The 144,179-nt window shown below is 38.5% G+C and overlaps 4 protein-coding genes across 4 annotated transcripts; 2 read left to right on the forward strand and 2 right to left on the reverse strand.

Annotated features, from left to right (window-relative positions):
- Nucleotides 1–397: 397 nt before the first annotated feature.
- Nucleotides 398–66,145, forward strand: DCBLD1 (discoidin, CUB and LCCL domain containing 1). Its single transcript, XM_037520298.2, has 15 exons — nucleotides 398–509; nucleotides 21,699–21,914; nucleotides 38,231–38,365; nucleotides 39,766–39,817; nucleotides 42,820–42,892; nucleotides 48,482–48,615; nucleotides 53,649–53,689; nucleotides 54,725–54,937; nucleotides 55,257–55,378; nucleotides 55,892–56,039; nucleotides 56,138–56,242; nucleotides 57,957–58,041; nucleotides 58,263–58,312; nucleotides 59,694–59,813; nucleotides 63,688–66,145. The coding sequence occupies exons 1-15, from the start codon at nucleotides 398–400 to the stop codon at nucleotides 64,212–64,214; spliced, it is 2,133 nt and encodes a 710-aa protein (XP_037376195.1). The 3' UTR covers nucleotides 64,215–66,145.
- LOC119252824 (poly(rC)-binding protein 2-like) lies at nucleotides 60,330–61,728 on the reverse strand. The gene is given in 2 exon segments (XM_037520299.2): nucleotides 60,330–61,200; nucleotides 61,203–61,728. Coding segments are annotated over 2 exon segments (1,086 nt in total). The 5' UTR covers nucleotides 61,585–61,728; the 3' UTR covers nucleotides 60,330–60,496.
- Nucleotides 66,146–80,862: 14,717 nt separating the features above from the next.
- On the reverse strand, nucleotides 80,863–119,873 carry GOPC (golgi associated PDZ and coiled-coil motif containing). Its single transcript, XM_037520301.1, has 8 exons — nucleotides 119,356–119,873; nucleotides 99,722–99,886; nucleotides 94,577–94,752; nucleotides 93,407–93,572; nucleotides 88,319–88,414; nucleotides 86,925–87,089; nucleotides 83,613–83,793; nucleotides 80,863–81,021 (listed from the first exon to the last, which is right to left on the reverse strand). Exons 1-8 carry the CDS (start codon nucleotides 119,641–119,643, stop codon nucleotides 80,891–80,893), a joined length of 1,368 nt encoding a protein of 455 aa, XP_037376198.1. The 5' UTR covers nucleotides 119,644–119,873; the 3' UTR covers nucleotides 80,863–80,890.
- A 9,286-nt stretch (nucleotides 119,874–129,159) lies between these two features.
- On the forward strand, nucleotides 129,160–142,132 carry LOC119253436 (nephrocan-like). Its single transcript, XM_037520974.1, has 3 exons — nucleotides 129,160–129,348; nucleotides 135,320–136,221; nucleotides 141,685–142,132. The coding sequence occupies exons 1-3, from the start codon at nucleotides 129,160–129,162 to the stop codon at nucleotides 142,130–142,132; spliced, it is 1,539 nt and encodes a 512-aa protein (XP_037376871.1).
- Nucleotides 142,133–144,179: the final 2,047 nt, after the last annotated feature.

Below are 144,179 nucleotides of genomic sequence, written 5' to 3' on the forward strand. Positions count from 1 at the left end.
GCAGCTCAGGGAGAGTCTCAAGGCCACGTGTCCTACAGGCTCTCAGGTTCAAGTGCCCTAGGGAGGAGTGGAGGAAAAGTAAAGCGCCAAACAGGGGGCTCAGGGTATTTAGAGGGGGCTGCCCCGCCGGCGCCTCGGCCCTCCGACCCCGCGCGCAGCAGCCGGGGAGCTACTTCCTCCTCCAGGGCCCGGCGCGCGGGGCTGGGTGGGGCGGGGCGGGAGACGCCCCCGCCGGGTTGGGCTCCCCGCCGCCCCAATGGGATTCGGTGCCCGGTCGCGGCTGCGCCCAGTCCCGGCGCCGCGCTCGGCCGCGGAGGAGGCGGCCCGCCGGGCGCAGCGGGGGCGCGGGGCCCGCCGAGGGGAGGCCGAGCCTGCCAAACTGGCGCCCGGAGGGGCCATGGTGGCGGGCGCCCGCGGTGGATGCGCTCCGGCTGGGGCTGCCCGGCGCGTCCTCCTGGCCCTGCTGCTGGCGGTGTCCGCCCCGCTCTCGCTGCGGGCGGAGGAGCCGGGTGAGTGGAGCGCGCCCGGCGGGCGGCGGGCGGCGGGGCCGGGGGGTGTGGGGGGGCCGGGCGCGGGAGGAAGGCAGCGTCGCCGCCTGCACCCCGCCGAGTCCCGCTCCGCGCGGCCGGCGGCGCTTCGGGTGTAAAATAGGTTTCTGCATTCCGGACGCGCCCCCACCAAACTCCTTCCTTTCCCACAAACGAGAGGACCCGCCTGGCGCCTCCCCTCTGGCTGTCGGGGCGCCGGCAGCCCGGCTCACTTAGTTTGCAGACTTCCTGGCTGCGCCCGCGCGCGGCCAAGTGACAGTGCCCGGCCCGCGGGCCCCGCCGCCGCGAGGGCGCTGCGCGGGGGCGCTTCTCCCGAGCCCTCCTGGCAAAGCCGCTCGGCACCCGGCCGGCCGGGCCTCCCTGCCGCCGCTGCTCCCCGGCCCCTGAATCCCCGCGTGCGCGCCGCGGGGCGCACAGAAGCGCTAGAAAGTGCCTCCCCGGGCTTGGCCTCGGCTGCCCGCGGGCCGGCGGGGCCGCGCTCGCCTGGGAGCTGCTAGCGCCGCGCTGGGGCTCGCGTGACTTGGCTTTTTCTTGCCTTGGCTGCCTAGCACGCCGGGCTCCCACTGGACTTAGCCCTTGGCTTCAAGGGCTGCCGTGTTTACGCTCTGCGTAGCTACCAGATTAGAGAGTAAAGTGTTAGACCAGCCCTGGGCCATCTTCAGGCTTAACCTGGCCAGGTCTGTTTTGATAGCAAGCGACAGCTTTCTGGGGAAGTTTTTAAGTTCTTATTTCTTGCCTCTCCTCCCCTTCTCCCCTGCTCTTTCACCTAGCCAATACGGAGGTTATTTAAGGCAATGAAATCGAACCAGAATATTTTGACAGCTCCCGCCCCAACCCCTCTTTTTTTTGTAATGATTTTTAAAAAGATTTATTTATTTATGCATACACGAGCTGGGGTACAGGCCAGAGGGGTGTGTGTGTGGGGGGGGGAGGATTCACCAGATACAGAGTGGGGAACAGAACAGGCAGACTGACTGAAATACACTGCTGAGGGGAGCAGTGGGCGACACAGGAGAGGTCTGCTGTGCCATGTGGGTAGCTCCCCCGCTAGGGCTCAAAACGCCTGCTGCATGCAGTGGCTGTGGAGAGCTTCCTAGTGCTGACGCTTAACCCCTTGCGCCACCAGGGAGGTCCAACATCCTATGAATTTATAATGTTAAAATAACCAATAAAGGATTTAAGTATTAATCACCAAAACAAGTAAAACTTAGATTTGGGATATTTACTGAAAAAAATCCAGGAACACCAGTGGTGACACCGCTTGAGTGTGGAGGTATAATAAATGAATTTTAGATTATTTCTCAGGTCTATCATTTCCTAATTAGCACTTGGTCACTTATTTTTTCAAGTTTCCATAAATTTAAGCGTGCACACCTGCTGATATCTGCTGACCGTGTAGTTGTACAGTGCTCAGAACTGATCAGTGCTCCAGGTGTTTAGGAGAAGACAGACTTAGCATGACAGTCCGGTTTTGGTGAGAAGATGACACCATTTATTACATTTTACCTTTGTTGTTCTTGGCATCAGCTTAGTCAGGTTCCTCTTAGAGGCTCCCCAACCTGCCTGATCATCACTCACTTGAAGCTCTATAAAGTCCCTGCCCGGTATTGTCAATGAGAATTTCCAATGAATGGGGCCTGGGGATATACACTTTCAAAAAATTCTCCCAGATAATTCTGATTCAAGTCAGCTTTGAGGTGGAAACATTTTATGTTAGGGCTGTGATAAAGCGCTACTATCTGTGTTAAAGATGATTTACTGTTAGATCTCTATGACATTAATGTCAGACTTCTATAACTTTGTGTTATGTTTCAGGAAGCATGTGATAATTTAACCTGAATAGAAGCTTAGTCAATGAAATTATTCCCCAGTCCCCAGGAACTAGGTCTTGATGAGGAGAGCTTGGACTAATTTCTTCTCCTATTTATGACTGCTCCACTAAAGTTAGATTTTTTTAAAAAAGATTTATTTATGCATACAAGAGCTGGGGTATAGGCCAGAGATGTGGGGGGTGAGAGGATCCACCAGAGACAGAGTGGGGAACAGAATAGGCAGACTGACTGAAATACACTAATGAGGAGAGCAGCGGGCAAGACAGGGTAGGTCTGCCTTGCCATGTGGGTTTCTCTCTGGCCGGCCGGAGATCGAACTTGTGCTGCCGAGGCTGTGGATTGCTTCATAGTGCAGTGCTTAACCCCTTGTGCCACCAGGGGAGCCCTGAAGTTAGATTTTTAACCAGGTTGTTTCATATGATCTTTGACGTAATATCACGTTTAAATTGATCATTTGTGTTGATTAAATTTGTATAAAGCCATAGGTTTAGATTTAGTCTAGTTTTATTTACCTAGATTATGTTTTGTACAATAAAAATACCATTTATTCACGTGATGTACCGTGCTAACTAAAAATCTGTGATTCTCATGTCACTAAAATAATTGGAAACAGATATCAGAGATCCTCTGTGATTTCAATACTAGTGAAGAATAATCATGAGCAGTTGCTCTCTGAGGAAACCTCTATGTGTAGAATTGGATACTTAAAAGTTACTTTCAATGCTCTGCCCAGGGCCTCCCCGGCGGCTCAGTGGTTGAGCGCTGGGTTATGAAGCTGCCCGCAGCCTCTGCAACCCCGGTTGGATCACTGGCTGCTCCCCCACATGACCCGCAGACCTTTCCTGCCGCCCGCTGCTCCCCTCAGCAGTGTACTTCGGTCCTTCTGCCTGTTCTGTCCCCCGCTCTGGCTCTGGTGAATTCTCTCACCCTCCTGCACTTCCGACTGTACCCAGTGCTTATAAATAAATCTTTAAAAAAAAAAAAAAAAAAAATAGAAAGAAATGCTCTGCCCAATTCTAACTTGTTACTATTAGAAGGTTGGTTCTTCAATCATTGGTCCTTAATTTCAGTAAACAGAGGAATGTCAGATAGCTGATGTTTTAGGTGAGTGACTTTCTGAAAATGAAGCACAAGTTTTTTTGGTACCTTCTGTTTCATCCCAGACTTTCATGTGACTCGACCCTGTAGACTGTCAGTTCCTGAGGGTAGTACTTGTGATTGTCTTTATCTTCCTAACTCCTCACAAAAGTTCTCAATAAACATTTCTTAGTTGAACTGAACAATCTCTTTGTGTTTAGGAGACATTTTAAAATTATTTTCTGATAAGTGGGAGCTGCTCAAAAATCTACCAATTTCTTTATGAAAATACATCTGGTGCCCCCACTAATTAATTTTGTTTACCAAGGCAAACAGTCTTAGCATGCTTATTTCTATAAGTAAGAATGCCTTTTAAATGAAATACAGCAGAAGAAGGGAACAAAGCCAGTAGAATAGTATGTACCGTATCTTTTTGGCTCAAGTAGATGTAATTTGTACTACTCAGAAATGTTAAGTCACACTATAGATGTCAGAAAGGAAAGCAGTAATGTTAAAGGATTTATTACACAAATGAAAGGATGTTATTAAGGCAGGATTTGAACTCTGAATAGTGTCCCAAACTATATTAACTTTAATTTCATAAGTTGAAACCCTTCAACCTTGTGGTACTGAAACAGAGTTGAAACTCTTATTAAAAACCGCAACATGGAAATAAGTGAGTCATGACATTTGTAAGGAATTTTTGATTAATTTTAAGATGCATGGGGAAGCTTAATTAATTGCAGCTTTTAGTAAATGTTTTAGTCAAGTTAAGATGGGGGAAAGAAACAGCTTGTTATTTCCTATAGTGTTTTGGACTTACTGCTGCGTGTAACCTAAAGTCAATGCTATACATAAGAACATGACCATTTTCCATTTCTATTTTTAAAGATTAATTTATTTATGCATATAAGAACTGGGGTGCAGGCCAGAGGTATGGGGGTGAGAGGGTTCACCAGAGATGGAGTGGGGAACAGAACAGGTGGATTGACTGAAATACACTGCTGAGGGCAGGAGCAGGGCTAGTCAGGAGAGGTCTGCTACACCAGGGAGGCCTGGCAGGGGATCAAACTTGTGCTGCAGTGGCTGTGGATAGCTTCATAGTGTTGCTGCTTAACCCTTTGTGCCACCTGGAGGCCCACTTTTTTTTTCCATTTTTAAAGAGATAACACGCAGGACCTATTTGGAATTGCATTTGGCACATTTGTAAGAGCTCACTAAATGCTGGCTCTCTTACTCTTCATTACTTCATTGCTATTAATTTGACAAATATTGAAGCCTTTTCATTCTGCTCCCCTCACTGCCTCTCAGGCCTCATTCCCTACCATACTCCCAACTATACTGGGTTTATTTATAAAGCAATAGTTGGGCTAGACATGTCAGTTCGTTATTTTATTGCTCACGTTTTGATTCCCAACTAGCATCAAACTGTATTTATTAACTTTTCATTTTATAAGTTGAAACTCTTCAACCTTGTGGTACTGAAACAGAATTGAAAATCAAAAACCACAACTTGGAAATAAGTGAGTCATGACTTTTCCAAGTTATTAGGCAACTTGCTACTTCAGAGCCTTTGCATGTGCTGTTCTTGATGCCTAGAACAGTTTTACCCAGTATCCCCATGACTCCCTCCTCTTTAGTCTTCAGATGTTACCTTTTCTGAGATAACTCCTCTACCCACCTTTAGACCTCTTGCTTTGTCCAGAACTCCATATTCTCTATTTTTGCTTTTAGTTTATACCAGAGCACTTTACCATCTTCCAACAGAATGTGTCATTTATACATGTATTTAATTTGTCTGCCTCCCTCTTATTGGAATATAAGCTCCTTAAGGAGTGCCTTCCTGGTGGCACAAGGGATTGAGAGGCAGCACTATGAGGCTACCTGCAGCCACTGCAGCATGAGTTCGATCCCTGCTGGTCAGGGAGCTGACCCACATGGCACAGCAGACCTTTCCTGTCTCTCCTGCTGCTCCCCTCAGCGGTGTGTTTCAGTCAATCTGCCTGTTCTGTTCCCTGCTCTGTCTCTGGTGAATCCTCTCACCCCCTGCACATCTGGCCTGTACCCCAGTTCTTGTATGCATAAAATAAAGAAATCTTTAAAAAAAAAATCCTTAAGGAATTTCATGCCTTCAATAATACCAGCACGTGATCAGTGCTCAATGGGGGATTGGGTCCTTGGTGGGGAATAGGTGCTCAGGGAGGACAGGCTGAGGGCTCAGTGAAAACTGTTGAGAGAACTGATGCTAGTTGGGAATCAAAACCTGAGCAATAAAATAATGAAGTGGCATGTCTAGCCCAACTGTTGCTTTATAAATAAAAAGTCTGAAAATATCCATTTATAATAGAGGAACTCTCTGTGGTATATGAGGAGTCTGGCATTTAGGATGAAAGGGAAAAAACATTGCCAGAGTTTCAGATTGGTTTTCATTAGACTGTGGAGCAATTTTGCCTTTTTGCAACTGAAGAGTCATGTTGATGTCATCTTCCAGATGTTCATTTTCTGCTTTGTGTATAAAAAATTAGTTGTTTGACTTGGGGGTGGGGAGTGGTAGAGACTTAATTGATGGGGGAAAAAAAAAAAACCATGTGGCAATTTCTAACTTGATGTGGAAATACGTTCTGAGGCCTTGTATGCGGAATCCGGAACCAAATGCCAAACTTGCTGTTCAGTGGTTGTTGAAGAGGATGGTTATTTGGCGGTAGGTGGGAAGGAAAATGGGGATTTCCAGTATCCTTAGGAGCAGTAATGAAATGGAGCCTTTTGATTCACCACCAGCCCCTGGTACAGTGCCCCAGATAACCCATTTCCAGAGTCAGTGCTTGAATGCTGTGGTTGAGAGGGTAATAGTCACTAAGTTGTTTTAAATAGAAATTGCATTATTTGACTATTGTGATATCTTAGGAAACACTGTATATATTCAAGAAAACCAAATTCAACTCTAAAAAAGGGTTAGAGATCTCTGAGATCCCGTTACAGGCAACACCAGGAAAGCTGCCGTGAGCAGGGTGCTGGGTGCTTGAAAATAGAAGCACAGGTGGGATGGATACCAGTTTAGACAAGTGGGTCAGTGAGCCCCCCTAAGATCACTGAGGGCACACAGGGGTCTACTTCATCTTGATTATTTACTGCTATTTCTGCTTAATGTATTAATGTAGTTTTTATGAGCTATCTCCTTCAGAGCTGTATGTTGTGTGCAAGTACCCAATATTTGTATAAATATCTTGTCTTAAATGTTTGTATAAGGTCACTTTAGATGGAGGTTTTTTTGTTGAAAAAGCTACAAAGAATAACATTGAAACATGGTAATAGCTAAGTGATTCATTGTTACCTCCTCCCTCCCTTTTTATAAAGCTATACTGGAGTTTTCAGGTACTTTTTAAAAATGATTTTTTTCTTAGGATGAGGCTTTTTTTCCTGACTACATTCCCAAAGATTTTCTCTGATACTTACATGACAGAACAAAGCAGGGTGTTGATACACAGCCTTATATCCATGTATCATAACTGTGCAAGGAAGATGTGATACAGGGAACTACTAAAGACACTTTTTGGCATACACACGCACACACCCACGCACACACATATATATCCCTGCAACAAATACACATGTGCATTCACATACTTTTATACTGCTTACTATTTGTTCTTATTAATTGGGTAGGCAAAATTATACATACACATACTGTGTGTGTGTGTGTTTGTGTGTGTGTTAGTTATAAAGTACAAGAATAAAATTAATACCTGGATGCTCATTATATTCCCTTGTCTCTACATGCTTTTTATATTCTACTTTTTTTCAACTTAACATTTTATTAAAAGCTTTCACCATAATAATTTAAGGGGGGGATTCTGAGATTATTTTCAGAACTAGTCTTCAGGTGAACTAAGAACTCATTTTCAAGTTGAAAGCTACTGGGGACTATTCAGTGGGAAGGTGGATTTTTCTTAGCTGATATGTATTGGCTGTGAGTCTTGTCAAGAATCTCTCGCTCTTAGTGTGATTCAAATAATTCTTACATGCGAAGCCAGAAGTAATTTGCTTATCCATACTTTGAGAAATGTAAGTTTAACTTTAAAGGTACTAAGTTTCAGAAAGGCAAGCTATATATTTTTGGCCCCTCTTGGATGAAATTCTTAATGTATACATAAATTTTGACAATGAAGAGACTATTTGGAGTTTGTCTTTATTGAAAATCACTTTTGTTTTTTATAGTCAGCAGTTTTCAATTTAAATCACAGCTATACATTAAATTGCAACCTCTCTTTTGGCCTTTGTTTTCAATATTCAACATTTTTACATTTTATTAGAAGGAAAAAGAACACAATCTTTCTTTATTCTCATCACAAAATTAAAACCCCTAGAAATTAATACAATATGACTGTATTTCCTGATTGGCTATGTTTAGTGGCTTATGCCTAAGGGTTCATATGTAATGATTTTTATGGGGTATAATAAGTCCTTACTTAGTGTTGCCAATACATTCTTGAAAATTTTAACTTTAAGAAAAATGACATATAACAAAATCAAATTTACCATGCACTGATGTAAACATGAGTTAAATTCTACAACATATTTCTGCTCACAAAATATCTCTTAACTTCTAAATAAAAACCCAAAGCATTTCCAATGTTAAACAATAATTCATTCCTTCAGTCACTTACAACCATGTACTCTAGTTTAGGGTTGTGGCCCAAACCTATCCCAGCTACTCACAGAATAAGCAGGACCCAACTCTAGACAGATCTCTCTCTCTCTCTCTCTCTCTCTCTCTCTCTCTCTCTCTCTCTCTCTCTCTCCCTCTCAATTTAGACATGGCAATTAACCTACCTTGCACATCTTAGGGATCTAGGAAGAAGCCAGATTGCCCAAAGAAAATTGACATGAAGCATGCAAACTCCACACACTGATCCACATGGAATTGGGCTTTTCCTCATGATATTATCCTGAAACAATATTGAACACAAGTGTTATTTAAGAACCTGCTGTACTCTATTCTTTGGAAAAAGAGGGAAAAAACCCAAAACTAATTTCACTATTATTTTTGACAAAGTATAGCCATGTGGGTATTAAACATTATAAAGCTCAGTTAAATTTGAATTAAATTTCCTAGAGGGAAAATAGCTAAACACCTCTGAGTGTCTCAATTTTTAAATGGTTGAGTGAATTTAATTCAGCCTTTTAATTGCTTTTCACAAAAGCAAGTTCACCTCAGATTGAATGTAGTTGACTTCAGCCCAAAGGAGGAAACTTTTGAGACTTAATAGCCCATGCTACCACTGGAACATGAGATCTGTTTATTGAATTTCTTGCACTGCCAGGAGTTTAGATTGGAGGCTGCTTATTTTGAAAATTGCTTGGACCCAGATTTACTCCTCCCTGCCCTCCCCTCTCCCCTCTCCCCTCATTTCCTCCCCATCTGCTTTGCGAAGAAACTAGCCCAAAAAGGGTCTAAAATTCTTTGAGATTTCTTGCCATTCTTTTTTCTTTTCTTTTTATTCTCTTTACCATCACTGTCTTATTATAATCCTAACAGACACTGTTTTTCCCTGAGGTATTTAAAATATGTTGAAGACATGAAGTCTTTTCCTCCTAAGTATTTCATTTACATCTGCAAACATTTTTTTTTGTATCACCATAATGCAAGAGCATACTTAAAACTATTTATAGCAATTTCTTTTTTTTTTGTGCTTTGATATACTGTATATTTATTTTTTTAAATAAATTTTATTTTTATATTCCCCATACAATTGCAACCCCCTTATTTTGACCTCAGTCCCTCCCCTCCTCGCCCCCCACCCCCCATAGAGTGTCTCTGGTTCATAGTTGTTTGTTGATTTTGATTTTCACTTTCTTATAGTTATTCATTTTCCTGGTCCCTTATTTAAGTTTTCTAGATTCCTGCTATGAGTGAGACCATCCGGTATTTTTCTTTTTCTTTCTGGCTTATTTCTCTGAGCATGATCCCTTCCAGAGCCATCCATGTTGCTGCAAATTGCATGTGTTTATCTTTTTTGAATGCTGAGTAATATTCCATGGTATATATGTACCACATCTTCTTGATCCAGTCATCTATTTTTGGGCATTTGGGTTGTTTCCAAAGCTTAGCTATTATAAACAGTGCTGCTATAAACATAGGGGTGCAGGTGCTCTTTGGAATTAATGTTTCTGTGTCCTTTGGGTAAATACCTAGGAGTGGAATTGCTGGATCATATGGAAGCTCTATGTTTAGTAGGTCCAGAAATCTCCACACAGCTCTCCATAGTGGTTGGACCAGTTTATAGCAATTTCTTAATACCAACTAATACTCATTTTGTGTTTAAATTTCCCAGTTAACCAAAGCATGCCTATTTACTTTTAGTGTGTACAAACAAGTACCTAAATAAGTTTTACACATTAAAGTTAGTTATTATGTCTCTTAAGTCATTTTTAACCCACTGCTGGTACCCACCCACATATGTTTTAATATTTTCCCCACAAGAAAATCAAGTTCAGCCATACAACTCACATCCTAAAGTAGACTAACTGCTCCCGAGTTGGGTTTCTGTTACTGGAGCACTATTGCTGTATTTCTCTATAAACCTGAAGTTAGACCTACATAACTGAGTTAGATTCAGGCTATGTGTTTTTGTAAAAGCACTTTAAAGGTATTATGCACTGCTCATTGTATTACAAGATGCATATATTATTGGTTATAAATACTGCCCTACTTATAATGGTGCTAAGAACAATCAGTGACTTCAGGAAGTGCCAGCTTCAGCCCTCCAGTATAGACATTCCTTCTCCCCTTATGACCTGTGAGTATCCCCAACGACCTGTATGATAAGTCCCTATCTCAATAAAACTACTCTTCCTCATCACTATTTCTGTCAGTGGGTCTATTGACCATTGTTGCTTCCCCAATTTTTATGTAAATGAAATTTTAAAACCCTATCCTCATAAATGTTTTGATTTAGTAAGGTTTTTTTGTTTTGTTTTTATGCATACAGGAACTGGGGTATAGGCCAGAGGTGCAGGGGGTTGAGAGGATTCACCAGAGACAGAGTGGTGGATTTACTGAACAGAACAGGTGGATTTACTGAAATACACTGCCTAAGAGGACAGCAGGTGAGACAACAGAGGTCTGCTGTGCCATGTGTGGGTCAGCTCCCTGGCTGGGAAGGAACTCAGGCACCAGTGGCTGGTGATTGGCAATAGCTTGATAGCAGTGGACTTTAACCCCTATGCCACCAGGGAGCCCCAGGCAAGGCTTGTTGTTTGTTTGGTTTTTGCATTTGGGTTTTTTGTTTTGTTTACAGCCAGTTAGTCCCAACAATTCTGAGAACTATTGGGGAATTGAGAGTCAAAGAGATTGTAGCAGGCATGTGCACTTTGTCCAAAGTGGAATACAGCCACTTGTCTTAAAATTCAAAGGCTGTAGGATAGTTTCTTGCCCTTTATCTGCAAAGGAAATTTGTGTTCAGGGGAGAGCAAGTTAAAGAAAAGATGTGTGAGAGGAACACAATTTCCGGTGGCAATTTATGCAAACAATTTTAAATTAATTGTTTTTGGTTTCTCTAAAAGGTGATACATTTGCCACAGAAAATGAAGATTTTCCCAAATCCCTTTAGTAACCATATGCTTTTATTGTATTGTGTTAAATTCAGCAGTGCTGAATGCAGAAAGTGATACACAATTGTGAAGACTGCAATGTGGTATGAATTTTATAAAATTTATTTTTTCCTCTCAACTTATATTTCATACCTTGTTAAATGTATGATAAGGTGACACCTCTCTCCCAACTGAGATTTGCTATTTTCTGGTCAGTAAACACTGATTGTTTTTCCTTTGTATGTGGTGCACTCACATATGTTCCCACAAACCTTCTTATTTCTTTTTCTATTTTCCACAGTATGCTCAAATGATTCCCAAATTGACACTCTTTTCTAGGTGTCAGAAATGTCATATTGGCTTAAATAGAGGTCCTGAAATGTATTGCTTGTCCTAGACTTAAAAATGAAATCCAGAATGGAAAATTAAGTTTCAGAGAATAGGAACTATAGTTGTGTTCCAATTTTAGGGAAAGATATTGATATATAACTGAACTCAATTTTTTTTTTATTTTAAAAAATCACTACAACATCTCTTTGCTATTCAGAGTGTATCTTCCAGAGACCTGCATAACAGTCATTACCAGGAGTCAAGACCTGCAGGATTTCCAGGCCCTGCATTTTAATAAGATCCCCAGGTGACTGGTATGCACACTGAAGTTTGGAAGCATCTCTTTAGTCTACTGAAACCTTCATATGTAGAGCATCAGTGAGGAGCTAACTTTGTTAAGCAAAGTTGAATGACAGTCATCTCTTTTCCTACTCTTATAATAGACTAGTAAAGAGTGCTTCCTTAAATAGCTAAATAGTTCTTACAAATTTCACAAGAAAGTGAATTAAATATGACTATTTTCCTCAAATTAATTTTGAGACAAAAGGAATATGACTATGAATAACTATAATGTGGACTTTAATAGCAGTAGTGCAAATAATGTGATCTTGGGGAAAGTCTTCAATTGCTCTGCTTCACTTTTCTCATCTCTAAGATGGGTGACTTTGGCAATGCCAGCCTTGCACTTTAGGAGTTAAAATTGTGAATCTTTCTCTCACACATACATTTTTACTCTCACAGATATATTTTTCAAAAAATGAACAAGAATCAAAATGTATTGGAACTGGAAAAAATCATAAAATTAATTATAAACAGGTTCTTACTAATACTTAGCATTTATTATTAATCATTGTACTCTACAATGATTGGAGTCACAGGAAATTTCAGATCCCATTTCAGCCCTCTGGGCTGATTTACTCCACTTCTCAGACCCTCAAGTTCTTCACATTTGTAACAGTGATACTAGAACGAACAGGTGATGAAGGATGTTACATGCTGAAAAAAAAATTAATGGAGTGGACATCAGTTGTGCTGCATTGGAAATGTCCTGTCTAAAGCTAGGATGTATGTATTTGGGTAACTGAGATATTAGTCTATATATGTATCACTGTATGCAAGTTTGCATAATATGTATAAAAGCTTCCATAATTTTAAAAGTGAACCAACAATGTCTTCCATCAAACATGATCATAACAAAGATCAACTAAGATAATAAAAAGTCCTTAGAAGATACTATATCACTGTTTAATAATAAATGCTAACTGTTAGTAAGAACCCTTTTATAATTAATTTTATGTTCCAATAACATTTTGATTCTTGTTGATTTTTTGAAAAATATATATGTGAGAGTAAAAATGTGTGTGTGAAAAAGAAACATTTAAATCTTTAGCCTCTAAAGTACAAATGAACTTTGCCTGTACTAAGTAATATCGGATATTTATTTATTTATATGGGCTCCAGAGGGAAAAGTCAATATCTGGTTATACTTTATCTGCATATTGGCAATATGTATATTTAATGTGAAACTAAAGTAAGAAAATAGAGCATGTTGTAGAGACAGGAAAGCTTTCTTGCATTTTATGTTCATTTCAGCAGTTGCACTTGGACATTCCATCAACATCCTGATGTTATTTGCAAAGATCAGCAGCCAATATTCTTAACTTCCTTGTTCTGAATATATAGTCAATAAAGTTTTCTTAGACTTGGTGTCAGAAATGTCACCCTGGCTTAACACTTAACATTTTCTCCTTAAATTTTCATCTGTGAAATTAAGATACTTTTTTCAAGCAATGTGTCCAATTGGTTGCATACCCTCAAAACACTTGTAACTTAATGATAACAGTAGGGAAAGTCTTGTTTTCCACTATCAGAGTCACATTGTTTATTTTCAGTATCATTTTTAGAAGTGTCAAGGCCAAACTCTACTTCCCGGCATCTTGTCTTTAATCCCAGAAACCTGTTACAAAGTCTGCATGCCCCATTTCTGAGAAGCTAGCCCAGGAGATTGCCCCTGGATCCCACAGAACATGCTCCCAGGCTGCCCAGTGAGAAACGCGTTCCCCAGGAATATTGCAAACTGCGACCTGTGGTGGAGAAAAAAGTGGGACTCTGCAAGCTCATTTACCTTGCGGGTCTCTTGGAAATGAGGACTTGACCTCGTTGTAAATCACCAAAGGACTCAAGAGTCCACAATGCCCACTTTGGATGATGCTGACCTAGCGGTTAGTGGGCCCTAGATAAATATTGGGGGAAGCATTCTAATTAGACTTTCTGGCTCTCTAGAATTCTTAGCACACATACCCTTACTTATCGTACCACACCCATTGATGGTGTCATTTTAAACATGAGGAATAATACACACAAAATAGATAAATTTTTGGGCCTCCCTGGTGGCACAAGGGGATATTAAGCACAGCACTGTGAAGCTATCCACAGCCTCTGCAGCATGAGTATGATCCCCAGTCAGTCAGGGAGCTACCCACATGGTGCAGCAGACCTCTCCTGTCTCGCCCACTGCTCCCCTCAACAGTGTATTTCAGTCCGTGTGCCTGTTCTGTTCCCCACTCTGTCTCTGGTGAATCCTCTCACCCCTGCACCTCTGGCCTGTACCCCAGTTGTTGCATTCATGAATAAATAAATCTTTTAAAAAATAGATAACTTTTCAAGATTATAGAGCCATGAATGCTGGAATCTGGAAATCTGCTAATTTAAAGCAATACTCTTGATACTTTAATATCTGTAATATTTTTAAATAAAAATAACAATGAAAGTATATTGACTTTTTACTATATGCGTGTCCCTATGTTCAGTACTGGTAAGCATTATCTTACTTTTGCTAGTGATACCTTTGTGTACTGGACACTATCATAATCTCTGTAATAGAGATGGTAAAGTGAAGAGGTAAAAAGGATTGCCCCAAGGCCACACAACTAGCACTGGACAAGGTTATGTGGGAACCCAGAATTATTATAACCATTGTGCTGTGTTACCTCCCAAATATATGGGAATAATTTATAACATTAGAAAAGTGATAGGTATATAAACCCTCTTTCCCCACATCCATAATCTTTAACTTCAGCAGGAATCACAAGACTGGAGTGTGGTGAAGAACTATAGTTCTCACCAATTCTATTTATAGTATATTAAAAAATAACATTAAGCTAGATTTTGAGGGTTTTTTCTGTTGGATATAAATAATGATTTATAGTATTAATGGTTAAATTATTTGTTGTTTGCTTAATGAATTGCTTATAATCAAAAGGTTGAAATAAATAACAAAAACAGTAACACATAGGAACTTTTATCATATTACTTCTTTTGATCTTTATCCAGAATATGATTACTTTTAGATTTTCCCCTATTTTTGTTATGATTCATATATGCAGAGATTTGAGATCTGGCAATTATAACTTTTAAAATGTGTTAATGTTTCAATTATTGATGTCTTTGCACAGTGATAGAAATAGTATCACAAAATATGTGAAGTCATGGATAGGACCTCCTAAATTGATTTGTTACATTTTCATTCATTCAAATAAGTTTCAGTGATTGTTTCAGCTGATAAGAAGCATTGCATTGAGAGTTTACATGGAGAGACTTGGCAATAAGTTCATTGTGTTTCCTTTTATTTTACTTTCAAATGTCTTTCATCCGCCAAGACAAAAGTATTACCATCTTCATGAGATCACTAGTCATCGTTGACATCTATTTTTACGTGTGGTGAGAATAAAGTTTAAGGAGATTCTAAGCCATTTTGCAGAACCAGCTCGTATGCTCCTTCTTAGTCTATAGCTGTGACTTCTTTCAGCAGAGTATTTGTTTTCCTTTCAGGACAACTAAAGATTATGAATAATTATTTTCTTGTATCATCATAATTTCTGTTATATTCTTTTTACTCTCATACAACCACTTAGGTCCTCCTGCCTTTTCCTCTCCTAACAACACAGAGTAAACAGCTAGGCACAGATGGAAAAGAGCGAAGATTCTAAGTATGGCCAACATTGAAATCAGTAATACTTTGGGAAATCTGTTCACCTTACCACCAGACAAAGAACTCTAATAATTGTAAGCTTCCCTTTGTGGTTGAAAGATTACAGTCATCAAGATCTCACTTGATCTTAGACATGGGAAGAAATTTTCTCACACCCACATGGGGATGATTTTCATATGTTCAGACCTGTTGTAACTTGAGTACTAGTACAGCAAGGATACAACTGTAATGAAATCAGATTTCTAGAAATGGTTTCACTTGTGATATTTTAGAGCATTATTTCCCAAATTGCAGATTGTGGCCCATTAATAGACAATAAAGTCAGTTTGGTTGGTATAACCCACATGCTTTTCATTTAAAAGTGAACTTAGAATAGAATGGGAAATATCAGAGTACATTACAAATAATAAAATTACATTAGATTTTTGTTTATTATTTATACATGCACATGCATGTGTGCTTAAGTTGTGATGAAAAAAGTATGTTCTAACCCTAGATCATAATAAAAATTAGAATACTGTTGTCTTATTCTGGATACTAGTTAATAGTCTTAAGAGTGTTTTTGAACTCTTCATTTCACTTGAAACATTTTCCAACAAGTACATTTTGATTTTTTTTAAAGCCTAAATCATGACTTCCAGTATTGCAAAACTTAGACCATACCAGGTATACCTTAATTTCATCCTCTGTAAGTGGAACATGATTACTTATCAAAGGGAAATAGTCTTTTAAGGAAGTTATTGTTTTCCTTTCTTGGTGGGTGGAATTAGAGTAGACTAAATAAACCTTTGTCTCGTGTAGACAAGCATCTAGGGTTTGTTTTAAGCTAATTTAAAAAATACCTTGTCTATCCATATTCCAGAATAGCTGATGTTAAAGGCAGAAAGATAGAGATATATTCATTCATTTCAGGCATTTGAGAACAGATTTTGACCCCATGTCTCTGTTTTTAGAACCTGAACTTTATTTTCAGGGATTACTTGTTCACATGCCTCTCTTTCTCCTTCACTGTGAGTTCCTTGAAGTGGAAACTACGCTTGACTAAATTCCTAGCTATTTGTTGAGTAATTTTTTTTAAAGATTTATTTATTCACACATACAAGAACTGGGGTACAGGTCAGAGGTTGGGGGGAGGGGGGTGAGAGGATTCACCAGAGACAGAGTGGGGAACAGAACAGGCAGATTGACTGAAATACACTGATGAGGGGAGCAGTGGGTGAGATAGGAGAGGTCTGTTGCGCCATGTGGGTAGCTCCCTGGGCAGGAATTGAACTTATGCAGCAGTGGCTGTGGATAGCTTCACAGTGCTGTGTCTTAACCCCTTGTGCCACCGGGGAGACCCCTGTTAAATAAATTTTTTAATGATGTTTTGTGCATGTTGGTTTATAGAGACCTCTTTTAGTCTGCCAGTTAAAGTTAATGTTGAAAATAGCCGTGAATATTTCAAAGACCATTAGGTGAATTTGACATTTTAAATTATTTTATTTTCTGATTTGTATATATTAATGTAGTCATATAAATTCTTTAATTTATATAAATGTATAAATAAAGTGAAAGTCACTTGTAATTCCACACCATAGAAATACTTGAAGACATTTTCCCTCTCATTTCTATGTTTATAGTCTATATTTTGTTTTAAAATTAGTCTTCTAAAATTTGAGTTTAACTTTTACTTAGTATCACACTGCTTAGAGATATCTTGGTTCTACTGTTGTTTCCTAATTTAGATTGCTTCCAAGTGTTCAGAACTTGAACATTTAAATTTTGTGTAGCTGTCACTTAGGAAGTTATAAAACATTAATTGCAGCTTTTTCCAAAATCTAAACTTCACCCATTGTTTTGAGGAAGTTGTACGTCAATCTCACAAACCAGTTATGGCTCCTGGCAAGTCCCAGGATTCAGACACATCCTGGAGGGAGCCGCTTCAGATATTCTACAGTGGAGGGGAACTTCCAGGCCTAGGAGAGAAAGAAATGATACATAGTTTAGTCATCATGTGTCTGGGTAATTAAATTACAGTTCAAAAGAAGAAAAAGATAAACACGGTGAGGTAGCCACTTTTAAAGAGTAGACAAATTCCCTGTGGGGATGCTTCCTCCTCCCTGCTCTTTCTACCTCCCCTCTTTGATGGTGGGTTGGTAGCAGTTTAATCGAACTGTCACTATGTACTTATGCACCACTTTGTTGCACTACCCACCTCCCAATACCATGTGGAGCTTAATCATAAACCAGGGTTGATTTTCCCCCCCTAAAGATTGACCTTTTTTATTTTAACTTTTCAAAATCCTGTAAACCCTCATTACCCAGCTACAGCAACCATTAACATATTGTCATCTGTTTTTACTTACCCTGATCCCTCTTTTGAACCTAGACAGACTCAATACCCAGTGTTTGTAGACAAACATGAGAAACCTGGATAACAAATTTGATACAAAAACATCTAGAATGAAAGTCATGATAAAAATAATTTAAATAGCAGAAACATACAGGATAACAAAATCCAGATAGTTTTGAAAAGTATAAAATAGAAAATAAAGTGAAGGCATTTTCATCCCCAGCCAACCAAACTTATCCAGACTGACAACTTTTCAATTAAACTTTTTATTCTGTAATCATTGTAGATCATATTTAGTTGTTAGAAATAATGCAGAGAGATATAAACCCTTTGCTTAGTTTCCCCCGGTGATAATATCTTGTGAAACTGTATTATAATATCACAAGCAGGATATTAATGTTGATACACAAAATAGGGAGCTTGAACTGACAGTTTTTAAATAACTTGTCTTTTTTCAGTGACTGATAAAGTCTGGCTGTGAGACTGATAAAGTCATGGAGTCCAAGCTTCTGTATTGGCTCCCCTTGGCTTGCATATGCCTTATTCAGTCATGATCCTGGAGGCACTTTCTCTCCTGAGGAATTTTTCATTTTCCTCTTAGGCATATTTGAAGTCCTTTTTGTCCCCTCCAGGTTTATGGAGATATAACTGACATATGACAACGTGCAAGCTTAAGGTGTACAATGTGTTGAGTTGATGTCCTGAATATATTGTGAAATTATTACTACTTAGTGTTAGCCAACACCTCCATCACCTCAGATAATTACCATTTCTTTCTTGTGGTGAGAACGTTTAGGATCTACTCTCTCAGCAACTTTCAAGTATATAATAGAGTAGTGTGACTATATCTAGTCCTTTGAAATCATCAAAACTGTGGAAGAATAACAGAGTAAAAATTCCTGATCTAGCTAATACCTGTGGGATTATTTTTTATACTCATGCTTGCCACAGAAAACTAGACTCTCCTACCATAGGCAAGAGTGAAATTATAACTTCTGATGACAAACTGTTTCTCAATAAATTAAGACAGTAATTCCTTTCAATTCTTTGGGCAGAACAAAAAGACTTTCATTCTGATTGTTAATGGAAAAGTAAATTTTTTCCGAGACATCTCAGATCCTGCGTACAAATGAATGATAGGAGTGTTGAAGACTTAAAGTTGCTTATGTTCTTCCAGTATCACTGGGTCAAATGAGTTTTCTCTTCGGCTTTAGAGTAAGATTAGAAAGAAGTATAATTATAGAGTTGAATAAAAATGACCTCTAGAATTGTCTGACATGGCACTTAAAGACATTTTAGAATGCAATAACCATGTATAGGTTGGCTCACATAATTAATTGCACCTCATTTTATATTTAGCTGTGTTACTGGAACAGGTTTCTTTTATTAAAGCAGAATCTCACAATACTAAGTGAAGTCATTTAAGTGTTTGGTAATATCTTTGTGGCTCAGAGAAAGTTAATTGTATATTGTTTGTACACTACTTACCTTGGGCTGTCCTATCAGTGCTCAAAATGACAAAGACCTGGCAGGGAAGAAGGGCATTTTTTTCCTTTAGAGGGGCAGCTGCCATTCACTCACCCTTTGAGAATGCCTGTTCAGATAGTTGCTATGACTTCCAGTTTTCAAAATAAAATATTGTAAATTGGATTTTTTTTATTAATGCCGTTAGGGGCAGGCAGATAATTGAGATTCTAATCAAAACTGTGCACTGTGCACAATTTGATTCTATGTAGTCTATTTTCATTTAATTCTCAACAGTTTTTGTTCTTGCTGCCTGAAAGCCAAGGAGTATAGCTATCACGTCAGATTTAACAATCACTGTAAAACCTTTGCCTTCAAACCTGATTGTTTTCTGGGTTTCTATTTCTTTTTTTCCTTTTAAGATTTATTTACTTTTGTATACAAGCTCTGGAGTGTAGGCCAGAGGTGTGGAGTGGTGAGAGGATTCACCAGAGACAGAGTGGGGAGCAGAACAGGTGGATTCACTGAAACACGCTGAGGGGAGCAGCTGGTGAGACAGGCGAGGTCTGCTGCGCCATGTGAGTGGGGATCAAACTCCATGCTGCAGTGGCTGCAGATAGCTTCATAGTGCTGAGACTTAACCCCTTGCGCCACCAGGGAGGCCCCTGGGCTTCCCTTTCTATCTAGATTAGTGTCAGTTTTCCAGTCAGTAGACTCAAAAACTCAGGGTGTTTTTTTCCCCCTCCTCTTGTCTAGCTAAAACCTGAGTATTAGCTAGCCAAAACCTGAGTCTGGGTTTTTCCTTATGAATTTCCCACATTATTTTCTTTCCCTTACTTCCTATTCCAGCTATTCTATTCCTAGGCCTTACACTGTCCTGATTCAAATTCTTCGCATTCAAGTTTCAAATATCTCTTTCATTATCTCCTTTTCAAAAAACAAGCTCCTCCCCTCACCCTGCACCCCCAGCCCTGGGCCTGTATTGCCCAGCATATAAATTCCACAACTTCAGCGAAAATCTCTAGGTTTCCTAGTAGTTTTATTTTCAGCCGTCTAGCTATATTTCTCCCTAGTATTCTCTAATCCATTACATCTTACAGTCAACTCTCACCCCTACTCCAGCCTCTTCACCAAGGCCGCTGGGAATCTGGTGGGCACTTCTGGATAATAGGTGATTACTTTCTTTAGCCCTTGTTTGCTGAGATGTGTAGATTCTGTGGTTCTCTGCTTCCACTCTTTTTATTTTATTTTTTTAACCTTTTGGCCTAGACCTTCATAATCATTTAGACAGCAAGTCTCAGGGCAAGAAGGAGGCAGAATAAAGGCAGATCCCAGGTGAATCCTACTCTAGCAAGCAAAGAAGCTGAAGGAGGGGGAAAGCTGCCTTGGCTTCAGGTTCTGATGACTCCCAAGTTGGAGCTTCTCTGTGGGGGATGTAGGGGACAAAAGACTTTCTTTCTCTACCTCAGAGATTTCCTTCTCAAGCAGATTTCTACTTTCCCTCTCTCCAACTAATGCTGGAAGTTCTGCCTAGTTTATGTAAAGCCGTGCTGACCACAGGCCTTTTGTAAGCTAAATGGCCTGCATGTTCGTATACCATGCAGCTCACCCCGTGGGCTTGCCATTAGATATTTGTGTGGTTAACTTGGTCACTTTATTCTACAAGAGCCCCTTGTTGGTCATTTGGTAATTTTCCCTATTCAGAAAAGCCTAAAGGATATTTCTTGTTTTAATGAAGTACTGATAATTCACTGAAATAGATTCTTGCTTTCCTCTGCACTTGAAGCTTCTGATCCAGCACATAGTGCCTCGCATCTTGCGTGATTTGCTGCCACTTTTCCCTGAGTTCTAGGAAGCAATTGTGGCTGCTTTTATGTATCTCCAATGGTTTACTGTCTGCTATGTAGCAAGCAGTCAATACAATAGATTCTTGTTCGCTAATGGTATATTCTGAGTCTGTCAGGAAACTTTAATCTGTGACTATGATTTCTGAGAAATGGTTGTCAGTACCCAGCTAAATGACATGCTTTTAGACAAAGTTCTTTCAGCTAAAGCCTCAGATTCTATCAGGACCATTTTGCATACACTGTTTCACTTAATCAGTATAATAATCCTCTGAAGTGAGTAATTTTTTGTAATTGCTATAAGGCATTGGCTTTTAGGGGATTGTTTGCCAATTGGTAAAACCACAAAAGGCAAATCTGTAAATACCAAGAGCCTACTGTGCTATAATGTGGATTGGTAGCTGGATAGGTGATTAGAAAAAGTCATATGATTAAATGATGTGCTTACTACGGGCTTTCCATTCTAATGTATGCAAGATTTTGATGAACAATGTTTAGACGATTAACCTGGGAGTCAAGTTGAAATAACCTGAAACAATGGATGCTCTTTAATAATTTAATCATTTTTTAAAGTTTTTCCCCATCTCTCCAAAGAATGGATAAAATACATGATTTGCAGATTGTGGTAGACTCTCCAGTCCTAGTGAGAACTAATTTCACTTATTTACTTTTTACCTTCTTTAACAGGTGATGGCTGTGGGCACATAGTGGCTTATCAGGACAGTGGCACAATGACTTCCAAGAATTATCCAGGGACTTATCCCAATCACACAGTTTGTGAAAGGACTATCACAGTACCAAAGGGGAAGAGATTGATTCTGAAGTTGGGAGATTTGGATATTGAATCCCCGCAGACCTGTGCTTCTGACTATCTTCTCTTCACCAGCTCTTCTAAACAGTATGGTAAGAAAAGAGATCTGGGTTTCTATGAGCATGAGAAACTTGTAATTTGGGGAGAAGGGCAACTCGTGTGTTAATTAGTACTAGAGCCTAGGAAGATTAGAAGAGAAACTTGGTGTTTGTAAACTCTCAGGGTAGCTCACATGGATACATTTACTTCTTAATGACAAAGACATCTAAGTAGATGTTAGTGTTAGCCCTGTGTGAGTCTCAGGAGCTTTGTTTGGGTTTGTGTCTTGCTGGGAATAGAACTGGAGATATATGGCATCTGGCTAAAACATCAAGAGTTCATTCATTTGTGTGACATTTATTTATTGAATAGAGATTCAAGTACTCTGCAAAGAGCTGGATGGGATATAACCACAAAAAAGGCAAAGTTCCTTCTTTCATGGAGCTTACATTGGTGGGGAAGGGAAGTAAAGAAGGAGGGGGGAGAAAAGTAAGCAAATGCATCTATACTATGAGAAGTAATGAGAAAGAAAAATGAGGCACCCGAAAGTATATAGAGGCTGTTTTTTTTTTTTTTTTAACGCATTTGTACAGCTTCAGCTGCAATGATCAGGAAGACGTTTCCAGTAAGGGGACATTGAGCAGAGCACCTGAATGAGGTGATGGAATGAGCCATGCTCTTATATCTAGGCTCAGAGTTTTCTAGGTAAGGGAACAATTGCAAAGACAGTTTCCAGAATAACCTTGAAATTAAGTTTTTGTGCTTGGGGGATATATCGTTAGCATATCGGATCCTGAAATTGCCAGCCCTATAATTATAGTCACCCTCCAGGCCTAAATCCAAGGAAAGAACTTGGGTTTAGACAAATTGAAAACAAACACAAAATCTTATACACACATTCTTTTGAGTGTAAAACTCCAAAAAGGATAAAGTTTTTAGATACAATCTGGTCTACCTTCAAGTTCTATAGGCAATTTCTCAAATACATGTGGCATCCAGGCCATCTTTACCTTTGTACCTAAAGTTTAGTCACTGAAGCAGGTGCTTCCTGCCAGTGCTGCTTCCTCCCACCTCAGAAGTTTCCAAAGTATCCCTGAGGCTGATATGTCCTCCATATTTCTAAAGTTTTGAGTTTTTGTTCAGGACCTAGACTCTTCACTTGGAAATGATTTATGAATTACAATTCACTTTTAACAATAAAGCCTTGAAATCTAATTTTTCTCTTTAATTTTTTAAATATCGTCATGTTATTCTTTTAAAAATAGAATATAAACTTATTATAGACATAAACATATTCATTGTCCATTATATCCAGGTATATACTTGGCCCTTTTATAGATTTTCTGGAACCCTTGCTTCATCCTGCAAGGTAAATGTTATATTATCTCCTTTCTACAAATGGGAAAGCAGAGGCACAGTGAGTTTTGAGTAGCATGCCAAAGATCACACAGCTAATTAAGGACTGAAAGGAAGATTTATATCTATGTTTTTGTGACTCTAAGTCTGTCTGCTTTTCACTCCTGGTCCCACCACCTAAAGAAAACCATAGTGAATTATTACCCTTTGCAGATGAACCAACCCAATATTACATAATACAGCAATTTTCTCTAAAGTGCAGGTGTGGTTAATATTTTTGTTTGGAAATGTTCTTAAGATAAAACATTTAATGATGCTCAGAATTCTTTTGTGGCTGCTTTAGTGATTTTCTTATCAGTCACACTAAGGTAAATCCAGTAGACAAAGATAAATGAAATTATAAAAAAAAGGTACAAAGAAAGGAAATTGGAATATTTCAATTCTATAAACTTATTTAAAAACAATTAAATGGCTTAGGGTCACATAGAAAATATACACTTACATTTATGATTTATCAGTTTTGTGTCTTTTGTAGTTATAAAATTGTTCTAGGAGGAGCTGCTTGTGTACTTACAATGCTTAATTCAGTGGCTTGAATGTAGTAGAAACTCAGTAAATTTTTTTTTAAAGATTTATTTATGCATACAAGAGCTAGGGTACAGGCCAGAGATGCGGGGGCGGGGGGGGGGATGAGAGGATTTACCAGAGACAGAGTGGGGAACAGAACAGGCAGATTGACTGATGTACACTGCTGAGGGGAGCAGCGGGCAAGTCAAGAGAGGTGTGCTGCGCGATGTGGGTTGTTCCCTGGCCGGCCAGGGATTGAACTCGTGCTACAGAGGCTGAGAATTGCTTCATAGTGTTGTGCTTAACCCCTTGCACCACCAGGGAGCCCTGAAACTCAGTAAATTAATGTTGTTTTTTTGTTTTATTTTATATATTTTTTTACATCATTTTTCATTTTTGCACAATGTATGCATTTTCATCTTGGTTATATTCCCATACAATTCCCACCCCCCCTTATTTTGACCCTAATCCTTCCTCCCTTCCCCACCCCCATAGTGTGTCTCTGGTTTACAGTTGCTTGTTGATTTTGGTCTTTATTATAATTAGTCTTTCCTGGTCCCTTATTTAGGTTTTCTAAATTCCTGCTATGATTGAGACCATTCGGTATTTTTCTTTTTCTTTCTGGCTTATTTCACTAAGCATGATCCCTTCTAGCTCCATCCATGTTGCTGCAAATTGCATGAGTTTATCTTTTTTTTTTTTTAAGGATTTTTTTATTTATTCATTTACACAAGAACCAGGGTACAGGCCAGATGCACAGGCAGGTGAGAGGATTCACCAGAGACAGAGCGGGGAACAGAACAGGCAGACTGATGAAATACACTGTGAGGGGAGCAGTGGGTATGACAGGAGAGGTCTGCTGTGCCATATGGGACCCTTGTCTGCCAGCTGGGATCAAACCTGCACTGCAGAGGCAGCGGACAGCTTCACAGCGCGGTACTCAACCGCCTGCACCACCAGGGGAGACCCAAGTTTATCTTTTGTGATTGCTGAGTAATATTCCATTGTGTATATAAACCACATCTTCTTGATCCAGTCATATATTTTTGGGCATTTGGGTTGTTTCCATAGCTTACCTTTGTATTGTTGTTTTTTTTTTTTTTTTTTAAGTGATGGCAATGAGTTCATTGTCAAGGAAACTGTCAAGTAGAATATATTATAGTTGCTTACTTGGAATATTAAACAGCTATTTGTTTAAATGACTGTAAACACAGAAAGCTGTTTATGATATTGAGTTAGGTAAGGTATAAATATAATGTTATATCAATAGAAAACAAGCCTTTGAACAAAATAAAATGGAACATAAATATAGCAAAATGTTAAAATGGGACTTTAGGTTTGACTATGGGTTTGTTGTGTGTTCTCTCTATGTTCTACTTTTTAAATTTTTTTTTTAAAGATTTATTTATTTATACATGCAAGAACTGGGGTACAGGCCAGAGGTGTGGGGGTTGGTGAGAGAATCTACCAGAGACAGAGTGGGGAACAGAACAAGGGATTGACTGAAATACACTGCTGAGCGGAGCAAGCAGGAGAGTCAGGAGAGGTCTGCTGCACCATGTGGGTTAGCTCTTTGGCTGGGGTTCGAACTTGTGCTTCAGTGGCTACAGTTAGCTTCATAGGTTACATCTTAACCCCTTGCGCCACCAGGGAGGCCCTATTCTATTTTTTTAAATAAAAGTATATTTTAATAAAAAACAAATAACTATCTTTTAGACCTGTATTTTAATTTAGTTAAAGTAGTTTCCTGGTCAGTTTGACCTTTCCCCAGGAGTGCAGGCATCTGCAGGAAGGGGTTGGAGACAGAAGTGTTTTGCCTTCCTGTGGCCTATGCTGGGAATGGACAAGTCTGGGGGGCTGTTGCCTGGTCCTGCAGGGTGGGAGCCCCATATGCTGCCAGTGTGGCCATAGGAACATGACAAGGGCTGGCTCAAGCTCAGGGACCCAGGGGTCTACAGCATGATTGTGTGGGTAGGTGGTAGAGGGGAACACCTGCTGAAGTATAGCAGAGAGGAGTGTATGTTCTGGAATACTCTTGAAAGTCCATCTCTGATGGTGCTAACGATCACATATGTGACATCAACACCTGAGTTATCGTCATATATCCAGCTCAATTTTTTTTCATCAACTAATTAATGGATAAAAACCATTGCCAAGAGATTTTAAAGACCAAACACCATCCAACTTTTGAACATGGAGTTAATGTTCTGAGAAAGAATAATGTTTTCTGGCATCAGTGTTGGTCAGCTCTGCCAAGTGTGGATGTACCTAGAGTGTGACTGCATTAACCATCATGAAGATGTTAGAGTTGTATAGTTTGAATCATTATATGGCTCACTTGGATGGTTGCCCCCCATGCCAATTTTTTTTTAAATGTTTGGTTCATATTCGGTGTTTAATCATCCACATTTGTGGTAGCGAAATGCACTGTAAACAAGTAGCCAGGCAAAATATGCATTTGAGTTCATTGTTGTCAAAAAGCCTGATACAGGTAAGATGGGATCATTCTTCTGTTTGTTTTGCTCTATAATTATCGCCAATATTTTAAATTTAAGCATCAGTTAGAAGGATAAACAATAATCTGTGTCTGAAATGAGACCACTTTTCTTTGAAATACCCTGAAATAGCCAGGAAGAAACAAAGTTGATAAAGTACTTACTTTAGAAAATACAGGTTTTTTTTTAAGAATAAAATATATAAGATATTTTAAACACAAATTTTACTTTTAAACTTCTAAACATCTTTGGATATAGGATAGATAAGAGCTTTCAAGGTCATGTGTGCCAATATCCTGACCCTCAAAATGTTTAAGAAGTATCATATTTTGCTTAGTAGAGATTGTTTTCCATCTAAGGGATTGCTGTTTTTGTTTTGAGAGACCAAAGTAACTGAGGCTCCTTTCAAAAGAAACACATCTCTTTTTCAGTCTCAGATCTAGTCCAGGATCACAAAACATTTAGTTGGTTTCCCTTCACTGGGGTAGTTCATTATTAGACTCTCGTTATTTCTTACACAGTTTTGAAGAGTACTAGCTAATACTTTGGATAATGGCTGTTGATTTGGGTTGATTTGCTATTCCCTCATGATTAAATTTAGATTATGCATTTTTGGCAAACATAACATTATCCCTTTTTATAGTTAAAGACTTGTTTACAGCGATTTCCAATATTAGAAATTGCAAGTTCACATTTCCCCCCAGGAATAAGAACTAAATCTGCTTTAGGTTGTTTGCCTCCCTTTCACTGCTTTTGTCAGACAGTCTTTTTTTTTTTTCTGCAAGACTGCATACCTCTGAATTATTTCAAGGTCTTCTCCAATTAGTTGTTTGTTGTACAAAGAGGTCAGTATAATAAGAGACTTTAAAATATTAGGTGATACCTCCTTTTCAGAAGACAAGTTGAGAAAAGAAACTCATTTTTTATTTGGGTACCTTAAAACAGTGGAAACTTGACTAAGGTAGCCAAAGCTAAACCTTAAGGTTAAACAAATTTACTTTTTTTTTTTAAATTCACTTTCAAACTTGGAATTTGAAGAGTCCAACATGGAGTCTTTAAATAATGCATTTAGGACAATACCAAACACGTTCTATGAAGCCAATATTACACTAATACCAAAACCGAATAAGGACAACACAAAAAAGGAAAACTATAGGCCAATCTCCCTAATGAACACTGATGCAAAATCCTCAATAAATTTTAGCTATCAGAATCCAACAATGTATCCATAAGATAATTCACCACGACCAAGTTGGATTCATTCCAGGGGCACAAGGATGGTTTAACATCCGAAAATCAATCAACGTTATCCAACACATCAACAAAAAGAAATATAAAAACCATATGATAATATCAATAGATGCTGAGAAAGCTTTCGACAAAGTGCAACACCCATTCATGATAAAAGCCCTTGAAATTCTTGGGATACAAGGAACATACCTCAACATCATAAAGGCCATCTATGACAAGCCAACAGCCAGTATCATTCTCAATGGTGAAAAGCTGAAAGCAATTCCATTAAGATCTGGAACAAGACAAGGATGTCCACTCTCACCACTGCTTTTCAATATAATACTGGAAGTCCTAGCCAGAGCAATAAGACAAGAGAAAGACATCCAAGGAATCCAAATAGGAAAAGAAGAAGTCAAACTATCACTATTTGCAGATGATATGATAATATACATAGAGAACCCCAAAATCTCCACAGAAAAACTAATTCAACTCATCAATCAATTCAGTAAAGTGGCAGGATACAAAATCAACACGCAAAAGTCAGTAGCCTTCCTATACACAAACAATAAATCTGAAGAAGAAGAAATCAAAAAAACCACCCCTTTTATTATCGAAACAAAAAAAATCAAATATTTGGGAATAAATCTAACAAAAGAGGTAAAGGACCTATACAAAGAAAACTATAAAACACTGTTAAAAGAAATAGAAGAAGACACAAAGAAATGGAAAGACATCCCCTGCTCATGGATTGGAAGAATAAACATTATTAAAATGGCCATCCTACCAAAAGCAATATACAGATTCAATGCTATTCCAATCAAAATCTCAATGGCATTCTTCAAAGAAATAGAACAATTATTGATGAAATTCATATGGAATCACCAAAAACCCCGAATAGCCAAAGCTCTACTGAAAAAAAAAGAAGGAAATGGAGGCATCACACTCCCAGACTTCAAACTATACTACAAAGCCATAATCATCAAAACTGCATGGTATTGGAACAAGAACAGACATACAGACCAATGGAATCGAATAGAAAATCCAGAAATAAACCCACAGATTTATGGTCAACTAATCTTTGACAAAGGAGCAAAGACTATGCATTGGAGCAAAGAAAGTTTGTTCAATAAATGGTGCTGGGAAAACTGGGTCGCTACATGCAAAAGAATGAAGCTTGACCACTACCTCACACCATACACAAAAATCAACTCAAAATGGATTAAAGAACTAGACATAAGACCTGAAACCATAAAATACATAGAAGGAAATATAGGCGAAACACTACGTGATTTGCACATCAAAGACATCTTTACAGACACATCACCCAAAGCAGTGATAGTGAAGAGAAAGATAAACAGCTGGGACTACATCAAATTAAAGAGCTTCTGCACAGCAAAAGAGACAATAACAAAAACAAAGAGAAACCCCACCAACTGGGAGAACATTTTTGCACCCAACACTAATGATAAAGGACTGATCACAAAAATCTGCAAAGAGCTGATGAGACTCAGCAACAACAAAGAAAATAATCCAGTCAAAAAATGGGCAGAAGAGCTAAAAAGAAACTTCTCTGAAGAGGAAATGCAAATGGCCAACAGACATATGAAAAAATGTTCAACATCACTTGTAATCAGGGAAATGCAAATCAAAACTACCATGAGATACCATCTCACACCAGTGAGAATGGCACATATTAAAAAAACTAGCAACAACAAATGTTGGCGAGGATGTGGAGAAAAAGGAACTCTTGTGCACTGTTGGTGGGAGTGCAGACTGGTCCAACCACTATGGAGAGCTGTGTGGAGATTTCTGGACCTACTAAACATAGAGCTTCCATATGATCCAGCAATTCCACTCCTAGGTATTTACCCAAAGGACACAGAAACATCAATTCCAAAGAGCACCTGCACTCCTATGTTTATAGCAGCACTGTTTACAATAGCTAAGCTTTGGAAACAACCCAAATGCCCAAAAATAGATGACTGGATCAAGAAGATGTGGTACATATATACCATGGAATATTACTCAGCATTCAAAAAAGATAAACACATGCAATTTGCAGCAACATGGATGGCACTGGAAGGGATCATGCTCAGCGAAATAAGCCAAAAAGAAAAAGAAAAATACCGGATGGTCTCACTCATAGCAGGAATCTAGAAAACTTAAATAAGGGACCAGGAAAATGAATATAAGAAAGTGAAAATCAAAATCAACAAAAAACTATGAACCAGAGACACTTTTTTGGGGTGGGGGGCGGGAGGGGAAGGATTGGGGTCAGAATGGGGCGTTTGCAATTGTATGGGGAATATAAAAATAAAATTTAATATTTAAATAAATAAATAAATAAATAAATAAATGATTCATCTTTAAAAAAAATAAATAAATAATGCATTTAAAATTTTTTAATAGTTGTTTAGTACAGTTCAGTTTGCTGCATTAGTTCTGATTCTCAATCTCCCTTTTATATTCATGATGTAAGATAAATAATATGAGGTTAGTTATATATAGAACATTAAAATATCTTGAAATTTGGGGGAAAGCTGATGCTGATTCAAGCATTGTGTCTTTCAATATGCCTACATTTAAAATATGAAATATTGGGGGGGAGTGGCGGGGAGAGGAAGGACTAAGGGTCAAAATAAGGGGGGGTGCAATTGTATGGGGAATATAACCAAGATGAAAATGCATACATTGTGCAAAAATGAAAAATGATGTAAGAATTATATAAAATAAAATATTAAAAAAATAAAATATGAAATATCTAATACTGTTTTATTTATGAAACTGAACTTTTATTTGTGAACTGAAGAGGGAATGCTGTGAATTCATAATGAAGATCATTTTTCTCAACTAATTAGTGACCCTGTAACCTTCATTTGCCCTATGGCTAAAATCCACTGATAGTCTTGCTGAACATAAAGGGCCTACAGTTTGAAATATCTGAGAGGCTTGTTTCTGCCATCACACCACTCTTAGGGACCCTGGAGAACTGTCATTTCTGTTTTCCTGATATTTCAAGAAGATTTCCTAGGTCCCAGATTTCCCCTGAAAGTTTATATTCTCCCAATGAGTGGAGTTTAGGGTTTTTGCTGGTGCCCCTGAAGACCACCTGAATAGGTCTTGGTGGGAATCAACTTCTGGTCTCAAAGGACCTTGTTGGGATGGAGTCTTTTGGACTTCTCCAGCTAGGTCACTGTGGATCTATAAAACTAGGCTGGCCTTCAGTGTGGGTTGAGGTTAGCATTTTTTTCTGCCTATACTTAAGACTAGGAACACTGGAGTTGGACTGCCTGGCTCCAGATTCCTGCCTGGCTGCTTATTTTTTAATTTACTGACCTTGAATAAATTACTTACTCTTTCTGTACTACATTTCCTTAACTTGAAAATGGTCAAAATAATAGTATCTGCCACTAATGGGTAATGGATAATAAAGGTACATGCACTTACACAAACACACACACACACACACACACACTTTTTAAGATGCACACTTATATGTCTTGAAAGCATAATGCCTGGCACATGTAAGCACTCAGTAAAAATAACCATCATCATCACTGCTCTTCCTTATTCCCCTCCTCCTTTTCCCCCCTTAGTTGTTTCTTAGGTGTCTGAGAGCAGAGAACACACTGATCCCCTCTCAAGATGCTGAGCACAAGGCTGGGCTGCATCAGCACATCCTACCTATTCCTCCTGTTGTGTTCTTGGTACATAACATTGCCTAAACTTCAAGTCTGTTGTATGGGCTTACTTAGCCAAAACTAGCTTCTAGCACAGATTTTTCTCCATCTAGCATTGTCAGATGAGCAGAGAACACAGAGTCTCTAAACCCATAGACTGTTTGGTTTGATTGTTTAGTTTATTTTCCCTGCCACTGTCAATCCATGTCTTTGTTTCTATTTTTTCTTAAAGAATTATTTATTTGTGCATACAAGAACCAGGGTATAGGCCAAAGGTGCTGGGGCAGATGAGAGGATTCACCAGAGGCAGAGTGGGGAGCGGAACAGGCAGACTGACTGAAATACACTGCTGAGGGGAGCAGTAGGGAGACAGGCAAGGTCTGCAGCGCCATGTGGGTAGCTCCCTGGCTGGGGTTCAAACTCCTGCTGCAGAGGCTGCGGTTGCTTCACAGTGCTGTGATTAACCCCTTGTGCCACCAGGGAGGCCCTTTGTGTCTATTTTTTATGGCGCCTCCTGATTTTCCCCTCTCCTTCTACTAGTCTCCTTCCCCTGTAGCCATCAAAGGTTATCTTGTTAAATATTGTCTAATAGATTTTCCAGAATTGTTAATTTGCCTCACTCTTTACAGAATCTTGTTAATATGGCATTCAAGGCTCACTCACTCTCTCCCCGACCCATATTTCCATCCTCATCTCTGAATCTCCCCATCTCCATGCCTTTTCCTAAGCACACCATACATTTTCATGCCCTGGGATATTTGTTATTGTTCCTTCCATCTATAGCCTTTCTCTCTGCTCTTCCTATACTTTTCTTGATCCTTCTAAAACACACACACACACACAGTAAATTCAAACCAAGCCCATTGCTATTTACCCTGAAACGTCCCTGATGTCCAGCAGCTCCAGTCTTTTCCTCTTTTGGGTTCATATTGTTAGATTTTTTATCTCAGATTGAAATAATTATTTTAGCCTTTGTACTAGATATTGGGTTCCCTGTTTTAGTCATCCTTTTAGTATTTCTGGTTGCTTAATAGAGTCTTAAAATTACAAATATTCAGCATACTATTTAATACATCTACTAGCATGTAAGCTTGATTTTTGGCAAAAGTTATATATTTCGAAATCTAGATTTTTAAAAATGATAAACTAGAGTATTCATATTGTAGGAAGATTCACTGTAAGATGTCTTGATCTATAAGTATCCCTTTTATATTTAATAAATTTAAAGGTGTACTTTATATAAATTTTAAAAAATGTTTATTATATAGAAATTTTATTGTACTATAAAATAGTATTCAGGTTACCTGCAATAGAGTTCACCTATGTGCTGTACACTGAGTTTAGTGCTTTACTTACTAAGTCTTTTAACCCTCATAGTTGCCGGGTGAGAGGGACATTATTAATATCCGTACAGAAACTGCTCAACAGTGTCAAGTAACTTGCTTACAATCACTTGGCTGGATCTAGGGCTGGTGTCTGGGCATTTGCCTACAATAAAATCCTGCTCTTAAACTGTGCCATACTGTTCAGTATGAAAAACGCCATCTGATCCTCTAGCTTGTGTGTAAGGAGATCAGCGCTGTGATTCTTGTTTGTCATTGGCTGAAAAAAAAAATAGAAACATCTCTCTAGATCTCCCATGGGGTATCCTGAGAATAGAATAGAGTGCTAAGAAATCACTCACATACACATACTAGTATAAATTGAAGATTTAAAAGAGGTTTCTTGGTCAAAATGTTTAAGAAAGCATCATAGTTAGTAATAGAAAGATACCTTATTGTAATCAGTTCAGTTCGTTGTGCTCTGCTAAATGATTTGCACTGTAGGAAAACCAGGAAGTTCAAGAATTGTTCTCTCACATTTCCTGCACTTCCACCTCCGCCTCAAATATTTTTTTAACTATTGTCTGACTTGAAAGTATAACGGTGTAAAGTCAGCTGTTGATATTTATATTGCACTAGGATCAAGAGTAATGGGAAAAGTAGGAAATAATACAAAGTGTTTTGACTCATAATTGCAACAAGATTTTTATGATAATATTTTAGAATGATTCATATCTGGCAAGTAAAATAAGATTTAATCATTATGGCTTATCTATTGATTTTATAAAAATCCCAAGTAGGGAGAAATGCAAGAATCATAGTCTTTATTTTGCAAATGGTTTATTTCTCATAGACATATTATGGAGAAAGCAGAATTCCAATGGCTTCTAAAGATAAAAGAAATTTCCAACTTGTCGAAGTTATTTTATGCCACAGACACCCTAAAACTATTAATCTGCCCTATGGCTGGAAATACTTTTATGGAAATTCTTGAGAACTTCATTTTGTTTGTTTATGTTGCCTTTTATGCCAAGACAGAATTCAGAAAGAATCTAAAACTTACAAAGATTATATCAGCCAGACTGTCCCACACAAGATATTTTATTAACATAATCTTTAAGCCTCAAGAAGAAGCTATTGGCCTACTGCTCTCCTTCTCCCAAATAGCTCCCAGGAGTTGCACTGTGATTTAGTTTCAGTAATTACTATCTTTTGTTGGGAGCAAAGGAATGGCCTAGGTGGGTCTTGGAGTGCCAGTGTTAAAGCACTTCTTGACCTTGTTGGGTCTCATAGCCCCAAGGAAAGCTGCACCTTTGTTTAGGAATCTACTGGTTCATTTATCATCTGTCACTGATTTTTGTCTGGGAACCAGAGACCAGAACTCTCCAGGGATACCACTTACATTCTTACGTGACTGTGCTTTTAATGTCACAGTCCAGGAATATCTCTTTTTTATGTTAATTTCCCTCCTTTTCAAAGAAAATGGCCCTGAAAGTAATGTCATTCTGTATAATGACCTGATTGCAATTAGCAATCAAGGACCAAGCCTGTCATTTGACTGCAAGAAAAAAACAAATGGAAAAGGGACACAAGTCTGGCGTCTGCAGCCTCAGCATCTGGAGAGTGTCTCATCCCTGAGCGCGGCTCCCCTGGCAGCCGAGTCTGCTGTGGTCCTCACTGGGACCATCATTTAGGCCCCTTGGCATATTCTTCTCTGCCCTGAGAAATTAAATGTGTGCTTCAGTAGGTGCTAGATTAATGAAGGTTTTGTGGGGGGAGGTTTGTTAAGTTTGATTTGTGAAACTCTCTCAAGAGTTATATTTTTCCCTCTGTGTTTTTCACCACTGAAAGCATAATTTGGGTGAGGGATGGACGAAAGGGAAGAACTCTTTCTTTTTTTTTTAATAGCATGCATACCACTTTTTAAAACAGGTCCCTGTCACAGATGAAACAATAACTTAGTTTCATCAATTTCAAGATCACCTGAATGACTTGGAACAGTTGCTAACCAAACTATTACCGCCTTGTGATATTCAGAGACAGCCCATGGAGAACAGAGCAATACTACTCCTGGCTGCCCATGTCATCAGCTTGCCAGATCAAGGGGGTTCCTGGCTTGGATCTGGCAGACAGTTCATTCTTAGGACAGTTTTCTTTGATTCACACATAGAAAAATAAAGGATTTCCCTCTCAGCTGCTCATGGAACAGTAACTCCAAACAGGGGATGTGTTGAGAGGAACTGGCCTACTGTACTCAAAGAAGGCGGCTCCAGAGGTTCCCCGTGCTTTATCCCTTTTGTCAAAGATATCAATCAGTGCATTGTCTGCTGGGCTTTGCTCTCATGTCTGGTGCCAAATGCCACAAAGCTATTTCAGTAGCTATCACTGATAGCCCACCCCACAACCCAGGGCAACAATTTCACTCAGTAAAGAGTAGAGGTTTTTTTTTTTTCCCCCTGATTTTTCTGCCTCCTTGATGAATTGGCTTTCTTCTGTGTCCCAGTCTGGTGGGAATGTGTGACTGCGAAGTAAGATGGAGCTTGCCTCGCAGGAGAGAGAGGTGAGGGAAGGTGGGAAGTTCGACAGCAAGTTCAAGTGCTGTGAAACTTACCATACTGCCCGCTGTAAAGCAAAGATCTATGCCAGAGTGTGAGTCCTATTTTTAGGTTGGCTGAAATTCTTGAGCCACTCAAGAAGTCTGTGAATTGAGACAGGTTTACCCATCCAGGAACACTGCCCAGAATGGTGCATGTGGCCACAGTCACTGAACTCTCGGGTTTCCAATGAAACTGGCTTTGTGAATGTGTACATGCAAGTTGCAGACCCTTTTCAAAAGTCAGGTTGGAGGATATTCATTTGGGCAGCCATGGATGGAGAGAGGCTTTTGTAAGAAAAGATACCATCCTCCAGGAAGTCTGGCTGAAAATTGAGACCATTGCTTAGAACAGTCTTACAGGAGTTTTCAGTGAGTTCCCATTAATTATTTTTTCCCTCTGCCAGTCACATTTTTCTGTTTCATTTCTTTTGCCTTTTAGCATAAACACAGTTATTATCTTCCAGTTTGTGAGCCCTTCAGACAGGCAATAATTTGGATGTTTTGCCCTAGGTGATACAGCAGCCAATACTCAACTTCTGTTCCCCACCCTAGACTAAAACTGCCTCCAGCTATTGTGATAGTTGTGACTGCGATGAACCTTTCAAAATAACTTAATAATGGCCTTTCTGTAAAGAGGGAATCTCCTATCTCCTTTAGGGTTTAGTTGTATTTTTCTAGCACATCTATAAGAATGTGAGGGAGATTGGTCCCGTGGGTAAGGATGATTAAAGGAGTGTGTTGACATTTTCTTTCTCTGAACTTCCAGAAATTTTTACATGGCTGTCATGAATTTGGAAGGACCCAGACGAGTTAGTTTTCCACATTGATGTGTTTTTGGGAAAGCATATTGATTGCACAACAACATAGTGTGATGACATGTACTCTTATCTTTTTGTGTAAAAAGCATAAATTGTGCAGGCTTTCTTTTCAGTTGTTCTATAACATCTCTTTTTTTGCCTTTTCATTATTTTATTTTATTTTAATTAATATTTTATTTTATATAATTCTTACATCATTTTTCATTTTTGCACAATGTATGCATTTTCATTTTGGTTATATTCCCCATACAATTGTACCCCCCCTTATTTTGACCCTAGACCTTCCTCTCCCCTTCCCTCTCCCCCCACCCCCATAGTGTGTCTCTGGTTTATAGTTGCTTGTTGATTTTTATTTTTACTTTGTATTAATTAGTCTTTCATAACATCTTTTAAAAAATTCCAAAGAAATTCTCACAGATAATTTAAACTGCTTACCTTATGATTTTTATTAGAGCTTACTGGAATGCTCTAGTATATATGCTATCATTTCCTCTTAGAAAAGGTAAAGTGTTCATTCATAGCAACCAGTTACTAGTTATCATTTTTACTTTTGGGCTTACAGTGCAAGTATCTTCACTTATCTGTGCAAAAAATATATTTTTAAAAATTGAGACTCCATTGCAGACACCAAGCACAGTAACATGACTCATTTTAATTTGGCAAAAATGCTTGTTACTCTACTTTGACAAAAATGGATTTAATATAAATTGCCTCCCTATAATGCCTGTGGGCATTACTAGTTCATAAAAATCTATATATCCATTATACTAATGATTACGTTTCCTCTTTTGCTTCTTCACACTTCTTCCTGACTTCTTCTATTTTAAAATGATAGGATTAAATATTTTATATATCTTTAAATCAGAATTGGTTTATAAAAACTGACTGTTGCAAAAAGAATATTCAACTTCATTTCAGTCCAAATGAAATTTGGAAGACTGCTGCGTGCAGGTGCTTTACAAGCTGCTGGCAATAAAGTGATGGAGGGAAACTTCCTAACCACACGGAACAGTTTAGAAGAAAAACAGGCCTATTTAATATTGTCTTTTAATTTATTCATTTATTTGATGCTTCTGTACTGCTTACATAGTGCTCATATGCTATGTATTATTGCAAGTAATTTGCAAGTAATTTTATAAGTGGTTCTATAGAGGAAAGTGATCATCTTCATTTTCATTTGGATTTTACTATAATTTAACAATAGGGAACAACAGAGATTGGGACATAAAGGTAAATATACACTTCTCTCTTTTTCTGTCACATCTTCAGAGGTGAGACCTGGACAGAGCAAAAGAGAAATCTAATCCCTTCCTCCAGGAGAGGGGTATTTAGTTCATGATGTCCTGAATCTTTTAACTTTTTGATCCTTATGTTTGTTTTGGCTAGTTGAATTGTCATGGTCTTTTTTTTTCTCCTCCTCCTTCCTTAACCTGATACTGTCTTTGTTATTGCTCTTGACTGTTGTCATATTACTTTATTTTGGGAGAAGTTAATGAAGAAAACCTCTTTTCAAAATTTGTTTTCTCATTCCATTGTCATAGAAGTTATAATGTCTTGCATACATGACTTTCACGAGGACAATTTACAAACTCAACTTTAAGTTGAGTAGTCTTAAAAAGGTCCTGTTTTCTTTCGCTCCAAATCTTATTTTGTCCTTTAAAAGTTCATTGAACTTCCAATTGTTTCTCAAGTAACTTATTCTATTAAATGCATTAAGCTCTAAATTGCATAATTTATCCTGATGTATTTCAAAATACCTTTCAAAACTATTCTGTTTTTTTAAACCTCATCTTACAAGTCAAATTGATTTTATAAATTAACCAAAAATTACCATAAGAGAGAGAAAAGTGTAAACTGTATGAGAATAATAAGAATAATAATTTTTTACCCTATATTTGACAATATTTTAATTCTGGAACTTCCATGAGAAAAAGAAATTTTTTAGTTTCTTTGAACAAATTTAGGAGGCCCCAGAATATCATTTTTGTGATAACTTTCTTTGCTACCTAATGTATTTGACCAGTGTTTTTCGGCCATCTTTTACAAAAACCAAAACATATCTCTTGGGTTCACAAAGAACTAATTTCAGTCATTTTAATCCCTGGAATTGTGTGTATAATCAAGTTCACAGTCAGTCTCTAATTATCAGTGTCAGTGTTAAGCAAAATTTTGGTTGAGTGAAAATGAGAAGCTTACAAATATGTTATCTGGTAAAAATGACAAGTAAGGACAAAAATGCCATATACCAGTTCTTGTGCTAGTTTAAATTTTGAAATGTGCCACACAATTGCTTTGTTCCCAGGTCCCTATTGTGGAAGTATGACCATGCCCTTAGAACTCCGGCTGAACACAAGCGAAGTGACTGTTCGATTTGAGAGTGGATCCCACATTTCTGGGCGGGGTTTTTTGCTGACCTATGCCAGCAGCGACCACCCAGGTATAACTGAAGAATCAACACACCTCTGTAAACCTTTATTTAAGAATTCCTCTTGCAACTTATCATTGTCTCTGGACAGAATTATTACCTCCATTACAGAATTAAGATGTAAGACAAGAGAGGAATATGCTGTTTTGTAAGTAGTTAGGTCTGAAACTGAATAAAGTTGACCCTTGAACAACGTGCTTTAAACTTTGGAGTCACTTATGAATTTTTTTCTGTGCACAGTTTCTATATTCCCAAATTCAACCAACCACATAGGTACCTTGGTTGAATCTGTAAATGTGGAATCCATGGGTCGGACATGGATTTTACTTGACTGTGGGGAGTCGGTACCCCAAACTTCCGCTGTTGTTCAAGGTCAACTCTACTTTTATAATAATGTTAGATTGATCAGTTGACTTTTTTATGACAAGGTTGATTTCAGTTTTTCTAAGAATCTGAAGCCCTCTCCTAATTCTTTCCTAGCTCCAGGGATAAGACTTTTAACCAATGGGGACACACACACACGCACACACACACACGAGTGCACCCGCATAGGAGACTTGTAGTAGAAGCAGGCTGAGGTCACTGTACACAGTTTCCTAACCACAGAGGCAACACATGAGCAGGTGAGAAGGGAAGTGTGAACAATGATGAGAGAGGAAATGTCCAATGTCCTCCCCATCCAGGTCTCCTATACCCCATTGTGATTGTAGTGCAGCTAGTTCACATCTGCCCAGGATCACTAAGATACCCAAAGTTTCTATTCTCAGACAGAAATGATGTGAGAAAGGTGATGGCACCATTTATTTCCCTCTTGGTCAATTAGGTCTGCAATCCTAGCAGTCTTAGAGAAAACTACTGTAGCACGCATGTGACATTTTGGAAAATATGCTAGATTGATCCTAAATGCATCAAAATCCACACTATCTTAGTATCTTTATTATAAATCTTTATACCTGATAGATCAAAGATGATGGGCTATGTTCTCAGTAAACTCCTGAATCTGTGGTCATTCAGATGCCACAGGAGCATTTTTTAAATGTTCCTGAATCTTACTGTGAACCACATTGGACTTTTGAAATTGTTTTCTGCCTGCCAGAGGAGGTTATATACATAATCTTAATCTTTGTAGGCATATAGTAGATAGTTACTAATCAATGTTGGCTTTTTCTGCTGGAAATAGATTCTGTTATATTTCACTGCACAATTGCAAAAAAAAAAACAAAACCCCATCATTGGTGGTAGGGGAAAAAATGAAGGAAACTGATTAAATCCTGGAGAAGATATTTCACTTTTATTTTTTCAACAGAAAAATAAGTGCTTAAAATTCTTTTTATTTCAGAAGAAGTCTTTAGAGTATGAGTGTCCTAACTTCCATTCACCCCACTAATTGCAATTATCTTTATTTATGACAGATTTAATAACATGTTTGGAACGAGCCAACCATTATTTGAAGACAGAATACAGGTAAATAGAGGTGTCCTAGCTGTGCTGCAGTCAGTGTACATTTTTTCCTTTATAGTCAACCAGATAAAGTTCCTTATTCTTAATTTTTAAAAATCACCTCAGTTGTAAAACAAGGAATATTTGAAATAGTTTCTTATACAGCAGAGGTGAGCAAACCTTTTCTGTCAAGTATTCAATAGTAAATATTTTAGGTTTGCAGGATAGCCCAGTCTCCCTTGCATCTACTCATACAGCTTCTGTTGCTACTATTGGACAAAGTCAGCTGTAGACAAATGAGCATGCCTGTGTTCTGACAAGCTGTATAAAACAAGCACAAGTCTGCATTTGGTCCCTGGGCCAGTTTTCTGATCCCTGAGCTCTATAGTTACATGAGCCAAAATGGAGTCTAAGTGGTTTTTATTTTAACCTGGCCAGCATTTAAGAGTAACTTCTCTCATTTTTTGAAGGGGGTTCATTTTGTCTTTCCCTAGAGAAACCTAGTAAGAATAAGGAGATGAAATTTTTTCTCCTGGGATGCTACTTAATCGCTCTGATGTATGTTTCCTCATCAATACAGAAAGGGTCCAGAGCTGGATTTCAACTTGACACTACTGAAACGTTGGGGTGGGTGGTTCTTTTTTGTGAAAAGTTGTGCATTATTGGATGGTTAGCAGCATCCCTGGCCTTGAACTTCTACTTGCCAATGGTGATAATCAAAATGTCTCCAGACATTGCCAAATGTCTCCCAATTGCAAAAATCATCCCCCAGTTGAAACCCACTGGTCTGAAGATCATCATCAACAACATCAACAACTGCAACTCTTTAGAGTGCTGCTTTCTTAGTGCCACGTACAGCTCTCTGGACTTAGGATATAAGTGACTAATGTGAATGTTTCAACATGCCAAAGCCAAAATGTTTTTGAAGACACATTTGGTGGCAAGAAACAATTTGACAACAAATTTAGACTAAATTAACAAGTATACATTTAGTCATTCTATGCTTGGCTTGCACTATTCATATATGTGATGCAGAGATATTAAGGTTTTTGTTAATACGTTCAGGTCTCACTGGAGTCTTACACCACAAACATCATTGTCACTGTTTCACTTTTCTAAATTAAAAAAAAAATCTGAATTTTGAATTACATCTGGCTCTGAGTTAGGATAAAGAATTGTAAAACTGTAATAGAATTCCTGTTATTTTTATTCTTAATTCCTTGATTAGAGCTGACTCCAGGAAGTCAATGGGAAAGGATTATGAAACATTTATTTGGGTAGTTTCAATAATTGGATGTGGCTGCACATCTAATTTGCTAAGTCAGCAGGAGGAAACTAAAAGGAAATGAACTAAAAACAACTGCTATTTTGGAATCTGGACGGCTACATTCTTTTTTAAGTAAACATTATTGTAATGTAGTATATATACAAGCCAGAGCATATGGCATTCATCTTCAAAGCTGTCGATGTTCTTATAATATTTTGACTTTCTTTTTAGCCCTTTTTTTTCATAGAAATATAACTGTCCCTTATTACTTATTTATCTGTTGATGTTTGAAAGAGCTACAGATGAGGAAACTGAATTTAAGGGGAATTTTCTGCAATATTGAAGGTCACAAAGCTAGCTAGGTAATAGCAGAATCAGGGTCACATCATGCAAAACTCCTTCAACTATACCATATTCCATGACATGTTTCTGGAAAGTTTCTGAAAAATGACTGCTAAATATATTGAATCCTAATTTTAAAATAAACCTTTTTTAGCTAACCGCATAGAAATGAAGAGTAGAAAGTGGTTAGGTGGGGAGGTTGGGGAAATTGGAAGAGGTTGATAAAATCATGCAGACCTTCAGCTGTAAGGTGAATAAAGTCTGAGAACTTAATGTGTAACATGGTGACTGTAGTTGGCAATAATATATGTAATTAAAATTTGCTGAGAGTAGAATTTACATGTTCTCACCAAATATATATAGGGGTGTGTGTGTGTGAAAATATATATGAATGCGTTAACTATTTGAGAGAAAGCCTTTCACAATGTATACATATAAAATCATGATGTACACTTCAAGTATCTTACAATTTTTGTATCTTATACTTTTATTTGTCAATTATACCTCAATAAAGCTGAAAAATACACCTTCTTTTCTAATTGAAAGTAATTCATATCTAATGTACATCATCACTGTCCAACATTAGCCATGTGGCTAACAAGCACTTAAACTGTGGCCAATCCAAGTTGAGTTTTGCTATAAATGCAAAATACACAGCAGAGTTTGGAGATATCAGAAAAAAAGACTGGAAATATGTCATTAATATTTTTTCTGCTCATTACACGTGAAAATAATAAAATTTGAACATATTGGGTTAAGTAAAATATATTATAGGTATTAATTTTGCCAATTTCTTTTTACTTTTTAAATTTTAATGTGGCCACTAGACTATTTAAATTTATATGGATAACTTCTCTTATCTTCCTATTGGATTGGTGCTATTAGAGTGAATCTAGATATCACAGAGTAAAATAATAAAGTTCCCAAAATCCTACTCCTAGAGAGAATTCAGAGATAATTCTTTCTTGTCTTTTTTTAGCCACAAAAAAACATAGTTTTGGGGTATGTTAAGCATTTCTCTTTATAAAGACAAGATCATGCTGTATTTCATGTTTAGTTATGCTGTATTTTATGTTATGTTTTATTTTATGCTGTATTTTATGTTATGTTATTTTAATGTTTAGAAACTTATCTTCTCCCTTAAAATATGTCTTAGACATCTTGTGATCAATTAAGATGCATTAGGGAAACTCATTGTTTAGTAGAGATTATCATGAATCCTTATATAAAACAAATAATTGTTGTAAAGACTTGCCTTCAGAGTAACATTTTAGATTTCTGTTTTCTGATTTGTTATTAGAACAAAATATCCCCCCATGTTCAAAGCAGGAGAGAAAATACTTTCAAATCTTATGTAATACTTTTGAATTTAAATATAATTTCATTAAATTATAAATATTTTATTTTCTTTTTCTAGCAAATTCTGCCCAGCTGGTTGTAGAGACATAGCAGGAGACATTTCTGGCAATGTGGTGGATGGCTATAGAGATGTAAGTAATTTTATGGTAGGGAGGAAATTTAAAAGAGTAGATACTTGTTGCTTTCCCATAATTCATTACAAAATAAAAATCAATAATATATAAAATTCTTTAGGTAGATAATTGATTCTTATCTGAGAATAAATGAAATAAGGCTGTAAAAACCAAGGTAATTCATGCATTCATTTGTATTTTTAGCATTTCCAATCAAGCATATTATAAATAAAATGGTAAATAAAACCCTTTGAACACCTATTCCTGTAATTCCATCTATTTTTTATTACATCATCCTGTTTCTTATAATTTAATCTCTTTATTTTAATGTTCCTGTTGGTTCATGTAAGAGAGCCAAGGTCATGCGCATCACATCACAGTAGAGACATGGTTTCTAGGGCCAATAAAGTCATCTGCCTGTTCTTATATATTATTCCCCTCCCTCCTTGCACCCCAGTTTTTTTATGCTTTATGAGACTCTCTTGGTTATACGTTGTTCCCAGAGGAAAATAAATTCACAAATTGTTTTTATAAAGGATGAGTCTTATTTCCAGATACACAACCCTTCATTTTTTCCCTGTGTATAGATTCCCTGTCCTGAAGTCTAGTATCTGATTTTTTTTTTAAATTTATGTAGCTATTTAAAATACTTGAGTTTACAGCTTATGAAAACTGACTCGAATTATTAAGAATATGAAAATCTGACTAATGATGGAATTGTAAGAGTTATTGACATGTGTCTTCTTGGGGAAAATAGACATATTCTTGCAGATTGATAATTCATTTCCAGCAATAGGGAAAAACTGAACTTTAGTTTTTACTTTTTAGCATGTCCTGATTCTGGGAGCAGTGGAGTTTGTTATTTTGCTGTTTGTTTCCTTTTTCATGTATTGTCTTTATTTATAAGATTGATACAAGATATTCATATGACTTATATATTGATTTATATTACCTCAGCCTGAACATCTACTAGGCTAGACTACTCCTAAATGACTTCAGAAAGTTAACTGAGAGTAATGGAAAGTTCTTACTTACTATTTTCCTGCCCAGTACCAGAAATGTAAGGTTCTATGTAATAAGAGAAATAGCCTGGTGTTCTCTTATTTCAGATGTTTATCTTGCCTCCTCCTGACAGAGCAATCTAACTTGTTGTCATAAGTAAGATGGCTTTCTGCATGATGGATCTGAGTAGTATGATTTGCAACTGCTAACAAACAGGTTTTCTATTTGACAGACTAACTGGTTTTGTACGATTTGCTTTTAGAATGATTTTACCTGGAGGGAAAATTTGCATTTTGAAAACTAAACTCTTCAAAGAGGTCTGACTAGTACCTTTCTTGGTATATGTTGATATCATGTGTATATTCAGTGTTATTGCTATGTAACAATATTCCCACATATGCAGAGACTTAAAACAACACATTTAATCATCTTTCATGTTCAGTGGCTCAGGAGTTTGGCAACTCATTAGCATTTTCTGCTTCAGGGTGTCACAAAGTTACCTTCAGGGTGTCACAAGGGGTCACCTGGGGTTGCAGTCACATCTGAGGCTCATTCTGGGAAAGGATTTGTTCTTGGTTCACATGATGTTGACAGCATTGAGTTACTTGCAGGTTCAGTAATGGAGGACCTCAGTTTCTCCCTGAGTTTTGGAGGAGTCTTCTCACCTCCCTGCCACGTAGCCTTTCTGATATCACAACTTGCTTCTTGGAAACCAATAATGGGGGGGGCTTCCTTAGCAAGGGAGTATTCTAGAAAGACAGGTTGCAATAATGTAATAGTACCATGAGTGCGGTGTCTCAGCACCATATTCTGTTTGCTAGAAAAGAAGTCACAGTTGTCACCCAAGCCCAGACAGATTACATAAGGGAGTGCTGGGAGGCAGAGATCATGGGGCTTATCTTATAGTCTCTTCCCCAGTGCCTTCATCTTAGGAAAAATTGTAGCCAGTCCTTACTAGAAGCGTCTTTGCAATACCAAAATATATCCTCTAAGTTTGTGTGACAAGTTCTGTAAAATAAATTACTAGAGATGTGGTTTCAGAACAAGTGTTTTATCTCAGGGAAGAAATATGTTGTCTTAAAGAAAAAAAATTGGTTCATTCTGTTTAGTTCCAAAAGGCAGAGGTTGAAGCAGTTGATGAAAATCATAGGAAGGCCAATTTGAGCTGCATATAAACAATAACAGAACAGTGCAAAATGGGATTGGGTGTCTCAAGAAATCATGATAACCTAGCCACTGAAGTGTTAAGTGCAGATGTTACAACCATGGTGCATGTGTGGCATGGCCTGAACAAGTGAATTAGGTGAGATTTGCCTCACCTAGAAACCAAAAATATGCCTTCAGAACAGTTTTTCTCTTGCCATCTTCCACAAAGTCAGCTGCCTATACCATCTGCTTTTAAGTAGTAGACACTGCTTAACCAAACTCTTGAGTAATTTTCTATTCCCCCAAAATACTCTAGGAAATAACCATAAAATACAGAAGGACAGTGCATACCATGTATTCCTGGTTTGGGAGAAGGAGAAAAACTAGACCTATTTTGTATACTCACAAAAGACATTGTCTTGGTGAGTGGCTACCTCTGAGTGATGGCAATATAAGTGACAAACTTATTTCTTTGTTTTTTAACATTTTTATGATTAACTTTTGTAAGAGAATGTTATCACTGTGGCAATTGTGAAGACTCTAGCAACATAAAAACAATTTATATAGTAGAATGAGGAATGTATTTTTACAGTTTAGCATTTAACCATCATGAACATTTTTAAACATGCACCTTATTCATGTTTATTTAATGCAATCAGAAACATTTACTTTTTGTATTAATTTTCTCTCAATACTTTGTCAATATTTTTTAGGACAAAGTTGATTTTCCCTAAAAAGATGATTTAAGAAAATTGCGTAGTTCTAGAATGGTTTGGTCATTGCCTTGAAAGTTCTTTTAGTCTTACCTCATGCCTAGCTTTTGTGGCTTAATACAGTCAGCCTGCAATTTTGTAAATCATCTGAGTGGTATTCTCAGTTGCCCATTAAATTCCCTTCCCTGAAGATTTACATTTAAATTATTTGAGCTTAAGGCAGTTCACTAATTAACATAAAACAGTGATTTGACTTTCATCACTAAAATTTTTAAATATTTGAAATTTTTGCATCTCAATGTGGCTTTAAAGTAGCAAGAACATCAAAGTATATACTATTCTTCAAAAGGGAGTTTCTTAGAAAACATATTTAATGAATGTGAAATTTTTAATTTGATACCAAAATGTTCCAACTTAAGTGCACAACAATTTTATTATTTAAGTTAGTGGAGTAAGAGAGGGATTTCTTTACAAGGAAATAATCCTGGAAAAGCTTGATAATTTTAACATAATGATGCAATAGCCAGATCTGGTGGTTATTGTTTCAGAGACACATTCTGTGGTCTATATTTAATATAGGAAAATGTGAGCTGCAATTAAATAAATTCCTTAAAAGGAGTATATACCCTTGGGTCCCTTCAACTCTGGGATTCTGAGAAGATAAGCATATTTTTTGGCCAGTGATGCTGGTAGGTTCTCTTGCTTGTTGACCTGTGAACCTGACCTCTTATAGCCAAGGAAGCCCTGGAACATGCTAAGTCTAGTGAAACAGAACAGAGCTCTTGGGATGAAAACCATCACATCTCTGCTCCTTCCCCCACCCCCAATGAATTCCAAGGAAGACATGATCCCAGGGGTATAGCTGTCCAGCAGACCACTGCACCGATTTGCTTTTCATTTTAGGTTTGAGAGAGAGGCACAGACGGTGTGGACCCTATAATAGGCACATAGGGTGACCTTTAGAATCACAGGGTGACAGAAAAGGTACTAGCCTTTTCATTGTATGGATGAATTGGGAAACCAGGTGCAGAGCAGTAAGGTGACTGAAGGCAGAGAGATGACAAGCTAAAATTTTTGAACTTGGGCCTCCCTGGTGGCGCAGGGGTTAAGCACCGCACTATGAAGCAATCTGCGGCCTCTGCAGCACTGGTTCAATCCCCAGCCGGCCAGGGAGCAACCCACATGACTTGCCTGCTGCTCCCCTCAGCAGTGTACTTCTGTCAATCTGCCTGTTCTGCTCCCCACTCTGTCTCTGGTGACTCCTCTCACCCCCCTTATCTCTGGCCTGTACCCCAGTTCTTGTATGCAAAATAAATCTTTAAAAAATAATAAAAAAATAAAATTTTTGAACTTAAATTCAGGACTCAGTCCTATTATGATTGTTTCCTTCATTTTGTACCCCAAGAATCCAAAGTCATGATAAAAAGCTTTGTAATGAATGATAATTCAGGAAAAATCAAAGTGCAATCTGGCTACTTAAAGAGCACTTTTTTTTTTTCTCATTTCTTCTCTCCAGTCTCTTTCCAAACCAGGAAGGGTAATGTCTGCATCTGTGTTTCAGAATTGCGGTATTTTTTTCTCTGCCATGAAATCTTCCCCCTTTTTAGCCATGATGGAAGTTACTGCAAAACTGACTCACTTTGTCAAAACTCATCTACTTTGGGAAATATGAACTCTCTAAATTGAAAATCACAGTGTTCTCAATTTTACTAAGGCTGTATAAATTGTGGTTTATTAGGCCGCTTTTCTCTTTTTGACATTAATCATTATGGGCCACTGTAAAAGTTTATTTAGAAAAAGATCCTTCTCATCCCCCAGTTTCCAGGCTGTCTGCCTAAAACCCTTCCACACCAGTCTGCATTCATAGGAACCTGTGGTCCTGGGCACCTCCTAGAAAAGTTCCAGTTCCTTCTCCAGCCCCACTTCCCAATTGGTCAATTCCAGCAGAACCACACCAGCCAGCAGCTCTGCAGCACAAGTGCTTGCTGGGTGCCGACCCTCTCAGAGGACATCCAGGAAATGAGGTGGATCTTATGGGCCCTGGGTTGTTCATTATCAGTCTAAGATCTACAAAGTTTGGTGTTCTGTAACTGACATTACCATTGTAGCTTTGATACCTTGTTTAATCTCTAAATTCACTGTAAAATGAAGACTCACCTTCTCAAATGATCTTAGAATATAAGAAACTGGTCAGTTATGTATTTCTGCTTAGCATGTACCCTAACACTTAGTGGCTTAAAGTCACAGTCATTTTATTTGCCAATAGGTTTGTGGGTCAACAGCTTGGGCCAATCATTTCTTAAGCACTCCTTGCCTAGAATCACGCCTGAGGCTGCAGTCATTTGATTCACCCTTTGGGGCTTGAAGAATTTAGGTGACTTATCGGACATGTGTTGGTTGGGCCATGTTATCTGCAACAGAACATTGTAAGCTACCTAGGCCAGGTAAGAGTCAGCATGAGGAGGTGACGTCTCAGGGGCATGGCTATTGGGATGTGTTGTTCATTGGGACCACTACTTGTAAATCACCTCTCTCCCTTGCTAGTGAATAAGCTCCCATGGTAGCATAAATATAGGAGCTCTGATGTCATTTTGAGAGATGATAACTTTTTTCCTTCCCCATAGTTTAGCAATTTTACAGGTCAACCAGGGATCCTGACCACAAGTTATAACAAAATAGAAAACTCGCTCTGTATTTTAAATATGTTCTTTAGTAAGCTAGGAATGATAATATTGCTGTTTTTCAGACCTCTTTATTGTGCAAAGCTGCCATCCATGCAGGAATAATTGCAGATGAGCTAGGAGGTCAGATCAGCGTGCTTCAGAGCAAAGGGATAAGTCGATATGAAGGAGTCCTGGCGAATGGTGTGCTCTCAAGGGAGTAAGTACTTTAAGCTTTGTTCTGACTGGAAGGAAACTATGAAGGCATGATTAATCAGCTCACAATTTTGAAAGAACATCGGGGGTGTGATACCAAGGGTTTGTCAACTACAAAATTATATGTCAATGCATAGAAAAGCATTTATGGTCATATGTGAAAGATAAATATAGCTATAAAAAAGCTCACTGATTATGCTGACAACAAATTTTAAAATGGCATACATCTAAAGTCCTAGGGCAGGGGAGTATTTCCACTCTTAGATATTTTAGTGTGAGAGAATAAGGTCTCATCCCTTATTAGTTTTACCAAGCTCTCCCGAAGAACCCTAGAGACAATCTCTTAGGATGAATAATAGCTGGGAAATGAAAAAGACAAGACTTTTGTTAACATTGATAACATCTCTCTTTGATATTATCCTCATGCTCCTAGTTTCAAAAGAAAAAAGTGTATCAGTTTCTTTCAACATTTCAACTTTAGCTTTTACTCTTTCTATAGAGGAAAACCAGAGTTGTCAGAACTAAATATAGGCACTTATTTTGGTCCAGATGTCCACACATGAAACAGGCAGCCCAGAGTGGTCTGAGGGAGGCTCCCTTTGGGTGTGTGCCCAGGAGGGGAAAGTGTTCCTCAAGCTATTATACTTCTCACTCCTCTATCTGTCCTGAAAATATCCTCCTGCTAGTGCAACTCCTTTTTTTTTTTTTTTTAACATGTTGCCACATGATCTTCATTCCAAGGAAATGGCATGGGACAGAGGCTATAGGCGTTTCAGGATCCAAAAGCAGGAAAAACTAGGTCAGGACCTATCTGTCTCTTGAACCACTGGCTAGTGTGTGTGTAGACCTCAGGTCCCTTTCCCCCGCATGTTGCCCTCGGCCTCTCTTGCCTGCAGAAAGAACATGATCATGTTTCACTGTTCCATTCTCACCATGGGTTGTGGATCATGGTGTGTAGTAAAAAATCACATTCTGGGTGGTGGATAGATTTCCAAGTTAGTTAGCATGACATTTTGAGAAGGTTTCCTCCCCTTTCTCCTTTTTATTTAAATGAATTACAGTTTAGCAATATGGTGAGTCATATTAGAGATCCTGATCACAAGTTATAATCCTTTTATAGGAAAACATTTTAAGTTCCGAAGAAGCAGTTTATGAATGCAAGTGAATTGGGGACTATAGCCCATTTCTGAATCAGGGGTGTTGGCCTAAGCTTACAGGGTTGGGGATTGGGAAGCCATGATTGAGGTTGGAGAAGTTGGTTGGGTCACCTTCACAAAGAGGCAAGGCTTGGATTTGATAGAAGACAGGGACTAGGCTGAGGGGGACACAGAGTTCTGGCTGGAAGGGATCCCACAGGGTTTTGGTGGCTGTGGGCATACCATGCTCACGTTCAGTAGGCTGCCTGGTGGGCGGCTAAGGAGAAGGGCAGAGCCCCCCTCCCCTGGCAGTTCTGAGTTTGGGGTGCAGGTGGAGGTAACGGGAGAGGGTGTTTCAGTCCAACTATTTTATCAGCAATGCAAGTGATGCTGCTGATAAAAGACAGTCACCCACGAGGGCAGAATGTATGCTATACTCGGGCACGTACCTCTCCTCTCTGTATTCCTGAGCTCAGTCTATAATGACCTTCTCATTTACTTCCCCTCTCAATGGGGTTTTTAGCTATGAGAAGTCCCCAAAATGTTCTTCTGTATTAACTGATCATCCAAAGACAAATTTGTCTCAAATTTGTGCCAGAGTCTTACATCTAAAACCTTACTAACAAAATGGCTCTGGAAATTAAATTCTCATTCAAATAAATAAAACTTACACCTTATAAATCTTTACCCAAATGAATAAAATACATACCTATACTATAAATATAGTCACATATGTGCATACATCTGTATGCATATATGTATATGCATTGTGAACACACATATGGATATACTTATTTTTTCAATATGTGTTTACCTCAAACCCTGGAACATTAAATTTTATAACCTGATTTATAGTAAATATGATTGCTTATGCACAGTAAACTTTAAACATCAGCTCAAGCTTGATTTTTTGAGGCTTTTTTTCTTTTTTGTTTTTTATTGTTCCTTCTAATGATACTGGGGATTGTTTCAGGAAGCTGTCAGACTGTGGCCTGAATTTACTGGATGCTGCTGTCTCCAGATAGGAACAAACAACTGGCATTTGGCTTGAAATCTTTTTTTTTTAATAACTTGCCTAGTTTGTATACCTGTGAATGTTTCTTTTATAGAAAAATAGGATAGTAAAAGGTTCAACTTACGCTACTTGGATTTTATTTTACATCTGAAGAACAATCATCAAAACCGTTGACTAAAAGTATATATTATGCTCTCAATTATTTCTGCTGTATCAACTGGGCTTAATACCTTTGAGGTTGCTTTCTATAATTTGAAATTAAGTTTTGATATAAAAAGAACAGTGTGGCAGTGTAAACCATTCGTGAATTAGAAAACATATTGCTCCACATTCTATGTAGATGTTCGAACAAATTGTCCCATTTTGGGGTTAGTGGGAGTAGCCAGAAAGTCCAGAATTAAGCAAGAGCTCGTCTTCTTTCTCTGAATTCCTTTTGTAAATTTCTTGAGCAGAAAAGACTAAACTATGTAAATGCAGTTTCTTCCACTCATTTAGCTTCCCAGATCTTCAGGGACCAGTTGTTTTTAATCTATGTTGTTTTGCTGTTGGGGGACCACTGTACAGGCGGTCGTTGAACTTCTGTTCCCACACACGCTTGTTTGGTGCTCAGGAAAAAACACAGAAGAAAGCGTTACAGCTGAGGAAGAAGGAGTCCCTAAAGTAAATATCCAGGGTTCTTCTGGGATTCATCCCGGGTCAGGTCACTTCCTTGATTTGAGGAGACCAGAATGGAATCAGGAAGAGGGAATGACCTCATAGAGAGAATGATGGCTCAAACCATCAGCCAGGAGGCTTTGCTTTCTGTTTACATCAGACTATTCTTGATTGCTTCAATGGCTTTCTGGGAAGGCAGATGATTCCTGTAATGGGACTAAATTCATTCACCCTAAAGTGTGAATGCCTGGGAACTCCAAACCTCTGGGGTGTTTTCATTTTTAAAAGAAGAGGCTTACCTATGTATAGAATTTTCTAAGTGGTCTATTTAATTAGTTTAACGGAGTGAAATGGAAAAACATTTTCCAGCTGATACTGGAGGAAAGCCAGGCAAAGAACTATTAGAAGCAGAGTCTCCCTGGTGTCTTCTTCTCAGGGTTAACTCCAGAATTATTTTTCCTGTTATAGCTTCTTTTTTTCAACAACAAGATCAGAATAATATTTCATGGCAGTGGAAGGAAGCTTCAGCTCTCAGGGTTGCAGCATTATTATTTGGGCTAAACTTCAAGTATAATACTGCAGGAACATGAGAAAAAAATGAAAAAATCAGTGAAAAAGAGGCTGTGAATAAATCTTAATAAAAATTTAATTATGAATGACAACACCTTTCTTTAAGGATCAGAGGAACTGAATCGTCATCTAGCTTTGCCACTGGCTGTGAATTTATGGAAGTCCCAGGGCCCAAATGGGTCTGAGTTTTTTCATGTCTTCAAACCTGAGATTATAATAGAAACTTTATATGGAATGTGAGGACTTAGGAGTCCCTGCCTGAGCAGAGACAAAGATTGTGAAAAATAAAATCCATTTCAGGAAGCATGACTTTAATTATTTGTTATTTCTAAGATTACTCCTCCCTCCAAAAAGCAAAAAAAAAAAAAAATGTTTTGATGGGAAAGTGTTATATGCCGCGGACCAGCACAGCAGTAGACGATGAGGCCACCTCAGGGTTGAGAGAAGCGTGCAGGGTGGTCAGGGCGTCGGTGAAAGAAATGACAAACAGACACACTTCAAAAGTGAAAATCTGAGTGTAATTTGGGGAGGTGCAGCAGTTATACACTCGTCCAGACTATTTTTGAGTTCTCTGTGGATGTCACCATTAAGTATTTTCACCATCTATTATTACCATATATAATTTAGAGTTAAACATTTAAGTAATAAGTTTTCAGGTTGTAAAATAATTGAATATAACAGTGATATCTACCTTTTCATGTTTTCCGCCACTCTAATGTAATAAGTACTGTGCGCATAAGACTCATCTTGAGAATTCCAAATTTTGGATTCTTTCAACATATTGTTGCATCAAGTTGATGAGGGTTTTTAAAAAGATAAATATAGTCTTGGACCTTAAGAATCTCTTCTCCATCAAAAGAGACAACTACAAAACAAAACTGATTTGACCAGTTCACCTATAAGAGCTGTAGATCCACAGAGACCAGGGGGTCGATGCCAGGTGAGAGGACTGAGTACCAGTGAGGGCCCAGTTCAGACCAGCTCAGTGAGATGCTGTGAGTTTTCTCCAAGCTGCTCCTCATCATCCACAAGCCAGAGCTGGTTCCTGGCCTGGTGCTGGCTGGTACACTGGGAAGGCATGTGATTGGAGAGGGAGGCTGGGCAGAGGCTATGCCTCAGCAATACTGCTGGCCAGAACCCCCCAAGGAGGAAGTATGAGGTCCATGGAGAAGGTAGTTTGCAAACAACATGCTGGTTTTTCCAAAGGTAACCAGATTTCTTCCTTTCTCTTAGTGGTCCTTGACTGTTGACAAGTGGCGACCACTAAAGGCAGTGCCCCTTTCTGCCTCCATCACCTTGTGTTAAATACCTGAGATTTAAGGTTATCCCTGAGACTATACAGGTGCATGGCCAATGAAGCAACCCAACCCAATGAAGCATGATGGACACAGCCCTGGCTATCTTCAAAAGCAGTGATTGTCTCATAGAGTCCTGGCCATTTGCTACCTCTAGGAACTTAGAAGCATTGTTCACCTTGAGTGGCCCTGAGTGTGTTGATCTGTAAGGCAGTAAGTAATAGTGCAGGCAACACCAGAGGCCTTGTGGGTGCTCTGAGGATCCCTGAGGTGTGGGAAGGCTCTGGCAGCTCTGCTACAGCGCCGTGTCAATCTTTAGGATCCAGTTCAGCCACTCACCTTCTCATGTTTGTGTTTACTATTTCAGTGGTTCCCTGTCGGACAAGCGATTTCTCTTTACGTCCAGTGGTAAGTAAGGATCATGCTTTCCTTAAGAACTTGCTATTCAATTGTGTTGCAGGCAATTTGCAGTGAAAATGTTTGAGGGGAAAAACACTTGTAAAAATGCTTGTAGCAAAGAATGTACTGGGTAAAAAAAAGAACTTGATATTCTAAAATATTTTATAGTAGTTTATTCTTCCATACACTTCAGATGATATAGTTTAAAAGGATTTCTTCTTTTTTTTCCCCTCAGGTCACATAGCACTAAGTATGCTGTTACTTAAGAGCACATACAACAATGAGCCCAATTAGCATTAAGGAGAACTTATTTTTCTTTGTAGTCTAAGTTTTTTAAACTTCTGCCAAGAAGGCAAAATTGAGATGATATTTAAGATAAATTGCTTTATGTTTGGTTTTAACAGGAAAAAACTCATTAATATTGCTATTTGACTTGGGGTTGTTTTGAATAAAGCTATTGAATACAAGCATATAAAATTAAGACTTTTTAACCCCTCCGTCATGGACTATACACTGTATAAATATTCTCTCAGCATAAAGTAAAATATTTCAAGGAGAACAATATGAATATGTCTTCTTTGGAAGAAGAGTATGACCTTAATTTGCTTGGACTACTATAGTTAAGGTCTTAGGGTGATGCTGGGTAAATTTACTGTTTAGAGCACCTGGACATACCTTCTCTTGAAGGATACAAGCATGGGGTCCCCTCTGATCAAGTGAGAAGAGCCTCATTACTTTAAACCTATAATAGACTGGGTGAACTTCAGTTAGAAAGGAAAATCTATAGTGAAGACATAGCAGTGTCACTTATAGGTGACGTGACTTTGATGCGGTAGTGAAAAGAAAAGGAGCAACAATTTTAAGACATCGCAATGTTAATAAATTTAGGCAAATCTCATCATTAAAGAAACTTGTAAATGGTCACTTTGACATCAGGATGAAAATAAATCAACTGAATAATTCTTGGTGAAATGGGATTTTTTTTTTTTTTGGCTTTTATTTTGTGTCTATAACTGAAATATTTTCCTGTTCTTTTTTTTCTAGGGTGCAGCAGATCCTTGAGTTTGGAACCTGACAGGCAAATCAGAGCTTCTTCTTCTTGGCAGTGGGTCAATGAGATTGAAGAACAAGTGCATTGGTCTCCTGGCCAAGCCCGACTTCAGGACCAAGGCCCATCGTGGGCTTCAGGGGATAGCAACAAGAACCACAAACGAGAGTGGCTGGAGATTGATTTGGGAGAGAAAAAGAAAATAACAGGTATTGACACAAAATGCAATTGCACCAATGCAAAATGACTTGCAGTTGAAGTCATGTTTTTAGTTTACAATAACCTGTGTGCTGGCTGTCAGTGTAGATGTATTGTGGCTTAGAGAGCTGATAACCTTAATGATGAATACTTTCCATGACACATGTTTTCAGTATGAAAACATTCATCTATGATCATGTTTCTAAATGCTAATAAGAAAATTTGGCCTATAAAGTGATTTAAGATTTCAAATGGGGGGAGGAGAAAGAAACCTGAAATTATAACACATGTTAAATACATACTAACCTATAAAAAATATTTTCTTACAAGGAATTAGGACAACAGGATCCACACAGTCAAATTTCAACTTTTATGTTAAGAGTTTTGTGATAAACTTCAAAAACAACTCCAAGTGGAAGACCTATAAAGGAATTGTCAATAATGAGGACAAGGTAAGAGAAACCCTGGAGGGAGGAACTGACTAGGAGATCAGACCTCCAAATGTTTTCAACAGTGTGTTTACAGAAAACAGATTAGCAACCCCATCTTGCTTAGATGGCTTGACTTTGTTTGCAAAGACTTTTATCTTTATGCATTTTTTAAAGATTTATTTATTCATGCATACAAGAACTGGGGTACAGGCCAGAGTGCTGGGAGGGAGAGGACTCACCAGAGACAGAGTGGGGAACAGAACAGGCAGATTGACCAATGTACACTGCTGAGGGGAGCAGCAGGCAAGCCAGGAGAGGTCTGCTGTGTCATGTGGGCAGCTCCCTGTCCAGGGATTGAACTCTTGCTGCAGTGGCTGCAGACAGCCCCATACATTGCATCCCAACCCCTTAAGCCACCAGGGAGGCCCAAAGACTTTTATCTTTAATATCAAGAGTATCTACAAAAATGGAAAGACAGGCTTTAGTTTCCTAACACCAAGTATAACCCTCGGTAAAAGTAAGTGCTTTCTACAGGTGTTTCAAGGCAACTCTAATTTTCGGGATCCCGTAAGGAACAATTTCATCCCTCCCATCGTGGCCAGATATGTACGGGTTGTGCCCCAGACATGGCACCAGAGGATAGCTCTGAAGGTGGAGCTTATCGGTTGCCAGATTACACAAGGTAGGACTCAGGGCAATCCAGTGGTTGTTTGATTCTGATCATCGACTTTCACAAACTGTTGTCACTAATGTGATTTTCCCATCATCACTCTCTCTCAGGCAACGATTCATTGGTGTGGCGCAAAAAAATCCCTAATGTTGGTTCAACTAAAAGAGATGATGAGACAATCACAAAATCCATCCCCCCTGAAGAAATACCCACAGGTGAGCAGTTATTGTTTCGTGGTTTCCTAAAGCATATACCTGGGACCCCGTGATATATTCCAGTAGCTTCAACAGTTTTTTTTTGTCTGTCACACAAATGTGTGGAGGCAGATGGTCCAGAAGATGTATCTGCACATGTATAAAATGCTTGTCCATAACTATTCCTTGCATAGTTATAAGTAGAAAAGGTAGTGTTTGCCCTTCAAACACTACATAAACATTTGATATTTTGCACACCCATGCAATAGAATATTCTGTAAGAATGACAAGAATGTGTTAGTAATATAGAAAGCTCCCTGACATATACTGACAATTTAATAAGCAAGGTGCAGAACAGGCTGGCTAGCACTCTACCATATGTGTAAAAGAAGAGAGGGGGGAATAAAGAATATATCCATTCCAGTATCTTCAGAAGAATGTCAGGAAACATAATTTGGCTTCCTGTGGAGGTGGTCCAGAGGTAGGAGGAAGGTGTTACATTCAATACCTTTTTAACTTGAATTTTGAACAAGTAACTGTATAACCTAGTCAAGTAAAGAACATTAAACATACATTTATTTTTTTCAGAATATGAAATAATTTGCATATTTTATAAAATTTGGAAAGATTAGAGAACTCTAAAAAGGGAAATAAAAATCAGATATAAATCAACAGCCATAGCTAATTACCTATTTCACTGTATACAGTCAATTGTATTTATATTTATAGCTTTGAGACAAAAGGGTACATGCCATCTATTCTGTTCTGTAGCATATATTTTTACATAAATTGTGTTATGAGCATTTTTAATGTTATTAAATAGTTTAAAAGCACAATCACTAATACCATCATAGTATTTTTTTGTATAGGCATAACTCCTCTATCACTGAATGTTTTGAGTTGTTAGATTTTCCCTAAATTTCCATTCTCATAAATAACACTGCTATTATTTACATAAGTCTTCTTCCCTTCTAAGGTCTTTATCCTCCTACCATGAACTATACTTTTCCACTCCTGATCACCCCTTCATTTTCTTCCCAGGGATCATAGATAAAAAGGAGTAAAGAACAAATATTTTTCCTTTAGTTTGTGTAGTTTCTGTAAGCAAAAGCCTGCCTTAGTGACTATAAAGTGACTTCCTTTTCTAAAACAGAAGGTGTTGTGGAAAGACATGGTCTGTGCTGCATGCAGCAGACTAGAAGTGCTATTTGAGGTCATCAGTCTGTGTTTCCTTTCAGTCCATAGCTCCAAAGCTCTGATAATGGGGAGTCCTGATTCCCTGGGCCTTTGTTATTGTACAGACCTACACCCACCCACCCTAAGGCAGAGCATGAGGGTTGATTGTTTGCACCAAACTGAGAGCCCCCTCTGTGCTTAAATCACTTACCTGTCCTCATAGCTCCTGGCGGGGTAGCCAGCCCTTAAACCTTCCTGCGAAGTTGGCTTCCTGTCCATTCTGTCAGTCTAATAGGGCCCAAGTAGCAAGTTCAGACTAAATGTTAATCCCCAAGGAACACTGGGAGCTGCCTTTAAAAAAAAAAAAATTATTTTCCTAAAGTCTAGCCAGGAATTGAATTATCTCTTTTTGCTTTCCAGTTAAAAAATGCCTAGCATGTATTCTTTTTTCCCCACATATTAAAGTATTAAAGTCCTTTCCAGTCAATGTTCAGTTTTAGATCATGAAATGCGGTAAGTGTGGTAATGTACCATAATGAAGGGCTTCTCCCTTTCTTAGGAATAAATATCACAGCTGTTGCTATCCCTCTGGGGCTCCTCATCCTGCTGGCTGCTGGAATGGGAATCTTCGCAGTCCTTAAAAAGTATGTGACTTTACATTTTTAAATTCCTTTCCTAATTATGTAAACAATCACAAACCTCAGACATTTAATTGGTAGATGTTCATGTAGCATTTCTTCTGAGATAAAATGTTAGCTTTTATTTTAAAAACAAGTTAGTAGGGGTAGAAAGTATCAAATATTGTTTAATAAGCAATACTTATCATTTAGAAACCTTTTCAGTAGTATTTTTTTTGTCTCAATAGGAGAAAGAAGAAGGGAAATCCTTACGCATCAGCTAAGGCTCAGAAAACAGGTTGGTTAAAAATCTAGTTTTACTTTCTAAGGAAGGGATTAAAAGCATTAGTTCTGTTGATTAAAAAGCATTAGTTCTGTTGATTAAAAGCATTAGTTCTGGGCCTCTCCAGTGGCGCAGCGGTTGAGCACTGGGTTGCAAAGCTGCCCGCAGCCTCTGCAGCGCCGGTTCGATCCCCGGCCGCCGGGCGAGGGTCCTACATGGTACGCAGACCTCTACTGCTGTGCCTGCTGCTCCCCTCAGCAGTGTATTTTGTCAGTCCGCCTGTTCTGCTCCCCACTCTGGCTCTGGTGAATTCTCTCACCCTCCTGTGCCCCTGACTGTACCCAGTGCTTGTATAAACAAATAAATAAATCTTTTTAAAAAAAAGGCATTAGTTCTGTTGTCCATACTTCTATGGCTAAGAAAGAAGAATGTATTGTGTGCTGTCTATTGCAATTCAAAATTTGCTTTGGTTCAACATCTCATCATTCATCTACACTCTTCTTTTTTTGGGCAGTGGAGTTTAGGCCTCCACATTACCTGTCATCACAGGTAGAGACACGTCATAAAAGCCCATCTGTGACTGAACCTTGTCTGTGGCTCTTGGCATCTTTGGCTCCCACTGTGTTTTCTACCCTGGAAAAGTGGCTGAAGGATCAGCAGTGCTTATGTCTAGGTATTCTTAGGACGTAGACTTCTTAGGCCGTAGGGTGCCCAAGCAGTGAGTTGAGATAGCAGCAGGTAACATCCTCGAAACTCAAGGACCACTTGGGATCCACCTAAGTCGACCCCCATCTGTGATGGTTCTTTTGAGTCACGAATGCTGTGTCCATACAGAGTATAAAGCCATGCCCAGGAGGCTTAATATAGGATGACCTGAAGCCTGATGAGGACACAAATAGATTTTATTTTAATTTTTTAAAGATTTATTTATGCATACAAGAACTGGGGTGTAGGACAGAGGTGGGGGGGTTGAGAGGATTCATCAGAAAGAATGGGGTGCAGAACAGGCTGATCTAATGAAATACACTGCTGAGGGGAGCAGTGGTCGATACTGGAGAGGTCTGCTGCACCATGTGGGTTGCTGCCTTGCCAGCTGGGAATTGAACTTGTGCTGCAGTGGCTGGCGATAACTTGAAAGCACTGTCTTTAACTCCTGCACCACCAGGGAGGCCCACAAATAGATTTTAAAGGCACAGTGGGAGCATGATTGGGATAGTTTTTACTGTTTAGGGGCAATGACCTCAGCATGCTGGTTCCATCACAGCACTTGAAGAGCATGCATCGAGAAGGTCGGCCTGCCAACAGTGGCCTGACTTGTCTCCTGGGAGAGCATATGGTGGGGCATGTGTGCGATGCTTCTGCGATATTATTTTGTTTCATGTTATCTTTCTTCCAGACTGCTGGAAGCAGATTAAATATCCCTTTGCCAGACATCAGTCCACCGAATTCACCATCAGCTATGACAATGAAAAGGAGATGACACAAAAGTTAGATCTCATCACAAGTGATATGGCAGGTGAGTGTCAAGCTTTTGGACAGTGCTGTTGAGTAGGAGGTGCTGCTTGCGGGACACAGGAGAGCGGGAGAGAAGTAAGCCTGAAATCCTTTTCTTTCACTGAGGTCCAATAAGTCAGTTATGTGTGAAGTTTCCTTTCTGTTCATTTACAAACCAACACTGAGATATTTCTCCAAAGTCCCTCAGTTCAGCCAGGGTTCTGCATCCTTCAGTGTGGTCTGCGATGCTCACAGCAGTGACACTGTTTTTCCACTAAAATCTGGAAGCCCTTAGTTAATCTATTTTTGTTACCAAGGTTTTGATTAAGGCACTAGGAAGAGCAGCTTGGAAGAAGAATTAAGGACAGCTGCTGCCCTTGAGGAAGACAAGTTGGAGGATGAGAGATTTGAGTGGCCTTAGTCCAGCATTTGAGTGGCCTTAGTTTCATTGACAAGTCATCATTGAGAGCTGAGCTTCTCAAATTATCTGTGAGGAAAGATGCATTATTTAGTTTTTTAGTTTTTTTTTTTTTAAGGAATTAAAACGCTTTAATTAAAAAATCATGAGTGGATGATAAAGTGTGTAGAAACTGAAAATTTACAAACTATTTAAAACCTGGAATCGCTGACTGTTCAGAAACTACACAGATGGATCATGAGTGGTGGTGAACAGCAGAAAGGGATTATGGATGAATCTGTATTGTTCTAGCTGCTCCCCATGCCACCCGTCTCCGAGGAAAGCCTGACATTGATTAGATATTGAGCCAGGCTAATGCTGGCAGCAGATCCAGTGATGGTAACCTGCCTATCAGTAGATCCTTCCACTGGGTTCGCAATTTTGATCTGCGCCCCAGACATCTGACGGATCTCATTGATTTTGGCGCCTTGACGCCCGATTATGCAGCCAATCAAATCGTTTGGAATGGTGAGTTCATGAGAAGTAGTCTGAGCAGATGCATCCAAACCTGCCCAATAGCCTTTCACCTCTGGAGAGCTGGATTCAATGCCACTGAATCCGGTGTTGCCATGCGTCATGGGGAAATGAGACTGTTGCATTGCCAACTGGTGCAGCTTGGTCAAATCTGGCTGTGGAATGGCATACTGTCCTTGAATGGTATAGGCCTCTAGAGGTGGTCCCTCCAGGTCAGGGTTGAGGCACATGGACGGGGTGGTGTGGGGAAAGCTCGCACTGTCGCTGCCTGTGCTGTACCTGTCCTGACCACCTGCAAAGATGACTGGGGAACTGGACGGCTTGGGCCGGTACGGGATGGTCACGCCCTTCGGAGGGGACTCCAACATGACCACGCAGATCTGTTTCACACACTCACTGATGGATTGCGGAATGCCAGCAATAGTGATGGCCCGCTCAGTTGAATTGGGGAGCATATCCCCTGCCACCTGGACCTGAGCCCCGTACTCTCTCTTATTTCCTTGATCTTGCAACCACCTTTTCCAATGAGAGAGCCACACTGACTAGCAGGGACCACCAGCCTCAGGGTGACTGGGGGTCTACTGGCAGCTGTGCTATTGGTCATAGAGCTGCTAATATCCTCTTCCAGTTTGTCAATGATCATAGCAAAGGCTTTGAAGATGGCATTAGTGGGTCCAGCCAAAGTGATAATTCTCTCAGGACAATTTCCTTCTGAGATGTTGATACGTGCACCACTCTCTTCTCGCATCTTCTTAACTGATTCTCCTTTCTTTCCTATGATACTGCCAACTTCCTTTCCATGCATAAGTAGCCGGATGGTGAGAGTGACATTTAATCCACCTTCAATCACACCGGTGTCCATGTTGAGCAGTGTTCTGGGGAGCTGGACTTTGAGTGGTCAAGTCTTTGGTCACTGGTGGGGGTGAAAGCCAAAAACTGCAGGCGCGAGGTGACTGAGGGGAAAAGGGGAGCGGGCGGGAAGGGGAAGGGCGGGAGGCCCGGGGCGGAACAATAGGGGCGGGCGGGAAGGCGAGGGGGGCCCCCGCCGGCGGAGGAGGAAGGGGGGGTGGAGGAGGAGGAGGAGGAAAGGGGAAAGAGACCCCGGGGCGGGTGGAGGGCGCAGGCTGCTGCCTCTGCTGGTCTGGGCGCATTATTTAGTTTTTAGGAAAAAAAAAATCTAATTCATAGGAGACTAATACTTTTATGAGATGCAGTATAGATCAGTAGTAATAAATGAAAATTTTAATGACATTTAAATAAGAAAGTTCTGGGTTTTTTTTATTAGGGTCGTGGGCATAAAGTTAGTCTCTTTAAGTTGCTGTCAGTTTCTAAACACTTGCTCTCAATTTGTGTACTTTTCTCTTTGCAGATCTCTCACAAATGGGTCGTAGATACATAGGGGTCTGAGGACCACACTGAGCAGCACTGACTTAGCTCTTTGCTACTCAAAGTATGGTCTGTGGACCAGCTACAGCAACAGCATCTGGGGACTTGCTGGAAATCCGGTCCATGTCCCAGGCTGACTAAACCAGCAGTTCCCAGGAGCTACGTGTGTTTATTATAAGCAGAAGGACGTCCATGGCAAGGCTAGCCACTCTAGGGGCAAAGGGAATGTCTCCTCAACCCCAGTCTGTCTACTTGCTCCCTGCTCCCAACAATTCTAGGTCTCCTTTGGGACGGAAGCAAGGTGAAGGGAGGACCCTTTGTCTATGCTCCTTTTCCTTTCATTCTCCCTCAGCTTCCCATGTGGTCTTTCTCACCTCCTCACCCCTTTCTCGGGCTCCTTATATGTCCCTGGTCCTGCTCTTGCCCACACTTACCCTCAGTCTCTCCTCTGGGCATTCTCACCCTCTCCCTCGCTTCCCCAGAACCTTCCTTGCATATCCATCTGCTCTGCTCACATCCAGACTTCCCTCCTGGTCCCTAGTAAGTGGGTCATTCCCACCTGCTGGACATCTCCATCTTCAAGCGTCACCGGTTCCTCATAGCCCCAAACTGCAACTGTTGCCAGCCCTCACTCCACACACACAGTGCACTCCTTCCCGCTGAGCCTCCAGGTTTCCTGGGCTGAACATCTGAGAAATTTCCTTGGCTCCCTTCTCTCCTTGCACTCCACATTATTGGTAATAAATTCCTCTGATTCCTGTTCCCTAATGGTAGCCTCTCCAAGGCTGCTGCCCATCTCCTGTTTTGTGACATCTGTTTTACTTCTGTTTGTTTTTTATTTCTTTGTAATCTTTAACTGTGTCAGTCTTTTATTGCGAATCCTTTGCAAGCTTCCCCAGAAGCAAAGCAAACTTCTGAGCAGAGCACTCAGCTCTTCTCACCACTAACGTATGGTGAACAGAACATCTGGGATGGTTTCGAATTCTGGCTTCATTGGCTGCTAGCTGTCTGATCTTCTAAACGTGACTTAATGTCTCTCTGCTTCAGTTTTCCATTTGTAAAATGGAATAATAGCTCCTACCCTCATAGTACTTTTTGAGAATTTAATATCTAATGTCTCAGGGTAGCGCCTGGCACAGAGCAAGGACTCAATAAATGTGAGCTTTATCATTCTCACCCCCTTACTATTAGTCCACAACCTATTACCTTTGGCCTTTCTGCCCACCCCACTACTCCACGCCCCTCATACTCATAGCATCAAACTATTTGCATGGTGCTTCTTTTCCCATTCCTCACAGTATGACTCCCACATCCAAAACTGGACATTTCTAGAGCCAGTTTAAAAGCTCCATGAAGCATCCCCTCTCCCCCAGGTTAAACGTTGTCTCTCCAGTTCCCTTTGGGGCTTCCTAAGCAGGAGTACATCCCCTGGTGTGGTGTCTACCTGCGCCTCTTTCTTGGACAGGACATGAGAGGCGCTCAGCAGAGGATTGGCTCAGCAGGCCTACCTTCCCTGCAAACAGCTGACCGCTGTAGCGCTGTGGTGCAAACGGTGTGTCTTCTGCCCTCTCCATTTCAGATTACCAGCAGCCTCTCATGATCGGCACGGGGACAGTCACCAGGAAGGGTTCCACCTTCCGGCCGATGGACACTGAGGCCCCCGAGGCCCGGGCGAGCGCGGAGGCCCGCGGCCACTACGACTGCCCCCTGCCGGCCGGCCGCCACGAGTACGCCCTGCCCCTGCCCAACCCGGAGCCCGAGTACGCCACGCCCATCGTGGAGCGGCACCTGGCCCGCGCGCTCACCTTCTCGGCGCAGAGCAGCTACCTAGTCCCGGGGCCCAGGCCCGCGCACAAACACTCTCTCTCTTCTGGCAGCTTCTCCCCGGCAGCAGGAGGGGGAGCCTCGGGCTACCAAATGCCGCAGAGCCCCGCGCCCGCCGACCCCGGCTATGATCAGCCCAAAGCCAGCGGCTGCTTCACCGCGGAGATGGCAGATTCTGACTATCAGAAGCCACAGATGAACCCTGCAGTGGATGACGCTTACTCAGCCCCCCGAGACTGCCTCAATCCCCTCAACCAGACAGCCATGACTGCTCTTTTGTGAGCACAATGTGAAAGAAACCTGCTGTGGTACTGAGCATCGGGCTGTGTGTGCATGTGTGTGTGTGTGTGTGTGTGTGTGTGTGTGTGTGTGAGAGAGAGAGAGAGAGAGAGAGAGAGAAAAGAGACTTAATAGGATCCTACGGTGGAATCCTAGAGACCACCTCTCACACTGTTTACAAAATTGTGCAGCTGGTTTTGTTCTGACCCTTGGGGCAAGAATCTCTTGGGTTTTGTTGGGCTAGAAAAATGAAAATTTTCAAATGGCATTTTCATTTCTCTAACTGTGATATTGAGCTGCTTTGGTGTAAAATGTGCAATCTGTACAGAGTTGTATTTAACAAGAATTAAAGTAACTTAAGTTTGCTTTATCAGATTTTAGTTCTGCACAGAGGTTAAGTGGGAGAATGCAGCTGTTGCAAAAGCATATATAATAGTATGTTCACTTTTTAAATATATTTTATCTGATACTGTATTAGCAGCAGGTTTGTATAAACTTAATCTTGTTGTGGGTCATTTCCTTTCCTTTGATAACTAGAACTAAAAGCATTGTTAACATTCTTCTCCTGGAAGAAATGAAATTACTTGAAGCGTGAAAAGCACACCAGGGTGCTTGTTAGCAATTATGATTGTAGAATTTTTAAAACCTAACAATGGCCTAGGCAGCTGCAGGCTCCTTAGACTCCAGTTCAGCCTGGGATGTGCAGTGGCAGCTGGAGCACACAGGGAGACAAGAGGTCTCTGGCCTGCAGTGGGCCTCACTGACCCCTTCCTAAGTGGTGTGGCCCTGAGGAACCTGTCTTCCAGCCTCACACTTTGCATCTTCCTCACCTCAAGACATAGCACATACTGTTCCGATTTCACATGCAAATCTGCCTTTTCAAACTGTCTGCAAAGCCAAATGCTTTCACGTAACCAAAACTGCCCTCCTAGCAAATCCAACGAAGATGGCACAGCAATTACAGTCTGAATTACCTGGTCAAATGCTTCTGTATCTCAGATTTAAAATATTGCTAGGAGCCTCCCCTGGTCGCACAGCGGTTGAGCACTGGGCTGCGTGGCAGCCTCTGCAGCTCCGGTTCGTTCCCCGGCCACTGGTGAGGGTCCCACAAAAAAAAAAATATTGCTAGGTCAGATTCCCATTCTTTTCATGACTTTCTTCAGAAATAGCACATTGGGCTGTGAAGCACAAAAAGGTTATTCAAAGTGTGTTCTTATAATAGTGACCAAGGCCAAATCTGCATAGGGATTTTCTACTGAGATGATTGGGAACCAACTGATTTTCTAAGAAACAATTTTCCTCTCCAGCATGTCTGTAATTCCTGATTAGCCCAGACCTCAGCCATACCTCATCTTCATGTTCAATTGTTTGCTTTGTGAGTTAACTTGGGGGGAGGGGGGTGTTGATTTACCCTCTTTTGCCAAAGAGGAAAGTGTGTGTGTTTGTTTTATTAGAAATGTGGACCAAAAAAATCCCTTTCCTAAAAGATGTATTATCCTATTTGTATGATTATAACTTTCTGTGAAATGTATCATTATTAAAATAGTGAGGGTGCTGGAAGGTCATGCAGGCCATCTGTTGGTTATTGTGGAAGATAAACAGTTTACTATGTGGCGTTTACATGGTTTTATACGTTTGCATACTAATTTTAATAAACTATGCCAGATCAAAGTGCCCCTGCCTCTCATTGGTGCCCTGTTTGCTACTATTGAAGGCACTCGAGGCCCCACCTACAGAAAAGGAGTACAGGGAAAGAGAGGTTGGAGTCAGATAGCTCTTGTTGCTGACCTTGATCTGCCATCAATAGCTGAGGTATTTGGGGAAATTAAGATCAACCAAATGGTAATAAGCAATGTGAGTGAGAAAGTGCTATAGCAGGGGAGTCAGCCACCACCACTTGCATTTTGGCAGAGACTCAAAGGCAGCAATGGGTGGAAAGCTTTATGGAAGAGGGAAGGGAAGTTTCCAGGTATGCCCTGATTGGAGACTTAGTTGGAGGGGAAGGAATAGGACAGATTAACTGGAAGAGGGCCATCCTATGTAATTGGTTGGGGTGCATATTTGGCTTTCTCTGATTTGCCCTAAATTGAAAGTTGAGACAAAAACTAGGCAACTGGCTGTTAAACAAATCCCAACCATGTAGGGTAGATTATTATAGAGTTGATTGGCTCCCTGGGTTGTTACCAGAAATAGTATTTGACTTCTTACCCTTGTACTTAGAGTAGACTGGCTTTCTGGACTGGTCACTGGATTATGGGTTGGTCTCCTACCTTTATGGCTGTAGGTTGAAATAATTTTTATACATGAACTAGCCACTATCTGTGTGCATATTCAGCCTGTCATTATATAACCACTAGCTTCAGTGTCCTCATATGTAAAAATGATGTTCACATACCTTCCTCTAAGGCTGACCAGTAAGAATTATAAGAATAGGACCTTCCTGGTGGCACAGGGGTTAAATTCTCAGCATTATCAAGCTATTCCCAGCATCTGCAGCATGAGTTCAATCCCCAACCAGGGAGCTGACCCACATGGCACAGCAGATCTCTCCTGTCTCACCTGCTACTCTGCTCAGCAGTGTATTTCAGTGGATCTGCCTGTTCTGCTCCCCACTCTGTCTCTGGTGAATCCTTCTCACCACCACCCCCTGACACCTCTGGCCTACACCCCAGTTCTTGGATGTATAAATATATAAATCTTTAAAAAAAAAAAGAATTTTAAGGACCAATTTGGATCTATAGTCCTTCTTTTTTTAATTTATTTTTTACATCATTTTTCATTTTTAAACAATATTTGCCCCCCCCCTCAGGTGTAGTCCCTATAGAATTTCCTTCACCAATGCACCCATGCACCATCACCACAGTCCCGTTACAGCTCTTTACAAGGAAGCTGTCTTCATACATCACATTTCTTCCTGTACTCATGATCTAATGATGGCAGAATGAAGAGAACAGAAATTTGCTTTGGAACAGCACCTCCTTGGGGTGACCTCACTGTGTAGACAAAGGGGTGAGTGCAGAGTCTGATAAACTGTAGCTGAGCCTAGAACTGCAGGATAAAGCAGAAAAGTTCTGTCATTGCAGTGGTTTGCAATATTAACACATGGTAGAGTGAGAAAGCAATAATTTTAATTGTTTGGTTTCTTCTGTTATCAAATTTCATTGGGTAGCAGAGAACACATTCTAGCATTTCTTACAGCTGTGGCTGAAACAAGATTATACTGACCACAGAGGCTGCTGAAATTGCTCTAGGTGTTGTTACTAGTACCTTTTTATTAATAGTTAAAATCAGCATAGAAAACATCTAGAACAGATATGGAGGTTATTCTATGTTTATTTTATACTGCTTTGGACTCTTAGCAGAAAGTGAAATCACATTGACATTAATGGGTACAACTATAGACATCACAAATAGACTTTTAGAAATATATCACTATAAAACCTAACATAAATAATCAGTTCGGCAGCCCAAGGGTTACCACCAGGTTGCCCCCCCCATTCTCAAAATGCTCCTCTTGCATTCGTTCATGTATCAAATTGTGATTTAAGTTCAAGAGCAGTGTTCACCTCTACTTGCTTGAGTTGGGAGGGAGCATATCTAGCCTCTCGTCAGTACCCAAGAGGAGGTGAGTTCTCTAATGAGAGGCTGCCAGTCCTCCCCAGCAGCCCATGCAGGCACCCAGTGCTCCCCCAGCACACCCACGCCACTGTGATCAAATCTCTCACTGCAGAAATCTCTACTAGCCTCTCCCTGTCCTGGCAATAAATTCCCACTTACCCCAGAGCCTTTAAAGATTTTCACTTCATCTTTGTATTGGTATGTGTTTGGCTGTGGATTCCTTTGTATTCATGTTGACTGCAACTTGCGCTCCTTGAATCTTAGGATTTGTCTTTAGCAATGATGAAAAATTCTCAGCCATCCATTTTCCCAGTACTACTTGCCTCTTTGCTGGGGTTTGTTTTTTTATTTTCATCCACTCCTGGAATTCCTATGAGATGTTCATTGGACCTTCTCATTCTATTTCCTGTGTCATAACCCCTCTTATTTTCCATCTCTTTTCTTTCAATACTGCATTCTTGGTAAATTCCTGAAAGACAATCTGGCAGAGTGATTGAGTACACAGACTTCAGATTGCCTGGATGAGAAATGCAACTTCTCAGTTCCTTTTCCCTTGCTTCTTATGTGGGATAAACACTACTGTCCATCTACCTCTGATTGTTGTGAAGATCAAATGAAGTATTAGCACCGTCCCACGCAAGCACGTATAAAATGACGTATTTTGCTAGCATATACTATCTCCAATTCTGTTATCAGATTAACTCAGTCATTGAGGTTTTAACTTGTTTTATTTTTAATTTCTAGAAGATCTATTGATTCTTTTTCAAATCTGACATTTTTACACTGTTGGTTTTGGGAGGACAGCGTCAATACCTTCTTTTAATCATATGAAACTAATTTTATATTCTTTCTGATCATTGTCCTACCTTCACCCATTTAAAATAAAGCCTGTTTGCACAATGACTATGAAGCCATCCAATAGAATGTTTCTTTGCAACAGTGGATATAATCTCCAAGATGCTCAACATTGTGGTCACCAGCCATCCCTGACTGCTGATGCTTGAAATGTGGCTGAAAGACTGAGGAATGAATTGTTCATTACATTGAATTTTCATTTGTGTAGGTGTTTGGTAGCCACATCTTTAACAACGATGAAATTATGAACTATGTGGCTGATGGTTACTATGTTGGACAGATCTATGATCTGCAGCCAAATCGTTGTCACCTCCCTGACCTTATTTCCTACTTCTCCCCATCTTGTTCACCCCATTCCAGTCACGTGGGCCTTCTAGCTGTACCTGAGCATATCAGGACTCCCCTCTTCCTGGAGAACTGTCTCCCTAAGTAGATCTGCAGGGCCTCCTACAAGTCCAAACTGTAACATAACCTCTATGAGTGAGGCCGGGGCTGCAGCTCAAGCTATGGGGCAAGACTGGCTCTTTTCCGCCTGTGCCAGGTGTTGCTGCCTTTGGGCAGCTCCTCCCCCGTGCTCAGCCCCAGGAGCTGCTTGTGGGCAGTGCAAATGGCAACTGTAGTGGGCATTTTACCACCCACCACCAGTGGCGCCACTGGACTCAGGCTGCAGGCAGAGGCCAGCAGTGATGGCAGACAGCAGTGGTTCCTGTACCATGCCACCCCAGGGCATGCAGCCCCTGGTTTAGGGCTGCAAGGAGGAGCATGGGGTCCCAGTGCAAGACTGTGGCTCCTTCCAGCTGAAAGCAGTAGAGAAAACGGCGGATTTGGTGCTGGAGCAAAGAATGGACTGGTCAGGTGCAAACTATGAGCCAATTGGTGAAAGAGCCAATCAGCCATAGGATTGCAAGTGGTCCACTCAGACTTGTGGGTGGGAGACCCAGAGAGAGAAGATAAGGCAGGGAAGGAGCCAGCTTTGAACTCTCAGACCTTTTGATGGACTCACACTCATTCAGGGAAGGATGCTGTTTCTGACCTCCGATGAAGAAGGGGAAAAAAAAAGGACTAGCCACTGACCTCCAAAGAAAGAGAAGCCAAAAAGCTTCGCAGAGAAGCCAAAGAGCTTTGCAGAGGCCAGGCCTCTCCCTCAGGCCCTGCCTCTGACACCCCCACAGGAGCACCAAAGGCCCTCAGCCTGGCATCTCAAAGAGCTGTTTGTTGTTGGTGTGGAACAGCAATTCACATAGACCTGCTGACATGGTGTTTCTGACTCCTCTACTCCTCATTACCAGAGTTGACCACTGCTTGCCAGCGCCACCCAGCACTGTTGATGATTGCCTGGTGATGTGTCCAGGTAATCTCTGACAGCTGTTCGTCACCTGGTACCACCTCCCACTGCTGCTATCTCCATCACTACCTGGTCCAGTGTCCAGTACTGTCCATATTGAGAGCTATGTTGTGTCATCTCAGTGGCCCTGCCCGTGACCACCTCCAGCTACGATGAATTGGATCCTGGCCTGCCGCTTACTGCTGTGTGATGAGCACTGGGCCCTCCTTGATGGTACAGCACTATCTTGGATGAGGGGCCTTTGGTTTGGGACTTCTGGACACTGTGGACACCATCTGGGGTGAGATAGCTGGCCAATTGTGGCCTTAGAAACTCTTTGTTCCCCACTCTCCCTATTTGTTGTCCCTTGAACTTGAGTGGTCTTGCAATTGTGTGTGGAAGTGAAGAACCCACAGTGACCTGTCCTTAACTGGCCACTGTCCTTGATGTTTAGAGCCCCACGGTAGCCTGGAGGTAGTACTGTTCCCTGAAGATTTGCTTCCTCTCCCTAACAATTTTCTATCTCTTTCCTGCTTTACTTTTCTCCTTATCATTTATAATTGTGGAATGCAGCAAGCATTTTCATTTTTTTATTTATTATCTTTCCCTCCCACTAGACGGTAGCCCATCAGGGAAAGGATTTTCATGTGCTTTTACCCCTATGTACCCCCACCACCCAGAACAGTGTTTAGTAAGTATCTGTTCAATAAATGAATTGCCAGAAGTTCTTGCAGTTCTGTCCTGTTTTCATTTCTACTGACTCACTCATGAGCAAGTTCACCAAATGTTCAATAGACTCTTACAAGCTTTAATATATATCAGCTTATCTTTCAATGCTGGTGATTTCTAAACCCAGTTCTTAATCCTGGGACTTAAGGAAATAATTATAAATAGGCTGTTGTGAAGACTAACTTACAGTATTTTATACATAATAGATATCAATATTAGCTTCATTTATTTCTGCCCAATCTGACCTCTGAAACTGTTCTCCAACTCCATTTCCCTTGGAGACCTTTCCAAGTGGAGACTGCCTTTTCTCTTCAACCACTGCATTCGCTAAGGCCAGGCGGCAAGGCACACCTCCTCCTCGTCCCTTTTCTTCATTCATTCTCACAACTTCACGTCTGTTCAAAACCCTTTATGACGCTCACCTCACCTTTCCTTCTTGCTGCCGCCCCTAATGTCTTTCAAGCCACTTTCCCCATCCACTGAGAACTTTCATCCAGCTCAAGGGGTTAGGGATACAGTGCCCATTGTGTGTGTGTGTATGTTTTAAAGATTTATTTTTATTATTTGTGTATACAAGAACTGGAGCATAGGCCAGAGATGTGGGGGATGAGAGGATTCACCAGAGACAGAGTGGGGCACAGAACAGGCAGACTGACTGAAACACACTGCTGAGGGGAGCAGCAGGCGAGACAGGAGAGGTCTGCTGTGCCCTGTGGGTCACCTCCCTGGACGGAGATAGAACTCGTGCTGCAGTGGCTGTGGATACCTTCATAGTGCTGAGATTTGAACACCTGCACCACCAGGAAGGCCCTCCTACGTGTTTTTTTGACTTCTACTCTAATGACCTTTGCTCCGTTGAAACCACACATGCCCACACACACGTGCACACTCTTGTTATCAGCAAGAATTCCAGCTCTGAAATCTTAGTAGTTATCTCTGGAGAACCATCAAGTCCTCTAATTCCTCACCTTTCCTCCTATTTGCTCACTGAACTCACTAAGATAGTGCCTGGATCCCACCATTTTCCTCTAGTTAAGCTTTTTACGTTGCTTTTCTTCCCCTACCCCTCTTTGGAATATTTTGTCTCAGCATTTTCACTCCTTTGTCTTTCCAGGAACCCACATTTTGAGGGCCCTTCAGGATGCCATGTCCACAGCTCCATCCGGCAGCAGGTGAGTGCTGCCTAACTTCACACTGGGGCTTGTACAAATTGCTGGTTTCCAATTTACCTGGAGCCTCTTGCTCCTCATCCTTTTCACTTGTCTTTGATGTTTTCTTTCCCCATCTCCCTCAACAATTATTTCAAAGCACTGACATTTTCCATGTTCTTCCTTTACTCTGGGATCTTGCTACCACCTTCATTTAAAAATGTCATTAAAATCAGAGCCTACAGCTCCCTGCCTGTCCTCTTCCCACAGAGGGGTGGGCGTGGCCTCCCTTCCAGCACTTCCCTCCCTCAATGGAAACTGCCACCTGAGATCTAATTTCCATTGCCTCCTCCATTGTCTCAGATGCTCCTTGGAAAAGGAAATTATCTTCCATTCTCCCTCTCAACTGATAACTTCCTTTCATCCTACAAACGTGTTTAAGTCTCTCCCAAGTGTAAAGAATTCTCCGTAATATTCCAACCCTTTCAATTAGTCATGCAGTTGCTTAACAATGAGGGTACATTCCAAGAAATGTCTCTAAGGCATTTTTGTCCTTGTGTGAATGTCACGGAATGTACTTGATGGTCTAGTCTACTACACCCCTGGGCTGTATTTAGCACCACCTTCATCTATGTATCCATCCTTGGCCAAAACGCAGTTATACAGCCCAAGACTATCTGTCTTCTCTCTTCCAAGACTGATCTAGCAAGGCTTGGAATTTTCATCTGCCTTATCTCCCATTCATTCTTTTATATCTATCATGTATCAGTTAAACACATACACAAAATACACTATCCCTTCCCATTTTCTCAAGTCTTCTTTTGCATCCTATCAGGGTGGTTAAAACAGTTCTCAGATAAGTACTGCACTTCTTTGGCTTATGATTAGATGTTTTTGTTGTTGCAATTGTACATATTCTCATTTACCTTTTCATATATCAAGAAGCAGTAAGGCCTAGTGAAAAAAGCAAAAATTCTTGGTTCCAATTCTGCTCTAGTTGTGTGACTAAGAAGGAATTACTTGCTCTCTCTCTGATTCCATTTCCTGATGTATAAACGAGAATAATAATAGCACAAACCTTATGGGCTTTGGGGACAAGGGGCTACTAACTGTAAAACCCTAAGAACAGCGCTTGACCATGGTAAACACCTTGTTGGTATTTGCTATTACTCTGTTCTGTTTGGTTGCTGGGAATGAAAACGTGCTGCTCCTTTACTAAAACACTTTGGGGTTTCAAGTAATTTTTAGTTGATTCTTAATTCTTTTGGGAAAATGACCGTGTCTGAAAATAGTGTAACATTATAATATTTTATATTTAATTAGATGCTCCCAGCATCTCCCTACTAAACATGATGCTGGCTTTGGGGCATAGATTTATTATGTTTCGCTACCTGTGATTGTTATTAAAGCACCCATGTATTCCCTTTTATTGGTCTCATAAACAGTGGGTGTTGAATTTTGACTGAATTCTTTTCAGTGTCCATAAAATTAAAAGCAAATGATTTCCTCCCCTAGGGCTCACCTCTAGGCAGGCATATGATCAATTGCATCATTAGAACAGACATTTGGCTGTGATGCTGAGGAATTCGCACTGATAACATTTTATTCAGAATTTTCCCATTGATTTTTTTTTTTTTTTTTTTGCAATGTAGGCCTTTCCATTGTCTCCTTTTGTGTCAATTTTTGTCCAGTTTTTAAAGTTTTTGTCTCTCTCCTGCTAGGCATTGAATTACCTGCTCAAGGTAATTGGATAAGGTTGGATAGCATGGTCCTATGAAACTATATATTCTGCTAATTGGTAGCGATGGTGAGGAAGATTACTCTGAAGACTTTTGTCTGTTTTTTTGCCTGCAGAAATAGTTATATTTTAAAGACTCTGGATTCAGTTTCGGTAAATTACATTTTCTTAGAAAAATTGTCAAATGTATTCATAGGGAATTGAACAGTCTTAATATTTTTAGTTTCATCTGCCCTTATAGCTACTTCTCCCTTATTATTTTGTGCACTTGCTTTTACTTTTTTTTCTATTGATTAGGTTAATCACTGGTTTATCTATTTTTTCCTCCTGAAAAAATCAGCTTTTGATTTTTTGAAACTTCTACTACTTTTCTGCTCCAGAGAAGGCAATTTTTTACAGCCCTAAGCAAAAGTACAGTAGGCCCTCAACTATGCTGACAGTAGGCAGGCATCTGTGAAAATGACACGTTTCTGAATGTCACAGATATTATTTCCTGAAGACTATGGGGCAGTACACACACATGAAGAGGTTTTGTGTGTGTGTGTGTGTGTGTGTGTGTGTGTGTGTTTGTGTAGGGGGGATGTTATAGTCTCAAGGTCTAGAGTCTACAATGTAAATTTAGAAATTCTTACATTCTAGGAAGTTTTTCAATGACAGAAAAACTAGTAGTTTTTAGTTGATCTCTTATTTCTAGTGAAATTTCAATGCAGCTGAAGTGTTTTTTAAAAATTAAAACTATATCAATCCTAGGCCCCACCAAACCTTACAACACTGAGGAAAAAAATAACTATTGGGGCCAGAGAAGACTGTATTTTCCTTTTACCTCTGAACCAAGCCTATTAAAATAGAATCAGGAGTGGGATTTGATCCCTAATGCTGACACTTACTGTAAGATCCTGGAAAAATGGTGTAACTTTTCTAGTCCTCAATTCATCCTAATACTAAGAGCATTTTGTTAAGTTTCCAAAAGCCTACCAGGCTCTGATAGACAGTAGTAGAATTATCATATTTGGAACCTGTTGCCCCCTGCTGGTACTTTGTCAAATTGCAAATTCTTCCTTTCCAGATTACAGAATTCAGGTCTAGGTCTGTTTTACGTTTAGTGTATCCAATTTTCCTGCTTATAACTCATTAATCCATCTGCCTAATTTTAATCCAGAGCACTGTATTTTACAAACAAATATTGTTATTGAATTTGATAACAATCTCACTACTTACACTGTTCAAATATTTCCTGATTTGTTTTCACTATTATGATGGATTTTTTAAGTTTTCTTAAATCTTTTTTAGCTTTATATATTTTGAGGCTATTTTAAATTGGTATATACAAGAGTAATATTATTTTAACTTTGTGGCTCATTTAGAATTTTAAGTAACTTTCTCTATTTCTGTTTTTATGAAGTCTATTTTTTCCAATGTGGACATAGCTCTCAGCTTTCTTTAGAATCTATTTTCTGTGTATCATTTTTATTGCTACATTTTCATTTCTGTGTCCTTATGTTTTAGGTGTATTCCTTGTAAATAACTTGTTGCTGTATAAATTTTTTCAACTGAAACTCTTAACTGGAGTTAAGTCTTTGATCAATCAAGCACTCTCAAAATCCCAGTATATGCTAGCAAATTCTTACATTTTTAGTATCTAGTCTCTTTTCACCCTTCCAGACATATGCTAGCAAATTCTTACATTTTTGGTGTCTAGTTTGGTTGTTTTTTTCACCCTTCTAGACCCAGCACATTCACAGGCAGGCATTGCCAGGATTAACCCTAGTTATAATTATAGCCCTGGATCTGAGAGTTGACAGGGGCAGCTATTGTTTAAGAGAGGCAAAAGGATGATAGGGGTTAGCAGCCTCTCTGGTATCTTCTAGTGTAGGGAAGAAGACAGGGTGGCGCCTCTGCAAGACCAGCGGGTATAGTAGGGACTCTATAGCTCCAACATCCTCAGGCTATCCATACATACGCCCAGATGTTATGTTTCAGAGGTCCATGTTTTCTCCACCAGGGTCCCTGACTTTCACCAGACAGACAGATCTTAACCAAATATTCAATTCTCTGAAGCTCTATGACGGTAACAATTAGATGTTTAGCCTGAACCTCAGCCTTTCCATCCCAGAAGAAAAGGCCTCTTTGTAAGTTATCCTGAGATCCTCTGGCTGCATTTCAGCAGCAACAGCTTGATAACAGCTGTCTCATTATCCTTCCATAGGTCATTGATACCACCTAGCAGTGACCGGCCAACTCTGTTCTTGTAAACATTGTTCTCATTTTTTTTTCAAATGTATGCATCATTGAGCCTTCAGAGAATTCCACTCCATGGAGACACTTTTCCAAGTTACTACCTAAGTCTGGGGTCTCCAACACCTTTAGGCTGAGTGACTTGCTATAAGAACCCATAAGAGTAAGTAGACCTGTAACTTATGAGTAACAGGTAAATTATGATTTATTAACTTGTAAATAATTATTACAGAGAAAGAACACCAAGCAGATTCAGCAAAGGAAAAAGGCACATGGGCAAAGACCAGAGGAAACCAGGTGTAGACTCCAAGAGTCTTCCAGTAGAGTCATACCAGACTAGTAAAGATGAATAGAGTATTATCAGGAAAGCTTGCCTGAGCAGGGTCTTTAATTGGGGTCAGACATGTAGCCCTAGCATGTACCTAAATTCCAACTACCTGAAGGAAAGTAGGAGTCTGACATAAACCTTTATATTTATACAAACATTTTGGTAGACCACCCTTAACTGCTGGAAAATAGTGGAAACACTCCCAAAATACAAATTGCTGGACACTACTCAAGGGTGAACCTTGAAGCAGGTCTTTCTACAGATAACAGGTTTGGGCCTGCTCTGTAAAATATTTAGAACTGAGCTATGAACTGCACTACATGTATGCCAGTCACCAACCGCGAAGTCATCTCTTTCACCTCTGAGTGCGAGATGAGCCAGTACCCGTTAACCTGTTTCTTCAGATCTCACTGCTGGTCCACTTGTGTTAGTGTGGGCCTCCCAAGAAGCAGATAACACAACATCAGTTGTACAATAGGTTTATTAGGGGAATGCTGGTGAGGAATAGGGAGGGAGTTGGGGTTGACGGAAGGCTAGGAGGCAACCAGTCCCCAAAACAGGTATGACCCAGAGTGAAAGAGGAAGGAAGGTTGGGTGAAAGCAACTTAGACAATACCATCAGGGAGTCCTCAAGTCAAAGTCCAGGAGTTATAATATCCTTGGGGTGCTCAGCCACTGGTGGCCACAGTGCATGAGAAGCACAGCCTCTGCATGAACACAGGGCTGGATTTCAGAGCTCAGCAGACAGGACTCAGTTGTGCTCCCTCTTGCTGTAGATCTGAGAGATGTATTCTTGAGACTGTCAGAACAGTGTTTAGAATTCTCAAAATACACCTGAAAAAAAATGTATTATCAAAGAAATATTTAGCACCAATAGCACATGGTAATTTGCAATCAATACCTTTTAGTTTAAAAAAAAGATATAAAACACCTAAAATAGAACACTGATGCAACAACAAAAATGCAAATAATCTTTCACATTTCACAAATTGAGCAATATCCTGTGCAGATGAATTCAGGGAAAAGATTTTTCCCCCAAATTGCTTGGTAAACTGAAAGTTTAAAATGATACAAAAGATAGCATATGTTAATACTAGGACTAAATCAAGGTTAGTCATTGACCAACAAAAAACCCTATTTTTAAATGTTCACAACTAGTAATTTTCTGAAATAACTTACAATAATGTTTAGAGTAAACTAACATTTGTAAGTTTATTTCCTGACTGACCTCAAATATCCTTGGCAAAGAAAAGTCATGCCTGTACAATTTTACACATTTTAATCCTTAGGTTTACTAGAAGTGACTGTAATGTAAAACTTCTGAAGCCAAGAAACTGAAGTGTTTACAAATGTTTCTAAAAATTACATTGTACATAATTTGGAAACTATAAATTATATATGCTTAGATGAGAAAATGAAAGTATATCCTTTTACACAGTATCTAACAGGTTTTCTAATTTTTATATATAAATGTTATCCCCATTGGTAACATTGGCTATTGACATTACAACATAAAAACTAAGCCAAGGAGAGTCGAGATTTTGTCATCCACTAAGTTTCAACATAGAATTGGCCCCAATGTTGCTCTGGCAGTTCCTTCCAACCAATATGCTTTTAACTAAGTCTGATTAAATAGTTATGATTCAAGATCAAGCAGTAAATTCCTAATTCTCCCAAAAATCGTTTCACAATTGTAACTAGGTTCAGCCATTGCGTGGACTTTATGACCTGTTGGCACAAATGATAGAAGCTACTAGAAATAAATAATAAGCCAAAATAATGTGAAACAGAGAATAGTTTTTAAATCAGATCAATATCATTTTAATGTAGAAGATTATTTACAGGCTACTTAAAAATTATTAACTAGATATAATACATTTGTCATAAATCCTATAGAATGTAGCTGACCTTAAGTGTAAGACTGAGTAGGTGGAATAGTGAATTACATAATAAGGATGTCGAATAATGTATAATTTAGGCGGACAAATCATGAACCATATATTTTGTTTTTAAACTTGAAAAAAAAAGTCCAGTGTGGGAGGAATAAAGTTAGCACCAAGGACAAGCTGTGGTAATGTTTGCAACTCTTCAGTTATAATGACCAAGACTTCAAAATTTTATTACTCCTAAAGATCCACTGGACAAATCTCATAACCTAAATGTTGCTTTTCCATCATATTCACAAGAAAGCTAATGTAGAAGAGAATTTGAGGTTAAAATGTAAATATAATTAATAAACATACAACCCTCATATTTCTACTGAAAATTTTTTCTTGTTTTGCTGTGTAGCTGTATATATATTTTTTCCTTTTTAATTATAATGACTTTGCAACAGTCTCTTCTTCTGTTTGGTTTTGTCCTAGAAATTCCAGTGTCATGAGTTTCTTTCCTATTTATGTGCAAATATAAAAGCTGCTTCTCCTTCAGTCCTTTCAAAAAAGTTTACAATTCCTAGTTCATCCCCCAAGGAGCATGTAGTCCAAAAATAAGTTCTAGCTCGGTACTTTATAAACACCAGACAGGAAACTCACAGTAGCATCAGAGCAACAGTGTTCTCAGGTAGGCTTGAAAACCAAGGTGAACCAGGAATGAAAAGGGAACTGACATATGTGATTTTAAACTACCTGGAAAAATTTTATTCCCCATGAGAGGAATTTATATAACTATTTCATACCATCCTTATGACATAGACTGCTAATTTAAGATGAAGAAAATACTTCATGCTTATTAGACACTTCTTAAAAAGCAAAAGCTTTTAGCTAATATTTACTAAAGATCCAGTCATAATAAAATTCGATGAAAAAAAAAATGCCATGGTCATCCCATCCCAGGCTTAATAGGATAAGAACAACATGGTTTCAAGTCGCAGCAAAAAGTTTTTCAGATATGCTACAATGGGAATTTTTTTTTAACAGTTTAAAATGATAGGTTTATTAGGAAAAGGAGAAGGAAAAAGAGCATAGTCACAAGTGGGCAGGAGGGCTGGGAATTTTTTTGACCAAATGAATATACAGGCTAAAATCCAGTTCGCAGATTTCATGTCATGTATGGGAATATGTGTTTGGAGTAGAAAAACATAAAAGACTTTTTCTTTTAAAGACCTAGCCTGTCAGGAGCAAACAATATCATATAGATTGCCTATTCAGTTGTACAATTAAATACTAGCTTTGAGAGTCAACATTATGTTACAAGGTATTTTAATATCAGTAACAATAAGCCATGAAGTGCATTTCTATTACAAAAAAACATGGTGATATATAGTGAACAAAACTGCCCAAAACAAACTATAAATGAACAATGGTTAAAACACAAAACTTATAAATAGCAAAATCACCAGATAAAGTATATACATTTTATAGATTTACCTATGAACAAAAATATAGTGCATCTAGGAAAGACAATGTTTTTTATATTACAGAACATCTGAATAAGAAATGAAGAGACTGATAATATGCATAAAGCCTATTGGCTTTCCCCCACTTAATATTCCCTCAAATGAAGATCCTTTAAAACAAAACTTTAAGTGCAGCGTTTCACTTTCCCCAACAGGGTACAGAGTCCTGCACATGGGTAAGTAAGAGAGCAGGTATTCCATGCTTAATCCTGGGAGAAAGACAACAACTCTTTAGTTTGCATATAAAAAGTCCTCTAGTCAGACATACAATGACATGAAAAGTCAACCAAAACAATTACTGTATTAAAATGTCTTTACCTCATCTTGTCCACCAGGCACCTCAGTTTTTAAGATGAGTGACAAATCAGCCACTTGGAAAGAAAACTGCTGTTTGAATGCAGTATTTTTCATGACATAGTAATAAATTTGAGCTTTTGCTGCCAGAAAAATTTATCTTTAAGTGCCAGGAATATTACAACAAGACAAACTTTATGAATAACTCAAAATGTATAAAATTATCTTTGTGGTTCACAAACTGTTGAGACTAAACAATAATGCAATGCTCTAATACCATGCACAAAGATCAACATAATTGAGAACAGGCATTTTATACTCGTCTGCATTTCTTTTAAAAACTTAAAAATACAACAACAATAACTTTTCAGAAACTTTCAAGCGCAGCACGATTAAGAATAGCTTAAAGAAAATTATTTTGAACTGCATTGAATAAAGCTGAAATACAAACTTACTACAATAAATGATCATTAAGGACTGATTTTGATATCAGGATACACAATAAATTTAAAAAAAAAATAAAACCATTCTTCAAAAGAAAAAAATATTAAGTCAAGCCTACATTTCTGCAATTCATTGAGTCAAGTTCTGTCCTTTGAAATACCACACTAACATCCTGGAACATATAATATGAATACATTTATTCTCTTGTACTTAAAGGCTATTTCTTATAAAATTCTGGTTAGCACTGTCCTTCCACTAAATGGAGTAGAAACCAAATACAACAGTAGTGCTTCATTCGGTACTTAAGAACCTAGTGATATCCCTGTGGGAAACACATGCTTTGGTGCTTTACAGTTTTAAGAAAATCACAATTGCTTTACATGCAATAGCTAATTATACCACAGAAAACAGGGAGTTTATGCATTTAGAATTTTCACATGAAGCCCTGAGGTACCCGCCTTTCATTTAGGCAACAAATAGCCTCCCTTGATCTTGTATAGTCTTTGTCACTCTTCCCTAGTGCCCCAAATTCAGAATAGTTTAATTAACAATCTTGTCTGCAGACAGTCAATTTAATAAGATTTTTTATGATACAGACTGTGCAGATCATCTAATTTTGAAGCACTGTCTTCTAGTGGAGTTTCACTTGATGTTCCTAGGTCTCCATTTTCATGTCCATCAGTTACTGCTTTCTTATTAAACCCTGGAACAAAGACAGAAAAAAGCAGATACTTTCTAATTTAAAGAGAAAAAAAAAAAGCTCATAATTTTACTGAGACAAAACTAATAGATAGCTACTGTAATTAATAATAATGAAGCAGGGCCTCCCCAGTGGCGCAGCAGTTGAGTGCTGGGTTGCAAAGCTGCCCACAGCCTCTGCAGCGCCGGTTCAATCCCCAGCTGCTCCCTGGCCACCGGAGGAGGGTCCCACATGGCGCACAGACCTCTCCTACCGCCCACTGCTCCCCTCAGCAGTGTACTTCGGTCCTTCTGCCTGCTCTGCTCCCCGCTCTGGCTCTGGTGAATTCTCTCACCCTCCCCGCGCTTCTGACTGTACCCAGTGCTTGTATAAATAAATAAATAAATAATAGATAGATAGATAGATAGATAGATAGATAGATAGATAGATAGAATCTTAAAAAAAAAAAATAATGAAGCAATGTAACAGGGCCCTAGATCAATCAAGTTAACAATTCCTAAATAAAAGAATTTTTCTTTCTTATAACAGATATCAAATACTATATATATATAATATCCAGCTAAAAGATTAAAACTAATTTTGGCTAATCTACAAAACAAGTAGACTTGCAAAAAAATGAGGCTATGTCATCAATTTAGTGAGATGTGACATGTGCTAAATAAGAACAAATGGATATACCTTTTGTGATTTGAGTCAGTTAATAGTGATATGTTTTAGGGGCTTATATATTTTTGGTTATTTAAGATATATTTTAAGTGGTATACAATTTACATACACAAAAGAGAAGTTTTTTTAGTCTTGCATGCAAACAAGGGGCAAGTTTTCTTACAATGACAGAAAATATAAAAGATAATGAACTCATAGGCAGAGCTGCTACAAGCTTTCAATAAACTGCCACAAAGGTTTTATTCAAAATGCATGGGAAAACAGTAATTGCCACTGCTATCTTTGTGTAGATGACACAGCTTTACCAAATATAGCTTTACCAAAAGGGCAAGAGTTCATCAGTTCACAATAAAACTCTATGCCAGAAGTTTGTAAACTTTTGGTCTCAGGATGCCTTTATATGCCAAAAAAAGCTCCAAAGAGCTTTTGTTTATGTGGGTTATTAATGTTATGTGAATTATTAGTATTTATCATGTTAGTAATTGGAAATGAGAAATCTAAAAAACTTAACTTTGTTAAAACTGACAATGTTAACAAATACCTATGTGTTCAGTGAAATAACTATTTTTCAAAAATATTTAGTCCAAAAAAGTAGCATCATTTTACAGTTTTGCAGCTCTCTTTAATGCCTGGCTTTATAAAAAAATAACTGGATTCTCAGGCTTCCCTCATTGCCTAGGGGTTAAGTCTCAGCGCTATCATTCTAGAACTGCTGAGACCTGAGTTTAAACTTTGGCCAGAGAGCTGACCCACATGGCGCAGCAGACCTTTCCTGCCTCTCCTGCTGCTCCCCTCAGCAGTGTATTTCAGTAGATCTGCCTGTTCTGCTCCCCACTCTGTTTCTGGTGAATCCTCTCAACCCCCACACCTCTTGCCTATACTCCAGTTCTTTTATGCATAAGTAAATAAATCTTTAAAAAAAATTAGCTGGATTCTCATATTTCCTTCTGCTTAATCTGTTACAAGTATATGAAAAAAGATTGCCCTTAAATTTAGTTGGAAAAGAGAAGTGTACTTTTAATAGGTTTTTTTTTTCAGATAACTGTCAATATTCTTCTTTGATACTGAGCCAAAATTTGACAATATGGAATTTGAAATCATATCAATTTTTTCCACTCAGTTTATGTACCTTGTACTGTGAGAGGCTCTTCTTTGATTTAGGTAAGAGCAAAATCTATAAAGAAGTTTAATAAGATGATGCACACCTTCCTGTATGCAATGGGAGAGACCCAGCACCATTGAATAGCTCACCCATGTGGCTTTTTTTTTAAAGCACTTTTTCTTAAAAAAAAAAAAGATTTATTTATTTATTTATACAAGCACTGGGTACAGTCAGAAGCGTGGGAGGGTGAGAGAATTCACCAGAGCCAGAGTGGGGAACAGAACAGGCAGACAGATGAAATACACTGCTGAGGGGAGCAGCGGGCGCGGCAGGAGAGGTTTGTCGCACCATGTGGGACCCTTGCCAGAGGCCAGGGATTGAACTGGCGCTGCAGAAGCTGCGGGGCAGCTTCGCAGCCCAGGGCTCAACCACTGCGCCACCATGGATAAGGGGAGGCCCTTATCCATGTGGCTTTAATTGTCACATGGTGCTTAGCCAGGATAAGGGAGGATGGGGGAAGAGAGAAATCACTGAAGGCATTCACTGGGGAAAACAAAGGTACTTCTAATGTCTTCATTGAGAAGATTAAGTCTTGGGTTGTGTGGGGGAAGCCAACCCTTACAGAAAACAGCTTATATTTAACATTAAAAGCAAATTCTACCCAGCCGTCAGAGCCCCTCCCAGGAATAAAACTACAACCAAGGAAAAGTTATTCATTCTACTAATGATGGTTTCCCCATCATAAGAAAATACTGCTAAATATCTGAAGTGTCCATTTAAAAAGTTTGTTAATAATAAATATAATAGCCTTTAGGGTGATTTTTACCTTGTAACGCTTTGATTTCCCCACTTGTGTCCTTGCAACTAGCACCAGAATTATTACCTCCCTCTAATTCATCAAGGTACAAACGATAGCGATGTCCACTCTCATCTTCATATTCTACATTTTCGTCATCAGAATCCACTTCAGGAGCCACATAAACTACTTCAAATTCGATCTCTCCTCTCTAAAATGGAGGAAAATGAGAAAGTTAAGTTGTTGTAATCATAACCTAAAGAAGATTTCCAAGTTCTTTGTGGTGAGGGATATAGAGCTGAGGAATAGTCAGATCTCTCAGAAGTAGTTCCTTTCAAAGCAAGAGATAATGAAATTCTACAATCTCAAGAGGTAAAAGAGGTTTTAAAGGCCACCATTTTCAAATCAATCCCATGAATCTTCTCCACAAGTAATTTCCTTTTAATATTACAGTAGCCCTTTCTACTGATGAAAGTTTTGCTAATAGACCTGAAATTAAAAAGGATGCTTAAGTTTTTACAATTTATAGAATTCTGCAACAAATGTTCAGTTTAAATGTTATTTTGCCATTTTGTACTTTTCATGCCAATTCAGCAGCTCCATCTAAATAGTCAGATATTAATGCTGCACATAAGTGCATCAGACAAACATTTTTTTGACTAATTCAAGAAACCTCTACACATGATTTGTTTCTTACTGAACAGCAGGTCTTGAAACTGTTAAATTTCCTGAGTACCAGACATAGTGTTAATCAAGATAGTCAGTAATAACAGTAATTGTCATTTACTATTACTATCTTTATTGCACAAAAAATTAAATCCTTCAATCCGGAGAATAACCATTTGAGTGAGTTCTGGAGAGAGCAGACAACTCTGGAGAGAGCAGACAATTCTCCAAAATGATGAACAAGAAAAACAGAAAAATTGAATTTTGACTCCACAGTCCTTGCTCTTTCTACTAGACTAAATGTATATTTTTAATAACAACTTAGTGTTCAAGTAAAAAAAATTACAATTTTTTCATACATCCTTGACTTGTTCTTCCTCCCCTCCTTTCTCTTAATCTCAAAAGTCTCCATTTATCAGTGTCCATTGCTTTTATTATTTTTTTAAAGATTTATTTTATTTATACAAGAACCAGGGTACAGGCCAGATACATGGGAGGGTGAGAGGATTCGCCAGAGACAGAGCGGGGAACAGAACAGGCAGATTGACTGAAATACACTGCTGAGGGGAGCAGTAGGCGAGACAGGAGAGGTCTGCTGCGCCATGTGGGTTGCTCCAAGGCTGGCAGGATCGAACCGGCACTGCAAAGGCTGCGGACAGCTTCACAGCGCTGAGTCCAACCATCTGCGCTACCAGGGAGGCCCCCACTGCTTTTTATAACAGTATTTTACTTTGTTGAATCACCTATTACGTAAACTTTCAATATTTGTTTTTGTCATTTTGATTTGCTTTATTACATATAACTCCCTCAAATTCCTTTCATTTTACTGTAAATGTAGTTCTTTTTATTCTTATGCTCTGTCTAGTTTTGGTATTACAATAATACTGACATCAAAAAAAAAAAAGTATTAGGAAGCAGTCCTTGGGTTTTTAGAAACAATTTGAGCAGGATGGGCATAATAAATTCTTCTTTAAAAGTTTGATAGTGGGGTCTCCCTGGTGGTGCAAGGGGTTAAGCACAGCATTATGAAGCTGTACACAGCCTATGCAGCACGAGTTTGATCCCCAGCCGGCCAGGGAGCAACCCACAGGGCGCAGCAGACCTCTCCTGTCTCGCCTACTGCTCCCCTTAGCAGTGTATTTCAGTCAGCCTGCCTGTTCTGTTCCCCACTCTGTCTCTGGTGAATCCTCTCACCCCCCGCATCTCTGGCCTGTGCCCCAGCTCTTGTATGCATAAATAAATCAATCTTAAAAAAAATAAACAAATAAAAGTTTGATAGTGGACTTCCCTGGTGGTCTAGGGGTTAAATCTCAGTGCTATCACCACTAAGGCCTGAGTTCGTACCCAGTCAGGAAGACTTAACCCACATACAGCACACAGCAGATGTCTCCAGTCTCACCCGCTGCTCCCCTTAGCAGAGTATTTCAGTAAATCCACCTATTCTGCTCTCCACTGTCTCTGGTGAATCCTCTCACTCCCGCACCTCTGACCTATACCCCAGTTCTTCTATGCAAAAATTAGAAAAAATGAGAGTTTGATAGAATTCACTAATAAAGCTGTCCCTGAGCTTTCGCTTTGAGGGAAATATTTGATTACTGATATAATTTTCATGATTGTGATTTGTATCTTCTAATCTTCTGTTTCTTCCTAGTTTAATCTTAATAAGCCCATTATTCTAGAAATATGTCCATCTCTTCAGGATTATCAAATTTATATAGTTTTTCATAGTAATATTTTATGATCCTTACATTTTATGCTATCTGTAGTTAATTTCTCATTCTTCATTTCTCATTCCGTTTATTCATGTTTTCTCTCTTTTTTGTTAGCCAAGAGAGAGGCCTGTCAATTTTGTTTAGCTTCTTGGAAAAGCAACACTTAGTTTCACTGATCTTTTGTATATACTTTCTAATTTCTATTTTATTTATTTGTTTTTTTTTTTTTTTTTGTGGGACCCTCACCGTGGTCGGGGATCGAACTGGTGCTGCAGAGGCTGCCGGCAGCCTCGCAACCGAGCACTCAACCGCTGCGCCACCAGGAGAGGCCCCTATTTGTTCTCATAATATTTATTTTTTCTAACTTTGGGTTTTGTCTTTTCCTGTTTTTCAAGTTGCTTTGGGTGTAATATTTAGTTGAGTTGTTTCAGATTTTTCTTGTTTCTTAATATGGTCCTATATTTCAATTATCACCTGTCTTAAGACCTCTTTTGTTGCATTCACAAATTCTAATGGGTTTAGCCTTATTTTCATTAGTCTCAAGTATTTTTTGATTTCCACTTTAATTTCCTCTTTCATGCAACAGCTATGAACAACATGTTGTTTAGACTTCAGGTATTTAAGGCTTTTTCCAGTTTTTTTTTATAGCTGATTTCTAACTTTATGTGTTTTACTCATTAATGATATTTTGCTTCCTAAATATGAGCTCCTGCTATAAGCACTTTTTGTGTATATGTACTTAATTCTCACAGCTCCCAGATGAGGACTGTAGCACAGAAGACTGAAGTAACACACTCAAAGTTATATAGTTGTGAAAAGAACAAATAAGAATTTCGGTCTGTGTATCTGGCCACATATCTTCTATAAAAACCCCAAATCAAAGGAAGCTAGTATCTAAATATACAAACACTTGACTACTTGAGAAAGCTCCTAAGGGAAATATAAGTCCAGAAAGGGAATTTACCTGCTGAGAAAGAATGGTTACAGCTTCTTTATGCTTTGTGTCTCTTAGATTTACTCCATTAACAGCCAGAATAGCATCTCCAACATGGAGACCTCCACATCTATCAGCAGGTTGTCCTGGGTGGATCTCAGAAATGAGAATTGGAACACCATGTTCTTTCCCACCCTAACAATAACAAAACAGTAAATTAGTTTACTCTGTGTATAGTTACAGACTCTTCTAGCAATAAAAGGATCTTTTAATAAGCACCTCTACTGTATAAATACTGAGTAAAATGTTACTTGCCACTTAGCAAAAAATATAATAATTTCTACATTAATGGCAGATAAATTATGACTATCATTAACTCTGAGTAAAATGATTAATAACATACATGTACCTTTCTAAAATATTCCAGAGGGGGAAAACAAAACAACAAACTATATCAACCAATCTCTTTTAAACATAAATGAAAATGTTTATTAGTAGTCCACACCATTAGGTTTCATCTTATCTAAATCACTATGAATGACAGAGCACACCATTATCTTATGGACCACAAAAATAAATGTAAGATTATAAAATGAATCTCAATTTCAGAGATTAAAATGTTAAAAAATGTGCAAGGAAGAAGTGATAAAATGTAGTATTTCATTCCTACTGCTTTTTATGTCCTATATATGCACACACACATATTTCTCCTACCAAAATGAATGCTCTTTGAAGGCAGCACATGATAAAAGGTAGATAGATATTCAATAAATACCCACTGGATAAGCTTTTTATTACAAGAAACATTCTTACATTAAACAATACCAGAAAGCAACTGAACTGATACAGTGCCTAATTATTAATAAATGAATATTAAAGTCAGCTTATCCATTCATGAGGAATAAAGCATTAAGCAATAGCCAAACGACTTCAAATATGCACTTTTTAATAGATTGTCCTCAGGAATGTTGCTCAAGACTGAACTACTGCTTGCAAAGCTATCAAAGTTTAAAAGGAAGGCTAGCTCAATCCCAGAAGAGGCAGTAAAGTATGACAGCAAAGAAATGAGACAAAAGAAAGATAACACATACTCTAGAAAAAGAACATACAATTTGGAGTTATTTAACATAGAAGAAAACAGTCAAATTCATTTTCCAAAGGCTCTTGGAGGCATCACTGGATGTGGTACTAAACTACTACTTGAGTCATAATGAAAGAATTAAAAATTATTGTCACTAAAGGCATACTTAATAGTTACTAGGAAGATTCACATTTAACAAAGCTTATACAGAAATGTTGGTGCTCATGAGGAAAATTTATTTATTTAGAAAATATATCCAGAATACTTTGTTTCCCAATAATGTCCAACAAAGAAGCATGATTATACTATAATTGTAGAAAAGACTGGAAGCACTACTTCTTACTGTAATTGAAATCCCAAGGCCTTCATGATCTTCCTTAAGGAGGAGCACTTTTCTAATTGGACCAACACCTTGGCTTTTCTTTAAAGAGTCTTGATCCTTTTCGTATGGGGGAAAAGGAGGGAAAATTATTATTACTTAAATAATACAGTAAATGGAATAAGCCTGTCCTATAAAACTTGCTTATAGAAATCTTTATTAATTTCATCAAATAGATTCATAGTATAGGTAATAGATAAAAATGGAAAAGTGAAGTTATCTGTCAAAGTTGTGAAATGTGTAGGTGATTTTTCTCCCTCTTTTGTCAATTTCCTAATATTGATACATCTTTTTTTTTTTAAACTATAGGACTTTAGAAATTACTGCCAAGAATTAATTGATGAACAAATATTTTCAATAAAAATGGGTAACTGCTTATGTTCACTGGAAAATATCTTAAAGATGGACATTTTCACAAACTTATAGAATTGAGAAACAAATGGACAACTGGATCATTGATTAATTTTTCATGCCTTTGGGCTCTGGAGTCTACAAGACCTTACTCCATTAGTAATTCTTTCTCTGGTACCTTTACTCATTTCCTCTCAGCTTCTTGCCTATTCAACTTATAAAGTCTAAGTCTCTTCCAGCTTTAAAATGTTGAAAAATGTATAAACATAAAACAAAATTAAAAACTTTAATTACCTACTATCTTCTTTAGTTACCATCCTACTCTATCTTTCTTTAAGCTCCACACACATTTAATCCTCACCATTTAACTACACTTCCATGTCTCTAATAATGCTAATAACATTAATTATTCTAATAACTATAATTAGGGTTTTACCCCTATGTAATTCATGGAAATTATATTCTCTACAGTCACTGGTAACCAATATGGCTACATCCAATAAACAGTTCAGTCACTACTTGAACCTTGCATAAGAAGTTGATACTGTTCACCTCTCTCCCTTGTTGAAACCCTCTCTTTTCCTTGTTTTCTAATACACTGCTGTTCTAGATGGCTTATCCCTGATATATGTACAGGCTCCTTCCTTTGCTTATTCATCTCCTCCTATCATTCCATAAAAATTCCTTTCCATCCATGACCTCCTTCTATTTTCTTTTTTTAATTCAGGGAACATTGGTTGTGTTTTAGGAGTATAGGATCTCCTTCTTCAGGTGTTATACCACACCCAACCAAAAGACCCACAGAATCTACCACTCAGCATAATCCATTGTGCTTCTTCTCCACTTCTTTCTCACCCCCACCCAACTGTGGTAGCCTCAGTTCTATTGTCACATCGGTAGGGACTGTTATTCATTTGGCTTTATCTGACTTGATTCTCTATATCCCACATATAAGTGATACTGTATGGTATCTGTCTTTCTCATTTTGACTTATTTTGCATAAACCCCTTCAGCTCCATCAATATTGTTACAAGTAGCTAGTGTATATTTTTGATAGCTGAGTAGTATTCCATTATGTATATTACCACATCTTTCTGATCCGTTCATCTGTTTTTGGACACCTAGGTAGTCTCCATAATTCGGTTATTGTAAATAGTGCTGCAATGAACAGAGGAGTGTATATTTCTTTTCAAATTTGTGTTTTCATATTCTTCTACTTAGGAGTAGAATTACTGGCACATATGAAACATCCACTTTTAGCCTTTTGAGAAACCTCCATGCTATTTTCCACAGGGGCTGGGCTAGTCTACATTCCCACCAAGTGTAAAAGGGATCCTTTTTCTCCACATCCTTACCAACACCTGCCTCTGCTCTTTTTGATATGGATCACTTTCATGAATGTGAAATGGTATTTCAGTGTGGGTTTTATTTGCATTTTCCTGATGATAAGTATTGATGAGGATTTTTTCATGTCTATTAGCCCTTTGTATGTCTTCTTACTGTTCAAGCTCATTGGTTTCACATAGGAAGGCAACTGCTTTCTGTGTATTGTGTACTGATTTTGTATCCCACCAATTTGCTGAAGTGATTTATTGTTCCAATTTGTTTTTCAGTAGCATCTTTAAGGTTCTTTATGTATATTTTCATGTCATCTGCAAATAAAAGTAGTCTTACCTCTCTCTCAATTTGTATTCCTTTTGTATCTTTCTCTTGCTTAATAGCTCTAGCTAGGACTTCCAATACTATGTTGAAGAGCAGTGGTGAAAGTAGACCCTTGTATTGGTGGAAATCTTAGTGGAAGAGCTTTCAGATTTTCACTACTGAGAATGATGTTAACTGTGGTTCCGTCATATAAATGGTCTTTTTTATGTTGAGCTATGTTCCATCTATCCCAGTTCTTTGAGCGTTTTCATAATTGGATGCTGAATCATCCTTGGCATCCATTGATACGATCATCTAATTTTTATTTTTTCTTTTATTTTATGTGGTGAATGATGTTGATTATTTTCAGATGTAAACCATCTTTGTGCACCTAAGGTAAATCCCACTGAGTCATGATTATAATCCTTTCAATGCACTGTTGGATTTGGTATGTTAAGATTTTGTTGAAGATTTTTGCATCTATGTTCATTAGGGAAACTGGTTTGAAGTTTTCTTTTTGTGTTTTTTTTTTTTTTTTTTTTTGTCTGGTTTTGGTATTCAGGTAATGTTAGCCCTATAAAAAGTCTTTCTCAACTTTTCAGAAGAGTTTGAGGAGGATAGATATTAGCTCATCTTCAAGATTTGGTATAACTTGTGAAACTGGTCCTGGACTTGTGTTTTTTGGGAAACTTGATTACTGTTTTAATTTCCTTACTTATAATTAATTGGTCTGTTCAGGTTTTCTATTTCTTCCCTACTCAGTCTTGCATGGTTGTATATTTTCTAATTTTTCCATCTCTTTCAGGATATTCAACTTACTAGCATATAAATGCTTATAGTAGTCTCTTATGATCCGTTGAATTTCTGAGATGTGCTGTAATTTCTTCGGCTTCATTTCTGACCGTATTTATTTGAGTTTTGTCTCTTATTTTCTTTGTGACTAGCTAGAGGTTTGTCTATTTTGTTGATTTTTTTCCAAAGAATCAGCTTTTGGTCTCATTAATCTTTTGGACTATCTTTTTATTTCAATTTCATTTATTTCTGCTCTAAGTTTTTATTATTTCCGTCCTTTTACTGACTTTTGGTTTTGTTTATTCTTTTTTCTAATTCCTTAGGCAAGAGATAAAACTATTTACTTAAGTTCTTTTTTTCTTTCTTGATGTGGGCCTATATAGCAATATATTTTCCTCTCTGTGCTGCTTCTGCTATGTCTCATAAGTACAGAAAGGTTGTGTCCTCATTATCATTTGTTTCGAGGTATTTTTTTATTTCTTCTCTGATTTCTTCCTTAACCCAATAGTCATCAGTAGTTTGTTGTTCCGTCTCCATATATTAAGGCCTTTCTTGCTATCTTTTAGTGGTGGATTTCTAGTTTGATATGAGCCTTGTATCCTTTTTACTCTCTACATATTTTCCCTGGGTCAACGAATCAATGCCATTGTTTCAACTGTAACGGATGATTTCCCTAATAATTTTTCAAGTGAAACTACTCTTCTGAATTCCAGAATCATATATCCAACTGGAAATATCCTGACTGTCCCACTGGGTACCGCAAATACTACAGTCTAAAACCGATCTTAATCATCTTTCTCCTAAAACCAGCCTTTTCCTCTATATGTTTATCAGTCAGTACCATCATCTTACTCATTTCTAAACCAAATACTCAGATTCTTTTTCATTTACCTACTCCAACAAAAGTTTGATTCTAATGCTCTCAAACTTGCCCTTCCTCTCAAATAACTTCTGCTATCATAGCTTTCCTCTTGAATTCCTAGAGTATCTTTCCAATGTATCTCCTTGAATCCAACTAGGTCCTCTTCTAAGACATACTCTTCACTATTCCAAAGTGACTGTCAAAGTGTTAAATCTTATTAAATCCATTATTTTATTTAAAAATTCCATGGTTATCAGGTTAGAAGTTCAAAGTAATTTAGCATAAAATAACTTTTGTCATCAGGTCACTACCAGATGGTAGTGGGAAACACCAGTGACCAGAGAAGACAACAGTGTGTGTGTTTATTGCAATTCCTACTTCTCTCTCTGACATACCATTCATATATGTTGATTCTTCTTAAATAATCTTCATATGGTATTAGGAAATATGAACTACTGGGTAAGAGTCTGACATGCTTTTATTATATTAACATTTGTATCATCAGGCAGCTGTTGTGTTGAAATTTAATAAAGATCTGTCCCGATAGAAAGAAAAGTTTCCTTTATAATGGTAGCTTAAGCAGAAGACAACTGGGCAGAACTCAAATTTCATCTTAATTCAAGACCAAACAGGTGTAATTATTAGTTCAGAAACTACATTTGAATTTAGTTCAATTCCCTAAAGAATTGCCCAGAAATATTAGCCGAATTATCAACATGACCACCCCCACACTCCCCGCTAAGCTTAAAAAAAATTCAAATCTACCTAATCGTGATACAGAAAATTTAAAAATATGGCCCAATATAATATAAATGTACATTTGCTAACAATAGTTTACTACCTTCATTGATATCACTTTCAGGGCAGGTCAGTTTGTTAAAAGCTACAGATTGCTGAAACTTTAAATATGTTATCTGTTTTAAATAAGTTAGATCCCTTTTCTTTTTTTTTTTTAAAGTTTTTTAGAATTTTATTTTATTTTTTTTAAATAGAGGCATGTTTTCTTTCTTTCTTCTTTATTTGTTTGTTTGTTTTGTTTATACATGCACTGGGTACAGTCAGAAGCGCGGGAGGGTGAGAGAATTCACCAGAGCCAGAGCGGGGAGCAGAACAGGCAGAAGGACCGAAGTACACTGCTGAGGGGAGCAGCGGGCGGCAGGAGAGGTCTGCGCGCCAGGCGGGACCCTCCTCCGGTGGCTGGGAAGCAGCCGGGGATCGAACTGGCGCCGCAGAGGCCGCGGGCAGCTTCGCAACCCAGCGCTCAACCGCTGCGCCACCGGGGAGGCCCATTGTTAGATCCCTTTTCACTTATTAAATAAAGTTTTACAAACTATTAGAATGAAGAAAATAAAATGACCCTCTGATTATAGGAAAAAAGAGACTAAGCGAGAAATAGCAAAACATACATGGCCTGGTGGTGCTTGCATTGGTCGTTTCAGGTCATTACGTCCTCTGCAGGCTCTGATAACAGTTTTGTGACGATGCAAATGTATTTCAGCTTCCAGTTGGTTCCAAAGCTTATCATGAGCAGGTCCCTTCATATCACGTCCTAGTAACTGTATTTGCTGGACTCTTAATATTGGGGACAGGGTTAATTTGGTGAATTTTTCATTGTGTATAATATAGAGAGAATTCAGAAGAATTACTAAAAATAAGTACATATATCTTTCTACAAAAATCTGTTAGTAATAAAATTAATTCTCATAAACCTCCTGTCTCTCAGAATTATAAAGATAAATCTGTCCTCTGAAAAGGACAGGTGTCATCACGGCAAAACCAGTTTAAAAAAAATGAATGAGAACTTCTTTAGTCATATACTTAAATCATATATCTAAAAACAATTCAGGACACCAATGTCAATTAACATGTGCTTCATGTCTTGCTGCAATCAAGACAGGTCATCGAACTCAAATACTGAATGCCTGTCTTTAGATGAGGCTAACTGTACAAAGACATTTATTCTAATGAGAATTTCTTTTTACAAAGTGATTATTTTACCTGTGGTAGAAGTGGTTAGAAAATGTGCTCCTTAATATAAAATTTTACGGGTTCTACATTAGTTCTTAATGTGACATTACAAATAATGAACAGAAAATTATTTCATATTAATCACCAAAGTTTGTAAGTCATTGCAAAAAAATTAATACAAGCAGAACTCTGTATTATTATGATAAAATCATTGTCATTCCACAGGGTTTCTGAGAGGCAACTGAGTTTCAGTGATCACAGAAAGAATTCTTCATGGAAGCTGTGGATATATGTGAAAATCATTTGTTATGGAGTCAAGGCAGGAAGTAGGTAAAAGTTCAGTTTTAAAGCTGTTAGCAATTCAGAGAGAGAGAGAGAGAGAGAGTAAAGCAGAATAGTTACTTAGTATGACTAAATAAATCTGCAATATATACTGCTGTAAATACTAAGGAGCATGTCATACCCAATTATAAAATTGCTTAGGGTAAAGACAGTTCCACTTCCCACAAAAGATAGGCATCAACTTCACTAAATATCCAATTTGTCACCAAAGACCACAGGGTGTTTAAAAAACAATGGGTATCCTTTTTTTTTTTTTTCCTACACACCTTCCTGCTAGTTCCTTATCCAAGTACTTGGCAGCCAGTCTTGCCCCATAAACTTCAGCCTGGAGAACAGCTATATGTCTACGAAGGGCTTCATTCTCTTTTCTCAATAACTTCACTTCAGCTTCAAGTTGAGCTTCTTTCATTTTTTCTTTTTTATTTGCTTCAAGCTCTCTCTCCTATTGCAATTTTTAAAAAATACATAGTGTAATGAAAATACCTTTAAGATCCTTTAGCAACATACTATGTTCCTTAAAATACACAAAAGCACACAATTTATGATACCAACAATGAAAGCAGATGATAAATATTATCACTTCCTTTCTGTAAAATGGAAGACAAAGATTTGGATCCAGTTCTTCATAACTAGTATCAGAAGATAAGAGCAATTTCTAGATAAGATAATTACATGCCTTGTTAGGACCTTGATACTTCTAAAAGAAATAGTGTCTTTAAGCTCATGTTATCACATACTAATCGAAGTAGTTTCAATGGGTCACTGAATAGTCCTTTCTAAAAATTATCCAAGAAACTAGACAAAATAAAAATAATTGCTTTGGTGGCTGTGCCCAAACAGTTCATTAATGTAAAGCCACAATTCTATAAAGCAAGTCAAAATCATTCAGTTATATTGACATTACATGTTATAGATAATTTATCTGGTTATTAGAAATTTACAATGCTTAAGTTAGAACAGATATTCTAATTTTTAGAAAAATATTTGATACCATGGAAAATGTTGATAACAACTGCATTAAAACATGTATGCATTAAAGATTTTCTATAAGCGTAAGCATATCTGTAAAGTAGATGATCACTGAATTTTGAGATCTGGCTCATTATCTGCCCATACATTACAATGAATGAAGATCTGTTTCCTCAGGAATATACTGGCTTCACTTGCCTACTATGAGGTAGCGTGGACATCCACTTTCATGTCCATAAAAGGATGCCTGAGTATGCTCCAACTGGTAGAATCCACATATGTAAATTTATAGGTGCTAGTCAGAGAATATAACATTAAGATCCTTGACATCAAACTTTTAGATTACGTTCACATGTGAGAAATAATGTTCTATTTACTTTTTAAAAGTATAAATTATAGTACATCTGTTCCTCTAAATGCAAGGTTACATGCAATGCCTTCAAAATCCAAGCACAGAACAGATTGGTGAATATAAGACAAAGTGAAATAGAAAACAGCACAAAATCCTGCCAAAGGCCGTCTCCCCTCACCCCCCCCAACATAAACACACACACACACACACACACACAAGCTGTCTGCTAATCACAACCTTCTGAGAATTAAATATGGCCTCTGATAGTGTTATTTTTGGATCTGGAAAACCACATACACTGTATTTATCCTAAGTAAAACTTTTTCCTAACACATTAATTTATAAAACCTACAAATTCTGTGAAATACAGTTATATTTGTTGACAACATATGTAAGACACTGTTCCTTAAACAACCATATTTCTTTTATGAGACTTAAGATCTACCTTAGTACCAGGAAAAATTATTTCTCTTGAGAAAGGTGGTAATGATTCTGTTTCTATTGTATGGGTACTGTTTATTATAATTATTTTCTTTTTTATTCTGGATATTAAAATGCCAAGAAACAAATTTAAGCCAATTTCTAGTGATTTATGGAATATGTCGACTCTGGTCTACACTGCTTTGACAACAGTGTATCAACACATTATATATGTAAACATCATGACAAGATGCATTCAAGTACTAGGAAATGAGTACCATAATCTTAAAAATAAAAAATAATATACAAGCCGAAATGGACAACTATACCAAATGTTGGCTATATTTATCACTTCTTTGAATAAAAACATTTGCTATGTATGTCATTAAAAAAAGAAAGATTAGCTAGCAGGCTTTTTCAACTTCTGTAAAAGAAAATAACCACTAAAACATAGTTTCTAGGTATGGTTTTTAAAAAATATGAGGAAATAATAACCCAGAAACCTCCTTTGATAACAACTTTGGACTTATTAAAATTTCAGAACCTATTTCCTAAAAAGGCAGGTGTTTATTTCAAAAGAAACCAGTTTGGATAACATAAAATGTTTTATTATGACATTAATTGAAGTTAATGTTGTTTATTTCAAAGTTCCTAAAAGAATAAGAATTCTTTAGTTTATAAGCCAAACAAACTTTATCTTGAAAATTATCTACTACAATTATTTTAATGAGCAATTTGTACAATATTTATGAAATCTGAAAAACATATTATGCCATCACTTTAATTGTTTAAACCCCAGGCATGACAAACTCCCAGGCATGAAATTCAAAGATGCAAGCAAGAATAGGGCTAAGAAAAGTGAAGTTAATCACTTTTAAGGAAAGTTTTCTTTTGCTTCTTTTAGTTAATTGTTTTTTTATTAGGTAACAACTAAGAAGTTTATTTGGTACTTGGATATTTAAATAGTCTATATTTTTCAAGAAGTAAAACCATGTGACAAACTGCAACCTGATTAGGTTGGGGTAGTGGGGAAAATATTAAGAATTTACATAGTACTGTTATTTTCTAAAATTAAGTTCTGGTAAAGGATTTCAAATTTTAGTAGTTTCAAGGGCCACACAATTATTCTCAAAACTGTTGAAAAGTTACAACACAGCACTGGATGACTAAGAAACCAACATGCATATTCTTTCTCTAGAAATAAATTCAAACAAAAAAATAGAAAAAAAATTAGGCTTGTTTAATATTTCTTCAAAACACTCAAGTGTAAAAACCAATTGCCCTTTTGAAGTAGAGGTTTGAGGAAGTTGTAACATTCAGAAGTTGTCAACAATTGATGGGCTTTGCAAATAATGGCTATAAATCATAAACCAAAGGAAAATCTTTAACATGTAGTAAAAAAAGGGCAATGGACTTCCCACTCAGCTTTTCAGGTGTTGACATATTTAAAAAAGCCATCATTATCACTTTCAAACACAAAATGACAACATGTGAAATGCAAATAAACAAGAACACTTGTGTATGACATACTAAATCAAAACAGAAACAGCACACTTACCAATTCTTCCACAGAGGGGACAGACTTAAGGTATAAGAACAAAGTTTTATCATTAGAAAAAAAAAAGATGAATTTATCTAGTGATACAATCATTACAAGGAGAATTCCCATGTTTAATACCAATTGGGTAACGTTCATTGGAAATATATTTGAAAATTTGTAAGAAATATTAACTACATAGTACTAGATTAAAAACTTTTGTTTGATCGAAATTAGTCAAAGTCTAGTCAAAGGCAGGTTTAATGTCTTTCCACTATATTATTCTGTTTGAAACACAATGCTAAAACTTTAGGTAAATTCTTTTCTAGTAAAAATGTATAATGTATCTCAATGTTAATATCAAATATTAAAGCAGCAGTTAGGAATCTGACTCATTTCTGTTACAGAACAATACTACTGAGATACACTGAATTTTAGACTTGATGGAACTGTAAATATTCATTTAATTAAATTTTAACATACCATTATTATAAACAAATTCATCAATCAAATGGAATTAACTGAAAATAAATAAAACTTTAAAATGTCACTACTCTCATTATCAACACCACTTCATCTCCTGTCTCCCTCATAGTATCTGTCTTACTTTTGAGGTGCTCCCTATATTTAACAAAGTGTCTGGCATATAGTACATACTCTACATGAGGTTAAACTGAAATAAAATTTAATTTTTTTCTATGTAAACAACCTATATTAATTAAGGGGAAATAATTATGTGAAAGTTATACAATGAAATATTATATAAACATTACAAAATGTTCAGTATTGGGAAAATGGTTATAACATATTAAGAGGCAAAGAAAAAAATGTGCCACTGGTTGGCACCCAATTGCATTTTCCCCTTTTTCCTTATTAACAAAACTCCAACTTTACTTAAGTGGTGGCTATGTAACCAAGACTGACGGATGCTAGGACTGCAAGAGAGATCTCCAAATTCACCAGCAAAAATTCTTGAGGATTTCAGTTAAAATTCTTTAAAGTAAACTAATGTATCTGGGAAACAAATTTTTACCCTTTCCTAGTGCCTGGAATATAGACAAGAAGAAATAAGAGGAAAGCAACCATGAGGATGGTAGAACCTGGACCTATTATCTTATGGAACTGTCATATCACTTCCGGATAGTGTGTCTTCCGGAGGTGAGATAAAACAGTTTATACTAGTCAACAATAACCCCAGTGTTACTTGGAATTTCTGTTGTATGTAGCTGAACAAATTCTACCTGATACAGTATACCAAAAGGTTGTTTATTATGTTCTAATCATAAACATCTCTTAAATATATTTATACAGATATTTTATTTATTTATTTATTTGTTTGTTTGTTTGTTTGTTTTGTTTATACATGCACTGGGTACAGTCAGAAGCGCGGGAGGGCGAGAGAATTCACCAGAGCCAGAGCGGGGAGCAGAGCAGGCAGAAGGACCGAAGTACACTGCTGAGGGGAGCAGCGGGCGGCAGGAGAGGTCTGGGTCTGCACACCATGTGGGACCCTCCTCCAGTGGCCGGGGAGCAGCTGGGGATCGAACCGCTGCGCCGCAGAGGTCGCCGGCAGCTTCGCAACCCAGCGCTCAACCGCTGCGCCACCGGGGAGGCCCTATACAGATATTTTTACATAGAAAAAATTGCGAAGTATCATCTGGTGATTAATGTTCTCACCTCTTGTTAATGAGATCACAGATGATCACGAGGATCATTTGTACATTTCCTGTATTTTCTAAATTTCCCACAGTGCACGTATTACCTTTTAAAATTAAAAGGCCTCATTAGGGGCCTCCTTGGTGGTGCAAGGGGTTAAAGTACAGCACTGGGAAGCTATCCGCAGACTCTGCAGCATGAGTTCAATCCCCAGCCAGGGAGCCACCCACATGGTACAGCAGACCTCTCCTGTCTCACCCCCTACTCTCCCCTCAGCAGTGTATTTCAATAGATGTGTCTGTTCTGCTCCCCACTGTCTCTGGTGAATTCTCTCACCCTCCGGCACCTCTGGCCTGTACCCCAGTTCTTGTATGCATAAATAAATCTTTAAAAAATAAATTAAATGGCATCATTAAAAAGTGTCCTCTGTATGCTCTAAAATAAATGTTAGTATATGGTACTCTCCAAACTACTTACCAATTTTGCCTTAATGGTACCAGAGTCAACACTCTGGCCAGTTTTCGCATGAAGCTGAAGCTGAATAGAATGTAACTGTAAAAGCTGATCGTGCACTTCTTTCTCCAGTACAACTTTCTCTGCTTGGGTCTCTGTCAGTTCAGATTTCAGATCCACCAACTGTGCCTTATAAAACAACAACAAAATACATTAAGTATGCTTAATATTCTTTATTTAGTATTTATCATTCAAGAAAGATTAGAGAGGCTATCTCTGAAATGAATAAACACTAGAAGAGCATTACCTGACTGAGATAGAGGACATCCATCCAAACTGACATAAAATCAGTAATAAAAGGAAAATATTTCAGTAACAAGAAAACTCCACTATAAACATTTAACTTCTAGTAACACAGAATGCTACTCCACTGAATTCTTTCTTCACTGTTTTATCTTTATATGTTTATGAAAACACACAGAGGGGATTTTACACCAAACTGTAAAAATATGTTATAGTGGTCCACTAACATTAGTAGTATATTAGAAGAGAAACCAATAAGTAGTGCTCTGTCTTCATCCCAGGGAATACTAAACCATATCAGTATAACCACTATCTAATAAAGTTATTTTAGGTGCTAACGCATGTGCTACTGAGGCTACAGTGGGCCTAAAGATCAGAGTTAATTTTAATTGTAAACTACAGTTAATTGTTACACCATAAAACAACTCATCAAAACCATTTATTCATTCAATTTGAAGTTTCTCATTTTTCAGAACAGATCCATTGCTTTATAATTGTGCACAGGATGTGTCCCCCATATGTGTTTGGTGTTACTAACTAGCCAGCAGATTAAAGTTCAAGGCAAGGTCTTGGCTTTCTATTCAATTCAATGTAATTTTACTAAGCATCTAAGAGCCCAGAGCTATGCCAGCATAGAAACAAAAAAGTGTGGGAAATACCTTGAAATTATATTTTGAGAGACTTTCATATCAATTAAAATGATAAATATGCATTCCAACCAACTAAAGAAAAATGTGGCAAATTAAAGTTATATTTATAATTGGTCCAGGCCCACGGCGCAGAGATGCCAGAGGACTGGAATGTATTTCTAGATTCCAACAGCATTAATTAGTGCCTAGTAGATAAAAGATACTCAATAATTCTATTCAAGTTGAAATGAATTTTAATAGCTGTGGTTCCAGATAAATCACTGTCTCAAGTTTTCTCACTTATGAAACAGGGGTAATTTCTAAGGTTTTGACTATTTTCTGTAGACTATTAATCTGATATACAAAGCAATTTACCCATTTGCTAGTCTATTAGAGTTCTCAGAAAGGCCTCATAACAATATTTCTTGATTTCTGGCATGTTCTTGACTATTTATTTGTAGTCTTATACCTGAAGTCAGTTTGGCTGAATACAAAATCGTTAGCTCCTATTTTCTTTCTTTGAGTATTTTATATATGTTGCTCCACTGCTTTCTGGTACAAAATTCTGACTGCTATTGAGATGTCCAGTCCCAACCTTTTCTTCTCTTATAAATGAGTTGGTCTTTGCTTTATTTTTAAATCCCAGTATTTTACTAAAATATATCTTGGTGTTAATCATTCTAGGTCCATGTATACTCTTTCAATATACAGATTCCATCTTGTTTTATTTCAGAAAATTTTGTTGGTAAGATTTTTTGAGTGAGTGAACTGATTAGTAATTTTTGTCATTAAGGTAAAATTCCCAAGATATGAGATAATGAAAATATTTTGGAACTAGATGCAGGTGGTGGTTTGAATATTATAAATCCCACCAAATATTAATATTAATCATTTTAAAGCGAACAATTCTAGTTCACCTGCATCTAGTTCCAAAATATTTTCATACCTATGAAAGTAGTCACAACTCATTCTCCCTATGCCTAGCTTCTGGGACCACCAATCTGTACGTTTCTATGGACTTACCTATTTTAAATATTTCAGATAAGTGGAAGCATAAAATCTGTGATCTTGCGTGTCTGGCTTCTTTCATTTAGCATAGTATTTTCAAGGTTCATCCATGTTATAGCTTATACCAACACTTTATTCCTTTTTATGGCTGAACAACATTATACCATGTATATACCCCCACTTGTGAGTATATGCCACAATGTGTTGATCATCCACTGGTAGAGATTTCGGCTGTTTCACCTTTTGGTGATAATGCACAGTGCGGCTATGAACATGTGTGTATGTATATTCGCGTGTGTTTTCAGTTCTTCTGGGGATATGTGTAGAAATCCTGGATCATATAATACTTCTGTTTAACTTTATAAGAAACTTAAAACTTTCATAGTCACTAAACCATTTTACAGCAAATAAGGATTTATTGATAATAATTTTATTTTTATTTTTATTTTTAAAAACTTTTTTTTTAAAGATTTATTTATTTATTTATACAGGCACTGGGTACAGTGAGAGGTGTGGGAGGGTGAGAGAATTCACCAGAGCCAGAGCGGAGAGTAGAACAGGCAGAGTGACGAAGTACACTGCTGAGGGGAGCAGTGGGCGGCAGGAGAGGTCTGTGCGCCATGTGGGACCCTCGCCCGGCGGCCAGGGATCAAACCAGAGCTGCAGAAGCTGCGGGCAGCTCAGCACTCAACCGCTGCGCCACCGGGGAGGCCCTATTGATAATAATTTTAAACATCTGCTTTCAAGTTTCCTCAGGGAATCCAATTATACTAACATTAATTACACTTCTTTCTTCCGTATTTGTAATTTTTTCCCAAATCTTTTTTCTTGTAATTTTTTTTCCTTGCTATTCTTACTAAATTGTATATTTCCTTCTAACTTATTTTTCATTCTTGACTTTTCCCCTAAGTCTCTACAAGTATTTGTTTTGGTTTTTTAAATGATTATACTTCCGAGTTTTCCTACATCTGAATTTTACTGCTTTATTGATAGTTGAATATTAATTTCCTTTAGTTGATTTTATAGCAGTTTTCAGTTTCATCTACTTTGTGGCCATATATTTCTGATACAGCTTGATTGTATAGTGTTATATTATTCTATTAGTTTTCATTATTTTTGATTATAGCCCCTCTTATTGGGACTCATTATTCTCAATTCATGTTTAAATAAAATGCATTTTCACGTACATATAAAAGAAGACCTCCAATATAGGGGGTTAATAATGCACAGGTAGTACTCCTAGCTTCACAGCTGGCAGACACCCTCTTCTAGCCTTAAAGTGAACTATTTAAAACCACGGCTTCTTATGTAGCCATAACCACTGTTTTGAAAGCATCCTTCCCTACCCTGATTATAACATTCTCTTCCCTTCAAACTTAAATTTCTGCTCTGCTCAACTTGGATTCTACTTCTGGCAGCATTTCTTTACATTTACACTCTATCCCAAAGCAGTTTTTGTTAGAAATTCCAGAGATTCAGAAAGTGCTTTCTAATCTTCCTGAAGAGTCAACCTGGAGGCAAGTTTGCCAATTTTATCAGGTTAGTTTGCTCAAGTTAGTGAGCAAAGTAGTCTGTGATGATTTCCATCCAAATGTCATCTTCTTTTGGTGATTTCAGTGTTTCTGGGCTCTCCTGCCATATAGGAGCTCCTCCACATGAGATCCGTGTGGGTTCTGCTATCCTAACCTACCACATTTTGGGACTTGTAAGGACACCACATTCTGGGGCTAGTTTTGCTAAAGAGGCTATCATTGGTTTTCTTCTGTGATTCCTGTTTGCATGTAACTGGAAGAGTATGTAACAGTATTTATACATCTGTCACAAATACTCTTAACTGAAAAAACTTAGAAAAAACTGTAAATGTATCATAAAAATGCTTTATAGGTTTTTTGCCCATTTAACAAGTTGCCCACCAAAAATAAACATTTAAAATCACATATTAATGAACAATAATCAGAGTACTTTGAAAATTTCACTGCTAAAGTAAACCTGGTCTAGAAAGTCCTTCTTAAGTCTTTGGTTAGTCTTGGTCTTTGAAACAGTAATAATCACAAAAGAGGGCCTCTCCGGTGGCGCAGTGGTTGAGCGTTGGGTTGCGAAGCTGCCCGCAGCCTCTGCAGTGCCAGTTCGATCCCCGGCTGCTCCCCGGCCACAGGAGGAGGGTCCCACATGGTGCACAGACCTCTCCTGCCGCCCGCTGCTCTCCTCAGCAGTGTACTTCGGTCCTTCTGCCTGCTCTGCTCCCCGCTCTGGCTCTGGTGAATTCTCTCACCCTCCCACGCTTCTGACTGTACCCAGTGCTTGTATAAATAAATAAAAAAATCTTAAAAAAAAAAATCACAAAAGAAAAATATTTGAATAGAACGCACACTTCTTGAGTGATATATAGCTTATGCTAAAGTCAGCATACTCAGAAACAGTTTAAAACAAGTCATTAAGTTTATAACAATCCCTAATTCTTTCTTTCATCACATTGACTTTCATTCTGTATTTATATTACTGTTTTGTGGTATTGTCTAATATATTCCTCTATTCCTTACATTTCCTATAAACTGAAGTTAGATCTAAAGGTTTAATTAAATTCACTTAAAACCTTTTTGGTAAAACACAACACAATTATACTATGTTTCATCAACATGCATATAGCATCTGGTTGTCCCCCTCTATGATTTAGCTTCCAAATTAAAAAAAAAATCACATGATCTATTAATAAATGAGTAAAACTTCTGAAATTAAGAAGTTAAAGAAGTATAAGTGATAATTCTTAATGTGGCAGACCAACAGTCACATCAGAATTAATGTACTCTAAAAGGACAAGGGAAACAGGACAGTACATAAACATGGACTCTTCATTTAGTGAAATAAATGCTCAAATGTTATTCAACCTTTATCTTTTTTTTTTTAGAACAAGTGTTTTAAATTTACTCTAAATTTAACAATAATTAAGTGACTCTTCTCTGTGATATAAGCATTTCAGCTTTTAGGAAAAGGTAATCACTGATAAACTATGTCAAGATTAGAAAGAAACTTCCACATTTATTTAATGGTAACCTTCCTAATATCACAGAATTTTCAAATTCAAAGGAGCTTAGCGAACATAAAATTAAGATTACAAGGGCCTCCCTGGTGATGCAGGGGTTAAAGACAGTGCTGTAAAGCTGTCCCCAGTCAGTGCAGCACAAGTTCAATTGCTCGGGTGGCTAGGGAGATGACCCACATGGCACAGTGCACCTCTCCAGTCTCACTCGCTGCCCCCTTCAGCAATGTGTTTCAGTGGATCCACCCATACTGCTCCCCACTCTGTCTCCAGTGAATCTTCTCCCCCCCTCACCTCTGGCCTGCGCCCCAGATCTTGTGTGCATAGATAGATAAATCTTTTTAAAAAATTATAATATTAATATATAGATAGGAGGGCCTCCCTGGTGGCACAAGGGGTTAAGACGCAACCTACAAAGCTATCCACAGCCACTGCAGCACGAGTTCGATCCCCGGCCAGGGAACTACCCACATGGTGCAGCAGACCTCTCCTGACTTGCCCGCTGCTCCCCTCAGCAGTGTATTTCAGTCAGCCTGCCTGTTCTGCTCCCAACTCTGTCTCTGGTGAATCCTCTTACTCCCCACACCTCTGGCCTATACCCCAGTTCTTGTATGCATAAATAAATAAATCTTTAACAATACAGAAAGACAGATATATAGGAAACCAAAATCCATCAAGGCTGCTTTTATTTCGAGGACTACACAGCTGGTTAATGGCAAAGCAGTACTTTGAACCCAATTCTTACTGCTAGGGTAATGTAGTGGAAGTGTTATCATGCAGGTAGCTATAAAGAAAAATGTGTTTCTATAGCAACAACGTGTATTTAACTTACAAATAACATTCACAGCTACCACAAAACCAGCATCTACCTACCATATGTCAGGCATACACATTCTATACATTATCTCTAATTTTTTTTTTTTATTATTATTTGTATGCATCCAAGAACTGGGGTATAGGCCAGAGGTGTAGGCGGTGAGAAAAGTCACCAGAGACAAGAGTGGAGAGCAAAACAGGTAGATCTACTGAATTATACTGCTGAAGGGAGCAGTAGGCGAGACAGGAGAGGTCTGCTGTGCCATATGTGGGCCAGCTCCCTGGCCAGGATTGAACTCGTGCCTCAGTGGCTGGTGATAGATAGCTTGACAGCACTGAGACTTTAACCGCACCACCAGGGAGGCCCCCTTATCTCTAATTCTTATCACATTCCCAACTTTTTTTTTAATAGTTAAGCAACTTGCTCATGATCACACATTTAGTAAGTATTAGACCTAAAATTAGCATGACCATAAAAAAAGCCTGAGCCTCTTTTACCATGGTCATAACATAAGGGGGACCAGATGGGGGTGTGTGTGTGTGAAAGAGGATTCACCAGAGACAGAGTGGGGAACAGAATAGGCAGACTGACTGAAATACACTGCTGAGGGGAGTAGCAGGTAAGGCAGGAGAGGTCTGCTGCACCATGTGGGTTGCTCCCTGGCAGGCCAGGAATTGAACTCGTGCTGCAGAGGCTGAGGATAGCTTTACAGTGCTGTGCTTAACTCCTTGCACCACCAGGGAGGCCCCATCACTCTTTATTTGTATTTAATGTGGTCATTACTACCCTATTTCTCATCTCATGCACTTTTAAAATATCCAAACTTTTCCATCAAGATAATTCCTTTTTAATTCCCATACTCAAACACATGCATATGCAACAGAACTCATATTTATGCACAGACGTGAACATACACAGACACATGCAGGCACAGACGTGCATGCACACAAAAGCCCACATTCCCCACATTTTTTATGAACTGTAAAAATACTTGACTCCAAATAGCAGGTTTACCATAATGAATCAAAGCACAGAAGTATAATTAAGATAAAACACTTCCTCACATCTACCACCTAAATGCTTCCACACTTTGTTTTTAAAGTCTGTATGCAAAAAAGTAATCATTTCAATAAAAGAGAAATAATTATGTTTTGAAATATCTATAGTTTGTTTGAAATGTGATAAAGAAATACAGATTGGAATTTAAATCTAGCAATAATAAGTCATTTAATGCCAATATCTCAAATTTATTGTCTATACCCACCTACTTCCCAAAAAGGCATTAAAACTCTTAAAGCCAATAAAACAAATGTGAAAAATACAAATCATATAGAGATGGCAGGATATCAATATAAAAACATACCATCTTATTACAGTTTAAGCATTAAATTTAATACTGAGTTTTCTATTAGTAAGAGAACACGTACAGATTATATAATTCTCACATGTCTCATTTAGAAGAAGCTATGCTATTTGATCTAGTGAGATCTCCTTTTTCCTGGAACTAAACTTTGTGAAAGAATGCATTACAGAAATTCTTTTTTTTTCACTAAGGATTTCTTTATTGATGCATACAAGAGCTGGGGTACAGGCCAGAGATGCAGAGGGTGAGAGGATTCACCAGAGACAGAGTGGGGAACAGAACAGACAGATTGACCGAAGTACACTGCCGAGGGGAGGAGCAGGCAAGTCAGGAGAGGTCTGCTGTGCCATGCGGGTTGCTCCCTGGCAGGCCGGGGATCAAATTCAGGCTGGGGATTGCTTCATAGTGCAGTGCTTAACCCCTTGCATCACCAGAGGTGCCCCATTACAGAAATTCTTATACAAAGTAACGGGGCACAAGTTAAAGGTATAATATATCTAAAGAAAACTGTTTAATCCATTCTTTCTTTTCTTCTACCCCTTCAAAATAGCTGAACAAAGTTTGAGATCGCTTAATTCAACCACTGCTTTTATAAGAAATCTTACTTTATTTTTTCTTTTCTCCCTGTGCCTGAGGTGGTTAGCATTGCTCCAACAATCTAAGATTACAGAAAGTTTATGAGTTCTTTTCTAAAACAAACACTGTGACCATGCAGGAAATTATCTGTAGGTTAAATATGAAAACCTCTACTCTCCCTTAAGATAGGAAATATTCCTTTTTATTACAATCCAGCTCCTGAAACTCTGCACTTGGTTTACTATGGTTCTATGAGAAAACTCCATCTACTCACCCCAATTTCCTCTGTCAAGCTTTACAACCAAACTTCATTATTTCTCCTCAAGCTGTTCTGCAGGTTAAGACAAGTAAACATTTTTATTTTTCATCCCCCATATCATTACTACTTATTAAGTATTTATTAAACACAACTATATGGCAAGCACAGGTAGAAAAAACAAATGTGGATCCTGCTATGCAAAACTTAAAAATGACCTGCTACAGGAGGCAGCTTACAAAAAAAAAAGACATATAATAGCATTCACTCTGTGCCAGTCACTGTTTTTAACATATTTGTATTTCAATTATCTTTTTTTTTTTTAAATGTTTTTTGTTTTTTTTTAAAGATTTATTTATTTATACAAGCACTGGGTACAGTCAGAAGCGCGGGAGGGTGAGAGAATTCACCAGAGCCAGAGCGAGGGGCAGAGCAGGCAGAAGGACTGAAGTGCACTGCTGAGGGGAGCAGCGGGCGGCAGGAGAGGTCTGCACGCCATGTGGGACCCTCCTCCGGTGGCCGGGAAGCAGCCGGGGATCGAACCGGCGCTGCAGAGGCTGCAGGCAGCTTCGCAACCCAGCGCTCAACCGCTGTGCCACCGGGAAGGCCCTGTATTTCAATTATCTTAATCCTTACAATAATCCTCTGAAGACAAACATTTTGTAGAAAAAGGAAACTGAATTACAGAAAGGTTACTTTACAAAACAGTAAACTACATATTAAGAAAGAAACTCAAAGAAGAGAAGTAGTGTAATGGAAATGTATGGCTATCCTTTTGGGAAATGTTTCAGTTATTATCAGAGCAGCCATTCTCAAAGGTCTGTGGGGTCTTTTAGGGGATCCACAAGGTCAAAAGCATTTTCATAGTAATTAAACATTATTTGCCTTTTTCACTATGTTCACATTAGTACTGAAAGTGCGGAAGTAATGATGAGCAAACTGCTACAAGTCGATGCAGTGACACCAACTTCTTTACTTCACCAACTGCACTTGCAGTTTAAAAAAGTTCATTTCAGAACATCCTGATGAAGCAGTTAAAATTCACTTAAAGCCTGAGTTTTAAAAGCTCAACTCTTGAGTACATGTGTTTTTAATATTGTGTGATGAAATAGGAAGTATGTGCGAAGTATTTCTGCTGCATATCAAGCTATGCTGCCTCAAGGAAAAGCACTTACACAATTGCTTGAATTGTATAAGTTGCAATGCAGAAATTTTGTAGAACATTATTATCTGAAAGAACAAATTATGGCTATTTGGATTAATATATTTGGTAGACATATTTAGAATAAATAGAATTTGTTATTTCAAGGGGAAAAAAACCTGATAGCTTTTGTTACCAATGATAAAAATTTGTGCTATCAAGTGAAAACTAAAATTTTGGAGCACTCAAATCCATTACCATGTGCTAGGCAGCTTCCCAACACTTCAAAGATTTTCTGATAAGACTGGCAATATTAATAAATATGCTTACTTAATGTATTTTGAGATGTGCCAAGATTTGGAAGATTTACATAATTCAGCAAACCAGTATTTTCAAAATTACCAATGGATGATATTAAAATCATGACTCACATCCAAAGATGACACAGACCAATGTTTCCAAAGAAAAGTTCACTGATTTTCAGACTCCACATTGAAACTAACCTTTAAGAAACTTTTACTATAAAAGAAGAAGTCCACAATTATCTGAAAAGCAACTAAAATATTTTTCCCTTATCCAACTATAAACCTGTCAGGTTAAATTTATTTCTTATAATACAACCAAAGCAATATATCACAACTGGCTGAATGCAGAAGCAGATGTGAGAATCCAGCTGTCTTCCTTTAAACGTTAAACTTTGAAGAAATGTAAAGCAATGCTACTCTTCTAATGAAATTGTTTGGAGTTATATTTCATTTAAAATGATATTTATATTAATATGTAATGGGCTTATTGTTACTATTTACAATTGATATAAAAGTATATTAAGTTTTCTCAACTTTAATTTCTGATGCACAGTAGAATACACAAGTAGATACAATCCACAGGGGGAAAAAAAAGTGAGAACGGGCCATATCAAAAAGACTAGAAGCAACACATGTAGGTGAGGATATGGAGAAAAAGGAATCTTCCTACACCCTGCTGGTGGGAATGTAGACTGGTCCAACCCCTATGGAAAACAGTATGGATATTTCTCAAAATATAAAAAATAGATCTATCATACAATCCAGCAATTCCACTCCTAGATATCTACCCAAAGAATACAAAACACTAATCCAAAGGGATGCACGCACTCCTACGTACAGTGCAACACTATTTACAATAGCTAAGTTAAGGAAACAAGTGAATTAGGAAGATGAGGTTTATCTATACAATGGAATATATAAATATTAAACTATTAAAAAAATCTTGTCATTTGTAATAACATGAACGGAGCTAGAGATTATATTAAGCAAAATTAAGTAATGTTAAAGATAAATACCAGATGGTGTCACATGTATGTGGAATACAGAAACAAAACCAAGGATCAGATAAAATGAAACCAGTAACAAACCCTAGAAATCTAACTGTAGAATTGAGGCTACCAGAGGGGATGGGGAGAGTAGAATAGGAAGGGGATAGAATGGACTACGGTGAGGACTATGAGTACCTTGGTGCTGGATGTGATGGTAACACACCTGAAGGGGGTGATCCTACACCTCTAAATCATATACAGCATTATAAACCAATGTTGCCTAAATTAAAAAAAAAAAATGACAAAATGTCTTCAAGAATCTCACCACTTGTAGAGTACAAAGGAGTCCTGAGACCAAAAGGTTTGAGAACTTTACATTAGAATTTCTGAAGGGACTCCCATGTGGTTGGATCATATAGAATAATAGGAAAGAGTAGCACTATATGGTACCGGAAAGACAACCAGAGTTCAGATTATACAGAGGTTGTCATTCATAATAAGGAGTTTGAAATTTATCAAAGTGCAATTAAACAATTTAAAGCAGAACAACATGAATGAACTTATGCTTTCATAAAGGAAGCTCGGTATGAGAGAAATGAATTAACTAAGGTTGGGGGATTTGAAATGGAGACAAGTAGATAAATCTATGATTATTTTTGAAAGCACTTTGCTGTAAACCTCAAAAGGAAGTTGCAAACAATATAAAATATTTTCCATTTCCATTTTAATGTTAAGAACTCAGTTGTTCTATGATCAAACTAGAGGTGGGATGAAGAGAATCAAACTACCCTACAAAGGTCACAAGTATACTAAATCCACACTAAATATTCTTATATAATGTATAAAGCTATTTTCAGTCAGTTTTTAATTTTCACTAAAATGAACTATTGTGAAGTATTAGCTCACAATTTATATCCCTTTGATATGAGAGAAAGCAAAATTAAGAAAGTAATTCCATTCACAATGATTTCAAAAGGAATCAAATACCTTGAATTAACCAAAGAAATGAAGAATCTATACAATGAGAACTACAAGATGACATTAAAGGAATTCATGACATAAGGAGATGGAAAGACACCCCATGCCCATGGATGAGGCGAATCAATATATTCAAGACTACTATCCTACCTAAAGCAGCATATAAATTTAATACAACCCCCACGAAAATACCAATAATAAATATCCTTTAAGAAATCGAACAAAAAATTATCTGGCTTTATGCTATGAAGGAACAGTACTAAAATCAATATGGTATTGGCATAAAAATATACCCATGGATCAGTGGGACAGATAAAGTCCAGAAATAAATCCATGTACATATTAATTCTTAACTTGTGATAAAGTAACACAACCATACAACAGAGAAGTCTCCTTACTAAATGGTACTGGGAATACTGGAAGGTAGTAAAAAATGTAAAATAAATGAAGTTGGATCACTTTAACTGCATGCACAAAAACGAATTGCAAATGGATTAAAAATCTAGATCTATAATCTGCAACAATAAAACATACAGAAGAAAATATTGGTGGCATATTTCATGACATTAATGATAAAGACGTCTTTGGATACTCAAACCCTATGGCAAGGAAAATAAAAGCAAAAATAAACAATTAGGATTACCTCAAATTAAAAAGTTTTTACACAGTTAAAGAAAATAAGCAGATTAAAAGGACATCCTGCCAAATGGGAGAAAGTATTTACACATGACATAACTGACAAGGGGTTGGTTCCAAATTATGTTTAAAAAGTACAGAACTCAACAATAGAAAAACAACCCAACTATCAATGGGCAGCAGATCTAAACAGACAAAAAAGGACATCCAAAAAGCCAACAGAGACATGGAAATAATATTCATCATTGTTTCCAATAAAAGAGGTTATTAAAACCACAATGAGATATCATCTCATGCCTGTGAAAATGGCACACATTAAAAAGACCCCCAACAAATGCTGGAAAGGATTTGTGAAAAAAGGAACCCTATTGTACTGTTGGGGCAGATGTAAACTGGTACAGCTATTATAGAACGTGATCTGGATGTACCTTAAAAAACTAAAATGTAAATACTGTATGACCCAGCAATTCCCCTCTTGGGCATCTATCGGAAGAACATAAAACCATCAAACAAAAAAACTAGATGCTCTACAATGTTTTTAACAGCACTAGTTTTACTGAGGCAAAAGCAACTAAGAAGGGATGAGCAAGATAACCATAGACAGACTGGGCACTAATCACCATACTACATTTTGATATTATTTAATAAGTATAAAAAGAGGGACAGAGTCAAAGTTACCTTTTTAGAGATAAACCAAAAAAATGAATCATTTTAGAATTGTTTGGGGAACAAAAGGATGGCTTGGAGTAGGTAAGAAGCAAGTGGAAAGTTAAGTTAGGAATTTGCAAGAAAGGATAAGGACATGAACTCTGTATAATCTTCTAAACTCAACTCACCTTTCCTACCAAACCTGCTTGTTGTGATTTCCTTCAGTGAATTGTACAAGACTCCTAAAGCTGTCATAAATTTTCACAAACTTGGTGACTTAAAAGAACAGAAACATACTCTCTCTCACAGAGTTCAGGATTCCAGGAATCTGAAATCAGGTGTTGGCAGGATTAGTTCCTTTTGGTGACCCTAAGAAAGACATTGCCCCACGCCTCTGGTTTTTGGTGGTTGTATTTCTTGCTTATTGCCATATTGGCCCAATCTCTGCTTCATTTTCATGTAACTTTCTCTGCATCTCTTTGTGTCATCTGAGTGTCTCTTATTTAGGGTACCTCCCTGGAATAGAGTACACTGTAGTCCACTATGATCTTATCTCTACCTTACATTAATTAGGGTATTTCCAAATAAAGTCATCCTCTGAGGGAGTGAGTGGGTTAGACAAGAATTTTGAGAGGACACTATTTACCCACCACAGGTATCAACCAATACATTTCCCAAACAGAAACATGATGTCACCCCTAACCCTTCCTCTCCTTCATCCTCTGCATCTACGTAAAAGCCAGGTTCTGTTTTTCACTAGTCTATTTACCTCCTTTTCTTTACCTCATTGCCAACTTCATTTCAATATCACATGTCTATGTAGCAAACTCCTTGTTACAGCACTGAATGCACTCTCATTACCGTGCCGATTACTAAACAAGTACACACTGCTGGGGAAAGTCACACAGCAGGGCTGACTGGTTGTGCTATGAATTTATGATAACTAGTTTCAAATAAGTGCTCGACATTACTTGGCAGTCCTATTTCCTTGGCCAAGTGGCTCTCCATTCTTCCGTAACTATTTCAAATCTTTTTCACTCACTCCAAGCTCTTACTCTCACTTACTTTCAGTGGTTGCCCCGAGTTCCTGCTTTACAGAGAAGAAGTCACGACACAAAAATTCCCTCAATCCCTCACATTCTGCTCTCATCTCTCCTTCCCCTCTAATTATAAAAGCTGTCCTTTTCAATATAGTCATTCTTTCTGCATCTATTTTCCATTTTATCTTCATTCAGAATCCTTATCCCTCTCTTTCTCTACTATTCAGCTTTCCCATCAAGTAGATGCTTTTCATTGGCTTATAAACATGTTCAAGTTTATTTTTTGATTTGAAAAGAGGAAAAAAAAATCCCTTAAATCTGACACTCCCCCTTTTCAGCTATCACCCAGTCACACTAATTTTTTCTGGTTATGTTTCTCTCTACCACCTCCTTCCCCACCAGACCTAAGTGTGGACTAGGATAACGGAGATGGAAGAAATTGCTTAGAAAAAGGGAACCCTGAAGCAAAAATCAACAAAATATAGCTGTGGATTGCAATGGAGGGATGAGAGAATTCAGACTGCCTCCAAGATGTCACTCTTGTGCATCTAGTTACTCTAGTTCTGTTACTCTAGTTCTGCAGTCCCTGGTCCCTTACCTAATCCCTGTAAAAGGGGAATAACAACAGCAAACCTGCCTCACAGAACTGTTGTGAGAATCAGATAAATCAATACTGCTTTCCCTCAATTTAAAATGAGTTACATTCCAATAAATTTATCATTTAAGTTGAAAATATTATTAAGTAAAAAATGCATTTAATGTATTCAAAAAACACTGGCAACACAGACCACTATATCTACTTTTGCTTGCTTCATCTAGTGGCTGACTGGGAGCTGCAGCTTGCTGCCACTGCCCAGCCTCACAAGACAGCATCATATCTCATACTGATAAAAGCCCCATTCCTACTGAATATACACTGTTTTCTCACCATCATAAATGTGAACCATCTGTATATGGAAAAGATTTAAGACAGAGCCAGAATAATACATGACCAAGGTTAGCAATATAGTTATTTCTAATAATACCTTACATCCATCAATCTATCCAGTCAGCTGCACAAGAATGCCATCTTGGAGACATCCTGAATTCCCTTATCCCTCCCCTGCAACCCACAGCTAGATCTTGTTGATTTTTGTTTCATGTTTTTCTTGTTCTAAACAATTTCTTCCATCTCCATTATCCTAGTCTACATTATCTTCATTTCACATGAATCACGATAAGAGTTCCCTAAATGATTTACTGCATTCATTCCTGTCATTCACACAAATTCTCTACATACATATACACATAAAAACATACATACAGGGCATCCCCGGTGGCGCAGCAGTTGAGCGCTGGGTTGCGAAGCTGCCAGCAGCTTCTGCAGTGCCGGCTCGATCCCCGGCTGCTCCCCGGCCACCGGAGGAGGGTCCCACATGGCGCGCAGACCTCTCCTGCCGCCCGCTGCTCCCCTCAGCAGTGTACCTCGGTCCTTCTGCCTGCTCTGCTCCCCGCTCTGGCTCTGGTGAATTCTCTCACCCTCCTGCGCTTCTGACTGTACCCAGTGCTTGTATAAATAAATAATAAATAAATCTTTAAAAAATAAATATATTAAAAAAATACATACATACATATGTACATGCACACGTACAAACTCCCTGTTTAGCCAGAATGAGTTATTCTATCTGAGGTTACTAACTATCTAGTTTAAAATACTTGCCATTGTTAGGATAATGTCCCCCACATCTATTTATTTTGTAGTCTATAAAATCATGTAGATATGGACCCTACCAACCTACTCAAACTTATTTTACATCTCATTTCTTTTGTCCTCTGCTCTCATAACACAATCCAACTTCATCTCACATGAATTATGCACTTGCTCATTACAAGTGTTTTCCACTTCCTGTTCCCTACTGGTATGCTGAATGATATTTCTATTTCTCTTAGCCTAATTAATTCCTTCTCATCTTCATGTCTCAATTCTTCTACCTAAACTCAATGGCCACTTCCTCAAGGAAGCCTCAACTTACTTTTCTCTCAGAAAGGCCTTTAAAACTCTATCTGCCTTTCATAACACTCATCAAAGTTGTAATTTTACATTATTGTGATTATTCCCCTAACAAATTACGCCAATAGAATCCACACTCCATTAACAGTGACGATTATTTCTGTTTCTTTACCATCATATCCCACTGGCACGTACTTTGTGCTCAATAAATATATAGTAGATCAATATTAAACTTCCAGTTCAATGATGCAAAATGGACTCACTGATGATTTAAGAACAGAATAGTTTTATAGCAATACAAGGAGAGTAAATTATCAGTTCATTATGAACATGGCTCTAGACAAAAGTTAAAAAGTTTGTCGACTGACCATTGCAAATACATCACTTTAAAAAGAGAGCATGGAGGGCCTCCCCGGCGGCGCAGCAGGTTGAGCGCAGCGCTGGGAAGCTGTCTGCAGCCTCTGCAGTGTGGGTTTGATTCCCAGCCGGCCAGGGAGATTCCCACATGGCATGGCAGACCTCTGCTGTTATGCCCGCTGCTCCCCTCAGCAGTGTATTTCGGTCATCTTTCTGTTCTGATCCCCACTGTGTCTCTGGTGAATCCTCTCACCCTCCCACACCTCTGGCCTGTACCCCAGTTCTTCTATAAAAATAAATAAATCTTTTTCCCCCCTAAGACTTATTTATTTATTTATTTATACAAGCACTGGGTACAGTCAGAAGCGCAGGAGGGTGAGAGAATTCACCAGAGCCAGAGCGGGGAGCAGAGGGCGGCAGGAGAGGTCTGCGCACCATGTGGGACCCTCCTCCAGTGGCCAGGGAGCAGCCGGGGATCTAACTGGTACTGCAGAGGCTGCGGGCAGCTTCGCAACCCAGCGCTCAACCGCTGCGCCACCGGGGAGGCCCAAAAATAATCAAATCTTAAAAAAAAAAGAGGGAGAGAGAGTGGGGCTCCCCTGGTGGCACAAGGGGTTAAGACACAGCACTATGAAGCAATCCACAGCCACTGCAGCAAAAGTTTGATCCCTGGTCAGGGAGGTAACCCACATGGCGCAGCAGACTTGCCCACTGCTCCCCTCAGCAGTGTATTTCAGTCAATCTGCACGTTCTGTTCCCCACTCTGTCTCTGGTGAATCCTCTCACTCCCCACACCTCTGGCTATACCCCAGTTATTGTATGCATAAATAAATAAATCTTTAAAAAAAAGTGATTCAGAGATCTTGCTGAGTGAAATGCTGAGGGAAAGAAGGCTATAAAATGTGTAATGTTCTGCTATTCTTTTCAAAGGTTGAAGTGGCAGATAACTGTATTTCTGATAAGAGGTGAGTTTTTCTAAAGTAGTCTTAATTTTTATTCTACTCCAACACACCTACTCCTACTCCTACTATTACAATAACTACTTTAACTATCCCAAATAGTATCTGTAACTCCAGCATAGCAGTCACCAAGTGGCTCACCATAGCTGGAATTCTCAAGCAAATGGAAAGTGTAAGAGAGATATGAGTAATCTGAAACAGCATTATCTCCAAGAATTCTTATATTCTCTGCCTTCCGTTTCCCCTTCTAGATATCCCTCTTTCTAAATATAACATATATAGAAGTAGTCACAAGGATGTCATTTCTACTTAATTTTATGATGTAAGCTATGATTTTTCTTTGCAGTAAAACTGTCTTCCTAACTACTACATTTATATTAAACATGGCGTTATCTAAAAACAATTGACTAGGTGGAAGGGGCAATTTGGAAGGATATTCAAGACCAATGTGAATATATTATAGATTACCCATAATGGAAGTACCTATGTCTTGACAATAAAAAATATTTTTATGGTAATATGGTTTAGGGTATTGATCTCTAAAACCACTGAACTTCACACACCTTTGTTACATCAGACCATAAATGACCTCAAATATGTCTAAATGTCCATATCCTTAAAACAAGAGAACGTAGTCAATCTACTTAGGAAAACCTAAAATAGGGCAACAAGGAATGGAACTCTTTTCTAATATTTCAAAATCTCAGAAGAAAGATAACTGTATGTGGAACAGCTTTTTAAACTCTACACAACAGTAGATCTGTTTTGAAAGGCACTGACAATGACCTTCTCTCCTCAGCAATACATAACATGAAAACTGCAGAAACTACCAAATATGGAAGGATTAACCCCACAGGCAGATAATTCAACTGTAACTAAAAAAACACACAAACCAAAAAACTAAAGACAGTCTCTTCCCTCCACATTTTTTATCTTTAAATCAAGGACTTCAAGCATGTTTGTGATGTACTATGTCAACCATTCTTATTTTGAGAAATAACACCTCCTAAGTCAGGACATGGAGTCAAGACCAGGTAATCATAATTTCCAGGAAAAAAAAAGACATGTATAATTTATTATAGCTCTTAATACTCTTCTAAAATATTTAAAGGTGGAAAAAAATTGAGCACCTCCTACTCACAGAATGATCCTTTCTCCAAAATTAGAATTTATATCTCACATCAAAATTACTGTTTAAAGTTCAAGTCACTTAAAAAATGAATTACATATTATTTTTCAAAGGCTGTTTATCCTCAATAGATACTTCCAGTTGTAAATGATACAAAGTTCCTTTTGGCAAAAGCTACCCTTACTCAGTTCTTCAAAACTAGAGCACTTTTTCTAAAAACCATCAACTGCAATTTCACTACCTGGAAAAAAAAAAAACCTACCTTCTAGAAATTACCACTAATTAAAAAAATCAAGAGCTGTTTTCATACACCTAGAATAATATACAATTACCTTCATATCAGCATTCTATTTCAAATTTTTCAAAAAAAGAGCAAGAAATTAACAATCAGCGAAGTTACTCAACTCGAGCATGCAAATTTATGCTAATTAAGTCTAGCCACCTTTTTCGTGGCTGACAGGAAATAGAAAGATAGTAATCACTAAGCTAGGAAAGATAAATATTTGACATTCATTCTGATATGGAGTCAATGGATACTTTAAATTATTACAACTGATGAGCAATGATGATTTCTTAGGACTGCTAACATTTAAAAGCTTTGCATATCACTGTACTATTTTTATCTACTTTTAAATGAAAACTTCATTTTCTTATTTATCTAGTTAGAAAATGCTCTTTTTGCAACAGTGTTAATCTGTCTTTTCTAAATACTATAATAATGCAATCATTTAATTTTCTGCACAATGTAGACTTGTTTTTTTGAAGAAACACCACTACCCCATTGATACCTGCACTCAAGATTAGAGACTTGGGTGCAAATGACATTCTTTACACAATTCTCAAAAATAAACCCTAACTTCGGGAAACGCAGTGAAGTACAAACAAGCTAAGTTAGAAGTCATTTGCATAATTGTTGGGAGCCCTGTAATATAAAGACCAACTGTAAACCGAGACAGACACAGATACTATGTGTTTATCCCACTAAATTTTCCTAAGAGCGTTGATCAAATTCCTCTAAATCATGCATGCAGGGGAATAGTATGTGTGCAACGACAGACACTGATGTTTAATAATTAAAAATAATGATTGTATCTGTCTGGCATATACGAACTAGTCTATCCAGTTACCTACAAAATGTTAATAGGTGGATTAAATTTGTCTTATGACAGAATTTTTGCGCCTAAGTCCTGGGTCTGTTAATGTAATATGCTCCTATAGGCTGGTGTAACTAATTTTTCTTTCCTCCTCATAAACATACAAGGAAGATGTATGACAGGACCCCGGAGACCTACTCGTCAATTTACACTCGTTTCCACTCCAGCCTCATCTCACTCCTTTCCTTCACCCACATGCACAAGTGTTCCCCAGGCACATCTGGAGCCCAGGCTCCCCAAAGAGCAGTTTTCTAGGGTCGTTTCACTGATGCGTTCCAAGGGATCTCATGCCATCGGAGCTGCCTGGGGTTGAAAGCCACCCCCTTCAACATACACAGCTCACCTCTAGCTTGTGGTTGATTTGGGACACAGTCTGAGCTTTGTGGCAAAGCTGTGCAAAGCAGGAGCTCAAGCTGGTCATCTTTTGTCGCCCCTCGTAAGTGATGTCCGCCTGATCCGGATCGATCTCGCCCAGGAGCAGATCCACATCTACGAAGGCCTTGTCGAACTCCTTCTCCAGCACCTCCAGCCACCGGAACATGGATACTCCGCCAGGGGAGACCCCCACGGCGCAGGAGGCACCCCCGGGGCCCCCTCCGGCTCCTGCCGGGCACTGACCGCCCGCCGACATGGCGCCGTCTAGGGCCTCTCCCGACTGCTGCTGAACCCCGCCGCCCCACCCGGCGCGAGAGGAACTGCTGGGACTGCGGGGACCCCCGCGCGCGCGCCCCGGCAGCGCTCTCCCTACAGCCCGCGCGGGTAACGCCGGCACTGCAGGCACCGAGTGGCAGGAGCCGCGAGGCTAAGGCGACAGCCGTGGCACACGGAAGACTCGGGCCGTCCCATCTCCCGGCCCGCCCCCGCTGCGCCTGCGCACGGGAGACGGCGGCCGCGGCCGGGAGGGACGGGGTGGGCGGGGCTAGGATGAGACCCGACCTATGAGAGGCCTCTGCTTGGGGCCGTCCTGTCAGCGGCCATATTGACAACTGGCAAACTCCAACTTGAACCCCCGAGAAACGGGACGCAAGGTGTCGGCTTCCTAGTTGGAAAAGTCTGCCGCAAAAAAAAGGCGTCCACGTTGCAGAGAGAACGGCTTCCGCCCGTTTGACTTCACAGTGGGCGGGAGCCGTTCTAAAGTGGCCCGGAAAAGTTGCTGCTGTCGCAGCCAGGGACGGAGAAGGGAGCGCAAAGCAGGGTGGTGTGGGCATGCGCAGTAGCCACTTTTCCCCTCTTCCATTCTAGTTCCTGGTGAGGGTGAGGTGGGTGGGGGGAACGGCCACGCTGGCTCATCTTCGTCAACCTGGCCCTAAATTACGGGTGGAAACTGACTAGAGCTGCAGGTTGAAGTGCAGCGACTGACTCGGTTTTGTTGTGTTGACACGAGACCTTTTGCCTTGTGATTAAGAACCTGGCAGGCCTGGGTTCAAGTGTTACACCCTGACACATTTCTCAATTTAGTGGTATTATTTATTTAATCTCGAAGCCAGTTTTCAAATTTTACTTGGCTCAATCATAAGGTAAAATGCTTAGTTTTGGTGCTTGGCAACTGGTATTCCTTATTATACTATAGGTCATACATTTTGAAAGTAAAAGTGTTTGCCGGGTTATATCAAAAACTGGTAGTGTTTTCATACATGACATCTTAGAAAAACAAAAGATCCAAATACCCCTAACTATTGATTGCAGAGCCCTTTTGAGGATTCAGTGACATAAAAAAATGAAATATGTCCACTGGAGCAGAGTTCATAGGCTAATGAGTCTAACCATTGTAACTACAACTTTAATTTTGCTATACCTTTAGGAATGTTTAGCAACTCCTCTTTACCATTCTGCACATTCACTCTCAGCCACCTTTCAAGAGTAGCCCAGTCTGTAGAAAGACGAGAAACCAGTCTGATTAGACTAGGCTGATAGGAACAGTCTCTCCTGCATTGCCTGGAGGCTTAATTTACTGGATATCACAGATTCTTATGCATTCAGTTAATGGAACAGACTCTTCTAATTAATTGCCACACAATACAAAATTTGTATTGTGTGCCCTTCACCAAAGCAATGCCAATGAAGATTGAGAAATCACAGCTTTAGTTTGCTCTCTGGGTACTGCAGGGCAGACAGGTTAGCATCAGTTTTTTTTTTTTTTTTTTTAAAGATTTATTTATTTATTTATACAAGCACTGGGTACAGTCAGAAGTGTGGGAGGGTGAGAGAATTCACCAGAGCCAGAGGGGAGAGCAGAGCAGGCAGACTGACGAAGTACACTGCTGAGGGGAGCAGCGGGCGGCAGGAGAATTCTGCGGGCCATGTGGGACCCTCACCCAGCGGCCTGGGATCGAACCGGCGCTGCAGAGGCTGCGGGCAGCTTCGCAACCCAGCACTCAACTGCTGCGCCACCGGGGAGGCCCAGGTTAGCATCAGTTTTAATAAAGCTCTTTGACTTTAGCCAACTTAGCCTAGCAAAACTAACCATGAGAGCCTTGCCTTTTGAGCTTAAATAGGTGCTTTCATACAAGTTTTCATACACAATAGACAATATAAAACTAAAATTTGCATCTTCATTTCCTTCCAAATTGACTTTCTTTTCTCCTTTTTTAAAGATTTTTTTTATTTATTTATGCATACAAGAACTGGGGTACAGGCCAGAGGTGTGGAGGGTGAGAGGATTCACCGGAGACAGAGTTGGGAACAGAACAGACAGATTGACTGAAATAGACTGCCAAGGGGAGCAGCAGGCGAGTCAGGAGAGGTCTGCTGCGCAATGTGGGTAGCTCCCTGGCCAGGGATGGAACTCGTGCTGCAGTGGCTGCAGATAGCTTCATAGGTTGTGTCTTAACCCCTTGCACCACCAGGGAGGCCCCAAATTGACTTTATTTTATCTGCAATATTTGCAAGAACATTATTCTACACCTATCAAATTCCCAACCACTTTCTATACATGATATAGTTAGCAATGCATCCCCAGGAACTTGAAGTAAATAATTTAAAATTGAGAGCTAGAGGGAAAGACAAACAAAACACACCAGTGAGAATGGCCTGTATCAAAATCCCCGGCTGCTCCCCGACCACAGGAGAAGGGTCCCACATGGCCTGCAGACCTCTCCTGCCGCCCGCTGCTCCCCTCAGCAGTGTACTTCGATCCTTCTGCCTGCTCTGCTCCCTGCTCTGGCTCTGGCGAATTCTCTCACCCTCCCATGCTTCTGACTGTACCCAGTGCTTCTATAAATAAATAAATAAATAAATAAATAAATAAATAAATATTTAAAAACAAAAAGAATTAGAAAATCTACATTTAAAAAAAAAAAAAAAAGACCAGAGACAAGTATTAGCAAGGATGTAAAGTGAAAAGAAGACTTGTACACTGCTAGTGGGACTGATCCAGTCCCTCTATAGAGGTTTTTCAAAATATTAATAACAGTTCTACCATATATCTGGAAATCTCACTCATAAGTACCCAAAGAATGCAAAAAACACTAATTCAAAGAGATACATGCACTCCTTTGTTCATGTGCAGCCCTATTTATAGCAATCAAGTTGTGGAAACTTTCTAAGGATCCAAGGACAGAACAGTGAATTAGAAATGTGTTGTATACAATATACAATGGAATGCTATTCAACTATAAGGTGAGGTCTTACCATTTGCAACAACATGGATGGACTGGAGAGGATAATACTAAGTGAAATAAGTCAGAAGGAGAAAGAAAAATACCAGCTGGTTTTACTCATATGAAATATAGAAAAAAAATTAGATAAAATAAACTGTTAACAAACGCTAAAAATCTGACTGTGGAAGGAAAAGGGAGATACAAAAAAAGGGAGGGAGCAGCAAAGATTATGGTGAGGGGTTGAGGGTACTTGATGGTGGCTGTGGTGTGGTGATATACATCTGAGGAAGTGTGAATCTATGCCTATGAATCACATACAGTGTTGTAAACCAATGTTAGCACAATAAAAATGGAGTGAAATTGGGAGCTGGGCACTTAGATACAATCAGGATAGCAATAGCTTTCAATTGTTTGTGTACAGACTTTATGTTAACCAGTGTGCAGTTTACGTCTATCAGTACCCCCCCACCCACCACCCCACAAAATCCTCTGAGGTAGTTATTTTCACCTTTTTGTAGATTAGTCATCCAGAGCTTAAATGCACTGGTAAAGAAAAATAGCTAAAAATTGAGGGAGGTGAGATTTCAATCTAGATGGCTTTCTCCCCAAATTTTTAGCTGTTAACAATGGAGTAAAAAATATCAAGGAATCCATTTCTTTTTGTAAAAGTTACCAATATAATACATTGAAAAATAGTCCAAAGGTTTTTTTTTTTAAATAATTTCTCTCACGTATATGCCAATTGATTACCACATAAGAATTATTACCCCAAAAATCTTTGTAATACTTATGTTCCATTAATCATACTTCAGTTTATATGAACTACTCTTGGAAGTAAATTTCATTTCTTAAAAAAAAAAATTCAACTTCTTTCTCTATTGTATGGGTATGGTTGAAATGCATTTTTAGTGTTTTTTTTTTTCCGATGATCTGATCCTTCGTGAATACTCACCTGTGTTCAAGACAGTAGAAACCAACTCCATTTCTATTTACAACTCTTAATAATGCCAACAAGTCACACCCTCTGTCTCAGAATATTGCTATCTCATATTGTTTCTTCTCATCACTACAGTATGCAGCAGCTGCCATATCCTTATCTACTTGCCACCTGGGTTCTACTTCAAATGCTGATTAGGTGCCCTATTTGTACATCTTTGTAGATATCATCCTTTTGCTGACTTTGATTGGGATTTTGCACTCCTGCAAGTCGCGTCCTTACAGGAACTTAAAAAGCAGAGATGGATGTTCAAATGCTGCCATCTGTTGTCAGTGTGCTCCACCTACAGTCACTGCCTTATCTACCCTCTCTGGAATTTGTAATTTTAAGTAATCTGAATACTTGTGCAATTTACTTTCCTAGAGATAATAAAATCATTACATTTCTATTTGAAATTTCATTGGAAGAAACTTACAATAACTACATCATGGATCAAGCTAATGTGATTATAAACTTGTAATGTAACTTGTATACATGACAGTCTTGTTTAAGGAACCTATACCTACAGATTTTTACCACTCTAAATAAGGTAAATTTTTACTAAAAATATTTACCACTTTAAATAATAATGAAACTAGATAAAAACAGAAAATTTAAAAAATGTATTTGGTAGCAACATGTTATTGTTGTGAGGTTACTGTATAGTACAAACATTTATTAAAGCATCATTAATTGGAATAGCACAGTAGTGAATGTCCATTGAGGATCCACCTTGGATTGGAAAAGGAAACTACCAGTACTAAGCTTCACTTGTTTCTTTTAATCTCCATTAGTGGTATGATGAATAAAGCCAAGAAAAATTCATACCGTTTTACTTGAGCATTGTGGGGGAAATTGTAGACTATCATATTCGTAAGTATTATTTATCATTTACACTTACCAACAATTTGAATATTTGAGATAAACCTAGAAGAAGTAAATTTGTGCATTCCAAATGATTTATTAGCCTCATTATCCTCATCATTTATTTTATATATACATATGAAATAACTATTCTCATTCTTACAACATGAAAATTTTGGAGCTATGTATTCCATGCTTGCTTAGTTTTCTGTAAATACCTGCTATGGTACTTATTTATACCTGACTCCTTGGCAGCAATAACTGTATCTTGCTTAACTTTGCATCCCAGGAATCTAACACAGGGCCTAATGCTGAAAATATCTGTGGAATCAGTTCAGTAATTAAGATATTACAGTAGTCACCCTAGGAGATTCTGAACACTGTCACTTTTCAAGACATCTTTAAGAACTACTAACCAGGGCCTCCCCTGGTGGCTCAGCGGTTGAGCACTGGGTTTCGAAGCTGCCTGCAGCCTCTACAGCGCCGGTTCAATCCCCGGCCTCCGGTTCAATCCCCGGCCTCCGGTTCAATCCCCGGCCTCCGGTTCAATCCCCGGCCTCCGGCGAGGGTACCACATGGCACGCAGACCTCCCCTGCCACTCCCACTGCTCCTTTCAGCAGTGTGCTTTGTCAGTCTGCATGTTCCGTTCCCCACTCTGGCTCTGGTGAATTCTCTCACCCTCCCGTGCTTCTGACTGTACCCAGTGCTTGTATAAATAAATAAATAAATCTTAAAAAAAAAAAAGCTTTAAAAAAAAAAAAAAAAAGAACTACTAACCAGCAGAGCTAAACATATTTTTATATTTCCTCAGGAGTTAGGAAATACCTGTTACTTTTTAAAATCCAAGGACTATTTTTCCCAGCCTGAGAGAAAAGTTAATTTAACATGATCTGGTTGATTTCATTTAAAAATCAGTATAATTTAGGCTTTAAAATTATTTTACCTCTCCCTTACTAAACATTTATGAGATAGTCTATTTTGTACAATATTACCCAAACTTAAAAACAAAACATAACAAAAGCAATTTTTATAATCCCTGCTACTTATAATCCCTGCTACTATAATTCCTTTGCACTCTCAGACTGACTATCACTCCTTTTAGTGTTACCTGATCTACATTCTTCACTTACCCTTTCCCACAACTCCAGGTTTGATCCAGTTTTATCTACAACCACTATTTATCAATGGTATCAGTTTATTAATCATTGATTCTTCCTTTTTCATCCACTGTCAACTCTCTGTTTATTTTTCAGATTGCCAGACTTCACAGATCAAACACAGACTCCCCCTCATCAGCCTGTATCACTTGTGTTTCTTACAGATTGCTTCTAAAAAGAGTCCAAGCAATTGCATTCCAAATACCCTTCAACATTAATTACCTTTTTTGGCATTTATATTACAAGGTATACAAATACTTTAAGTACTTACAATTTTTAGTCTTCTAAACAAACAAGTCCGAAAAGTATAGTAAAACAATCACACCAAAAACCATGTCACAGTGGTTGTTCGGAATAGAATTTATGTGGTTCTCAGTTGATTGTAACTTACTCAAAAATCATTCCGCATTTGTGGCTTTGGTGAGCAGAGGGAGTAGGGTGAAAAGACTTCTATAGTGGACATTTGTCACTACAAGTTGGGGACTGTTCATATTTGAACCAAGGAAGGCCAACATCCATGACATAAAGGCACCTATTTGTGTTTAATGCAGGGTATTCTAGCAATGACACTACTAGCATATTGGGCTGAATAACTCTTTGTTGTGGGTCTGTCTTGTGCCTTGTAGAGTGTTGAGTAGTATCCTTGGCCATTGCCCTCTGAGGCCAGTGAGCTGTCATCACTTTATTGTACTAAAAAATGTTTCCAACTTGACGGAGTGAAGAACCACTGAATTATAGGAATGAAGAAGAGAGGAAGTGAGGAAAGAAGGGAGAGAGGCAGGAAGAATAGGGGTGGGTAGAGTTAAGAAAGCAAGTGAAGGAGGACCCAGGCTCCAGTATCAACAAATCATACAGAATTCAAACTCAGGGCCTCCTCTGGTGGCTCACTGTGAAGCTGTCTGCAGCCTCTGCAGCGCGGATTCTATCCCTGCCGGCGAGAATCCCTCATGGCAAGCAGACCTTTCCTGTCTCTCCTGCTGCTCCCCTCAACAGTGTATTTCAGTCAGTCTGCCTGTTCTGTTCCCCACTCTGTCTCTGGTAAATCCTCTTACCCTCCTGCACATCTGGCCTGTGCCCCAGTTCTTGTATAAATAAATAAATCTTAAAAAAAAAAAAAAAAAAAAAGAAGGGCCTCCCTGGTGGCACGGCGGTTGAGCGCTGAGTTGTGAGGCTGCCCGTGGCCTCTGCGACGCCGGTTCGATCCCCGGCTGCTCCCCGGCCACCAGAGGAGGGTCCCGCATGGCGCACAGACCTCTCCTGCCGCCCGCTGCTCCCCTCAGCAGTGTACTTCGGTCCTTCTGCCTGCTCTGCTCCCTGCTCTGGCTCTGGTGAATTCTCTCACCCTCCCGTGCTTCTGACTGTACCCAGTGCATGTATAAGCAAAACAAACAAACAAACAAACAAACAAACAAATAAATAAATAAAACATGCCTCTATAAAAAAAAAAAAAAAGAATTCAAACCAAATTCATTCAAACCAAATTCAGTTTTCATACTTTTACTAGGTTTCTCCTCACCCAAAGAAGTAAAATATAGCAAGTCCTCATTTAATGTCTAGATAGGTTCTTGGGACTTTAAGCAAAACAATGTATAGTGAAACCAATTTTAACAAAGCTAATTAATGTAAACGAGAGTCGAGCTCCTGACATATCTCTGGTTACGAAAGTATCATCAAACTTCTAAATGAAGACCCAAGATACTTCTCATATTTGACGAAAATTTGTATTCATTCCTGGAATAAGGTGGCCTCAGACCACCCAGCAGCTCAGAGAGTAAAGCAGGAAACTGTATTGGACAGAACGCCTTTCCATCTCAGGAGGCACCAGCACTCACAGTCACACTCAGACTGGGATGATTTAGACACACTTACGAACATAATGTGCACATTTGGGGGATGTGGGAGGAAGCCACTGTACCTAGAGAAAATCCGCAGGACCATGGGAAGAACATGCAAACTACACACTGGCAGAGCTTCTGGCCATTGGTTTTTTTTTTCCCTCATGGATGTTGTAATGAAACAATGTTGAACAAAATGACTTTATTTCAAGGATCTGCTGTAATGATGATCAGAAAATGTGTTAAGTCCTTTTTAGAGAAAAGAACAGTATGTTTCGCATTTAGGCTTATGGTAACTAAATATGAATTTGCTTTTTAGTAATATGGTACTTGGGGAGTGGGGGCACTGCACAATGACAATTCCTCTTTGCTTTTTAAAAGCCTAGGCAGAGAAAAGAAACTGGAAATATGATTTGGGGACAAGGCTACAGGTGATTTTTTTTTCTCTGTATTTTTTCAAAATTGTCTTTTATTGTTCATTACTTTGATATTTGAAAATTCTAAAAATTAAAATTATTTTATTACTAGATAAGAGACATAAATAATAAAGTTAGTTGAGCGTCTGGATGTTGACAGAAAAGAAATATCTTACCATTCCTTGTCTCTGATAGTAAAGGAAAACAGGAGACACAATGAGAAAAGGGAAGTAGAAAAGTCTTTTGGGAAAAACACAAAAATCCTCTCTCTGGAAATGAATTGGTAATTACAATAGATCAAGGAAACTTGGTTTCAAAATGAAAATTGTAGCAAAGAGATGGTAAGGTTGAAGAGGAGATCAGAGAGGCTTTTCAATATTTGAAAGGTTTCTTTAGAGCCATCTTCTGATCAGAACAGCTTGAGAAAGCTTAGGTATCAGGCTTTCGGGGAGAGATGTTCTTGATATAATCTTTCACTTAAAATGCTTTGAAGTTTCTCGGCAGGGATGAACTTAGCAAGACAAAGGTCACAACAAAGGCACAGCCAGGACAAGTGAAGTTTTTCCTCTTTATCAGGTTTCACAACAGACAAATTCTTCTGAAGAAACTAGAGGGTTTTTTCTCCATTCTTACAAATAGATGAATAAAACAGACCCATTTTGATGTCTTATTCTCTATAAACTAACAATATTTTTGAATGTCAAAAATATTTTCTAAAACAGTTGCATGGATCAAGTGATTAGTGATTTAAACAAGTTATCTCTAGTCTAAATATCCCTCCTTTGCACCCCATTGTTTTTCTAGCAATAAAATGTTACTCAAACAAAGTAAGTAGAAGACCTGCCAATATCCCCTTACTAGTTAATATGAGAAGAAAACACCTGCCCAAAGTCTTACCCAAAAAAAATTGTTTTAATATAGGGTCACAGAAAATTCAAAGGTTTTACAGCCCACTATAAAACAACACTTTTATCTTTTCCCACTCATTCCCTAGTGTCACATTTAACAAAACAAGGAAACTACAGATAATAAAGGTGTTTGCTGATCAGCCTTCTAAGCCATAAATAACATAGGGTTTTGCTCACCTAGAGATATTAAGGCAGCTTATCAATGTTTAAGCCCCTCTTCTTTGTAATGGTTGCTAATATTTTAACCTAGGCAAATGGAGAATTTTTCTTCCCTGTCTTCTTACACTGACAGAGTACACATTCATAAGATTCTATTATCAGATTTCATAGTATAAAGAGTGAGCTATCACAGAAACACTCGCCTGCTAGTGCAGAGGCACTGTTTTAGAAGATGTATCTGCTTTATCCTTTCCTTGTTTTGCTCTCTCTTAGCAAGGCTTTCAACTCTGACTGCCCTAGAAGATGCAGCTGCGATTCAGCACAGTGGGTGCAATGCTACAGGCTAACAGAGCTGCCATCAGGGATTCCTGCCACCACCAAGAGTCTCTACATCAGTCACAGCAAAATTCAACACCTCCAGGTAACTACTGATTCTACACTCAATTTTATTTTGTGAAGCAGGAGAGGGACAAGTGTGAGGTTGTTAAATTTGATCTAAATCATCAAAATTTAAAAGTGATGCTAATCAGGTTTGGAAAGTAGCACCAGTTACCTGGCTGCTTTATTGACAAGGGTAGATGCCTCTGATATATTTAATGAAAATATTTTATTTCAGTTTTTATTCCAAAAGTTTTAATTACATTTTGTAAAGTAAAAATAAAGAAATGGCTCCTTCCTAATAAAAAGAGTTTGAGAGCATATACGCACTTTATGTCATCAGGAATAAGAATAAGGCCAGGGGAAGAGGGATCTAACCACAGAAGACAGGTGATACTGGGGCTTTTAATAAAGTTGATCAAGATGAACCAGGAATGTAGGAATGACTGAGTCCCATAAAGCTGCGTACCAGCCAGGCACCAGTAGTGTGTTTGTGGAACCCTACGCTGGGGAAGCCGGTGTTTGTTGTCATGTTTCTGCAGTTCTCCTTCTACATGCTTTGAATCTTGACTTTTATCTTTATGCTGATCTATTCAGAGAGCACTGGAAAGAATGCTGTTTGACATTTTTATTTTATTATTTTATTTTTTTAACAGATCACAGTCCTGATCTTATTTATTTGTTTGTTTGTTTATACAAGCTCTGGGTACAGTCAGAAGCACGGGAGGGTGAGAGAATTCACCAGAGCCAGAGGGGAGAGCAGAGCAGGCAGACTGACGAAACACACTGCTGAGGGGAGCAGCAAGGTCTGCGCACCATGTGGGACCCTCGCCCGGCGGCGGGGGATGGAACCTCTGCAAGAGGCTGCGGGCAGCTTCGCAACCCAGCGCTCAACAGCTGCGCCACCAGGGAGGCCCTGTTTGACATTTTTATAACATGAGGAGCTTTTCTTGGCTTTTGGTATTTTGAAAGGTATCAAGAGACTGGGCTGTCTTCTGATTTTCTAACTAGAGATGTGACCATGTCAGGCAAGCAGTTAAAAAAAATTCTGGGCTTTTGGGGCTCGGAAACTGAGCTGCCCTGGGTTCCCTGCCCCCAAAAGGCGCCTGCGCGCATGCAGAGGTCCTGCCATTCAGGGAGGAAAAGCAGTAGGGCGGAAACGTCCTGTAAATATTTGTCTTTTGGTAAACGTTTGCTGAATGCTTTATTAAACAATTTTTAAAAATTTGGGGGGTTCACTTTTTGTGAAATAAGAAGGATAGGTCCGATAGGCAATCCCGGGACCTTTCAATATAGACAATTCTTTTGGTGCTTTGATTTTCCCTTCTCAGGTGACTGCTTCTCCCCCATTGACCCAAACTCTAAACTAAGGAAAAACCGTTCTGCCATCCAGGTGCAAAGAGGCGACGAGTGAATGTACTTTCCCTTCAGTAGACATCCCCCCCTCGGCCCCCCCCCCCAATTTGGTTAAGGATTTTAATGTAGGTGTTCCATATGCACAGGATTTAAAATATGTGACCGGCTATTTATCTCGAGATTCAACAAACACAATTGCCTAGGATTCATCTGTTTACTTTGCTCTTCTACACCAGTAGTGCCAGAGAGCAAGTCTGACCCCATCAGGTCTCAGCATTCAAGTGAGACGCCTGGTTAAAGGGCAAGAGGCTTGAATATTTGTTCTGAGGACTTGAGATGCACTCACTGGACTGTCAACTAGGCCTGGTCATGATCCCAATAAGTTGAAATTATGCCTCTCATCAAATTCAATTACTGAATGAGCTTATTTGTCATTGGTGTAGGCTCATGGCTTCCCTGATTTTACCCAGTTAATTGTCTTTCTGAAGGAGAGGTCCCAGCAGAAAGATGGATGGAAACAGGATTATTTTGTGAGGAAAATAAAAGGCTCTGAGCAAAAAGATTTCTCTTTTAAAAACCCTAAGTTTAAAGGACTGTATTTTACTTGCATTTGATAAATACAATGTATATTCTGCTTATTTAGTTTGAAGTACAGAATTAGGCACCTATATTTAAAGAAAAATGTTGTTTATTATATATTTATAGGATAATTTGTAATGTATAAAAATGCACACATGCACACATATGCTTGCATACACAGGTACATATACAACACTACCCACGTTCTTCCTGATAGTCTGTTCATTTCTTGTCTGTCTTCTTTTCCTACTCTTTTCCATTTTGCATCCCATAGTTTATTGTCTCAACACCTATTCAACAAAAACTTTTTTTTACCTTATGGTGATCCTTCCTTTATTTCTCCTCTACCTAGAGAGCTAGGTGCTGCTGGAAAGGATCACACAGCCTCTCCAGATATGTGTGTATATATGCGTGTGGTTTGGTACAACCAATATTTGGGGAACCACTACAAACTAGAGGTCTCCAGCCTTATCTGGATCTTCAGTGTCACCCATCTCTCAGGTCTTGGCTAGTTTCTCCCTACCTTCGCACAATACTTTCCAAAATTTCAGTACAGTTTTGAATTGCCTTCCTAATCCCTGCCCTCCCCACTCTTAATGAATGGCTGGACTATCATTTTATTGACACATGGTGATAAAACTGAGGCCATTACTCTGTATCTGTCTCAATTCCTCCTCACTGTGTACTAACTTGTCTCCATCTAATTCTGCAAACTCTTGCCTCCAGACAGAGGATGAGAGGTCCCTCTTTCTATTCAAAGCAACCTGCCTCCCATGCTTTTAATTCTGTCTTTCTCACCATTCCCCTGTTCTTGCTCCTTCATTCTCCCATCATGTCTTAAATTGCTCTTTGTTTTCTAGAGCCCTATGATAGCTTAGAAACTTTGCTCCTTTCATTACAATAAAAATAAAATTATTTTAATTCTGTGTCTCTTTTTGCTCCTGTCTCCTTTTATTTTTTCTCTCCTCTATGAAAGAGGAGCCTGCGCTTACTATCTCTCTTTCCTTACCTCCTGTCTAATCCTTAACTCATAACTATCTGGTTATAAGATATTTACTCATCCATATTTTCTTGAAATTCCACATTCATGCCCTTCATGACACCATATTTTTATGCCCTTTTTTTTATTACTCTCTGGTAGATCTTTTATGTAGCCTTCTTTTCCTCCACTGTTCCTTATTTTCTTGGCTTTGGTGGGAGTCTCAATTCTTAGCAATTCCTTTTTTTTACTACACACATTCTCCTTAGGTGACTTCACTTTAAGTGATGATGGCTCCCATAACTGAGTATCTCAGTTTTTCCCCCATGTTTCAGATTTATTCAGCAATCCACCGGATCTCTTCATAGACAGATAGTTTGATGGGGTAATATGTCTTTTTTTAATTTAATTTTTATTTGGGATTACATTTTTGCTCTACCACATGTATACATGTTCTCCTCACCCTCTAAACCATCCTTGACAATACCCACTTAGACTCCCAGCCCCATACTCTCTGCCCTCCTCATCCCCCCTTTCATATGTTAACTAATAAATTATTTCATTAAGTCAAAGACTGATTCCTGATGTACTTTGCCTATGGTTGATTTCTTTCTTTCTTCCTCTTCTTTTTTTTTGGGGGGGGGGTATTTATTTTCCCCCAATCAGTAAATCTAGCCAGTATCTTTCACTTTCTGAATTATTTCACTTAACATAATCACCTTGAAGTCCATCTATTTTGTCCCGAAAGTCACTACTTCATCTCTTTTTACATCTGTGTAGTAGTCCATTGAGTATATATTCTACAGCTTCAATATCCATTCATCTGTTGAAGGGTGCTTAGTTTGATTCCATAACCTGTCAATTGAGGACAGTGCTGCTATGTACCCAGGCATGCATTCATCTTTTGATATTGGAGCTCCATGTTTTTAGCAACATTTAAAACTTTATAAGCCACATTGAAATGACTGCCAGAAGCCCGGAAGTTTAGCTGGAGGGCAAAGCATGACTTTCCACCTCTGCTTAGGTCATGGAAAGTAAAAACCAGCCTGATAGAATTTTCCCCCCTGAATCAGCCCTGCAAACAACTGAGAAGCTGAGAATCAGTGGGTGTTTCCTCACTGTTGGTGGCATCAAAACTCTATATTCTTCAGCAAAATGCATTTATCACAGTAAAGTTAAAAATATATGTATTTGAACAAGATAAACCTGGGTTTGGAAGCTCAGTTTTTCCAAATGCTAGCAAGATACACTTAGAGAGTTTACTTCACTTTCTTGCACTTCAGTTTCCCTTTATGAAAAGGGGATAAATATGCTTATATATACAGCTTTGTAAAGATTAAACATAGTTAATACATAGAAAATTTTAGTTATTTTAATTAATAATAATCAAAGGTACTATGCAATGACTATGACAAAAAGAAAATGGTTTTCATGCTTAATAAGACAATGCTCCATTGGATTCAGTTAAGAATATGAACCATATATATTATTTACAAAATTTCATATACTTTACAAATAGAAATAAAGACACATTGAAGGTCTGACACCAGACTTTTTCTAGGTCTGTATCATCTCCAACACTTGCTACACAAACAGAAATCTTAGGGTTTGTCATCACTCAGAAGCGGAAGCATTAGTGACACCAAGTTCTTCTGGGAGATCAATAGTTCAAGAAGTGAAGATCTACCTGTAGAATCATTTCAGACTTTAGAAAAGGACACTTCAGAATGGAAAGGAGCATCAAGAACACTGAGTCATAGATGGGCCCTTTTTTTTTGACCCGAAATTCTTTATCCCTAAAGAGAGATTTGGATTAATTAAACTCTAAAATCACTGCTTCTCTAAAAGCATGATCTATGTTCAAATCTTGACTCTTTTTTAAGAAGCATTATATACCCAAAACAATAGAAAATGGTAAACTAAGGAAGAAAGGGTTTTGTAGTCCAATAGACTTTATTTAAATTCTCAGTTTTCAGCTTAATCATAAAAACATTTTTCCGGGTTACTAGAATAATTAATGATAACATATAAAAAAGTACTTGACCCTTATAGATACTAAAAAAAGCTCAAGGAAAAAAAAATGCTATTATTATTGGGATTAGGACTAATCAATACAAGTGACTAATCATTAAGAAAATATCAGATGTTAACTGTAACATAAAATCCAACTGATAACTGACAAAACTGTTATGATTAAAAATTTGTTTATGAAAATTTTAACATTAAATTCTTCTAATAGAATATCATATTAGGAGATACTTTAAAATATACTATAATTCATATCACAAGTCCTCCCTGAATTTAAGTACCTATAAAAAATACGTGATGTAAAATTAACCTACTTTGAAAATGTTAATCATGCACTGTTATTATAAAATGTCTCAGTGTATAATTAAACCAAACATTTAGAAAACTGTAGGTAGTAAGGACTCCTTCCTTTTCAGAGATAGGACACACATGTATGCTGTTCTTTTCTTCATAGATCCACTTCATTAGCCAAGTGAAAATTGGGGAGTAGAGAGAATAGTTTTCCAAAATATAAGATAACTGACAATATTTCTCTGAAAAGCCCATCCTATTTGAGCAATGTCTAGCTTAAATTGTTTTAACCCTTTTAACAAAAATTTAAAATGTAATTTATAAACTTAAAAAAAATGTCTAGTGAAAATCTGTTGTAATCTTATACCTGAGAGTTAGTAACTGTTTCTAGTTTGGCGACAGATTTCCAGATGGTTTCAATTTTTGTCTATCATGAGATGATGCAACAGTAAACATTCCATTGCAAATATCATTGTGCAATTTGTAAGTATTTCTGCATAGAAATGAACTTGCTGAGTCAGAGAACATCCAGCCAAAGTAGGCCAATATTGTATGTCTACTAATAGCGTGTGAAAGTGCTTAAAATATTTTTGATACCTAACACTCAGTATTCAGGAATAAAGATAGTCACAACCTGAGCTTCCTCCCTTTTCCATGAGAAATTTTTAAATAGATGTTGAAGGAAAAGAAGTATCATTGATTTGAATGGTAGTATAGATGAACTTTTTCTCGCAACAGTTTCAATTTACTGATTTTCTCCTCACCTACTTCTTATTTGTAGCTCTCTAACTTCACCGGAATATTGGCTCTAGAAGATTTTATTCTGCTGGCCAGTGGAACAGAGTCTGTAGAAAATGACACCTTCAAAACTCTGAGTACCTTGAAGACCTTGGAACTCTGGAAAAATAAGTTAAGACAAGTCCCCAGTACTCTCCCTGCTAGTCTTGAAGTATTAAAACTAAATGATAATTCTATATACGTCCTACGTGAATCTGATTTTGAAGGACTGAAGGAATTAAAAATTCTTGAACTTAAAAATAACCTAATCTCTTCCCTTGCTCCCAGCACACTCTCCTCCCTTGTCAGTTTGCAAAGTTTGATATTGGATGACAATAACATTGAGTCTATAGCAGGACCACTGACACTTCCCCATCTGACACGAATGAGCATGGAGAATAATAAACTACATCTAATACCAGCTAGCTTCTTTGCTTCTCTTCAGTCTTTGCAATTTCTCAGTTTCAGTGGTAACTTTCTGACTAAAATCCCCAATAATCTGCCCAAGTCCTTGCTCTCTTTAAAGATGGAGAGAAACCAGCTCAAAGTGGTAAGATTTCGAGACATGAAACACTTGGAGAATCTTTCCCATCTTTATCTGTCAAAAAATGCACTTTCTTCCATTGATGGGGCACAACTCCTTGCCAATTTAACTACTCTTGAGTTATCCCAAAACCAGCTTCAAATGTTGCCCCTCAGACTGCCAACAAGGCTACAAAAACTTGATATCAGTAATAATCTGATTCAGAGAGTTACAGCGCAAGACTTCCAGGACCTCCGAGACCTAAAACACTTGTTTCTGGACAACAACATCGTCAGCGTGTTTGAAGCGGGAGCCCTGCAGAGGTGTTCTCAGCTCTCCAACCTGGCCCTGGAGCAGAACCTGCTGCTGTCCATTCCTCTGAGGTGGGTGAGCGGTATCATTTATTATAGTTATTATAAAATTGTCCCAGGTTGGGACAATTGGCACAATATATCAATTCAAGAAAACTAGCTAGAGCAAACACAAATGGGCAGATTATGGTTATGCAAGGGTTTAGGGGCAGAAGTTTTAAATAGGGGTTTGCAATCGCAGCCTCAAGCTGAACTCTGCTATAACTTAATTTATCTTGTCTGTGGGACAAGGCAACAAGAAGTGAGATTTAGATTTGAAAATATGCACGACAGCTTTTGGAAATATGCTAACAAACATAGTGTGGGGCTAATACTTGTAAAAAGTATGCATTGGTTTCTAAGTCTATGGCCTGGATGAACCAACAGGCAGACTAAGCACATGCTTAGCCACTAAAAAAGCAGACATGAGGGAAAATGAGGGAGAAATGTAAGAGATTTATATTTTTAAAAGCATTGAAATCATAGTTATGGAAACAACCTTATAATATTACATCTATCTTGAATTACATATTTGGGAACCTCATATTTTTCTCAGTGCTGTGACCATTTTTTCCCCATTTTTAAATTTTTTAAAAAATTTTATATTTTATTTTATATATTTTTTACATCATTTTCCATTTTTGCACAATGTATGCTTTTTCATCTTGGTTATAGTCCCCATAAATTCCCACCCCCCCTTATTTTGACTCTAATCCCACCTCCTCACACCCCACTCCCATAGTGTGTCTCTGGTTTATAGTTGCTTGTTGATATTGATTTTTACTTTATTACAATTAGTCTTTCTCCTGGTCTTTTATTTAGGTTTTCTAAATTCCAGTCCCATCCATGTTGCTGCAAATTGCATGAGTTTATCTTTTTTGATTGTTGAGTAATATTTCATTGTGTATATGTACCACATCTTCTTGATCCAGTCATCTATTTTTGGGCATTTGGGTTGTTTCCATAGCTTAGCTATTGTAAATAGTGCTGCTATAAACATAGGGGTGCAGGTGCCCTTTTGAATTAAAGTGCTGTGACCTTTTAAGGACTTAGCCAGCCCTTATTTCTCTGTGTGTCTGTATATGAGTATATCAGTTCCATCCGTGTCAGTCTTATCATCTGTTTCTCTCTCTCTCTTTCACACACACACACACTCGCTCATTCATACTCCAACACATAACTTCTCTCAAATATTCCTCCCTTTATACCCAACCCACTGTAGCTTTCTTTATGTCATAATCTATAATGTATGTGTTTATGTTAATGAATCCCATTTATTTGTTACTCCATGATCTACATTTAAATTAGAACTTAAAAAACAGAAGAATAAAACACTATTATTCTCTTTAAAAAGAAAATGTGTTGTTTATACTATGTAGCTATCAGAGATTTTTCCTTTAAATACTTTATGGGAAAAATGTTTTCTTGCCCTCTTATTATCGTTAAATTTCTTTTAAGATTTATTTCCATTTATTTTTGTATGCATACAAGAACTGGGGTGTAGGCCAGAGGTGCAGGGAGTGAAAGGACCCACCAGAGACAGAGTGGGATCTACTGAAATACACTGCTGAGGGGAGTAGGGGGTGAGACAGGAGAGGTCCGCTGTGCTATGTGGGCTTGCTCCCTGGCTGGGAATCGAACTATTGCCCTATTGGCCAGGGATAGCTTGATAGGGCTGAGACTTTAAACCTTTGCACCAACAGGGAGGTCCTCATTAAATTTCTTATAATGAATATACCAATTTCTCCTGGTTTCTGGAGAATCTTACTTATTTCCTTATTAAATGAGAGAGGGAAGTTATCCTTAATATGTACATATGTTCATTTTTTTCTAGTTGAAAAAGGATTTTTTATTATACAGTATGGTAACTATATACCAAAAGAGTTTTTTTCAACTGAAATTTTCAACTGAAAAAATATATATATTAAAAGTGGCTTAAAAGTAATCAGTTTCTACAAATGCATAAGCATGTGCATGTAATTGATTTAATTCAACAAATATATTTTGAGCACTTATCATGTATCAGGTACTTTATGGGACACTGGGGATACATCAGTGTAATTAAAGAGAAAAAACTTCTTATTCTGTATATATTCTAGAGAAAGAGTGACAATTAAAACAATATATAAGTAGGGCCTCCCCGGTGGCGCAGTGGTTGAGCGCTGGGTTGCGAGGCTGCCCGCAGCCTCTGCAGCACCGGTTCGATCCCCGGCTGCTCCCCGGCCACCGGAGGAGGGTCCCACATGGCGCGCAGACCTCTCCTGCCACCCGCTGCTCCCCCCAGCAGTGTACCTCGGTCCTTCTGTCTGCTCTGCTCCCCGCTCTGGCTCTGGTGAATTCTCTCGCCCTCCCGCACTTCTGACTGTACCCAGTGCATGTATAAACAAACAAACAAACAAACAAACAAACAAATAAATAAATAAATAAAGCATGCCGCTATAAAAAAAAAATCTTAAAAAGAAAAAAATATATATATAAGTAAATTCTGTAATACTTAGGTGCTGTTGGGTGTATAGTTAACCATAACAAAAAAGGACAGGATTACCAGACTCAGGACTCTATGGGAGGTAGGGGTAGCCGTGATTTTAAATAGGGCAAGCCCTATTACTCTCCTGAAAGAGTTGGCTCTGACTAAAGACTGGAAGGAGGTGAAGGATTTAGCTATAGGGGGTAAATGTTCTTGACCAAACAGCCTGTTCAAAGGCCCTCAGGCAAGAACATGTCTGCAGTGTTGCAAGACTCCTAAAACCTTGTTATTTAAATAAATTCTCTAGGGCCTCCCGGGTGGCTCAGTGGTTGAGCGCTGGGTTGCGAAACTGCGCGCGACCTCTGCGGCGCCGGTTCGATCCCCGGCTGCTCCCCGGCCACCGAAGGAGGGTCCCACATGGCGCATAGACCTCTCCTGCCGCCCGCTGCTCCCCTCAGCAGTGTACTTCGGTCCTTCTGCCTGCTCTGCTCTCCGCTCTGGCTCTGGTGAATTCTCTCACCCTCCCGCGCTTCTGACTGTGCCTAGTACATGTATAAACAAAACAAACAAACAAACCAGCAAACAAATAAATAAAGCATGCCTCTATAAAAAAAATAAATAAATAAAATAAAAAATAAATAAATAAATAAATAAATTCTCTACAATGGTTTAAGCCTTATTTTCTATGGCTGCAAGCTCCTACTGGATAAAATACAGTGGATAAAATGCAAACTCATACAAAAGGAGGGCCATCACATATGGATTCTCAGGAGGCCATGACAACAATGGGCAAAACTGTGAACTTGGTGGAGTTTTTTCTCAGGTGACTTTTAGAAAGCATATGGTTAAGTAATCCTGCTAAGTTTAATGATTAAAAAATAGCTTAATTATTTACTCTTGGCAGGGTATTAGTGTTTTAATAGGTGACTACAGAAATCACAGTGCTTTACCCAGTAGAGTGTATAATGGAATTGCAAGCCTGAGCTAGCAACAATTTTCAAATCTGACTTCACATTAGAATCATCTGGAGACCTTTTAAAAATCATACTCATGCTCAGACCTCACTACAAACCAATTTAATTAGACACCCCAGGGGTGGGGCCGAGGCATTTCTATTTTTAAAGCTCTCCAGATGAGTTTAAGTGAGTAGGAGTGAGCACCACAATGGGGCAGTAAAATGAGGTGGAAGTGGGTTTTCCCTATGAGGTTTAAACTAAGTCATGCAACTGAGTGCTCTGTCAGAGACCTTGGTAAGCTCTGAGAGTGACTTTGAACTCCCTATCACCAACAATCCCCTACCTTTTCTTTGAATTAGAAAGTGGAAAAAAGAAAGTTTCTTGTGTTTTCCTCCCAAAAGGAATTAAAACACAATAAAATCTATTCCTTATATTTTACTTTTCAGACTTTCATTAATGAGCTTTAAACAGTACACCTTTCCATTTTATTTTCATCCTTTTTATTCATACAGAAAACTGTATTTTAAAATTCAGGTTTCTATAACTGAAAACACAGGCAACCTACTCCTATCACAAACTGTTTTCACAAATCCCTCCTTTGTCCACCCTCCTTCATTGTACATTTATCAAGACAATAATGGTGTATTATTGTCTTGTTTTTCCATGTATTTAAATATCTACCACATTTACCTCAATATGCTAATCAAGATAGAAAATAATACTGAATATTTATATATATAATTTTTTATTGCAGTAACATTGGTTTACAACACGGTATATGATTTAGCGATACAGGCTCACACCTCTTCAGATGTATGTTACCACAACACACCCACCACCAATGCACCGATGGTCCTCCTCTGTAGTCCACTGGGCCCCCTCTATATTCTGCTCCCCATTTTCCCTCCTGCTCTGGTAGCCTCAATTCTACAGTCAGATTTCTAGGATTCACTTTTGTTGAATACTTAATACTTAGCAAATGCTTACCAAGACCAGCAGTGAACTTACATACATGTGTTATTCCCTGTAAACTTCTTAGAGCAATCCTGTGAAAGCATATATATTGGTTACATTGTTTGTCCTATTAGTTTACAGATTGGGACTAAAAGGTGTTAAGAAATTTGCTCAAAGTTACCTGCACAGTAAGTGGTAGAATCAGGATTTACTGCTTAGCATTTCACCAGTCTGCAGAGAAGTGAACAAATATAAGTTCCACCATCTCTTCTTTATCCACTTTGGATAATTCAAACCCAGAATAGCTTTCCACCACCTAACAGAGGCAGTTCGTATTTTATTTTAACTCTCAAGTGCCATCTGCTGGCAAAATGGAGAGTCTCTCTGCTTACCCTAGAAGCAATGACTACCCACAGAAAATATAACATTTGTAGTAATACGTTTTGTTTTAAAATCAGAGTTACCTTTTTATATAAATCAGATTTTTTAAAAAAAGTACTCCTAAGAGCAGCTACAATTTTTAGATACCTACTCCAGAACTGAATATTTGTCTAAAAGACAAATTAGCTAACATATTATGTGACTTCCGTGTACTAAGCACTTCTACCTGTAGGGTAGAAAATCAGAAATCTTAAGAAGCTAAGTAACTAACTTAAACTCACATACTAGTCAGTAGAATGGGGAAAGTTGAAGCTTGGCTCCTAATGCAGAGACTTGGCTCTTTGGTTTACTCTATCCTTTCTTTCCCCAGTTTCACTTTATATGTATATATGCATTCTTATTTCTATTTGTCCCTGAGAAACTAGCATATCATATGTATATGATTGGGAATTTAGTGTTTTTCCTATGAATATGCTTACAGGGTCCAATTGAACAAGAAAAATTTAGAGTTTTCTGACTAAAAACCGGGAAAATCAAAGGATTACTTACCTGTAAGTAAGGATTTAAGACCTATAGATAAACCTGAGACTTGCATTTATAATTAATTTTTCAAAACACGTCTGTTCAGAAAAAACAGAAATGAATGTCTAGAAAAGGTGAGTGATGCTCAGTCCGAGTTGCCTTGGCAGTTATGGATGGTCACACCTCCTCTCCTGTCTTGCTTCCATGCTTCTGCAGGCTTCCAGGAACCTTAGCCAGGCTGGACCTCAAAGGCAATGCCATTCAAGATATAGCTGAGAGGGAGCTCAAGGATCTAAAGCAGCTTCAAGTTCTAAACCTTAGGAACAACAAGATCTCTGCCTTAGACCTCAAAGCCTTGGAGGGGCTGCCTCGCCTCAGGCACCTGTATCTGGATGGAAACCCATGGAATTGCACATGCAGTCTTCTACAAGCAAGGGAGGTCTTGAAGGCCAAAGGCACAGATGTGAGGGGAGGACAATGTGCAGCGCCAGCTGAGCAACAGGGAGAGAACTGGATGTCTTCCAAGAAGATCATGAGGCATTGTGAGCATCACTTACTTCTGACCGAGAAAAGCAAAGAGATCAAAAAGAAATCAAAGCCAGAGGAGTCCTCCAGCATCAGAGTTAACATGGATGATGATTACTATGATTATGAAATAGACTAAATATGAACTTTTTTTGCTGTTTAGAAATAGTTTTTCCTTTCTTTTTTGTGAAATAGACTGCATTTTTAGATCAGTTTTAGATTCACAGCACCATTGAGAAGAAGGCACAGGGTTTCTCATATATCCCTCACCCCCACACATGCATCGTCTCTCCCACTATCAATATTCCCCGCTTTCTACAATGAGCCCACACTAAACATGTAGTGACACCTAAGTCCACAGGTTACATTAGGCTTCACTCTCAGCATTGAGGCAAATGTATGACACATATTTAACATTATGGTAACATGCAGAATAGTTTTACTGCCCTACAAATCCTTTGTGCTATGGAAAAAAAATGTTTAATCTCTTTAGCATAAATTCACAATACATTTTGATAGGTAAGATTCTTTTTTGTAAGTTTTCCTTTTTCTTTTTTTAAAGAATGAAATGAGGGTTAAGATAAGTTGAAATGGGGAGAGGAAAGTAGAAAAGGAACAATGGTAAGAAGATATAGATTCCTTCCATTTTAAAAGTAATTTGTATGTGCCTTATACTGAAGCCTGGACAAATAACAATGTCCAATAAAACTGCCATCTGGCTAACTTCCTGCAAATTGAGTAGTTCATTTTATCAAATAAAAAGGTGATTATTTTTGCATGTGAAATGCTGTGGGCCTAGAACTACTGGTTTTTGACTGCAAGCAATAAAAAAAACTGATTCTGAGTCAAGCAAGAAAGAATGGATTATAAAGATTGGGCATTGCTCACAGAATCAAAGGAAAAGCTGAAGAATGTGGAAAGTATGGGAATCAGAACTGCTCCAGGGCCCCAGGCAGAAAGCACCCTGGAGAAACCCTCAGCTTCTTCAGTGTTCCCCTGGCAGAATGTAGCAATCCTGTGAGGATCAATGTCAGCTTCCCTCCCCTCAAGAGTCATGTCCTTAGAAGGAGAATCTAACTGGCCTTACTTGAGTTACATGTTTACCTCTGACTAAAGAACAGTGGGTCTTGCTTGGCAATTTTACAAAGACCAAAGGAAAACCAAAAAGGGAAATGTAACTGGTACCTTAAATAACACAAGATGACCTTACAACAGCTTTCTGAAAAGAGTTGTACTTTGAGTTAGATTCAGGTTTCCCTGAGTTGACCACAATTCCCACACTGCCTTCTTTTTGACAGTTGCCTACTTCTTCTTTTTTTTTTGTGGGACCCTCGCCAGCGGCCAGGGTGCGGGCAGCCTTGCAGCCCAGCAGCGCTCAACCACTGCGCCACCGGGGGAGGCCCAACAATTGCCTACTTTTGAAAGTTGTCTGTCTAGGGCTAGATGTGTGGCAGTAGGATAATTTTATCCTCTCTCTCAATCTACTTATGAGCACCAGACACTTGCAAATAAATCTGAAACCCTATCCAAATTAGTTCCTGTCTAATTAGTAAGATTTATCTGTTGTAGCATTTTATAAGGTTTTCCATCAAAATACTCCCAGGAGCAGAGAGTAACAGTAGAGATCAAGTTAATGGGCAGACATGCTCACTAGAACTTCTCTAGTGTCATGTTTTAACAAAATGTTATGCAAATTTTATGTTACTGCTTTATGTCCATATTTCTTCCAAAATTTGGAAGAAAGTTGACACTCCCTGTGGGGGGAGGGGATGATAAGGAAGTGACACACTGACAAGAATCCCAAGTACATAAAGCACAGAAATAGAGAAATAAGAGAATTCTTACATGATTTTTCTTGTCACCATATGGGACTTCAATATTTACAATGCATTAGACCTACAGTGCCAAGACTAAAGATTTGCAATATTTAATAATTTGTACCCACTGAATTGCATGGATATTAGCCATTAGAATTTCCAAGCTGTGAGGACCTTGAGTAAGAATTTTTTTTTTAGTACGTCAGCTATACTTCTTCCTACTATAGCATTCACAACTGTATAAGATCAAATTGTTACATTCCATTCATAACATCTAGAATAGGAACATGTTCAGTAAAGTATCATTCGTCTGCCTGCACAGTCATAAAAAAGTACCACGATTTATTCTCTCACAGTTCTGAAGTAAAC

Source organism: Talpa occidentalis, unplaced genomic scaffold (genome assembly GCF_014898055.3).
Source record: "Talpa occidentalis isolate TD23 unplaced genomic scaffold, MPIMG_talOcc4v2.1 talOcc4.2, whole genome shotgun sequence".
NCBI classification, from domain to species: Eukaryota; Metazoa; Chordata; class Mammalia; order Eulipotyphla; family Talpidae; genus Talpa; species Talpa occidentalis.

What these genes read in the sequence shown, in the direction of transcription:
- DCBLD1 (XM_037520298.2), top strand. Translation starts at nt 398, where the DNA reads ATGGTGGCGGGCGCCCGCGGTGGATGCGCTCCGGCTGGGGCTGCCCGG. An exon ending in AGAGAAAAAGAAAATAACAG is followed by an intron (nt 54,938 to 55,256) that starts GTATTGACACAA and finishes TTTTCTTACAAG; the next exon opens with GAATTAGGACAACAGGATCC. An exon ending in CCCTGAAGAAATACCCACAG is followed by an intron (nt 56,243 to 57,956) that starts GTGAGCAGTTAT and finishes TCCCTTTCTTAG; the next exon opens with GAATAAATATCACAGCTGTT.
- GOPC (XM_037520301.1), bottom strand. Translation starts at nt 119,643, where the DNA reads ATGTCGGCGGGCGGTCAGTGCCCGGCAGGAGCCGGAGGGGGCCCCGGG. An exon ending in AAATCAACCACAAGCTAGAG is followed by an intron (nt 99,887 to 119,355) that starts GTGAGCTGTGTA and finishes TTGTTTTATAAG; the next exon opens with GCACAGTTGGTGGATCTGAA. An exon ending in GTACCATTAAGGCAAAATTG is followed by an intron (nt 94,753 to 99,721) that starts GTAAGTAGTTTG and finishes AAATTGCAATAG; the next exon opens with GAGAGAGAGCTTGAAGCAAA.
- LOC119253436 (XM_037520974.1), top strand. Translation starts at nt 129,160, where the DNA reads ATGTATCTGCTTTATCCTTTCCTTGTTTTGCTCTCTCTTAGCAAGGCT. An exon ending in GCAAAATTCAACACCTCCAG is followed by an intron (nt 129,349 to 135,319) that starts GTAACTACTGAT and finishes TCTTATTTGTAG; the next exon opens with CTCTCTAACTTCACCGGAAT. An exon ending in CTGCTGTCCATTCCTCTGAG is followed by an intron (nt 136,222 to 141,684) that starts GTGGGTGAGCGG and finishes ATGCTTCTGCAG; the next exon opens with GCTTCCAGGAACCTTAGCCA.